This window comes from Oryctolagus cuniculus, chromosome 7 (genome assembly GCF_964237555.1).
Source record: "Oryctolagus cuniculus chromosome 7, mOryCun1.1, whole genome shotgun sequence".
NCBI classification, from domain to species: domain Eukaryota; kingdom Metazoa; phylum Chordata; class Mammalia; order Lagomorpha; family Leporidae; genus Oryctolagus; species Oryctolagus cuniculus.
Window position 1 is genome coordinate 42,181,111 of NC_091438.1, and position 136,721 is coordinate 42,317,831.

Consider the following 136,721-nt stretch of genomic DNA (forward strand, 5'->3'; position numbering starts at 1 on the left):
ACACAATGTGAAGCATGTTTTTATGACACGGATAACATTTTTTTTTTTTTTTTTTGACAGGCAGAGTGGACAGTGAGAGAGAGAGACAGAGAGAAAGGTCTTCCTTTGCCGTTGGTTCACCCTCCAATGGCCGCCGCGGCTGGCGCACTGCGGCCGGCGCACCGCGCTGATCCGATGGCAGGAGCCAGGAGCCAGGTGCTTTTCCTGGTCTCCCATGGGGTGCAGGGCCCAAGCACCTGGGCCATCCTCCACTGCACTCCCTGGCCACAGCAGAGGGCTGGCCTGGAAGAGGGGCAACCGGGACAGAATCCAGCGCCCCAACCGGGACTAGAACCCGGTGTGCCGACGCCGCTAGGCGGAGGATTAGCCTAGTGAGCCGCGGCGCCGGCCCACGGATAACATTTTTGAACACATGTGCCAGATATTAACATGAAACATTCCATTCTCACAGCAGCCCTAGTATTTCCCATTTCACAGGTGAGAAGGCTGAAGCTCAGAGATGTCAAACAACATGCCCACGGTGCAGCGAAGCGACAGATGTCAGAGGAGCTGGGCTCCAGGCTGCCTGACCTGGGAGTCTGCACTCGGGTCGTTCCGTACTGGACTGCCCCAGCAAACGCAGGGAGCTGGCTTGGAAGCAGCGCAGCCGGGGCTCCAGCCGATGCTCGATGCTGGATGCCGGTGTCGCAGGCGGCAGCTCAACCTGCGGCGCTGCAGCGCTAGGGGGAGCTGCGGGGGTGAAGACTGCAGCCAGCATGCTGGGTGCGGGTCACGTGATCGTGCAGAAGCCAGACTGGGGGGGTCTCCTCTGGGGTCCCCTGGGCCACTGGGACGACCTGCAGGAGCCAAGAGGGACTTGTCATGGGGGAGGGGCGGGGGAAACTGGGGGAAGAGCCGGAAGCAGCCTGCCCCACTTCTGGCTCGCCTGGGCCCCAGCACTCACCTCTGCTGGCGGGCTCCGGGGCAGGAGGGAGTGGACTTAAACTTCACGTCCCCCCATTCTGCAGGCTTCGCCCTCTCTCCGAGGCCACGCAGGAGGCAGGGAACAGCTCGGGCCTGCAGAGCTGGGCGAGGGTTGTTCAGGTTGCTGAAGGGCAAAGACCCAAGGCTCAGGGTTCTGTATCCCAAGCACCAGTCACCTCTTCCTTCAACTTGAACAGAGGTCAGGTTGCGTGGAAATCATCAGAAGCTTCATCGTCCGCTCCCCGTGCCGTTCTCCGCGCCTCCTCCCGTACCCCAGGACGCACCTATTGGCTTGGGGGCCACTGGGTACCAGGATGCCAGGGTGGTCCACTCGGGCGGGAAGACGGGCCCCAGGTCCTGCGCCTGGAGGGGGTGTGACAGACGTGGTCACCGCAGGCAGCTCTGCACCAAGAACCACCATGGGGGGAAAGAGATGAGGGTAAGAGGGGACACACTGGTCACCAAGGGCTCCGGCCAAACATGGGTGCTAGAAGCTGGCCGTGGCAGTGATGCACCGCGTCTGGGAGGAAACGCAGAGACAGCGCCAGCAAGGCCAGGGCAGCTCCCGGGTGCCCAGCCGGGGGCTGGGGGGAAGCCACTAGGGAGAGATGCAGGAATGGGGAGCTTGGGGCCAGGTGCCCGGAGAGGAGTGCACTGTAGGCTTTTCACAAGCCTGGCTGCTCTCAGAGGCTGCAGAAGTTAGGCAAGGGAGCGAGAGGGAGGAGGAGAAGTTTCCCAGGAAATGGGCGGGGACCTTCAGAGCCCAGTCGAAAGGGCAGGGCCCCTCTTCTGGGGTGGCAAATCCGGAGAGCCAGGGCCGGGCGAGGGACGTGCCAGGCCCCTGCCTCCTCCCCCTCCCCCCACGGCGGGATGGGTGGAGGAGGGAGCTGAGAACGAGGGGGCGGGTGCAGCTGGGACAGCCTGCTTGGACTCACGCTCCAGTCTCCGAGGCCTGGATGCTGTGGGCTGATTCACCAGTCCCTCTGGGTCTTTCTCCTCCTGGCCTTCCTCACACTCTTCCTCTTCCCACCTGCAGGGCAGACAGACACCACAGCCTACTGGTCTCCTCCCCAGGGGGTACCACCAATCAGGTTCCCCCAAAGCTCCCCTGGAGCCAGGCCATCCCCAAGCTCCGCCCTGGCCTCGCTCACCTGGGCTGTGCACCTGCTGTGCTGCTCCTCACCCTGGCTGGGGTCCCTGCCTGGCAGGCCCCTCCTGGAGCCTGGGGCCTTCTCTGGAATGAAGGGGAATAAAGGGAATTGATTTTTTTTTTTTTTTTTTTTGGCAGCTGTGCACAAGTGTGGGAGTGGCCACCCTCGGCAGATAGAGGCTTTATACAGAAACTCAGGGTGTGCGGCGGCTTGTCTCAGAACCAAGTTCCGGGCTGGGGTCACTAAGAGGTCTCAAGTTAGAGGGTCAGACCTGGCCAGAGCCTGACCCTCCACCCCCCACCCCCACCCCCAACCCAGAGCCTGGCGCCACCCCCACCTGCAGCCTCACCAGGCAAACTCACAGGAAGTTGTGGCGGACCCAGGTGGCACCCAGCCTTCTGGACCCAAAACCATCCCCTGCCTATACCAGGCTAATTTAATGCTATTTGCAAATTATGAGTATAGTGTTCTAGTCTTTACATGAAAACATAAGACCTAGTAAGTTCCTGTAATAAATATTAAAGTGTAGGGGCTGGCATTGTGGCACAGTGGGTGAAGCTCCCTCTTGGGACACCAGCATCTCATATGAGCACCAGTTCGAGTTTTGGCTTCTCCTGCTCCACTTCTGATCCAGCTCCCTGCTAACATGCCTGGGAAAGCAGCAGAAGATGGGCCAAGAACTTGGGCCCCTGCCACCTATTTGGGAGACCCAGATGGAGCTCCTGGCTCCTGGCTTGGTCCTGGCCATCGCAGCCATTTGGCAAGTGAGCCACTGAACAGATCTTTTTCTGTCTCTCTCTGTGTGTGTTTTCTTTTCCCTCTGTCACTCAGTCTTTCAAATAAACAATTTATTTGAGAGGCAGATTGACAGGGGGGGAGAGAGGTCTTCCATCCGCTGGTTCACTCCCCAAATGGTCACAATGGCCAGAGCTGGGCTGATCCGAAGCCAGGAGCCAGGAGCTTCTTCCAGGTCTCCCACACAGGTGCAGGGGCCCAAGAACCCAGACCATCTTCCACTGCTTTCTCAGGCCATAAGTAGCCGGACGGGAAGTGGAGCAGCCAGGGCTAGAACTGGCCGCCCATAAGGGATGCTGGCACTGAAGGCAGGGACTTAACCTGCACCACAGCAGTGGCCTCAGTAAGTCTTTTTTATTTTTTTTTATTTTTTATTTTTGACAGGCAGAGTGGACAGTGAGAGAGAGAGAGACAGAGAGAAAGGTCTTCCTTTGCCGTTGGTTCACCCTCCAATGGCCGCCGCAGCCAGCGCATCGCGCTGATCCGATGGCAGGAGCCAGGTACTTATCCTGGTCTCCCATGGGGTGCAGGGCCCAAGCACTTGGGCCATCCTCCACTGCACTCCCTGGCCACAGCAGAGAGCTGGCCTGGAAGAGGGGCAACCGGGACAGAATCCGGCGCCCCAACCGGGACTAGAACCCGGTGTGCTGGCGCCGCAAGGCAGAGGATTAGCCTAGTGAGCCACGGCGCCGGCCAGTAAGTCTTTTTTAAAATATTTGAAGTATAATTTCAATTTCTGGGGTGGAAGTTTCCAGAAGGTTCTCATAGTGGGAGGAGGAGGCAGTTGGAGAGAGGAAGAGCCAGGACAGGAGCCCCTTGGTGATGCTCCCTGGCGACTTGGAGCTGGAAGAAAGGGACTTTCATGGGGCACTACTCCCATCCTGTGGTCATTTCGGGAACTGCAGCCAAGGACTTAAAACCGTTTCCACCTCCTGGCAGAGCCGGCCTAGGAGCCTTGATTGCGCCGGGGGCCTTACCCAATGGGCTTCTTACCAGTCAGCCAAAGCGCCGGGCAGCCCTGGCGTTGGCGGCCTGCCTCGTCCGCCCACCTCCCCACCCCGCGGGGAAAGTGGCGCGCATCCCACACGCGAGCCTGGGGCAGCGGAACACAGATGAGCAGCCAAGCGCAGCGCCTCTGGGAACGCGGGCTCCGCTCGCCGCCACCCCCTCCTCCCGGAACCCCCACCCTGGCCGGTCCTTGTCGCAGGTGTCCTTTCCCCAGGGTGTGAGCCGGGACCAGTCCCACCTGGGCCGAGTGGGTCCTCATGGCGTCTGCCAGCTTGGCCACCAGCCGTTGTCGCACAGAATCCGACTCCTCCTGGAGAGGGGGGCAGGCCTGGGCTTGGTGGGGACATCGTGGGGTCGGGGGTGGGGAACAAAACAGGATGGGGACGAGGGGAGGGGGCTCCGTGTCCCCCTCTTCTGCTCCATCCCCGTGCCTTTTCTCGGGTGTCCCGACACTACGGTCCAGAGGCAGGGGCGTGGAGGTGCTCACCTGACACTGGGCCAGCGCCTCCTTGTAGTACGTCAAGGCCTGGTCATACTGCCCCAGTCTGGCTGCCGCAGCCCCCAGACCCTCGCAGGCCTGCCACTGCCCCTTCGTGTCCCCTGGGGGAAGGCAGGCGTGAAGGGTCCTCTCCCTGCCCCACTGACCTGCCCCTCCATGGGTACCCTCCCGCCCAGCGCCCAGAACCCCCCGGGCTCCGGCCCCGCCCTTACCGGAGTCACAAGCGGCCTGCAGGGCGTGCAGGTAGCTGTCTCTGGCGGCCTCGTGGTCCCCCAGCTGGCTCAGCGCAAACGCCAGGCTGCCAAAGCTCCGGCCCTGCTCCCACCGTTGCCCAGCAGCGCCTGGCAACACAGCCCACTCGGGCCTAAGCGGGTGCTTGGGGCTGCTGGCACACCGGAACCCTCACCCAGCAACCTGGGGGTGGGGGGCTGGCCACCTCCCCCAACTGGCTAGTCCAGGCGGGCAAGGCAGGTGTGGCCGCTGAAGCTGGGTGGATTTGGTGTCCCTAAGAGGGGTGCTGCGCCCTCTTGGGGCCCTCCTCCCACATTCTTCCCTCCCCTTGCTTACGCCATGGTTCCTTTCCATCCTGCCAGGCTCTCCCTGAGCCCCCTGGCCCCAGGCCGCCAGGCCTCACCATTGGCCCCAAAGCTCCCTCTCTCCTTAAGCCTCAGGGCCTCCTCTTAGTCCTTGGTCCCAGCCCCAGCACCTACCATGTAGGCTGGCGGCGGCACGGTGAAATGCCTGGGCTTCCGCATAGTTGCCAAGGGCGTTGTGGGCTACCCCGAGGTTTCCCAGTACCGTGGCCTGCTCCCGGGGGTCCCGGCACAGAGGCAGCGCCTGCCCAAAAGCCTCCACGGCCATAGGGAACAGCTGCAGTCGGGAGTAGCCCAGGCCTAGGTCGTTATACAGCCATCCTAGAGAACACAGCTGGGGTCACTGGTGGCCACATCCGACGTCCCCCAGACCCTTCCCTGCAGGCTCTGTCTCCCCAGATCCCCACCTCCCTCCTCTCCCAAGGCCTCACCCAGCTGTGCCCGATCTGCACTCCTGTTGGCAAGCTTCCGGCTCTCCTCCAGCACCTGTAGCACCTCACCCACCCCATGCCGCCCGCTCTCCAGCATACAGTCTGCTGCAGCCCCCAGTGCTAGGGCTGCGGCCCGGGGCCGCTTTGCTTGGGAGTAGGCCCGGCTTGCTTCCTGCAGGCAGTGGGCTGCCAGCTCAGGCTGTCCCAGGGCCTGGTAGCAGGCTCCCATTTTTGCCTGGGCGTCCCCCTGGTCCCCCTGGGGCTGGTAGTGGCCCAGAGCCCTGCGGTACCAGGCCAGAGCTTGAGTCAGGTTGCCCAGGGCATGGTAGGCCAAAGCCACATTGAAACAGTGGTCTCCGTGAGGCCTGCCCTGTGCCTTCTCCTCGGGCTGGGCCCGCAGGAGCAGCTCAAGGCCTCTGGCTGGGTCCCCAGTCTCCACGTAGGCGGCTCCCAGGTTGCAGGCACAAGCTCGGAGCACGGAGGTGTCCCTGGTCCGTGGGGCCTCGGAGGCCAGGAGGAAGGCCTTCTGGAAGCTAGCCAAGGCCTCATGGCTCTGGCCGGCTCGTAGAGCTGCATGGCCAGCTCTGGTGAGGGCTTGGATGCCGGCCTCCTGCTGTGACCGTGTCGTCTTCTTTTTCCTCTTGCAGTTTGCGGAACCAAGCTCAGGTTCTGGTGGGGCATCCTCAGGGCTGGGAGAAGACATGGGACTGACAATGGGGAAGAGAGGCCTGGGTCTGTTGGCCTTGGCTGCCCCAGAGCAGCCAGCCTCCCTGGAGAGCAGTTCAGCCCCACCCTGCTCCTGACAGGACTGCACGCCTAAGAATGGCTGATGTGGGCAGCACTTGGCACAGCGGTTGGGACGCACACATCCCATAGCAGAATGGTTGGGTTTGAGTCAGCTCTGGTCTGGATTCTAGCTTCCTGCTCATGCACACCCTGGGAGGTGCAGATGGTGGTTCAAGTAGCTGGGGCTTTGCTACCTACGTGGGAGACAAGGACTGAGTTCCTGGCTGCCACCATTGAACTCACTCACCCCAGCTGTTATAGGCGTTTGGGAAATGAACCAGCAGACAGGAAAGCAATCTCTCTCTCCCCCTCCCTCTCCCTCTCCTCTGTGTGTGTTTCTTTACCTTTCCAATAAAATAAAACAAATTGTTAACCCAGGCACTCTGATTTGGGATGTACCCGTCCTAAGTGGCAACACTGTGTCAAACAAACACCAGCCCCCCCCATTTTAACCCTTTTTAGGGGTTCAGTTTTGTAGCGTTAAGTACGCTTCCGCTGCTGTGCACCCATCACCACCACACCCTCCCCGCCCAGAACTTTTCATTACATTCAAGGTAAGTGTAACTGATTGATTTTAGAATTTGGAAGCATTAGCGTGCACCTGCTGTTACATACAGTTCACAGCAGTCAACAGTGAGCCAGTGGAGGAACAGCCTCTCCTTCCCCTGCTTCTCTGTGCCTCTGCCTGCCCCGCCCCCACTCCTATCTCGTGCCTGCTGGCTCCTCTCCACACGGAGTCCAGGGCAGGCCAGTGCTCAGAGGACTCCTGCCTGAGCCGGCCTGGGGACTGGACTGGCAGGGAGCCAGCCTCCAGGGGGTGCTGCCTTTCCATGGCCAGCCCCTCCCTTTGTCTCCCCGAGGGTCCTCAGCTTTCTGTCTCCTGGCCGGTTCCGGTCCCCCCGACATCCTGCCCTGGTCTCCAGGGTCCTCTTAAACCGAATCCATTCAGCGCGTGTATCCGGTTAGAATCCTTCCCCTCGGAAGGCAAAGCCTTTCACCAGCTCTCCTCCCAGGAGGCAGGAAAAGGCGGGGAAAGCCCGGAGCGCTGGGTTCTTGGCTCCTCCCCTTTTCTTCTCTTTCCCCTCTGTTTTGGGGAGAGCCAGGCAGAGGTGATGCATTCCTTTTAAAAAGACATCCCCCCTGCTTCAGAGAACACCCAGAAACCCTGCTCTTCCAGGCCCTCAATCCCGGGCGTTCAGGCTACCTCCATCCGGTCTTGGGGCCCCGGCTGCAGGACGCCTCACCTGCTTCCTTGTCTGCGGCTGGCTTTCTGGAATGGATCCTCTGGCTTGGGTTACCTCCCCTCTTAGCTCAGAGCTCCTGGGGTTACCAGACAACCAGGTGCTGACCTCCGTTCCTAGGGAGTTCTTTGAGTGACAGCTCGGGTATCCTATCTTAGTGCTTGGACACAGACACTGGGTTCCACTGCCCTACCTGGGCTGCGGCTCCCCACCCGGCACACACAGCCCTCCCATCTTTCACGTCAAGGAATGAACCAGCACTCTGTGGGGCTGGTTACTGGCTACACGCTCAGAGATGGCCTACACACACACACACGCATGCGCACACACACACGCACACACACACACTGTGCTTCTCTGTGGTACTTTCACATTCGGGAGCAGGGTGGAAGGCTGATGATCAGGAAAGGCCTGATCTAGAAGCTCCAGGCCCTGTTAATGAGAGGACAGTCGGCCCCAGGACAGCGGGCACAGAATGCCCCAACTCACTGAAGGTGGCTTGCATCAGAAAGCAAATGTCCCCACTCACCTGGGAGGCCTGTTTTGGGCAGAGAGGACTTGGCCAGAAACAACACCCTAAGGAAGTGCTGGGCTCACCCGCACTGGCCCTGCAGCACTGGCGCGGGGCCAAGGAGAGGCGTGCTCACCCAGCCGCCTCGCCTCTCACGCAGACTTTCTGTAAGGAGCCAGGATGAGTGGGGGAGGGGTGGGACTGGACCTGCCAAAGACTCAGCGGTCACTGCTGAAGGCCTTCCTGGCTTGATTCCCTGCTGTGGCCGCCATTTCTGGCAACGCCCTCCGCACTGGGCTTCCACGACCCCCATGGATCCTTCCTTTCCCCATCTCCTCTGCTGGGCCCTCTGAGCACCTCCCAGTTGCTAGGGTCCCCCAATCCTCTGCCCCTCGCTATTTTCTCTTCTTCATTTACCTACTCTTCCCAGAACACTTCACCCGCTCCTGTGCGTTCAGCACCACCAAATACGCCAATCATTTCTACCTGTACCCTTCTTCAAACAAAACTTGCATTTCCCCAGCTCAAACCCCCCACACCCCCCGCCCAAGCTGGAAACCAGAAGTCGCCCTTGACTCCTCTCTCCCTGACTCAGCCTCGGCCTATTGAAATCCCTCTCCACGGTCGCCTCTTCTGCAGCCTCATGTCCGTGGCCTTGGACGTGGTGTACTTTATAGTGGTTAAGAACTCAAGCTTGGAGGGGGACTGTCTGGGTTTAAATATTGCTCTACACATTTGTGAGCTCTTTTACTTATTTAAAAGGCAGAGCTACAGAGAGAGAGAGAGAGGGAGAGACAGAGAGAGAAAGAGATCTTCCATCTACTGATGGTCTCATCTTTTTTAAGATTTATTTATTTATTTGAAGGTCAGCATTACACAGAGAGAAGAGAGGCAGACAGAGAAAGAGAAAGAGGTCTTCCATCTGCTGGCTCACTCTCCAACTGGCCACAATGGCTGGAGCTGGGCCGATCCAAAGCCAGGAGCCAGGAGTTTCTTCCAGGTCTCCCACACAGGTGCAGGGGACCAAGCACTTGGGCCATCTTCTGTTGCTTTCCCAGGGCATAGCAGAGAGCTGGATCAGAAGTGGAGCATCGGGACTTGAACCGGTGCCCATATGGGATGCCGGTACTGCAGGTGGCGTTTTTACCCACTACACCACAGCGCCGACCCCTGATGGTCTCTCTAAAAGGCTGCATCAGTTGGGGCTGGGCCAGGCCAAAGCCAGGATTGAGGAATGTCATCCAGGTCTCCCATGTGAGTGGCAGGGGCCCAAAGACTTGGGCCATCTTCTACTGCTTTCCTAGGCGCATTAGCAGGGAGCTGGATTGGAAGTGGAACAGCTGTGACTAGAACTGGCGCCCATATGGGATGAAGGAGGCAGCTCAATGCTGGCCCCTGCCTGGGTCTTTCTGGCCCAGGGACCCTTGTCCCAAGCAGAAGTGAGGAACCTCATTCAAGATCTTCCTTTCCAGCTGGGAAGGGGGTTTCAGCCCAGCTGTCTAAGGGCATATCTGCCCGACTCATTATCAACGGTTCCTTCTCGGCATCTTGTTCTGGGGGCCCTCCCAGGAAGCAGGAATAGGACCCCCATGGCCAGGAGCCCCAAGCATCCAGATTCTCTCTACTTCTCTCAGCTGATGAGAGGCAAGGGGAACCACTCCTTTTCTTCAAAGAAATATCCACTCTCTTCAAACCTCTTCCTAGGCAAGTTTGCCTCAGCCTTAACTTGTCTGAGGGTTCTGGGTTTGGATCTTTCCCTTTTTATTTCTATTTTTTAAAAGTTTCATTTATTTATTTGAAAGGCAGAGTTATAAAGAAGCAGAGGCAGAGAGGTCATCCATCTGCTGGTTCACTTCCCAAATGGCCACAATGGCCAGAGCTGGGCCGATCCGAAGCCAGGAGCCAGAAGATTCTTCTGGGTCTCCCACCTGGATGCAGGGGCCCAAGGACTTGGGCCATCTTCTGCTGCTTTCCCAGGCCACAGCAGAGAGCTGGATTGGACGTGGAGCAGTTGGGACTCAAACCGGTGTCCATGTGGGATGCCAGCACTGCAGGTGGTGGCTTTACCCACTGCACCACAGCGCCGGCCACGGGGTCTTTTCCCTTTTTCTGCCCTGAGGCTCAGCCTAGGCTGCCCGCTGTTTGCCTGGAGTTGGGAGGAAAGGTAAAGGGAGCAATAGCACATGGGAGAAGCCCATGAGGGAATCCGCAGGGCTGTTCAGGCCCTTCTCTCTCACCTCTGCCGCCACTGGTCTCTGCTCCTAGTCCCACCTCTCCAAGCCCCTGTGGGAGGAGGGGTGCTCCCGGAACATCAGTCTGACTCACCAGCGCCTGAAGTGTTGCTTGCTTATCACACCAAGCCCAGCGCCTTCGCGTGGCACCCAAGGCGCCGCAGGTCCCAGCCTGCACCTTTGGGCCTCTTTCCTGCCCTGCCTGACTTCCGCTCACCCCCAAAACTGAGTGGAGATTAATCCTCCAAACTCACCTCCTTGCCCTGGTGCTTGCTGTTTCCAGTGATAAGAACGCCTCTGACCTCCAACCTGACAAAGCCTCCTTCACTTTGCAACCCTGAACGGCTGTCAGCTCCACTAGGAAGTCATCCCTGCGCTTCGCGGCTCTCCGTGACGTCATGGCCACCACTCCCCTCCCCCTGCGCCTCTCTGCCCTCTACTTGATTTCACTGCGCGTGGGAACAGCAAACTTCTTCAGAACATTCACTGCACTTGTGTACCTCTGCATGTGTGCCACGTAGTTTAATGCATTGCACCACGTAGGCCCGGGAGTTAGCGGGACCCAGAACCGAGCAGGGGTTAACGGGAGTATTGGGGGGAAATGACGGAGGGAAGGGCAAGGACTCGCTGAAGTAAAGGGGTTTAGCTTTTCTGCACACCTGGGCGGCGGTCTCTGCGGCCCGGGACTACAAATCCCAGGACTCTCTGCGCAGCGGACCGGAAGTGTCTTGTCCGACCAAGGCGACGGAGAGGGGCGGTGGCCCAGCGGCGGGAGATTCAAACCTGGAAGAAGGAGGAACATGGAAGGGAGAGGAGCGGGCCCGGGCCCCGCGGCCTGTGAGTGCAGGAAGGGTCGGAGGAGGGTCCGCGGTGGTGCCGCTGCTGGTGGGGGAGGGTAGCTTGGCTGCCTTGGGGGAGGCTGGGGCGGCGGCAAGGGGCTGTGGGACTGTGCTGGGTGGGGAGGGAGCGCTGGGTCCCGGCCCCCGCGGGCCCAGGCGGGGCTGCCAGCGGTGAAACGCCTGCTGACCCCCAGGCCGCGCGTCGGAGCTTACCAAGAGCGTTCTCCCTGATTCCCAAATTCCGGAGCTGCGGGGTGAGGAGAACGTAGGTTGTCTGGCCGAATCCTTACAATGCTGCAGTTACTGATGGCTTCCATGCGTGCCCAGCGCAGCCACGGGACCTGCAGCGACCCGGGCGCACCCTGGCGCTTTGCACTGCGCTTTGAGACAAAGCCTGTCAGACTTCAGGCGCCGAAATTCCCTGCGGCTCTCAAACTACAGGTTCCTTGAGTCCTAGCCGCGTTCCACCGTGAACTGCATTTATGGCAAGCACTGCTGTGAGGCTTCCCCAGGGGGTTGGAGTTCTAATGCAAGCAGTCCTTTCCAATAACCCTACCTGAGAGAGACCGGAGCTGGGAGGGTGGAAGGCATAAAGGTTTCCGTTTGCTAGTCTGACCGGAGTGACGTCCGTGTCCAACCCTTGGTGGAAAGAAAGCTACTCTCAGGCATGACGACGGTTGGAAGATCGTTTTTTGTTGTTGTTGTTCCCCTTTGAGACTGTGTGTGTGTGTGTGCAAAGCCCCGCCCATCTCTCACAGCCCTCGATTCATAACTCTGAAGTGATGTCACTCACTTACCGGTTTATTTTCCATGCCTAACAACCAACAATTGTTGCTTAGCCTCCCCCTCAGAGGAACTGATGGATTTCCTGTGCTTTCCCATCTGTAGCTGGAGATGTGTGTTTTAACTTGCTTAACCGCCAGTTCAAATAAGCCTTGTCTCCCTCAAATTACCCTGCAGGACATGCAATAGAGGGAAATAGGATAAAGACGCAGAATGGCACTAAGTGCTGAGTCAAACACAGATTGAGCAACCTGGCCCTTTGCAAGCCGTCCGACTTTTCTTTTCTTGGGGGGTGGGGGGTGGGGGAGTGTCTGCATAGCTTTCTCTTGCCCTGTTTCATTGCAGTATTGCCTCTAATTTATTTAGTTTCAAGATAATTTTCCTCCTTGGGTGAGCTATGCCTAAAATGATAGTGAAGGTGCCCATGTGAGCTTTTAAAATTCTCTTTGTCCTTCCACTTAATCCCTGGTGGGCGGCAGTGCCTTCTGTTGCACTGGCTTCTCCTTCTTTCTGCCTGTTCGTTCTTGGAGCCCCGGCTCATAGGTAGAAGCCTCTGCCTCCTCTGTAGATTGAGGCCAGGACTGCAGTCACGCTTACCCTCTTAGGGTTGGAGTTGTTTCCATACATTTTTATCTCTTATTTAGTTCTTTACTTGAGATGCAGAGAGCGAGCGAGCAAACTCCTATCTGCTGGCTCACTCCTCAAATGCCTGCAATAGCTGGGGCCAGGCCAGGCTGAAGCCGGGAGCTAGGAGCTCAGTCTGGACTTCCCTCATGGGTGGCAGGGACCCAGTGAATTGAGCCATCACCTGCTGCCTCCCTGGGGGCACGCTAGCGGGAAGCTGGAATAAAAGCAGAGCCAGGATTTGAACCCAGGCACTCTGATATGCACTGTAGGTGTTCCAAGCAATCCCTTAGCTGTTGTGCCAAACACCCACCCCCACATTCTTCTCTAATAATAATCTGTGTTTTGTGAGAATAGGAGTCCACTTGATGTAGGCAGGCATAGAGGATAAAATTGATCAGGTTTGCAAGCTGGAAGACCACGCCTTCGCCACACCCTTGTGTGACCTCATGCCCCTACCTGGCCATACCTGTGTGCCCACCTGTCAATCAGGTTAATTAACCACTCCTCCTTGGAAGTGGATTAAAAGCCTAGGACATGTTGTGCCGGGTCTCTTCCTTCTTTTTGGCCTTTTGCCATTGCAGGCCGGTGCTGGCCAGCACCTCCAGGGTGCATGGCCTTTGGGCCACCCATGCTTCCTGGCCTGTATGCTCCTCCACGTGGCTGGCTCCTGGTACTCGGTATGAATCTAGATTTATATCTCCTTTTAGATAGAGCCCTCACTCTCCTATGCATTTCTCTCACTGAATAAAAGCTTAAAATGTGTCATGCTGCCTCATTCAGAATTCTTCTCTGAATATTAGGCAAGAACCCACACAGGCTTATTAATATTTGGAATTTATTAATAAGCCCATGGTGATGTCATATGCCCCCCCCCCCATAATCCGATATCACACCGACCCAATACCTGACATAAAGGAGGTATTGCATTGCTGAATGGCTGTTGAATGCCAGGTCATTGCGGGTTCTGTTAGCAGCCTCTGAGAGAGAACCCAATGAGGATGACACAGGTCCAGTGCTTGGAGAACTCAGAGTCTAACAGGGGGAGATAAGGTGCTAAGTTCTCAGCCACACAAGGCTCAGGAGGCACCTGCTCCGAGACACTGAGGGAAGGGCCATGGAGTAGATTTGCGGAGGAGGAAGGCGGGAAGATAACTGGAGGGGCCAGGCAGGGGTGCTGCCAATCTACAGGGAGGCCCCTGGTAAAGGGGTGCAGGGAAGGGGAGGAAGGGCAGGTGGGAGGTGCTGCAGGGCTCTCAGCGGAGCAGCCTAAGAAGAAACTTAACATTCTACAATGTATCCACGGACCAAACATCCATGGTGACCCATACCTCAGACTTCCTTGTGTCTGTTACAAAATTATTTTTTTAATACAAGAAGGTGCTTCCCTGCTGAGGCCTCTTGTCAGATGTGCCCTTGGTGGACCCCTCCCCTTTACCCCGCAGATGAACGCCTCACGGCCGAGGAGATGGACGAGCAGAGGCGGCAGAACGTGGCCTATCAGTACTTGTGCCGGCTGGAGGAAGCCAAGCGGTGAGTGGAGTCCCCAGAGAGGGCCTCCTGGTCTCCCCACCCAGATGCCCGCCCCCAGTGCCAGTGCCAGGGGACAGGACTCCATTCTATGGAGAAGGGAGAGTTGCCATTACATTTTTTTTAAGCAGATACCAAACATTACCTCTGCGTCCTTCAGTATATATCTCTAAAATATACAGACTTCTGCCATCACCACCACAATGCTTTTATAATACCCAGCTGAGTTATCCCCAAGTCCTTGGAAGACCGATTCCCAAGCCATTTTCAAATTTTCCTATTTGTCTAAAAAGAACGTCTGTTTTTTTTGTTTGGCTTGTTCAAAGAAGTATCTTTAAAAGTACATGCATCATCCTTGCCTCATAAGTCTTTAGTCTGGAGCAGCTAACCTCCCCTTTTCCATTTTGCATGTCATTGCCTTGTTGAAGAAGATACTGGATCGTTTTTCCTGTAGAACATCCTACATTCTGACTTTATTTGCTTCCTGGTGTCATTCAACTGATTCCTCTATACCCCATATTTCCTATAAATGGATCTAAAGGCTCGATGAAATTCAAGTTCAACATTTTTGACAAGACTTCGCTGGTGGTGGTGTGTGTTTCACATCACATCTCCCAGGGGGAGCCTCATGTCTGCTTGTCCCACTTTTAGTAATGCTCAGTCTGATCCAGGAGTTCAGGTGAGAGCAAGCTGATCTCTGCACTGAACATTCCCTGCTAACCTGACATCTCATGCCTGCCTCTGTCTGGGGTCCTCACTGGAACCAATAGTAGTGGTGAAAAGTGAAGAGCCTTTTCTTTCCTTTCCTTTTTTTTCTTTAAAAGATTTATTTATTTGAAAGAATTAGAGGGAGAGCCATAGAGAAAGAGAGAGAGATCTTCCACCTGCTGGCTCACACCCCAGATGGCCGCAACAGTCAGGGCTGGGCCAGACTGAAGCCTGAAGTCAGGAGCCAGGAACTTCTGGGTCAGTCTGCCATGTGGATGCAGGGGCCCAAGGACTCGGGCCATCTTCTGCTGCTTTCCCAGGTGCATTAGCAGGGAGCTGGATCAGAAGTGGAGTAGCCAGGACTCGAATCAGCACCCATGTGGGATGTCGGTGTCATAGGCGGTGGTTTAGCCCACTATGCTGCGGCATCGGCCCCAGTAGTATACTTTTAATGTTCTCCAAAAAAGTAGATGGGATGTAGCGGAGAGGAAATCGGGTGTCTATGGCGAAGAAAGTCTGAAGCAACAGCAGAGTGTGACTGGCTTTCTGGACATGGATGCTTTCCCGCAGGCCCCAGTGTTAGGGAAGTTTGAGATTTTTTTTTTTTTTTTTTTGACAGGCAGAGTGGACAGTGAGAGAGAGAGACAGAGAGAAAGGTCTTCCTTTGCCGTTGGTTCACCCTCCAATGGCCGCCGCTGCAGCCGGCGCACCGCGCTGATCCGATGGCAGGAGCCAGGATCCAGGTGCTTTTCCTGGTCTCCCATGGGATGCAGGGCCCAAGCACCTGGGCCATCCTCCACTGCACTCCCTGGCCATAGCAGAGAGCTGGCCTGGAAGGGGGGCAACCGGGACAGAATCCGGCGCCCCAACCGGGACTAGAACCCGGTGTGCCGGCGCCGCAAGGTGGAGGATTAGCCTATTGAGCCACGGCGCCGGCCTCGAGATTTCTTCTTGCAACCACCAGCACTGGTAATGCCTTACACTGGTACTCAAGGTGTTGTCAGGTGCGTGCGCTCATTAGATCCTGGCAACGGCCTGCTGTGGCAGGAAGCACATTGGTCTTATCTTCAATTGCAGACTACAGCTGAGGCTCAGGGAGGTGCACTGCAGGAGATGGAGTGGAAAGTGGGTCTTATTCCAACAGCTGCGACTTTTCTGTCCCTCCTTTGTTGTGATTGTTTTGTTTTTAAAATTACTTATTCATTTATTTGAAAGAAAGAGTGAGCAGAAAACTGCCATCCACTGGTGCACTCCCTAAATGCCCACCATAGCTGGAGCTGGGCCAGAGCAGAGCCAGGAGCTGGGAAAACAATCCACATTTCTCTCCGGGTAGTGGGGACCCTGTCACTGAAGCCATCACCTGCTGCCTCCCAGGGTGCACATTAGCAGGAAGCTGGAGTCAGGAGCCAGCGCCAGGACTCTAACCCAGGCACTCCACTGTGAGATGCAGATGTCAACTGTGAGGCCAGTGCCCGCCCCTTTTCTCTCCCTTTGTGCTGTGTCCCTTCCATCAGCCCAGGAGTCTCCACTACCCTCGTTATCAAAGCTAGGTTATGACCATGTAGGTCCCTAGGCAGACCTGACCTTGATGGAACTGGCTTCTCAGAGAGCAGTGAGTGGTTTCATTTTGTCCAGCAGTCAGATATGTAACCAGACTGTCATGTAACAGTGCACGTGGTTAAGCCTCACTGACGGCACGCAGGTTCAAGATCTGTCCGGGAAGATAGCTTGGGGCAGGTGGGGCTGAGAGTTGGCCAGTCTAAGTGTGGGACAACTTGGGAGAAGGTAGAAACGGCCAGGCAATGGGCAGAGGGGGGCTTGGGATTGGGCAGGGAGAGAGGCAGGGGAGGGTCAGGGGGCAGGAGGGAGGGAAGGAGGGAGGGGAGGTGGGAATAAGCCACTGTGGCCCGCCAGAGTGGGTGAGAAGGGACTCTCGTGCTCCTAGCTGGATGGAGGCCTGCCTGAAGGAGGAACTTCCGTCCCCGGTGGAGCTGGAGGAGAGCCTCCGGAACGGGGTGCTGCTGGCCAAGCTGGGCCACTGTTTCGCACCCTCCGTGGTTCCCCTGAAGAAGATCTACGACGTGGAGCAGCTGCGGTACCAGGTGGGGAGCAGTGAGCGCCACCGTCTGCCTGCTTCCTCTCCCCCCGCCCTGCCTCCTTGCAGTTGGGAGGGGAGGTGGCCCTGTATTTATTACCCAAAACTGGACACTTCCGAGGAGGAAAGGGGTGGGTGCGTATGCTCACTGCACTGGATCACCAGGTGGGTGTGTACTCTCTCAGCAGCAAGCGTGCTTGCTCGGTGGGCCCTCAGGTGCTGCGATGTGAGCACTGCCAAGCTTACGCCCAGAGGCCCGTGGGCTCAGCCACCTGTGGGTGCTGCCCCTTCCTTGCTCCCTGCTGTCCAGTCCTCTCTTCCCCACCCCTGCCCTCCTTCCCAAATGTCTAGCTGGTGCTTTCCCGCTCAGTTTTTCTGTTCTGGGGGATGGGAAGTCCACGGGGCGGTTCCTCTGGCTCCCCAGCCGCCCTTCCCTGTAGAATCTAAGCTGTGGTCCCGGCACTACCCACAGGGAGCGCTGAGACTGTGGAAACAGTCTCAGATTCTCTTTCCTTCCCTTGCAGGCAACTGGCTTGCATTTCCGTCACACGGACAACATCAACTTTTGGCTGTCTGCAATCGCCCACATCGGTCTGCCTTCGGTAACCCGGGGCCGGGAGACCCGCGCTCACCTTTGTTCTTCACTCACCTCCAGTGCCCCCGCCCCCGCCCTGATACACACATTAGCTCCCTGGGCTGCTCGGCCCCATTGCAGGTGTCCTCTGAGCTAACAATCTAAGGGAACCATTTGTGGGGCTGTATGCCTTTGAACCAAATAACCTGGTCTCTGACTCCACTGCCCCCATGGATAAAAGGTGAGGTCTCCCTGACTGAGTTGCATTGTCCCCATTCAGCAGTGAGGTTCCCAGGTCACACCGGAGGTGGGCACACGGTGGCCAGCCGCCTCCCACCCATTTCACAGTGTGAAGCGCAGGCACTCCACGTTGTGGGAGACTGAGCTGAAGCCTAGGCCCAAGACCCCAGCTGGACGCACAAAGCGTGTCCTTTCTCCCTGTGGATCTCGGATTGTTTCTCATGTGGAAAATGGGGAGAGTGGTGCCCAGTGAGATGCTGTCAGGGCGTCACGTGGCCGGTGTGAATTCTCTGGGAACTGTAGAGAACTGTAGCACTTAGCACTGTTTTCTGGTTTGCTTTTCTTCACTATAGACGGGAACAACAAGGTGAGGAGACGAAAGGAAAGGAAGCTACTCCGGTGGGAGCAATAGTGTATCCTCAGTGGACCTGGGACGCCTTTTTTTTTTTTTTTTTTTTTTTTTAAGATTTGTTTATTTAAAAACAGAGTTAGAGAAAGAGAGAGAGAAAACCTTCCATCTTCTGGTTCATTCCCCAAATGGCTGCCTCAGCCAAGGCTAAGCTTGGCTGAAGCCAGGAGACAGGAACTTCCTCCAGGCCTCCCTCATGGGTGACTGGGGTCCAAGTACTTGAGCTACCTTCTGTCGCCTCCCAGGTATTAGCAGGGAGCTGGAGTGGAAGCAGAGTGGCCAGCACTTGAACTGGTGCTCCTGCAGGAGATTCGGATGTCCCAAGTGGTGACTTCACCTGCTGCACCACAATGCCTACCCTGGGACCAGGGCACTCAGCCTCTAGATTCGATCCTTCATTATGAACCTAAATGTAATCAAAATGTGCTGAGGTCAGGCCCTGTCACCATCTGCAGCTGGCATAGGAATCCAGGCCTAGGGCGACTTAGTTTTGGCTCTCCCCCCACTGATTACAGGCCTCCAGCTTGGGGACAGGAGTCACTGGGCCTTTATGGTTCTTTTTGTTTTGTTTTGTTTGAAGATTTATTTATTTATTTGAAAGGTAGAGTTAAAGAGAGGCAAAGGCAGAGCGAGAGCATGAGTGAGAGCAAGAACAAAAGCAAGAGAGAGACAGAGAGAAAGATCTTCCATCCGCTTATTCACTCCCCAAATGTCCGCAATGGCCAGAGCCACGCTGATCCGAAGCCAGGAGCCAGGAGCTTCTTCCGGGTCTCCCACGCAGGTGCAGCGGCCTAAGGACTTGGGCCACCTTCTATTGCTTTCCCAGGCCATAGCAGAGAGCTGGATGGGAAGTGGAGCAGCTGGGACTCTAACCAGCACCCCTATGAGATGCTGGCACTGCAGGCGGTGGCTTTACCCACTATGCCACAGCGCCAGGCCCAGCCTTCACGGTTCTTGGCAGTGCATGCCTCCTAGGGCCCTCTGCAGGAGGACAGCCAGCTCTCCAGCATACGCCCTTTCTGGTGAGGTCAGGCTCCCTGTGTCTGTGAGACGGCTGGGGCCGGGGCTCCCGCAGGATGTGGCTCGCATCCTGCAGTCTCATCAGGAGTTCCGTCCGTCAGGGAGCCCTATGGCCAAGTCTTGGCTTACGTGTCCCAGTCTTCTCATCCTGAGCTGACTCAGAACGACTGGGGAGAGTGACCCCAAGCGAAAAGGGGGCACACACCTCAGACTGGAGAGGAAGACCCATTTCTCTGCCTCCTCTTTCTGTCGTGCGGCTTCCAAGCCCCCAGTAGCAATAACTAGCTGGTCTCTCCTCCAGACCTTCTTCCCCGAGACCACGGACATCTATGACAAGAAGAACATGCCCCGGGTGGTCTACTGCATCCATGCTCTCAGGTGAGAGACCCCAGGCCTTCGTCAGCTGTTCCTCTGTGGGTGGAGCCAGCAACTGATAGCAACCCGTGCAGCAGGCAGGATGGGGGTAGACCCCAGGGAGGGCCTCGGGAGCCTGAGGATCTAGACGTACGTGGTCGCGTTTAGGTTTACGTGCGTGTTTGTGGGCGCCTCTGGGCATTACCCATGTGGGTGAATGGAATGAGCGGGCAGGGTAGGGTTTTCAGCTTGTGTGACTGGGGTATAAAGGCACCGGGACAGCACCCAGCAAGAGTGTCCCGCATAAGCCACGTAGAGTGAGTAGGCAGGGCTGCTTGGTCCTACTCCCAGCCAATTGGCTAAATTCATGGAAAGTGACACCTTGTGTCTCCCACGTGCTCATCTCCTGTGCTCCTTTGTGCCTCTGCTCAGTGGGTGTCTGCTCGCTGGGCCTCTCCTCTGTCCATCTGGTGACCTGCTCCTGCCGTGTGTCCTCTGTGACACCTTCCCAGTTGCCCCAGTCATGCCACAGCATCGTGCTTACCTGCTGTGGCCCTTGTCCTGGCTGACTGCTGGTAACATTTCTCCCTGTGGATTGGGGGTGACTGGAGGGCAAGTGCCGAATGGGCTTCACTCCGAGTCCCCATCTTGTCTCCTGCAAACCCAGCTGTGAACACAGTGTCAAAGTGTGTCTTCCAATGCCTTCCCATTCCTTCCCAGTCTCTTCCTCTTTCGGCTGGGATTAGCGCCTCAGATACAGGATCTGTACGGCAAAGTGAAATTCACAGGTAAGCCCATCTCGGCTCCCCCAGCCCCGCCACCAGCCCGGGCAGGGTCTGAGGAGTTCTGAGCCTGAGGAAGTGCGCCTACACTGTCATTTCAGCCGAGGAACTCAGCAACATGGCCTCTGAACTGGCCAAGTATGGCCTCCAGCTGCCTGCCTTCAGCAAGATCGGGGGCATCCTGGCCAATGAGCTCTCGGTAGATGAGGCTGCAGGTAGGGGCTGGGCTGCCGGGCTACTCCTGCTAGCACCAGGCTCAGTGAACGTCTTCAGATGGATCCTGGCCACCTGTCACCCACAGGCGGGGCCATCAGGCGACCTGGAAAAGGAAGCGATGTCGGGGTGGCCTGCAGCTGGTTGCACTCTGGTCTGGGGTTCATCCTGACCTCCTGACTTTGCTTCCCTGCCCCCCACAGTCCATGCCGCTGTCCTTGCCATCAATGAGGCAGTGGAGCGAGGGGTGGTCGAGGACACGCTGGCTGCCTTGCAGAATCCCAATGCTCTTCTGGGGAATCTTCAAGAGCCTCTGGCACCCATTTACCAGGAGCTGCTGGCCCAGGCCAAGCTGGAGAAGGCTGCCAACGCCAGGAACCACGTAAGGAGGCATCCTGGGGCGCACAGGCCAAATAGTCGAGTGGCCTGGAGGTCACCAGTGAAGCCAGGGGTCCTATCTGTTGTCTCTAGGTTCCAAAGTTTCTCGGAGAAACTAGTTTATCGATGACTAGAGAAACAGGAGAGGAATTTCGCAGGTTGACGAGAACTCAGAAGAGCAGCCTAGAGAAAGGGTTCTGGGGGGATGCTTGCCTTCAGGGAGGACTGGGCGAGGCTCTGAAACACTGCTGCACAGGAGTGGATTGGAGATCCTGAAAATTGGGACGGTCGGTGCCAGGGATGACCCAGCTTCCCCAGAGTCCTGAGCAGAGGGCGGCCCCCAGAAGAAGGAACAGGTGTAGAGGGGGAGGGAGCGATGGGAGGAGGTCGAGTTGGCTTTCCCCCAATGAAGTTTTTGCAGGATGACAGAGAGAGCCAGGATATCTACGACTTCTACCTCACGCAGGCTGAAATCCAGGGCAACATCAACCATGTCAATGGTAAGAGACAGCCCAGGAGGGGGCCTGGGTTCTCCCCTGGGAGGTCTGAGGATGGCTTTTCAGTCCCCACTTGGACCAGCTGTTGCCTTGGGGAAAGACCAGAGGCCTTCTGGCCCTGAGTGTCTGGAGAAGTGGTCCCTGCCGGGGCGGCATCCTCTGGAAGAGAGGTCCACTGGGAGGACAAAAGGCAAAGAGACAGGCCCCTCAGCCCCCGGTGCTGGGTGCAGCTGGACTGGGGACCCTGGGGCAGGTGTGTGCAGTGGTTGGGGGAGGGGCTGCCTGAAGGCTCCGGGTGGATGAGGCTTTGCCTTCTTGCATCAGGCTCTCTGCTCTCCTGGAATGCGCAGATGAGGCTGTGAGGGCCGAGCTGGAGAATGAGGGCTGCATCAGAAGGGCCCAGGAACTGAGGGGTGGGGGGTGGGAGTGGAGTGACTGGCAGATTCCCAGGGCTGGGCTGCAGGGTAGAGGGGGACTTCCCATATCGCTCACTGGAATGTCGGCCCTTTGCAGTCCATGGGGCTCTAGAAGTTGTTGATGATGCCCTGGAAAGACAGAGCCCTGAGGCCCTGCTCGAGGCCCTTCAAGACCCTGCCCTGGCCCTCCGAGGGGTGAGGAGAGACTTTGCCGACTGGTACCTGGAACAGCTGAGCTCAGACAGAGAGCAGAAAGCACAGGTCAGGCCCTGTTACCTGCCATCTCCTCTGGGTGACTGAGGGGACCTCTTACCCAAGGAGCACCGCTGTCAGTCCTTTGTATTCAGTAAGCGCTGACTACACGTTCAAAAGGCTGAATTTCGTTCCAAAGCCTCGTGGATGAAACTGATCAGTTCCTGTCCCCTGGGGGTCCCTGCCTGTGACCCGGAGAGACCCAGGGGCTGCAGAGTAGGCAGTGACGTGCTCCCCACTGCAACTTAGCAACTGTTGGCCTTCACCTTGACGCTATCTGCACTTGTGTTGTTTTGTTATTTATCATGCTTGCTGAGTAAACAAGTTAAAAATGGGTAAACAGGCAGGGGTGGGCCAGCCCATTCTGCCTAGCGGGGAGAGTGGGATCGAGGGTCGGTGCCTCGGTGGTCTGGGGAGCCCCTGCTGGCCGCTCCTATAGCAGGACTCTCTCCCGCATCTCTTTGTCTCAGGAGCTGGGCCTGGTGGAGCTTCTGGACAAAGAAGAGGTCCAGGCTGGCGTGGCCGCAGCCAACAGGAAGGGAGAGCAGGAGCAAGCCAGTAAGTCCTCCCTAGGCCTGGGGCCTGGTCTGGGTGCACCACGGGCTCTTGCGGGAGCGTCCAGCCCCTCTGCTGGCTCAGGACGGGGCAGTGGGACTGCTGCCCGATTCCCTCTCCTGGCAAGGGACTGCTGCCCTGGGGTAGCCCGCCTGGAGGGACACCGCAGATGAGTTCATTAGGTGAGATGACGGCGTGTCAGGGCTGCGCCAGGCTGGCTCCTGGGCAGGCTGGTTCCCTCCAGGCAGCTCGCCTGCGATTTTGACAGTTTCAACCTGCTTCGATTCCTTCAGCTTCTGCAGCGTAGTGATTTCCCAGGTGAGAGAGAAACTCATATCTCACTCCGTTTCTCTTAAAACGTTATATTCAAATACAGTTCTTTATTAAAAAAAAAAAAAAATAGCTGTTTCCCTAAGAGGTCCATCCGCGTAGCAAGAGCGAGGAGAGCGCGGGTGGAAGGCAGTAGCCTGTGGACCTTGCCCCGTGCTAATTGCTTCACTCGGTCTTGACTGGCTGGCAGCTCCTGAGCTTGCGCAGTCACCATCTGCCTTTGGCGAACAGTTTAGACCCGCCCCGGGCGGCTGCTAGAGCTGCTCCTCTTATCAGCTCCTGCGCTGATCTGATCTTATCTCCCTTGCCGACCTGACCTCAGACCTTGACCGCTTCTGCCATTATTCATCTACACTTGAGTCCTAGCCCCTTGGCGGGCCGATACCTCCCCAGAGTCCCTCCCCATCTCGTCTGCTCAGAGCACCAGTCCTTGGTTGTGCTCCCAGCCCCTCCTGTCCCTCCCTCTCCCCCATTTTCACCTGTTAGAAGCGGTGAGAACATCCCCCAGAACTTGCTCCAAGTCTTCAGGGCAGTCTCTCCCAGCCAGTGTCCATCCCTCCCTGTGCTGCCGTGGTGTTGTGCAGAAGTAGGGGATGGCGGTGGCGTGGCCTTCACAGCAGTGCCCTGTGGGTGCTTTTGTGTCTTTATTTTCCCCCAGGAGACTATGTGCCCCCCCATGCCAGTGCCCATGTCTGCTTAGCATTTTATACGGCCCAGGGTTTGTAAACTCACGCTACGTGGATGTGCCGTAGCCCCTTTATAGCTTCCTCTTGCCCTTTGCAACCCAGAGGGCTCCACCTTGGAGCTAACGCCTATTCCTCTGCTGTCATCAAGTAGGTCCTGGAGCCCCTGGACTAACCTCAGCTCACTCGTGCGCCACAGCCACCTGTCAGTCACCTCTGCCACACAGCCACCCTGTGTTACACGCTGAGCTACTTGGCTCGGCACCTGACAGATTGCTTCTCATGGAGCCTCCTCTTAAAGCAGCCCAGCCCCTTTCCCCCCGAGCATTTAGAAACACATCTTGAACCCAACAGAATGGATTTCAAGAGCACTTACAAGACCATCTCCCCGCCATGGTCGCCGGCAGAGCCCGGCTGGCCGGGATACCGAGATGGCCCCGAGCACCCGGCCTGTGCGCCTCTCCTCTCCCCCCTGCAGTGCTCCAGGCTGTGCGGCGGATCAACAGAGCCATCCAGAGGGGCGCGGCGGCCGACACTGCGAGGGAGCTGATGTGCCCCGAAGCCCAGCTGCCTCCCGTGTACCCTTGTGCCGCGGCCGTGTACCAGCGGGAGCTGGCGGTGCTCCAGCGGCAGCAGCAGGGCGTGAGCGCCCGGGGCCCGGGCTGCGGGAGGGGCGGGCAGTCTGTCCAGAGCACCCTCGGAGGACCCTCAGGGACACAGGCGAGGGCCGAGGGCTGGGGAAAGGGCGCGCTGTGAGAGTCACTACCTTTGAGCACACACTGCCTTGTACACTCACTCAGTCCTTAGAAACACCCTAGAAGGGAAGGCGGATTGTGTCTGTGTTAGAGATGGGGGAACCAAGATTCCGAGGCCAAATAACTTGCCCGGCACTGCTGTGATTGGCAGGTGGGGAAGAGTGAAGCAGAAAACACTTGAAGCCCATGCTGGTAGCCACTCTGCTGCCTCACCACCCCCTGGACCAGCAAGCTGAGACGTCCACTAGGGGAGTCAGGATATACCCAAGGGGCCAGATAGAGACTTAGGGAGACAACAGTAGATGACGTAGATGGAAGAAGACTTCAGACCCCGGAAATGGGGGAAGCAGAGCTAGAGATAAATCTGGGAAGGCTTCCTGGAAGAGAGGGCAATTGCTAGGGAATCATACCCGCAGCAGGGTTTGCAGAGTATCTGCTCTGGGCATGAGCCTCAGGAGAGGCGCAGTCTCAACACACAAGTTGAGCTCCTACAAGGAAGCACAGTGACTAAGACTGGGAACTTTAGAGTCCCAGTCCCTGCCTTGCTAGCTCCGCTAGTTCCTAGCTAGGTGACGCTACCCTACCCCTCAGTTCCTTCCTACCGTGTAATTAATCCCGTCCACGTACACGCTTAGAGAAGGTGAGCGGTAGCACTGTTATTCACGGTGCCTCCAATCAGGGGAGGCAGGAAGGGTGCTCCCGACAGAGGGAACAGCGCAGTAGTATGTGAGAAGGAGCAGGCCCAGCAGAGCAGTGGGCGGGGGCCTCCTGGGTGTGGCAGCGACCGCCGGGCTGCACCTCTGTATGTGCAGGGCCCACTGCGATTCTTGCTGCATAGTTAGGACCAGAAGGGAGCTGGCAGGGCTCACTGGTGGAGTGCGGGCTCTGGGATCAGATAGCTGGAGTTGCCTGGCATAACTGCCGTGGGCCCCTCTGTGCACTGGGCGTGTTCACGGCGCCTCCTTACTGGTATGCGTGGACAATCAGTGGGACCGTGTGCGCAGTGGTTGTACTGGTGCGCATGGACAGTCAGTGGGACCGTGTGCGCAGTGGTTGTACTGGTGTGTGTGGACAGTCATTGGGACTGTGTGCGCAGTGGTTGTACTGGTGTGCGTGGACAGTCAGTGGGACCGTGTGCGCAGTGGTTGTACTGGTGTGCGTGGACAGTCAGTGGGACCGTGTGCGCAGTGGTTGTACTGGTGTGCGTGGACAGTCATGGACAGTCAGTGGGACCGTGTGCGCAGTGGTTGTACTGGTGTGCATGGACAGTCATGGACAGTCAGTGGGACCATGTGCGCAGTGGTTGTACTGGTGTGCATGGACAGTCATGGACAGTCAGTGGGACCGTGTGCGCAGTGGTTGTACTTGAGCATTCTGGGACTGACGCTCGTGACTGGCTCGGCCCCAGCGGGGTTGAGGATGGAGACGCTGGGGTGGAACCTTGGGGCAGGACAGCCGCAGGCCTCTGGGCCCTTCGCCAGGCCTCTCGCACGTTGCCCTCCCCCTGTAGGAGCTCAGCCAGGAGGAGCTCTTTGTGGCCGTGGAGATGCTGTCAGCTGTGGTCCTGATCAACCAGGCCCTGGAGGCCAAGGACACCAGCGGCTTCTGGAGCAGTCTGGGGAGCCCCGCCACAGGCCTGGCGGAGGTGGAAGCGGAAAATGCTCAGCGGTGAGAAAGCTTCAGCCACCTGCGGGCGGTGGGGGCGCGGAGGAGTGTGGTCAGGACCCGAGTTCTGGGAGACCAGGCTGCCGCGTGCCGCCCTGCTCCTGGGCCCGGGCCACCCTCCAGGGCTGGGAGTCAGTGGGTCGCTGCTCATTCCTCGTGGCTCTGTCGATCCCTCCTGTGACTGGGTTTGAGTGCCAGGTGCTGGGAACAAAACAGCAGGGAGCAAAACCCTGCTCTCATCAAACTGGCCTGCGAGTGCAGGGGGCTGGAGGTGGGGCCGCGGCGGGTGGACAGTTTCTCTGCTCCCCGCAGCCTGGCTACAGAGGCCTCTGAGGTAGGCAGTCACTTGAGAGACCTGGCAGGCCTGAGGGATTGCCATGGGACTGCCTGGGGCAGAGGCCCCAGGAAAGAGGGTGTTAGGCGTGCTCCGAGGACTCTGGTGTGGCGGAGTGGAATTAGGAAGGGAGCGGAGTGGGCAGTGAGGCCTCAGCGGCAGAGGCCGGGTCATTTAGCCTCTGGCCTCTACCCGGAGTGAGAAGGGAAGCCAGGGAGGGTGCTGAGCAGGAAGGGAGGCGACCTGACCTACTTGCACAGGACCGGGCCTCGAAGGCCCGAGAGGAGAACCTGCTAGACAGCTACTGCAGTCATCCAGGCACGCGAGGAGCGGGAGTGGCCGGGGGCAGGAGCGGTGGCGGCTGTGTGAAGGAGTCAGATCTGGGATGTGCTTTGAGAGCAGAACTGACGGGATGAACTGCACATGGGCTGTGAGAGAGAACGGGGTCGGGCGTGACACCATGATTCCTGGCGAGATGGGAGAGAGTGGGACCTGCGCGTTGAGCAAGGGGTCGGGAGGGCCGGGTTTGAGGCGCTTATTAGACACTTGCATGTGGGGATCCCGGGAGGCCGCTGAGATCCATGGTGGGCTGCAGGGCTGCTCCGGGGAGTCACTGGCAAGTGGTGTTTGAAGCCGCGAGGTTAGGGGAGCTCACCCAGGGTGTGCGTCTGGAGAGAAGCGGTGTGACGGTTGGGCTGCCGGGAAGTTTGGAGCTCAGGGACGAGCCAGCAGAGGGGCCGAGAGAAGAGCAGGGTGAGAGGAGCCCAGAGAGCGTGCTGTCCTGAGAGCACGCGGGGAAGCAGCGCGCTCTGTCCCCGACGGCTGCTCATCTGCTCGCCTTGCGTTTCCACTCCCTGCTGCCAGGTACTTTGATGCCCTGGTGAAGCTGCGACAGGTGCGTGGAGTGGACGGGGCTTTCCTGAGCTGGAATGACCTGCAGGCCACTGTGAGCCAGGTCAATGCCCAAGTCCAAGAAGAGACCGACCGTGAGTGCAACCCAGGGCTGGGGGGGACAGCCCGGCACCTGCCCCTTAGCTTTAGGGCTGGGGCCCTGCCCATCTAGCACTGTCTTTTCTCAGAGGTGCTCGCCGTCAGCCTCATCAACGAGGCTCTGGACCAGGACAGCCCTGAGAAGACCCTCTCTGCCCTGCTGCTTCCCACGGCTGGCCTGGACAGCGTTAGCCTTCCTGTGGCCCCTCGGTACCATCTGCTCCTCGTGGCAGCCAAAAGGCAGAAGGCCCAGGTGAGGTTAGGGCTGACTGCATCGGTCACCAGAGCAGAAGGAACAGCCCCTGCGGGGAGAGCTGTGCCCAGATGGAACCTGGCCGAGAGCTCCAGTCTGATGGACCCGGTCACTTCCAGGAGAGGAGGGCAGGCAGGGTTCCAGTCTGGTGGAGGAGAGGACGATGCCTCCTGTCACCAGGGCACTGGACAGAGTGTGGGAGGAGCGTGCGTGCAGGAGCCAGAGTATCTGGGCTGGATTTCCTGCTCTCACACTGAGTGACCACATGACCTTCAGCAGATCCCTTGATGTCTTTGAGCTCTGTTTATTTGACTGTAAAATACCGCATACCCTGGCCCTACCCACCTCCCAGAGTGAGGGGGAAAATCCGATGAGTGGACCAATGGGGCAGGTCTTGGAGCCTGAGATGTCCCGAGGATGTGGCAGTGGCGAGTGGCTGAGAGCTGGGGCTCCTGAGCCAGACTGCTTGAGTGTGCGTGCTGGCAGTCCAGCCCTGTGTGTGTCACCTCACCTTTCTGTGCCCCCATTCCCTCGCTGACAAACTTGGGGCAATGATCGTACCTCCTAGTGATGAGTTAGCTGTGATATGGTGTGACAGTAGGGCTGGCTAACTATTGAGTTCTCACTCTGTGCCAAGCATTATTCTATGTGCTTTGAAAATACTAATTCCTAAGAAAATGATGTAGAACAGTGCCTGGAACATAGTACTCAATAAAATGCTATAAGGGCAGGCGTTCGGCAGAGCAGTTAGGGCATCTCCAGTTGCCCGCATCCTATGCTGGAGTGCCTGCTTTGAGTCCTGGCTCTCCCACTTCCTATTCAGTTTCCTGCACCCTGGGAGGCAACAGATGATGGCTCAATACTTGGGTCCCTACTGCCCATGTGGGAGACACAGATGGAGTTCTGGGCTCCCAGCTCCCACCTGGTCCAACTGTAGCTATTGTAGGCATTTGGGGAGAGAACCAGCAGATGGAAGGGGTGTGTGTGTCCCTCTCTATCTCTCTGCTTTTTGAATAAAATGAAAATAATCATGTAATTTTTTATGTTAGTTGTTTGTTTGTTTGTTTTGACAGGCAGAGTGGACAGTGAGAGAGAGAGACAGAGAGAAAGGTCTTCCTTTGCCGTTGGTTCACCCTCCAATGGCCACTGCGGCCGGCGCGCTGTGGCCAGCGCACCACGCTGATCCGAAGGCAGGAGCCAGGTGCTTCTCCTGGTCTCCCATAGGGTGCAGGGCCCAAGCACTTGGGCCATCCTCCACTGCACTCCCTGGCCACAGCAGAGAGCTGGCCTGGAAGAGGGGCAACCGGGACAGAATCCGGTGCCCCGACCGGGACTAGAACCCGGTGTGCCGGCACTGCAAGGCGGAGGATTAGCCTACTGAGCCGCGGCGCCGGCCTTATGTTAGTTTATAAAGTCTCTTCCTAACAAGAAGAGGTGGGAGGGAGTAGAGTCTGGGATTGAGTGAGACGAGGAGGGGAAGCCTCTGTGTTAGGCCGACAGAGTAGCAGGCAGGGCTTACCTGACCAGTTGTCTCGTGACCTTCCTGCTGCCCTGTGGGGTTGAGAAGTATGGTACAAGAACAGAAAGATGGTGCAGGGTCAGGGTCAGGGTCAGACTCAGCCTGAGAAGATGTGAACTGAGGCATTGGAGAATGGGGGTCAGGCAGCGTGGGCTGTTCATCCCGGGTGTAGCTGGGGCACAAGGGCAGGGAATCAAGCTGCTGAGATCTGAGGGTTTAAGAAGCTCTGTCGGCCCTGTGGCCAAGCCGAGCTGATGCTTGGGGCAGGCTCCGGCAGGGTAGGAGAAGCCTGCCGCAGTTCGAGGGGACACAAGGCCTTGCTTGCCAGGGCAGGGGAGGGCCGTGGAGAGCGCGCTCCCTGTGGCTCCCCGTGTCGGCCTGCAATTTGATTGCTCAGGGCAGCCAGGCCGGGGCACCTGGAGCAACCATCCTCGGGTCTCGTCTTTTCTCTCTCTCCATTCTCCAGGCAACAGGGGATCCTGGAGCTGTGCTGTGGCTGGAGGAGATCCGCCAAGGAGTGGTCAGAGCCAACCAGGACACAGACACAGCTCAGAGAAGTAAACAGGCGGGGCTGGGAAGGTGTGGGGAGGAGACAGGAGCTTAGCTGCAGCTCAGATAATCAGGGGGCCCAGTCACCTCCCTCTCCTGCCCACCTCCGTGGGCAGGCAGGCCAGAATCAGCAACGCACCACGGCTACATTTCCTGGCACTCAGCGGGGCAGGAAGTGCACAGGAGTTGCATGACCATAGTCCACCTGCTGCCTGCTCTGTGCCTTCCTGTGGGCTGTGTGCTCTGTGCCTTCCTGCGAGCAAGTGCAAGCCACGGTAGCCACAAGTCCAGACCATTTCTACTGGTCTCCTGAGTCTGCGTTCTAATCAACCGGCTCTGGCTAGGAAATGTTGTCTTAGGGTAGAAGGAGAGAGATTGGCGGGAGTTTGAAGAAAACAGGCAGCATGCCGGTGGGGGACACGGATGGTGTTGGCTGTCGGAGACGGCAGTCCCTCTGTCCACAGCCTACCTTTAAGCTTCTGTAGGAGCTGATTCTGCTTCCACCAAGCCCCGGCCCACAGCCACCCTGCGGAGCCCTCCCTGACTGTACCTTGGCCCCTGCACACAGATGTGACGTGTGCTGCTGCTTTTCCTGTCTGTACACCCTGGGGTATCCATGCCCTCCAGGGATTGATTGTTGTGTCCACTGAATCCCTGCCCAGGAGACAGCACAGGGCCCATGGGAGGGACTTGGGGAAGGGCTGACTGCTCTGTCCTGATGCCCCACCAGTGGCCCTTGGCGTGGCCGCCATCAATCAAGCCATCAAGGAAGGCAAGGCAGCCCAGACAGAGCGGGTGCTGAGGAATCCCTCGGTAGGCCTCCGTGGGGTAGTTCCAGACTGTGCCGACGGCTACCAGCGAGCCCTGGAAGGTGCCGTGGCAAAGAAGCGGCGTCCAGGTAATGGCCGGCCTTTGCCCTCCCTTCTCTGCCCACCCCGGCCATCCCTCGCCTCCTCCCAACCTTCCCTGCTTACCTGGTTTTGCTCAGGGGACACAGCTTTCTGGGTTCAACATGACATGAAGGATGGCACCGCCTACTACTTCCACCTGCAGACCTTCCAGGGGGCCTGGGAGCGCCCCCCTGACTGCCGCCTCAACACTGCCCACCTGACTCGGGAGGAGATCCAGGTTGGCCGGGCCCCTTGCAAGGGCTGGGGTCATAGACCAGGGGCTGTCTGCAAGAAAGGCTCCCACCCACTCTCCCTCCTGCTTCCACAGTCAGCCGTCACCAAGGTCACGGCCGCCCATGACCGCCAGCAGCTCTGGAAGGCCAATGTGGGCCTCGTCATCCGGCTGCAGGCCCGCCTCCGTGGCTTTCTAGTCCGGCAGAAGTTCGCCGAGCGCTCCCACTTCCTGAGGACCTGGCTCCCGGCAGTCGTCAAGATCCAGGTTGGGTGGCTCTGGCTTTCTGAGTCTCCAGTCTGTCCACCCCGCTGCTTTTTACTGAGCGCCATTGAGATGATCTTTCTGAGCAGTGGTGGTGAAGAGCATGGATTCTGGAGCCAGACTACCTAGGTTTGAATCCCAGCGCTGCCGCCTATTATCCTGGGTGACCTTGGCACATTTCTCTCTCCCTCCCTGTTTCTGCATCTGAAAACGAGGGATAGAACTAGCACCCACCCTCTGGGATTGCTATGAGGATTAAGTGAGATAATAACATCTACGGGGTTTCTACACTGTCTGGCAGGTGGGCGAGAAGACGGAACGAGTGCTGGTTATTGTCGCCATCGTCCTCTCTATCCAGCGAGCATGAGAGCTGCCTCATAGCTTCCACAAGGCCGGGGTGGGGTGGGGTGTGTGTGAAATAAAACTTAGTGAGACCCCAGGGTTTAGACACCGGGAGGACTTCCGGACTAGGAGTCATGAAGAGGTGTCAGTGGCTGAACAGGAAAGGCTGGAGTACCGCTTAGGGAAGGAAGAGTCTGCTACCCTCCCTCGCCTACCTGCCCTGTCCGCGTTTTTTTCCTTCCAACCTGGGGGTGGTCCAGTGAGGCTTTGGAGGTGGGCCCACAAGTAAGTGGGACAAGAGGCAGCCAGGGAGCTTCCTGGGGGCACTGTGCACACCAGGAATGGTGGGAGTTGAACGGAGGTGGTCTGGAGGGCTTCATGGAGATATTAGCGATGTGAAGACACTTGAGTTAATAGGCATCTGCGAGGGCCCAGAACCTGCGGAGCGCGCCACTCGGCACCGGGCAATGTTGACAGATGAGTGTGAGACCCACAGGCGAGGGCATCTCTCCCCTTGCAGGAGCTGGGGCAGAATCGCTGCTAGATTCTGTGTAGGTAGGGACACGAAGACAGTACCAGAGAACCCACGGTTGACAGCTGTACAGGCAGAGAGGCAAGCAGCCCTTGATGAAGACCTAGGGCAGGGTGGGGGGGTGGTAACTGAGAGCTCAGGCTTGGGAACCAGAGGTTAGAGTTTGTCTCTCGGTCCTACAGCTTCTGGGCCACATGAGCTCGGGCACCCCTCTGCTGCACTTGGTTCCCTTAGTCGTGTTCCCACGTGGAGTGTGCGGATTAAGTAGGATAATTATACTTAGCACTTAGTGTGGTAAGTGCTCCACTGGTGGTGGCCATTATGAGATGTTATTTTCAGGGCATTGGTCCCAGAAGGCCACACAGAACTTTCGTGATCTGCATGTAGTGGTCTGAGTCACGGGGCTGCTCCCTTGTGAGCCCAGGCAGGAATTTCACAACAGCAGTGGGAAGGACATGGAAAGGGAGAAGGGAGCCATGTGGGTCTGCCTGGGTGCTGGGACACAGAGACAGAGATAGCCCAGAGCCCCAGACCACTTGCCCTCCAGCCAAGCAAAGCGAGACTCAGAAGGGGGCTGCCCACACATGCCGAGACCTTCATCTCTCCTGAACGGTGCAATGTCAGCCAGAACCACCACCAGGGTCCTGAATTCTGGCCACTCCAGCCTGGGATGCCTTTTCCCAGCAGCCTCTGGGGCTGAAGAAGACCCTGGTTGCCTCTTTGTCTCCCATGACTGCAGGCTCACTGGCGGGGTCACAGACAGCGCAGGAGTTACCTGAAGAGGCTGCAGTATCTAAAAGCAAACGTGGATGCCGTGATCAAGGTAGAGGCAGCGGTTTGGGCGGGTTGCTGTGTGTGCAACTCAAGGGGCCCTCTGAGAACCTCCTCCTGCCCCATGGGGTTGGCCCAATCGGCCTGGGTCCAAGGGGGGGCCTCCAGCCTGGAGCTCTGAGTCAGTGTCTCTCTCCCAGATCCAGGCCTGGGCCCGGATGTGGGCAGCTCGGAGGCAATACCTGAGGCGTCTGCGCTACTTCCAGAAGCATGTGAGTGTCGCCCTGCACCCCTGCCTTCACCCGTGAGAGCTTGGGCAGCTGGCAACCCCTTCCCTGCGCGCGTGTGTGGCAGGTTGACTCCGTCGTGAAGATCCAGGCATTTTTCCGTGCCCGGAAAGCCCGGGATGACTACAGGATGTTAGGTGAGCCCCCAGCCTAGCCTTCCCAAGTCTGATGGGAGAGTTAGGACCCACAATGCCAGGCAGCTCTGGATGTCCCTCTTGGAGCCACTCAGCAGGTGAGAGGAAGGCAGTCGGGAGGTGTCTGGGCCGCAGCGTGGACATGAGTTGTACAAAAGCCCCCCGGCCATGGCAGCAGCAGCCTTGTCACAGGGAGAGCTCTCCAGCCAGGGTGAGCTGCACCAGACTCAGGTAATCTCCCCGTTGCTGCCACTAAAGAAGAAAGGGGTCTTTCTGCCCAGGTTCCACCCTTCTCCCACTGTGCCCTCATCCTGGCGCCCGCAAGGCCTGGCAAGGCACGCAGTCCTGTCCGCACTCCTGGGGCACTGGAGGGGATGCTGTCTTCCAGCCCCACCCTGCCCACAGTTGGGCGAGAGTGCGGAGCCTTCAAGATGTCCTCCCTGGCTGCTCTTGGCGCCTGTCCTTCAAGTCCAGGAGCCCAGCTGGGGGTGAGGGGACCCCTTTTGGTGGTAGAAATGAGGGGTCCATTTCCATGTTCACCTCTGGCCCCTGGCTTCCTCTAGCCTAGGCCTTCTGCTTTCTGGACTGTGGGCCACATGCTTGGGATTCAGGGCAGCTGTCCCGTTCAGGAGTCAGCTCCTGGTCCTACCCATGGGGCCTTCACCTGTCCCTCTGTACCGAGACGGCTGGCCTCTCCCCCCTCTCCTCCGCTCCTGCCTGCCCTTTCTCTTGCTGTTACACTCATGCCACCGTCTGGGCGCCCCTCGTCTCCTTTTTCTTCTCAGCAGTTTATGGTTTTGCTGAAAGCACTTTTTCTTGCCAGCTCTGTTCCCCAACTTCATTAGCCCCCAAATTCCGCGTGGCCTGGCAAGTTGCTTGACCCCTCTGTTGCTTCCGTTTTCTTCTTCATACACGGACCTCCTTGTAAGACCTGTTGTGCAGGCCTGTCCCGAGGGCAGATGGATAAATATTTCACCACATCCGAGCGGCCGTCCACTGTCTCGGATCCCCCTGTTTCTCACTCCTCGAAGATCGGGCCCCACCCTGTAGCCGGATTAACCCACCAAATTTGTGATCTCATCCCTCTGTCCTGACTCTTTCCCCTGCCCCGAGGACGACGTCCGGTCTCCTAACCACGGCTTCCACGTCTTGCCGTGACCTGGCCTCCTCTGCCCCCACAGCTGCCTGACCCCGGCCCTCACTGCTGCACCCTCTGTGCTGCACTCCAGATGCCAGGTCCTTCCGCACTTCCCGGGGAGCCACGCTCACCCTCTGTCACCTCCTTTTCACAGACAGCAGGCGGGGCTCCTCGGGAAGTGTCTCTTCACTTCCCAGGTTGCCCCGGTGGCCTGCTTTTGTTTTCCCAGAGATCCTTGTGCTCGCCTGCCCTGATCACCAGCCACACTGTTGTGAGTGCAGTGTGGTTTCCCTTCTAGAGTGCCTTTAAGGACAAGGCCTAGTTTTATTCCTCTTGCAAATCTGACTTCTCCATTTATTACTAGCTGTATGACCTAAGGAAAGTTACTTAGCCTCTCTGTGCCTCGGTAATCTCACCAGGAAGATGGATGGTTCCAGCCTACTGACCTCACTGGGCTGTTTTGTGTATGTGAGGCACTTAGCGCCTGTCCCGTAGTCAATATTATGAGTGTTAGTTATTGTTTTGAATTGTTATTCCCTGTAGCTTAGCTCAGAGGACTTTTTTGTTTGTTTTTTTGCCCAAATACCAATTCGAAAGGTGATTCAAGGAGAGTCACCATGTGTTTCTGCCCTCCCCTGTAATTATGAGGCCAGCTGACCTTGACCACACTGTCTGCCTGTACTTCCCCGTATGCCCAGACATTCCTGGCAGAGGAGCATTGTGGGGAGCAGGCGGGGCCAAGGGGAGGCTGAGGGGTGGGAACGGGTTGGCCTAGCTGGAGCGGGGAGTCAATCCCATAGACTAGGGAGGCTTATCAGAGGAAGCTGGGGCTCTGGCTTCGGTCAGAGGGAGCTCATGGGAGAGGCCCAGGGTGCAGGTGCATCGAGAGGCAGGAGAAGAGCAGCTCCATGTCTTCCCCAGTTATAAGACAAGGCGCTCAGGTCAGGCCTGGCTCCACCAGCCCTCCTACTGCAAGCAGGACTAGGGCTGGGGACCTGCTGACCTCAAGCAGGGTGGGGACTAAGGGTGGGCCAACTCTCAGGTAGGGGGCTGACCAAGAGGCCCCTGATGAGACCTGCCTGATCCTGACGCCTCCTCCCCTCCTGCCAGTACACGCAGCCCACCCTCCTCTCAGTGTGGTCCGCAGATTTGCCCACCTCTTGAATCAAAGCCAGCAGGACTTCTCGGCTGAGGCGGAGCTGCTGCAGCTCCAGGAGGAGGTGGTCAGGAAGATCCGGTCCAATCAGCAGCTGGAGCAGGACCTCAACCTCATGGACATCAAGATTGGCCTGCTGGTGAGGAACCGGATCACGCTGCAGGTGAGGCCCTGGCCGCCCTCCCCAGGCCCAGCCGCTTCTGGGGAGGTGCTGCTGACGTTCTCTGCGAGCTAATCGCATCTTTTTAAAATCTGTGGATTTCGTTACCTGGCTTAGGGCCGTGTTCCAGGACCCTCTCCCTGTAGCAGACAGTTTGCTGGGGACACGTGATAGAGTGGGAAGAGGAGCGGGTCATGGAGCTACACTGCCAGCAACGGAGCTGTGGGTGGTCCTTTAACCTCCGCGGCTGTTTCCTCATTAGTAAGCTGGGAACAGTGAGAACGACTGCCTCCCCGGGCCAGATGTGGAGGTAGACGTGAAAGCTCCTTACACAGATACGCGGTGACAGGTGATGTCTCCACCTCACAGTTATACAACAGTCTAAAAAGAAGCGCAAAAAAATGTAGACATGATGCCTTTGCCTAGCAACCCAGGTCTCTTTGGGGATCACCCCATGAGAGCAGTGGTGCCAGATAGAGTCTCAGGACAGTAGCAGGGCCCTCCCTGGCCTCAGAACCTCTTGTCTCCCCTGGCTCATGCCTGCGTCTTAAACAGAAGAAAGCCTGGCTCCTCCAGGTGCTGATTCCAGACCATATGCTCCAGCTCGTGGCCTGGGCTGGTTGTATCACCTGCTCCCCCACCCCTGCAGGAGGTGGTCTCCCACTGCAAGAAGCTGACCAAGAAGAATAAGGAGCAGCTGTCGGATATGATGGTTCTGGACAAGCAGAAGGGATTAAAGTCGCTGAGCAAAGAGAAACGGCAAAAACTAGAAGCTTACCAACACCTCTTCTACCTGCTCCAGGTGAGCAGAGGGCTTTGCAAGGAGAAGTCTCTGCGGGACCCTGAGACTTTCTTGTCTGTGCCTTGGCCTCCATGTCCTTTCCTGTAATCACAATGCCTGTCACCAGGGCAAGAGGCAGCCTCTTCCCCTCTTTGTCCAGAATGTTTCCAGTTCCCTGAGAGTATGGTAGTGCCTCCCCTGTCCCATGTCTCCTTGAGGAAAGCTGTCACTGAGCCGATCGCCAGTCCTTGGAGTGTATTACCAGCCATTCCCATCTCCCCTGTTGCTTACAGACCCAGCCCATCTACCTGGCCAAGCTGATCTTTCAGATGCCACAGAACAGAACCACCAAGTTCATGGAGGCGGTGATTTTCAGCCTGTACAACTATGCGTCCAACCGCCGAGAGGCCTATCTCCTGCTCCAGCTCTTCAAGACGGCGCTCCAGGAGGAAATCAAGTAGGTTGTGCAGACACAGAGGACTGGGGAGAGAGTGAGTTCAGAGATGCCCCTGTGGGCTCCATCATGAGGCGACAACCTATTGAGGTTTTGGGGAGAGACTGTAAGACATGACCTGAGACAGCAGACTTGGGGTGACATGGGCTGATGCGTTAGCACAAAGGGTGAGGTGGAGGTACCAGGACATTCCTGTAAGAGGGGAACACCAGAGTAGGCTTTGAGGAGTCAGATCTCAGAAAGAGCGAGCAGCCTGGCCTGATCAATGACCGCTCGAACCGCAGGTCCAAGGTGGAGCAGCCCCAGGATGTGGTGACTGGCAACCCGACGGTCGTGAGGCTGGTGGTGAGATTCTACCGTAACGAGCGGGGACAGAGCGCCCTGCGGGAGATCCTGGGCAAGGTCATCCAGGACGTGCTGGAGGACAAGACACTCAGCGTCCACACAGACCCTGTCCACCTCTACAAGACCTGGATCAACCAGACAGAGGCCCAGACAGGGCAGCGCAGGTGAGCACACGGGCGAAAGGAGCACGCTCTTCCGTCAGCTTTTCTTGGGCCTCGCCGGGAAATCTGGGGTGTGTTTGAAGGTGACATATAAATGAGCATGCTGATTTATGCAAACAAGCCCTATAGGAGTAAATAAGGTACTCTTTTAGACTCCTTCTAGTAATTAACATGGAACCGATGTAAATGACTCCAGACCCAGCAGGCTTGACATAGGATGAGCACAGATGAATATGCAAATGTGTTTAATTGCTGTGTCAGGGCTTGCAAAGGATATGTCAGGTTTGCTGGGACCTGGGATATAGACTCGTTATTGATAGGGGAGCAGATGAATTTTCAGATCTAAAGATGAGCAGGCAAATGAGATGCTGGAGAGGGCGGCTGGCCTGGAAGATCAGGAGCATTACTCAGGTTCACGGGTACTAGGAAATGCAGCCCCTGAGGACAGCAGGCCGTCCTGGTGATGCTCTGCGTGGAACAGGAGTGACGTGGGGGCACCACGTGGCCCTGGCACAGCCCTCCCTAATGTCCCAGTTGCCAAAGGCTATGAGAGTACTTCAGAAAGTTCATGGAGGGGGGGTGTTTGGCCCAGGGGTTGACACTGCTCCTGATGGGCACGTCCCACATCCGAGTGCCTGGGTTCAAGTTCTGGTTCTGCTCCAGATTCTAGCTCCCTGCTAAATGTACACCCTGGGAAGCAGGAAGTGATGACTCAAGTACTTGGCTCCCTGCTACCCATGTGGGAGACCTGGGTTGAGTTCTGGACTCCTGGCCAAAGCCAAGAGCTTTTAGGGAATGGGTCAGTAGACAGGAGCTGTCTGTTTTTCTTTCTCTGTCTGCCTCTCTGTCTTTCTCCCTCTCAGGTAAGTTTTGTATTTTTTAAATTTTTTTAAGTTCATGGGAAGAATTAAAAGTATGAATTTATTTTGGAACAAAAATTTTGTCGAAAATAATTTGTATGTCCACAATATATAAAAAATGTGTCTTGTGAAAAAATTATGGATGTATCTCAATCCCTTTTGCACCCAAAAAAACTCTTTTTTGTTGTTGTTAAAAGTATATTATTTATTTGAAAGGCAGAGTTGCAGAGAGAGAGGGAGAGAGACAGCAAAACAGAGAGATCTTCCATCTGCTGGTTCACTCCTCAAATGGCTGCAATGGCCGGGGCTGGGCCAAGCCAAAGCCAGGAGTCAGGAGCCTCGAGCCTCATCCAGGTCTCCCACATGGGTAGCAGGGGCCTGAGTACTTGGGCCACTTGCTGCTGCCTTCCCAGGCACATTAGCAGGAAGCTAGATCCGAAATGGAGCAGAGCCTGCCGTGGCACAGCAGGTTAAGCTGCCATCTTGCAGTGCCAGCAGCATCTTATATGGGTGCTTGTTCGAGTTCTGGCTGCTCTACTTCTGATCCAGCTCCCTGCCAATGTGCCTGGAAAATCAACAGAAGATGGCCCAAGTGCTTGGGCCCCTGCACCCACTTAGGAGACCTGGAAGAAATTCCTGGTTCCTGGCTTCAGACTGGCCCAGCTCCAGCTGTTGTGCCCATTTGGGGAACTAGCAGATGGAAGATCTCTCTCTCTGTCTCTTTTCTCTGTAGACGCTGCCTTTCAAATAAATAAATAAATCTATAAAAAAAAAAAAAAGGAACAGCCGGAACTCAACTGTGGGATGCCAGCATCACAGGGAGAGGCTAAGACAGAGAGACAGAGATATCTTCCATCTTCTGTTCACTCCCAGACGGCTACAATGGCCAGGGCTGGGCCAGACTGAAGCCAGGAGCCAGGATCTTAATCCAGGTCTCCCATGTGAGTGCAGAGGCCCAAGGATTTGGGTCATCTTCCACTGCTTTCCCAGGCACGTTAGCAGGGAGCTGGATCAGAAGTGGAGCAGCTGGCACTTGAACCAGTGCCCATGTGGGATATCAGTGCTGCAAGCAGCAGCTTCCCTTCTATGCCAAAGCGCCAGTCCCTAACTCATACTTTTTTTTTTTTTTTAAAGATTTGTTTATTTATTTGAGAGGCAGAGTTACAGACAGCAAGAGGGAAAAACAGAGAGAGAGAGGTCTTCCATCCTCTGGCTCACTCCCCAAACGGCCACAATGGCCAGAGCCGTGACGATCCGAAGCCAGGAGCCAGGAGCCTCCTCTGGGTCTCCCATGTGGGTGCAGGGGCCCAAGCACCTGGGCCATCCTCCACTGCTTTCCCAGGCCACAGCAGAGAGCTGGACTGGAAGAGGAGCAGCTGGGACTAGAACCCGGTGCCCATATGGGATGCCTGCGCCGCAGTCAGAGACTTAACCCACTGTGCCACAGTGCCGCCCCCTAACTCACTTTTAATTTCATTTTTCCACAAGCTTTAAAAGTACCCCCGCATGTGCAGGGCAGGCCTTGGTTTGCTCCAGCTTCCCTGGGAGTCAGCATGGACTGCACCTCTGGATTCCTTCCTGCACACTCCCAGTCCCCTGTGGTTCCCCGGCTCTTTCTTCTTCATCAGCTCCTCACATCCCTCAGCCCTCTCTGAGTCCCTTCTTGTTTTTGGCCCTTTCCCATCCCTGCTGGGATGCCCTGAGCCTGCCTGTGGGAGATCCTGTTGCTGGGTAGAGTTTAACAGCAGCAGGGGGTGGGGCCAGCATAGTGGGTTAAGCCAACACCTACAACACCATCCCATATGGACACTTGTTTGTGTACTGGGTACTCCACTTCCAATCCAGTTCCCTGATAATTTGGTTGGGAAAGCAGTGGAAGATGGCCCAAGTCCTTGGGTCCCTGCACCCATGTGGGAGACCCGGAAGAAGCTCCTGGCTCCTGACTTCGGCCTGGCCCAGCAATGGCCTTGCAACCATTTGGGGAGTGAACCAGTGGGTGGAAGATACCTCTCTGTGTGTGTGTGTGTGTGTGTGTGTGTCTATTTCTCTTTCTCTCTCTGTAACTCTGTCTTTCAAATAAATAACTAAAACTTTAAAAGAAAAGACAAGTTTAACATGGAAGGCCTCAGGAAAGGGAGGCCATGAGAAAGGGCCCGGCTTTACGTTGTCTTTCCCTGTCCACTGTCCACAGCCAACTCCCTTATGACGTCACCCCTGAGCAGGCCTTGAGCCACCCTGAGGTCCAGAGACGACTGGACATTTCCCTGCGCAACCTCCTGGCCATGACTGATAAGTTCCTGGCAGCCATCATCTCATCAGTGGACCAAATTCCGTATGTGCCACAACCCCATGCCAACCTCAGCACCAGTCTCAGGCGCGCTGGGCCATGCTGGGGAGAGCAGGGTGGCTGTTCAGGAGACAGGAAGGGGAGAGGAGCGGGGTCCTCAGAGGGGTTCCAGGAGATGCACAGGGACTGCTCGAAGCTGCTGCTAGAGAGCCGAGCTGGAACACAGCTCGCAGGTCTGTGTGGGCCCTCACTGGAGCCAGAGGAGAGGGCCTCACGTGGTTGTTATTAAACAAGAAGGCATGTTTGTAGTTCTCCTCTTTCTTAAAATTTAGTCAACCAATGGTTTTTACAAAGCAAATGGGTGGGGGTGGGCATTGACCCAGCAGTTAAAATCCCATCATCCCGTGGTGGAGTAACAGCTCGATACACAGCTTCGCCCCGATTCCGGCTTCCCACAGAACCTGGGAGGCAGTGGCGATGGTGCAAGTAACTGGGTTCTTGGGACGGCCCCACTGGAGCCCGGATTGAGTTCCTGGCTCTGACTTCGTCCCCAGCGAGGGGCTGGTGCAGGCATCTGGGAGCAAGCCAACCACTGGGAGGCAGACAAAACTGGACCAGGCGTCAGAGAGGAAGGGCCACAAAGGGAGGTGCGCTTCTGTCTCTGGAACTCCAGCAGATGGAAGTGGCTTTAGGTGAATGCGATGAGATGTGCAGGCGGCGCCTCCGTGACAGGACTCCTGCTGACTCAGGCAGCACCACGTGCCCCCTCCACACACACAGTTCCGCTTGGTCCTCGCAAAACCCCTGTGAGCCAAAGAGGCAGGGATGATGGTTCCTGCGCGCCAGGCCGGGGAGCACACAAAGGGGAGGACATCGCCTACAGTGCTATCGCTGGCTGGAGCTTCGCTCAGCCCATTGACCTCCCCCAGCCCTGCCCTAGCCCAGAACAGGCCCCTCCCAGGAGCTCTGGTGTAGCTGGCAAGCTCAGCTGCCTCAGAGCCCCCTGGGCTGTCCTGGGGCAAGGTTTGGCCATCAGATACCCAGGTACAGGCTGCAGGTGCCTCCGGGGGTGAAGATGGGTGGGTCTTGGGATGTAAGGTGTCCTCCAGGGCAGACAGGAGGGTCTCAAAGAAGAAGCTCTTGGGCCAAGTTGGAGGGTGCGTGAGAGCTTTAGTAGACGGTGGCTCCTGATCGTGGGTGTTGATGCAAGGGCAGGAGGGAGGGGACAGGCCCCAAGGTCTCAGCAGCGAGATGGCTTTGGGCAAGCAGAGCCATTGCACACCTACTGCTCTGTCCCCAGGTATGGGATGCGATATGTGGCCAAAGTTCTGAAGACAACTCTGGCAGAGAAGTTCCCGGATGCCACAGAGACCGAAGTCTATAAGGTAAGCGTCATTTCTCCTCCTGCCTCCGGAGCCTTCCCTGGCCTTGCTGGTGCCTGTGATTTCGACACTGAGACAGAAGGGCTGGAAAAATCCACCCTGTAGACCGCACCTGGCTCGCCAGCAGGGTGTCGGGTGGCAGATGGGAAGGCCGGGGCATGAGCAGAGAGTGACAACCCCGGGCTTCCTGTCGGGAGATCTGGGTTCTAGGCCCAGTGCTCGCTCAAGTTTGCCGTGTGACCTTGAGCACTTGGTGCACCTGCTCTGGGTCTGTTTTGTCTTCTGTAAAGTGAAGGGGTCAGCCCAAGGCAGCTGGGCATGCAGGGCTGGGGCTGGCAAGGGGGCCTCCGGGCGCCTCTGGGAGAGTCTCTTTGCCTTCAGGTGGTGGGGAACCTCCTGTACTACCGCTTCCTGAACCCCGCTGTGGTGGCCCCTGATGCCTTCGACATTGTGGCCATGGCCGCAGGCGGTGCCCTGGCTGCCCCCCAGCGCCACGCCCTGGGGGCTGTGGCTCAGCTCCTGCAGCACGCGGCAGCCGGCAAGGCCTTCTCCGGGGAGAATGGGCACCTGAGGGTCCTGAACGACTATCTGGAGGAGACGCACCACAAGTTCAGGTCTGGGGGATGGCGCCCGCCCCTCCCATCCCTCTCTCTCCTCGCCTTTCACATCCCACCTCTCCCCCGGAACCCGTGAGGAAGGGAGGGTGTAGTGGCAGGCTGGGAGTCAGGACCCCCGTGGAGAGACAAGAGGCCTATTAGAGAAGGTTGGCTCCATGGCCCCCTGGGACAGAGGGTGGGAGCTGAGCCTGGAGTGTCAGCATTGGCTTGAGCAGCCTCATCAGAGCCAGGAGGGGTGATTGGGACAGAAGACAGGCGGCTGCCAGTGTTCCCCGCTCGCTCATATCCCCACCCCCACCCCCACCCCGGAGATAGGAAGTTCGTGTGCAGAGCCTGCCAGGTGCCTGAGCCAGAGGAGCGCTTTGCGATGGACGAGTACTCAGACATGGTGGCTGTGGCCAAGCCCGTGGTGTACATCACCGTGGGGGAGCTGGTCAACACGCACAGGGTGAGGGGCTGCCGCCTGGAGGGTGGCCAGGGGTCCGGAAGCCCGTGCCGGGGGTGGGGAAGGCCCAGCTCAGACCATCTTGCCTCCTGCAGCTGTTGCTGGAGCACCAGGACTGGATCGCCCCTGACCACCGGGACCCCCTGCACGAGCTCCTAGAGGACCTTGGGGAGCTGCCCACTGTCCCTGACCTCATCGGTGCGTGTCCTGCTGGGTAGCCAGGACCAGCCGGGGCCCGCAGGGACGGAGGGTCAGGCAGGCGGGCAGGCTTACCCACATGGTGGGCAGCTAGTTGCATGTTCCCCCTCTCCTCTCCTGCCGGCCCTGAGAGGGACACAGGGACAGACATAGAGGGAGGGACCCAGCACCAGTAGGTCAGTGAGACACGATGGGCTCAGGGCCTGTGCGGGTCTCAGTAGGTCCCTCTGATGAGGAGAATCTCAGGGCTGTGGAATGAGAGGCAGCCTGCCTGCGGGGCTGGGAGGGCAGAGTGGAGGTTGTGAGGGGAGAGCGCCAGGGGCTCCGGCCTGGGGAGGCACGCCCTCAGGAACCCGGGGTGTGCTCTGGCTGAGGGCAGTGCAGGACCACTGGGCACCGTGGGCACATGGGATGCACAGAGCTGCACACCGACCACGACGTGGATGTGTGTGCAACAGCCGTGTGCACCTGGGCCTGTCTCACTCCTCACCTCACCTCAGGGGAGAACATAGCTGCAGATGGACACATGGACCTGAGCAAGCTCGAAATGTCCCTGTCACTCACCAACAAGTTTGAAGGGCTGGAGGCGGATGCCGACGATACCAGCACCCGGAGTCTGCTTCTGAGGTGGGTGAGGCTGGCCTCTGAGTCCCGCAACCAAGTGGCCCTCCTCTCAGGCCACTCCTTCCTGGGCTCCCTTGCCCTTCCGGAAGTTCCCCTGGGACCCAACTTGCCTCCCTCCTTTCGCGGCCACCTCGGCTCCTTCCTTCCGACAACCTCAGCTGTTTGCGTGTTGTCGTGGCTGACGGCAGAGGGACGCTTACCACGTTGCCAGCAACAGCGCTGGCTGTTGCCGGGCCGCCTAGCAGAAGCAGCCTTACGTGTTAGCCCACGGCAGGAGCCAGCCGGGAGGTGGGTGGCCTTTCGGCCTTCACTGTGAGGGGGACGAGCTCGGGAGGCGTGTGACTTGTCACAGTCCCGTGGCCAGCGGGTCATGGACTTCTGTTCTGACTGCCCGCTCCTCTGGAGTGTGAAGATCAGGAGAGGGGCACAGCGATGTTCTTCCCCAGCTCTGCGAGAGGGAGGGAGGCCAGGCTGCTCGTCTGGGCAGAAAAGAGCCAACGCGGCGACCCCCGGCTCACCCATTTGTCAGCAAGTGAGCAGGCCTGGGGCTTTGCCCTGCCATGCAAGGCCCTAGAGCTTAGGGCAAACAGACAGAGAGCCACCAGAGGGAGGGGGCATGGGGTGGACTGAGAACTCAGGAGAAGGGAAGAGGACACGGGTCCCTCAACCAAAGGGAAGTGGTTTGGAAGGTCGTTTGTGGGGAGGGTGTTCTGGGCAGCAACACCGCCACTCACGCTCTCTCCTTAGCTCCCAAGGGTCCCTGGCAGCCATGTGTGGGACAGGGTCCGCTTACTCTCCGCTGTCTCCCGTCACTGCCCTCCTCCTGTAGCACCAAGCAGATGCTGGCCGATATCATCCAGTTCCACCCCGGGGACTCCCTCACGGAGATCCTGTCCCTCTCGGCCTCCAGAGAGCAGGTGAGCAGCCAGGGCAGCCTCGGGTTCTGTCTCACTCGTGCCCCTCCTCACCCCCCAGCACTGCTCTTCCCTCCCCTGGGCCCCTGCCCAGACTGCCTACCAGCAGTGAGCGCTCCGGAGGCCCAAAGCCTTTGCCCTTGACCCCTGGAGGCCCACAGGCCGAGGGGAACAGCCATAGCCTTGAGAAGCTGCAGGCTGCGGTGTCCGGGGAGGCCCCTTCCTCCCCACTCCCTGCGCTGGGGCTGTGGGGGACGAGCCAACAGGCAGGTGGAAGGGCTGTGCTCAGGGAATAGAGCGCTTGGCTTGAAGGCCCAGGGGAAGGAAGGTGGGAAGCGAGGGGCGAGAAGCCTGCTGGCCAAGAAGCTCAGCCAGGAGCTTCCCAGGGAAAGGTGGCGAGGGCTGCAGACGCATCCCAGGCTCCGTTGTGGGGAGGTCACGGCCAGCGTCTGTGCGGATCCATAGAGCTGGAGCTTCCGTTCGGGGCTCCTCGGAGCCACTGCATGTGACCATCCCTGAGGCCCTTCCCTGTGCCACACCTCCTTGTTCTCCACCAGCTACACTCACACCCTGCCCCCACTTCCCTGGTGACACCGTGAGAAATGCACCTGGGGCCTGGTAGGCAGACGTAAGGCCTGGTGGACCCCTCCAGCCTCTCTGCCCCCCAGGAAGTGGCCCACAAGCGGCTGATGTGCCGGCGCCAGGCCTGTGAGGCCCAGACCCCAGAGCCGCTGCGACGACACCGCTCGCTGACAGCTCACTCCCTCCTGCCGCTGGCAGAGAAGCAACGGCGCGTCCTGCGGAACCTGCGCCGCCTCGAGGGCCTGGGCCTGGTCAGCGCCCGTGACGGCTACCAGGGGCTAGTGGACGAACTGGCCAAGGTGACGATCCAGGCCTGCGTGTGCGTGTGCATGTGGCGGGAAGGTGTGCCTTGAAGGCCTGGGCGGGGTCCCTGAGATTGTCCTCCTAGGAAAAGCAGCCTCACAATCCGCTTCCTGCCAGGAAGGGCCCACTCATGCCCCCTCCTCCCCCACCCCCCAATCCCAGGACATCCGCAACCAGCGCAGGCACCGGCAGCGGCGGAAGGCAGAGCTGCTGAAGCTTCAGGCCACCATCCAGGGCCTAAACGCCAAGACCACCTTCTATGAGGAGCAGGGCGACTACTACAGCCAGTACATCCAGGCCTGCCTGGGCCACCTGGCCCCCAGCTCCAAGTGGGTGCCGGCCTCAAGGGCCCCTCCCCCTGCCCACGTCAACTGGCGTCCCACTGCGTCCTGGCTTTGAAAGGGGATTCTCACCCCTGGCATGGCACAGCCGCTCCTGGCTCTGGCCTTGGAGTCTCCCTCTCAAAGCCCTGGGTGCAAGGGCAACCCCTGTCCCCTGCCCTCCACCCCTGAGATGTCCCTGGGGTCCAGCGTCCTCCGTGCCAGCCACGGAGAGCAAGGGTCTTTGGCAGAGGGGAGTTTGTGGGCGGAGTTCTCTGAGGGTCTTCTTTCAATCAGGAGTGCTGGCAAGGGGAAGAAGCAGCCATCTCTCCATTACACGGCAGCCCAGCTCCTGGAGAAGGGGGTGCTGGTGGAAATTGAAGATCTGCCCGCCTCTCAGTACGTGTCTCCGGGGGACAGGAGCTCAGCCCCTTCCTGTCCCCTGGGTGGGCGCCAGGTAGAGGGAGGGCGGAACTCAGTCCTGGCTGGAAGGTGCCGCTAGAATGCTGGCGGAGACAGAGCATCCCAGGCAGACAGTTAGGGACGGCCAACGAGGCCTAGCACAGTCCTAGGTACCCCAAAGCAGAGGATGCTGGGAAATCTGCCAGGAGGCGGGAGCTGCTGGGCAAGTAGAAGAGGTGATGTGAGCAGACGTGAAACTGGGAGGAAACAGAGGGCTGGGCCCCCCCCAGGAGCAACCAACAGAGGGAAAGCCTGGGCTCCGGGTGGCACGCCCTGCTGCCCGGAATGAGGGGCCCTGGAGAGGGGTGAGGGCTCCCTGTTTCGAATCCTGTTCCCAACAGCTTCAGAAACGTCATCTTTGACATCACGCCTGGAGATGAGGCCGGGAAGTTTGAAGTGAGCGCCAAGTTCCTGGGTGTGGACATGGAGCGGTTCCAGCTGCACTACCAGGTAGAGGCCCCTCCCGTGGTGCTGGGCTGAAGACAGTGGCAAGGCTGCAGCTCCGTTCCCCGCCCCGTCCGCGCTGTCCTTCCTGGAGGGGAGAGTGGGGTCTGTGCTGCCCAAACCCTGACAAGCGAGCGTCGGTGAGGGGCCGACGGGGCAGGGTTAACACGTGAAGCCTGGCGCACGCTGGGGCCTCCCGTGAGACCCCCTTAGTCCTGCCCACGCACTGAGCCACACCCCTCTTTGATAGGCTCTGGGGTGAAAAGGTTAAGAAGCCAGCCCACGGGGCGCCCGGAGCGGCTCAGTGACAGCGAGGCTGGACTTCAGGGAGGCAGTGATGTTAAATCCCAGTCTCTCTGCTGCTTTGGGTTTCTGAGTGAGGAAAACTGATTCCAAGGCTGGCTCTGACATTTCATCAGGTCACGGTCCCTGGCCCTCGGCCTCGCCGGCCTTGGGGCTGAAGTGGGTTTCACTGCCCTGGCTCGGTGGCCTGGAAGGCCCCGTGGTGCTGGTGTTCTGTGTGTCTACGCAGCAGCCAGCCACCGCTCACCTCCCCTCCCTGCCTCCTCCCTCCTAGGACCTCCTGCAGCTCCAGTATGAGGGTGTGGCTATCATGAAACTCTTTAACAAGGCCAAGGTCAATGTCAACCTTCTCATCTTCCTCCTCAACAAGAAGTTCTTGCGGAAATGATGGAGGCCAGGTGTGAGCCTGCCCCTGGTGCCTCGCAGGATGCTTTCCTTTAACACTAACTCAGCACCGTGCTGCCTGCAGACGCTGGGGCCCAGGACCCAGAACGCCTCGGGAGTCTCCGTCCTTCCCTGCCTGCAAGGAGTCTGCCCGCTGGCCACAGCAGTAGCTCTCTGGTTGGCTATAGTGGGCCCTGCCCCACATGAGGAACCCCCTGGTTTTCCAGCCAGGTGGTGGGTACAAACCTAGGCTCCGCACGTTGGTCTGGGAAAGTTACTGCTCTCGTGCCTGCTGCCGCCTTCCCGCGGTCACCCCAATATTATAAACACTGCCCCGATGGCCTGATTTCCTCTCCACTTCCTTTTCTTGGCAGACCCCCAAAGCCAGGGCCAAGGTCCCCAGCCCCACCTCCCACCGCATCTGCAGCGGCTGCGCCTGCCCGGCCGACGCCCCGGCCGCTCAGCTGCGGGGACACCATACACCCTCGGCCCCTCGCCCTGGCACTGGGGTTTGTTGATGCCCACGTGGCCTGTGGCACTGTTGTTCTCCACGGCGTTATGGGCAAGCTGACCTTCCAGTAACCTCAAACCTCACTCCCCTGTTTATGGTCTGTTTTATATGTGGGTCACTGGGGTATTTATTTTCTCTCCCACCCCTGCACTCCCGACCGCTGAGCCGCCTTAATCATGGTTTTAATTCTCTCTTCTTTTTGCGCTGAGAAAGGGTTCTTGTTTCCCTATTCCAAGTGGTATCCACAGGACGCATTTAGACCTTGGGTTTAAAGTCACCTCGGGGGAGTCCTAGCTCCCCTCCCACGTTACGCCCTCCTGTCAGGGCCAAGTGCAGTCTTTCCCTTTTCTCCTCTGCCCTCAGGACTCTCAGGCCTTGGAGGCGACTCTCCCAGGCGACTTCCACATCCCCAGTCCCCCCCCACCCCCCGCCACTGTCTTTCTGTCACCTCCACATTTTCCCGACTTCCTGTCCCTGCTGCCACAATTTTTCTGGCTTCATTTTAATAAAAGCAGCTGCTACCCCCACATCTGTTATTTACCTTTTATTTCATCTCCTACACAGCAGTCCCCCAGGTTCTGGGCCACAGATTCCGAGAGCCCCGGGGATCCCTCCCGCAGCGCCCCTGCCCCTGCCCTCTCCAGTAGGCCCACTGTGCCTGCCTGAGCTAATGAGATGCGGCGTGTTTGCCCTCTCCCCTCCCCGGGGACAGAGAGGAGGAAGGAATGCTTCGATTTCGGTTCTGTTTTTGTCAGCCACTCTGAAGCCTAGAACTGGGAGGGGAGCCCAGCCCGAGTTCCGCCCCACCCATTTTGCACACGTTCCCAGCAGGTTCTTTCTGGAGCCCTGCGCGCTGACACCAGAAGGGCCTGAACTGAGCTCGCCAGGCGCTGCAGGTCCTGCTCTCCCGTGAGAAGCCCCTCTCGGGGGGAGAGCCCCCTCCTTTGCTCCCTGCTTTCAGGAAACAGGAGGGGAGTCCATGAGGGAGGAGACAGGACACACAGACGTCTGCCCTGACGTTTGAACTCCCAAGCAGCCCCCGTTAGCACTCACGTTGGCGGGTGCAGTCGGCCCCCCTCCACGCCATTCCATTCTGTCACTCAGGATCTGTCTTGTTGTCACATCCAATCTCACTCACAGCCTCTTCCCCCCCTTCACATGTCACAGCCAAGACTTCAAGTGCCACCTTGCTCTGGGTGACAGTGACACATACCAGTGCATCCTGGTTTCTACTGCGCTCAGTCATCATTAAAAATCACACTCCCAAACCAAATGGCTCCAACACGGTGCCACCATGGGCTCCCCCACAGTGCCAGGACCACAGCCACGCCGTCACTGAGGGCTGCGGTAGTTACACACATCTGCCCCTCACGACGACGACGTAGAGGTAAGCGATCACCATCTTTGTCTAACAGACTTGAAAGGAGCTCGGGCTCGGAACTCTGCCTGGAGCCCCTCCGTGGGTTAGGGGCAGAGTGAGGCTCTCCAGCCCCCGCTGCCCCGAGAGTTTGGAGTTTGTATTCCCCTGCATTTTTCTCTTCCTTCCACCAACCCTCTCAGTCACTCTCTTTTCTTTTTAAAGATTTACTTACTTATTTGAAAGGCAGAGTTAGAGGGAGAGACAGAGCTTAACAACTGCTGGTTCAGTCCCCAAATGGCCACAACAGCTGGGGCTGGACAAGGTGGAAGACAGTTTGGCAATGACAAAAATGGAAGTGCAGGTGCCAGGACAGTTCACTGGGGGAAAGAACAGTCTAATAGGACAGCTGGGATCCACAAGAAGAATGAAGTTGGACCCCTACCTCATATTATGCAGAAATTAAAACCTCACAGACCTAAATATAAGAAAGTTTTTGGGGCCGTTGCTGCGGCGCAGTGGGTTAACGCCCTGGCATCCCATATGGGTGCCAGTTCTAGTCCCACCTGCTCCTCTTCCGATCCAGCTCTCTGCTGTGGCCTGGGAAAGCAGTAGAAGATGGCCCAAGTCCTTGGGTCCCTGCACCTGTGTGGGAAACCTGGAAGTAGCTCTTGGCTCCTGGCTTCGGGTCAACGCAGCTCCGGCCGTTGCGGCCATCTGGGGAGTGAACCAGCGGATGGGAGATGCTCTCTGTCTCTACCTCTCTCTGTAACTCTTTCAAATAAATAAAATAAATCTTTAAAAAAAAATGTTTTCACAGAAGAAACCTTAGATATACATTTTCCTAATTTTGAATTAGGAAATGATTTATATTTTCCCCCATTTTTGTTTTGTTTTTGTTTTTAGGCAATGATTTCTTAGAACACCAAAAACATACATGACAAAAGAACAAATACATAAACTGGATTTCATCAAAATTAAAGACTTAAGGGTGGGCATTCTACATGGCAGATAAGACATCCCATACCCAGTGCTCAGGTTCCAGTCCCGGCTCTGTTCTGATTCCAGCCTCCTGAATAGGTTGCCATAGGAGGTAGCAGGTAATGGCTGAAGTAGTTGAGTCTCCTCCACCCACATAGAAGATCCAGACAGTTTCAGGCTCCTGGCTTTGGTCTGGCCCAGATCCAACTATTGGGGCATTTGAAAAGTGAACCACTGGATGGAGACTAATCTCTCTCTCTCTCTCTTCCTCCCTCCCTCCCTCCCTCTGTCATTTAAATAAATAAAAAATAAAGAAGTTGGGACCAACCTTATGGCTCAGTGGGTTAAGCCACTGCCTGCAACACCAGCGTTTGAGTCCCAGCTACTCCACTTCAGATCCAGCTCCCTGCCAATGCACCTGGGAAAGTAGAAGATGGCCAAAGTGCTTGAGCCCCTGCCACCCTTATGAGAGACCCAGATGGAGTTCCAGGCTGCTGGCTTCAGTTGCGGCCATTTGGGGAGTGAACCAGCAGATGGAAGATTCTCTCTCTCTCTCTCTTTTTTTTTTTTTTTTTTTTTTGACAGGCAGAGTGGACAGTGAGAGAGAGAGAGACAGAGAGAAAGGTCTTCCTTTGCCGTTGGTTCACCCTCCAATGGCTGCTGTGGCCGGCGCGTCGCGCTGATCCGATGGCAGGAGCCAGGTACTTCTGGTCTCCCATGGGGTGCAGGGCCCAAGCACTTGGGCCATCCTCCACTGCACTCCCGGGTCACAGCAGAGAGCTGGCCTGGAAGAGGGGCAACCGGGACTAGAACCCAGTGTGCTAGCGCCGCAAGGCGGAGGATTAGCCTAGTGAGCCACGGCACCGGCCTCTCTTTCTCTTTCTCTTTTTCTTCCTGTCTCCCTCCATCTGTAACTCTGCCTCTCAAATAAATAAATAAACCTTTAAAATAATAAATAAGTGAAGTTTGTTTTAAAGACAACTCAAGAAATGATCGAAGGAATTGGATAGACATTTCTGCAAAGAAGATATACAAATGATATGAAAGAATGCTCAATATCACTAGTTAATGAAGTGCAAATCAAATCACTAACACTTCAACCCTACAGGGATGCTGAAATAAAACTGACAGACAATAACAAGTGTTGGTGAGAATGTGGAGGAATTACGGCTTTCATACACTGCTGGGACATTGTAAAGTGGTGGGGTACATCGACAAAGAACTTGACGATTTTTCACAACATTAAGCATGAGGTGCTGCATGATGCAGCAGTTCCACTCCTGGGTGGCTGTGCAAGAAAATTCAAAGCCTCTGTAACCAAAACGTGCACACAAATGTTCACAGTGGCACAAGACGTGGAAATAATAACCCCAGAGGTCCATCAACCAGTGGATGGATAAACAAAAGGTGGTCTATCTGTACAACGGCATATTATCAAAAGGATTGAAGTGGGGCCAGCGCTGTGGCATAGCAGTAAAGCTGCCACCTGCAGTGTCAGCATTCCATATGGGCGCCGGTTCTAGCCCCGGCTACTCCACTTCCTATCCAACTCTCTGCTATGGCCTGGGAAAACAGTAGAAGATGACCCAGGTGCTTGGGCCACTGCACCCACATGGGAGACCCAGAGGAAGCTCCTGGGGCTTTGGATCCGCACAGCTCTGGCCATTGCAGCCAACTGGGGAGTGAACCAGCGGATGGAAGACCTCTCTCTCTCTCTCTCTCTCTCTCTCTCTGCCTCTCCTTCTCTCTGTGTGTAACTCCAACTTTCAAAAAATAAATAAATCTTAAAAAAAAAAAAAGTGAAGTAGTGACATGCACTACAACATGGAGGAACCTTGGAAACATCGGGCTATGTACAAGGACAGGATGCAAAAGGCCCAAATCTTGGCTCCTCTTATATGAAATGTCCAGAATAAGCAGACTTATAGGAATAAGGAGCTCAGTGGTTGTGGTGGGCAAAGGGCCCAATGGAGAGTGACTGGCAATGGGTATGTGATTTCCCTGGGGAGGAATGAAAATGTTTTTTAACCTTTGGTGGTGATGGCTGCACAAGTCTGAATGGGGTAAAAGTCCTTCAATTGTATTCCTCTTAAAGGGTGAACTTTATGGTATGTAAGTTATATTCCAGCAAAGCTTTTCTTTTTGACTTTGACTGTGTAAGTGCATAAAGCAAATGTTTGGCGCAGCAGTAAAAATGTCTCATGGGGGCTGCAGGCATTGTGATGTAGCGGGCAAAGCTGCAGCCTGCAACACTGGCAACCCAAAGAGCGCTAGTTCTTGTCCCAGCTACTCTATTTCTGATCAGCTCCCTGCTAATGTGCCTGGGAGAGCAGTGGAAGATGGACCAAATGCTTGGGCTGCTGCTCCCACATAGGGCTCCTGGCTTTGGCCTGGTCCAGCTCTGGCTGTCGCAGCTATCTGGGGAGTGAACCAAAAGATGGAAGATTCTCTCCCTCTCCCTCTCTTTCTGTGAGTCTGCCTTTTAAATAAACAAATCTTTTTTTAAAAAAAACTGTCACTTGAGGATACCCACATCTCCTATTCAAGTCCTAGCTCCTTTGCTTCTTCTTTTTTTTTTTTTTTTTTTTTTTTTTTGGACAGGCAGAGTGGATAGAGAGAGAGAGAGAGAGAAAGGTCTTCCTTTTGCCGTTAGTTCACCCTCCAATGGCCGCCACGGCTGGCGCACTGCGGCCGGCGCAGCGGCCGACACACCGTGCTGATCCGAAAGCAGGAGCCAGGTGTTTCTCCTGGTCTCCCATGGGGTGCAGGGCCCAAGCACCTGGGCCATCCTCCACTGCACTCCCTGGCCACAGCAGAGAGCTGGCCTGGAAGGGGGCAACGGGGACAGAATCCGGCGCCCCGACTGGGACTAGAACCCGGTGTGCCAGCGCTGCTAGGTGGAGGATTAGCCTAGTGAGCCTCGGTGCCGGCCAGCTCCTTTGCTTCTGATCCAGCTTCCTATTAATGCACTTAGGGGACAATGGAAGATGACCCAAGTACTTGGGCCAGCCCCTGCTTCCATTGTGGGAGACCCAAATGGAGTTGCTGGCTGCTGACTTTGGCCTGGCCCAGCTCCAGTTGTTGCGGGCACCTGGGGAATGAATCAGCAGATGAAAGATTTCTCTCTCTTTTTCTCACTTTCTCTCACTTTACCTTCTTGATAAATAAATAATCTTTTTAAAAATGAAAATGGGGGGGGGCTGGTATTGTATAGCGGATAAAGCTACCGCCTGAGATGCCAGCACCCCATATGAGTGCCAATTTGAGTCCTGGCTGTACCACTTCCAATCCAGCTCTCTGCTATGGCCTGGGAAAGCAGCTGAGGATAACCCAAGTGCTTGGGCCCCTGCACCCACATGGAAGACCCGGAAGAAGCACCTGACTTTGGACAAGTCCAGCACTGGCCATTGAGGCCATTTGAGGAGTATACTAGTGGGTGGAAGGTCTCTCTCTCTCTCTCTGTCTCCTTCTTTCTTTGTAAACTCTGCCTTTTGGATAAATAAACAAAAGAAAGAAAAAGAAAGAAAGAAGAAAGGAAGGAAGGACAATGGATTTAAAAGGTAATTTGTTTGCAAGAATAAGTTTTCAATCCATGCATAGTTTTCATAATATGCATTTTCCATGAACTTTTTAAAACCCTCGTACACCTGGATAAGCAGGCAAAGAGCTCTGGAGTGTTTGCTACCATAATCTCTGTGAAGGCAATGGACTTAGCAGGGCGGCCACAGGACGTGACGTTAAGCAGCCACCAGAGATGAGCTAGACACACCTGTGCTGATGTGGAAGCACTGTCAGTGTCCTGGGTTATTGGAAAGACACACAAGAGCCCGGCAGTGGTCGTCTTGGGAGAGGAGGACCCGCTTAACCAGGGCAGGCCTTCTGCGCTGGTACTATCGCTCTTAGGAAAAGGAAAGCCAGCACTTTGACTCTAGAACTGTGATGTGAGCGACAAGGACCAGTAGCCTGGCCCTCGATCCTGGGGAGCACTTATCAAAGTGGACTCCACACGCTGTGACTGGCCCACAGCCAGATAAGTGCACGAATGGAGAGCGGGGGGCCAGCGCCGTGGAGCCGCGGGTTAAGCTGCTGCCCACAGCACCAGCAGCCCGTATCCAAGTGCCAGTTCAAGTCCTGACTGCTCTGCTTCCAAACACTTCCTGCTAAGGCAGCGGAAGACGGCCCAGCTACGTGGGCCCCGCCATCCACATGAAAGACCAGACTGGAGTTATTGGCTGTTGGCTTTGGCCTAGCCCAAACCTGGCTACTATGGTCATCGGAGGTGTGAACCAGCATGTGGAAGTTCTCTCCCTTTCTCCGTCTCCCCTTCTCTCTCTCTGTTACTTTGTATTTCAAATAAATAAATAAATTTTAAAAATGAAGGGGCCGACATTGAGGCACAGCAGGTTAAGCTGCTGTCTGCCATGCTGGCACCCCATATGGGCACTGGTGTGGGTCCTTTCTGCTCCAGCTCCCTGCGAATGCACCTGGCAAAGCAGTGGAAGCTGTCCAAAGGCCTAGGGACCCTACACCCACGTGGGAGACCTGGAAGGAGTTTCTGGCTTCAGCCTGCCCCAGGCCCAGCCATTGCAGCCATTTAGGGAGTGAACCAGTTGGTAAAAGATCTGTGTGTGTGTGTGTGTGTGTGTGTGTGTGTATGTCCCTATCACTCTGTAACTCTGCCTTTCAAATAAGTAAATGAATCATATAAAAAAAAAAAAAAGAGAGAGCAAGCATTTAGAAACTTAACAACAACCTGTCAGTAATTTTATACCTGAATATAATAACAAAAATGTTGAGGCTTATATTTTATGGCTCTCTTTCATTTCATTTTTCTAGTAACCAGTTTTTATTGCATTTCACATAAATGTTGGTCTATAACAGCCGGGGAATTTAGAAGTATGCCTCTTTCACCACAGACTTTTTGAGAACTCTTCTAGAGGACAGACTTTAGCAATGTAACGTAAGAATCCATTAGCTGTGCCAAACTGAACTAGAGAGACTGATGCACCACTATAAATGGTCAGTTTATAATAAAATAAGTAGAAATAATGGAGTAGCTGAGTTCACACTCTGTTTGCAATTTTAGATTCTGCTTTATTCATATAACCATGAGACACCTTTCATTTTTTTTGAAATTTATTTTTTCCCAAATCTTTTGACTTTTTAAAAATGTATTTATTTATTGGAAAGGCAGAGTTACAGAGAGGGACAGACAGAGGCAGAGAGAGTGGAGGTCTTCCACCTGCTGCTTCACTGCCCAGATGGTCTCAGCGGCCAGGGCTGGGCCAAGCTGAAGCCAGGAGACAGGAGCTTCATTCAGGTCTCCTACAGGGGTGCAGGGGCCCCTGCACTGGGGCCATCCTCCGCTGCTTTCCCAGGCCATTAGCAGGGAGCTGGATGGGAAGTGGAGCAGCAGGGACAGGAACCAGGTCTGTATGGGATGCCAGTGCCACAGGCTGCAGCTTTATGCCCTCCTCCCCAACGCTGGCCCCTACTGGGTACAAGTTTCTAAAGGTATAAAAGGATACAACATGAGAAATAACTCCTGTCCTAACCATGCTATCCTAAAGTTTATATTACCAATTTCTTGTTTGAAAACTTTTTTAAAGCTTTTTTAAAAATTAAGTTTACTTGCTTAGAAGGCAAAGTGACAAAGAGAGTGGGAGAGACAGAGAGAGATCTTCCATCCACTGGTTCACTCCCTAAATGGCCCCAACAGCCAGGGCTGGGCCAGGCTGAAGCAAGGAGCCTGGAACTCCATCTGGGTTTCCCACGTGGGTGGCCGGGGCCCAATCACTTAAGCCATCATCCACTGCTTTCCCAGGCCATTAATAGGGAGCTTGATCAGAAGTGGAGCAGCTGGGACACGAACCGGCACCCACATGGAATGCTGGCAACACAGACGGCAGCTTTACCTGTGGTGCCATAATGCCAGATCCTGAGACACACCTTTCTGTTTCTTTAAAAAGAATACTGGGGCTGGAGCTGTGGTGTAGCGGGTAAGACTGCCGCCTGCAGTGCCGGCATCCTATATAGGCACCAGTTCAAGTCCCGGCTGCTCCATTTCTGATCCAGATCTCTGCTGTGCCCTGGGAAAGCAGTAGAAGATGGCCCAGTGTGGAGACCTGGAAGAGGTGGCTGGAAGACTCTCTCTCTCTCTGCCTCTCCTTCTTTCTCTGTGTAATTCTTTCAAATAGATAAATAAATCTTTTTTTTTTTTTTTGACAGGCAGAGTGGACAGTGAGAGAGACAGAGGTTCACCCTCCAATGGCCACTGCAGCCGGCGCACCACGCTGATCCGAAGCCAGGAGCCAGGTGCTTCTCCTGGTCTTCCATGCGGGTGCAGGGCCCAAGCACTTGGGCCATCCTCCACTGCATTCCCGGGCCATAACAGAGAGCTGGCCTGGAAGAGGGGCAACTGGGACAGAATCCGGTGCCCCAACCGGGACTAGAACCCGGTGTGCTGGAGCCGCAGGCGGAGGATTAGCCTAGTGAGTCTTGGCGCTGGCCTAAATAAATCTTTTTTTTTAAAAATATTATGTGTATAAAATAGCTCATCTATTCTGTATCTAATGTTTCTATGATATTGAACTGTTGTTTTCAATTTTTACTCTTCTAAATAAGTCTATAACGGATACCTTTGTCTACAAGATTCTCACTACATTTCTTTTTTTTTTTTTTAAGATTTATTTATTTATTTATTTGAAAGGCAGAGTTACAGACAGGCAGAGGAAGAGAGAAAGAGAGGTTTTCCATCCACTGGTTTTACATCCCAGATGGCCACAACAGCCGGAGCTGCACCTATTGGAAGCCAGGAGCTTCTTCCAGGTCTCCCATAGGAGTGCAAGGGCCCAAGGACTTGCGCCATCTTCTACTGCTTTCCCAGGCCATAGCAGTGAGCTGGATCGGAAGTGGAAGATCTGGGACTTGAACTGGCACTATATGGGATGCCAGCACTGTAAGCGGCCACTTTACTGCTATTCCACAGCGCCAGCCCCACTACATTTCTCATTATCTCCTTAGAATAGATTTCTAGAACAGAAATTAGTAGATCAAGTAATATAGACATTTTGTAGTTTCTTGATTATAATATATAATCACTCTAGGAAATTTTTAAAAATTTGTATTTATTGATTTTCTGTTATTAGAGACAAAGACAGATTTTTTTTTCCATCTGTTTGTTCACTCCCCAAATACCTGCAGCAGCTGGGGGCTAGTCCAAGCCAAGGCTAGGAGCCCAGAACTCAATCCCACCTGAGCGGCAGGGACTTAGGTACTTGAGCCGCGACGGCTGCTTCCCCGGGTGTACATTAGCGGGAAGCTGGACCGAGAGGCAGACTCCAACCCAGGCACTCAGATATGGGCTGCAGGGGTTCCAAGTGCATCTTAACTGCTGCGCCAAATGTTAGCCCCCGGGAGATATTTCACAAGTGAGCCCGCCTGTGGCCCAGCAGGCGACGCTGGTGCTTGCAACACTGGCATATTACACTGGGGCGCCAGTTTGAGTCCTGGCTGCTCTGTTTCCCATCCAGATCCCTGCTAATGTGCCTGGGAAGGCAGCTGATGATGGCTCAAGTATGTAGGCTCCTGCCACCCACACAAGAGACCCAGATGGAGTTCTTGGCTTCTGGCTTTGGCCTACCACGGACCTGGCTGTTGCAGGAGTGAACTATTTGGGGAGTGAACCAGTGGATGAAGATTTCTCTATCCCTTTGTTTTTCCCTCTATGTTGCTCTGCCTTTCAAATAAGCAAATAAATCTTAAGAAAGAAAGAGGCCGGCGCCGCGGCTCACTACGGCACTGGCACCCTGGATTCTGTCCCGGCTGCTCCTCTTCCAGTCCAGCTCTCTGCTGTGGCCCAGGAAGGCAGTGGAGGATGGCCCAAGTGCTTGGGCCCTGCACCCACATGGGAGACCAGGAGGAAGCACCTGGTTCCTGGCTTCGGATTGGCGCAGTGTGCCAGCCATAGCAACCATTTGGGGAGTGAACCAACGGAAGGAAGACCTTTCTCTCTGTCTCTGTCTCTCTGTCTCTGTCTCTGTCTCTCTCTCTCTCACTGTCTATAACTCTACCTGTCAAATAAAAAAAGAAAAGAAAAGAAAAGAAAAGAAAAGAAAAGAAAAGAAAAGAAAAGAAAAGAAAAGAAAAGAAAAAGAGTGAGGCCAGTGTTTGACCTAGTGGTTAAATTGCCCACATCCCATATTGGAGTGCTGGGTTCAAGTTCTGGTTCCTTGGCTTTGCATTCAGCTTCCTGCTAATACAAGCCCTTGGGAGGCAGCAGATGATGGCTCAGGAGCTTGGGTCCCTGCGACCGATATGCATGACCTGGACTGAAGTGTGGGCTCCTGGCTTCAGCCTGGCCAACTGCCAGCTGTTGCAAGCATTGGGGGAGTGAACCAGTAGATGGAAGCTCTCTCTGTGTCTTATCTATCTCCATCTCCATCTCTGTCTCCATCTCTATCATCTATCTCCCTCTCTATCATTTCTCTGTCATCTGTCATCTCTCTATCTCCATTTCTGTCATCTCTCTATCTCCCTCTCTATCATCTCTCTATCTCCCTCTCTATCTCTCTATCTCCAGCTCTGTCTCCCTCTCTATCATCTCTCTAGCTCTAGCTCTAGCTCATCTCTTCACTAATGTGGCGTAAGAGGATCCCTTTCTCCACAAGGAACACAGAGTTAAAACACTGCTGGTGGGGAGCAGGGCATTTGGCCCACATAGTTGGGGTCCTGGTTAGGATGCCTGCGGCTCACCTCCAGCTCCTGGGCTCCATGGCTGCTCTGGCTCCTGACTCCAGCTTCCTGCTAAATGCAGACGCGAGGAGGCGGCAGCGATGACCCCAGTGGTCAGGTTCTGCCTCCCACGCAGAGGACCAGGCATTCAGGGAGTGACCCGGCAGCTAAGAGCTGTCTCTCTGTCTCTCTGCCTTTCAAATAAATAACTTTTAAAAATATATATTGGGTCCTGGCACAGAACAAAGAATAATGGGAAAAGCAGTGAAGCCGAATAAATGCTGGGGTTTAGTTCATGGCCATGTGCTCCTGTTGGCTTCTTGGTCTCGACAAACATCCCACTGTAATGTCGGCAGTTACCCTAAGAAGGAACTCAGCAAGGTGTACACTGGGACTCTTTGTACCATCGTTGCAACTTTGCTGTAAATCTAAAATTATTACAAAATTAAAAGTTTATTTTAAAAAAAGGTGTTGCGCCAATTTACAGCCCCACTCAGAGGGCATGGAGGTGTTAGTCTCACCACACCCTCACCAGCTGCAAGGATCTTGAAAAAACTTAATCCTCCCGCAAATATCTGGGAAGTGCCCTGTGTGTGCGGGCTACAACGCTGAACAGAGCCAACAAGGCCCAGCCACTGACGCCGCCGTGGCAGAGACGTGGCAGAGGGCGCCGGCTGCAGCGCGTTCCAAGTAACCAGTGCTTGGGGGAAGGGGGACAGCACGGTGAGGGACAGCGGGCTGGAGGGGAGGGGGGAGGGGTGGGCGGCACCTTTAGTAGAGTGATCTGGACAAGCCTTGTGGTGCAGGGATTAAGCTCTGCCTCGGGTGCCAGTGTCCGGAGCCCCAGTTCCAGTCCCTGCTTCCTGCTAATGCTCCTGAGGAGGCAGCGGAAGATGGCCCGAGAGCTTGGGTCCCCGCCACCCACATGGGAGACCCTGGAATTCTGGGCTCCTGGCTTTAGCCCAGCTCAGCCCCCATTGCAGCCCAGCCCGTGGTGGCCGTTAGGGGAGAAAACCGGCAGATGGAAGATCTCTCCCTCTGTGTGTGTGTGTGTGTGTGTCTTCTCTCTATCACTCTGCCTTTCAAATAAGTAAATAATATAGGAGAGGATTCACAGAGAAGGAAACATCTCAGCCAAGACTTGGAGAAGGTGACAAGGTGAGCTCTGGGGGCCTGGGAGGTCAGGTGGGCAGCCCGGCCCCCAATGGTGCTGCAGGCTGTAGTCAGGCGTAACAGAGACAACCCCCTCCCCGCCGCCCTGCCGACGCTCACCTAAAGTTCCATTCACTTTGCAACATTGCCCAGGCCCTAACATCTACACCATGAAACGGGACTCTTCCAGGTTCAGGCAATGAGAACCCCACATGCAATTCTGCAATCTTCCTTTTCCCCGAGGTGGCGTCTGTGGTCCAGTCGGGGCAGCTGTAGCATGGTGGAGCCTCTGCCGGCCGGGACTGTGTGGCTCAGTGCCTCCCCGACTGGCCTGGGACTGGCGGCACCTGGCAGGGTCAGCCCCTGCCTGGCCCTGAGACGCTCTTCATGTTCTGCTCCTGAGACCCAGGGGGGTTACACCTGCAGACTGAGTTAGTCCACCAGGCCTGACGCACAAGGACTCGGCCCTGACTGCGTTAACCAAGTATATTGTTACTTGAAAAATAGAAACATCACTGTTTGGCTTTTCTTTGATCATTAGTAAATGTAGTAGGTTGTACTTTCTTTTTTTTAATATTTATTTATTTGAAAGACAGAGTTACAGAGAGAGGTAGAGACAGAGAGAGAGGTCTTCCATCCGCTGGTTCACTCCCTGGATGGCTGCAGCAGTCAGAGCTGAACCAAGCAGAAGACAGGAGCCAGCAGCTTCTTCTGTGTCTCCCACATGGGTGCAGGGGCCAAGCACTTGGGCCATCTTCTACTGCTTCCCCAGGCGCGTTAGCAGGGAGCTGGATCAGAAGTGAAGCAGTTGTCCTGGCTGCTCCACTTCCAATCCAGCTCTCTGCTGTGACCTGGGAAGGCAGTGGAAGATGGCCCAAGTCTTGGGCCCCTGCACCCGCGAGGGAGACCTGGAAGAGGCTGCTCTTCAGATTGGCACAGCTCTGGCTGTTGCAGTCATTTGGGGAGTGAACCAGTGGATGGAAGGCCTCTCTCTCTCTCTCTCTCTCTCTCTCTCTCTCTGCCTTTCTGTAACTCTGCCTTTTAAATAAATAAATAAATCTTAAAAAAAAAAAAAAGGTGGAACAGCTGGGACTCGAACCAGTACTCGTATGGGATGCAGTGCTGCAGGCCAGGCCTTTAACCCGCTGTACTGCAGCATCAGCCCCATAGATTGCACTTTCTAAGGTAGCCATAAAAAGTCTCCCATCCCCTTCCATGCTCCTCTTGCTTTTGCACCGCACTCCCCAACACACACCTCCATTGAGAAGCGGCAGCTCTGCTCCCTCCCCTCAGAGCTGGGCAGTGGAAGTGAGTTATGTGACTTCTGAAGCTAGGTCATAGCAAGACAGGTGGCTTCTGCCTGGGCCTATTGGAACCCCATTGCCATGCTCAAAGGGGTAAGGCCACAGGAGGTTCAGCTTCCCAGCCGAGGTCCTGCTGACAACCAGACACAGGAGGAAGTCTTCGAGATGACCCCCAGCTCTGGCTGCAGGTGACTCCAGCCACCCTCTGTGTGCAGCGACATGAGGGAACCCCACAGAGAACCACCTGGCTGAGCACACAAGTCCAGAACACAAGAGCAATCAGGTTTTAAGCCACTGCATTTTAAGGCCGTTTGTTACATAGCATACAGAGCTGGAAGAAAAGCCGAACATCTTCCACAGTCTTTTTTTGTTTGCTTGTTTTAAGATTTGTTTGTTTGGGGGCCAGCGCCGTGGCTCACTTGGTTAATCCTCCGCCTGCGACATCGGCATCCCATATGGGCGCCGGGTTCTAGTCCTGGTTGCTCCTCTTCCAGGCCAGCTCTCTGCTGTGGCCCGGGAGTGCAGTGGAGGATGGCCCAAGTGCTTGGGCCCTGCACCCACATGGGAGACCAGGAAGAAGCACCTGGTTCCTGGCTTCGGATCAGTGTAGCTCCGGCCATAGCGGCCATTTGGGGGGTGAACCAGCGGAGGGAAGACCTTTCTCTCTGTCTTTCTCTCTCACTGTCTAACTCTGTATGTCAAAAAAAAAAAAAAAAAGATTTGTTTGTTTTTTGAAAGGCAGAATTAGAGAGACAGAGAGATCTTCCATCCCAGATGGAAGAGATCTTCACTCCCCAGATGGCCACAATGGCCAGGACTGGGCCAGGCCAAAGCAAGGGCCCAGGAGCTTCATCTGGGTGTCCCACTTTATGGCAGGGGACCAAGTACTTGGGCCATCTTCTGCTGCTTTTCCCAGGAGCATTAGCAGGGAGCTGAAGCAGAAGTGGAGCAGCCAGGACTTGTACTGGTGCTTTTATGGGACGCTGGTGTCACAGGCCATGGCCTAACCCACTGCACCACAACACCAGCCCCTCTTCCACTGCCTTCATCTAATAAATTGAAGACTTTTTGCTCGAAGCCACTACCTTCTGGGCAACTCCGCCTTTTGTCTTTCCAAATAAAAGTGCTCAAGTGGATGAAGTTATCAGAGATGTCCCTCCAAGTCAACTCAGACTCATTCAGATTTCTGGGCAGAGCTGTTCCATGAACACACAGCAGACATGGAATAGATATTTATTACATAAACAAATAAGACTGTCCACACGCCTCCATCTTATTTAAAAGATATTATAACCAACCCAAATAACAGAAATCCCAATTGATTAAATCCTTTTCTTATAAATTTTACTTTTTGCTTCCTTTTCCTGCTCTTTAGTTTCCTTTTCATCTAATAAAATTCATATGTACACTCTGTATGTAAAAGACACAAGTAATACATGCACAGTAAGGTAAAACATACCTGCACCCGCCTTCCTCAGAGGTAAGCCTTGTGGGTTCTTCCAGGGTTCCTTTCTATACAGTTACCCTCGTGTATAGAACTTGCCACCTTCTACCAGAATGTAGGCTCCAAGAATGGCTACAACACTTCCCATCACACAGTTGCTTCCATAGTCTTGCCACTCCTTGTGAGGTAGAGGCTCTGTCCTCTATCCTAGAAGTGGGCAGGCCTCTGACTGCCTTGACCAGTATTTGACAGCATGACACTAGGCCATGCAAAGCAATGTTGAGTCCTCTTGGCTTTCTGTCTCAGACGCATGCTTTTGGTGCCCTAGGCCTTCTTGTGAGAGGTGTGGCTGCTAGAGAGACTACCAGCTGAGCCTCGGGGGAGAAAGACTGCTGCTGTTCCAGGCTACCTGCTGGAGTGAGCCCAGTCACAGGGTTAAACATGTGAGGAAGACTTCGAGAAGACTCCCGATCCTTCAGCCACAACAGCATGGACCTGCGTGAAAACCACCCTGCTGAGCCCAGTCAGTCTTCCAAACCACACATCGTACGCACATACACAAAGCAACTCCTATCGTTTCAGGCCACCACTGTAAGAGTCGATCATTGATCAGTACACAGATACCCATATAGGCTTATTTGCATTCGTGGCCTACGGTTATATAGATGGCTCTGAAACTTGCTTTACTCATTGACGATTTGTCTCAGATGTCCTGCATCACTGGGCCCAGATCTACCTCAGGCTTTGTAGGGCTGTGTGGCATTCCAGAGCTCAGATGTTCTGTGACACGGCTCAGATGATTTTCAAACCTCTTCCAGCTCTTCGAAGGAAAGCTTAGCCAGAAGCCCCCTGCGTAAAGCACGTGACAGAGGCCGCTGGACAATGGGCACAGAGCCTTGCCCTGCCCAGCGCCTCCTTCCCTCCCCTCCCCAGAGGGAGAGCCTCCTTCAAATGTTTTTCCATTTTATTTCCTTTCCTTTTATTTGAATGGCAGAGAGAAAGAGAGACACAGAGCTTCCATCCACTGGTTCACTCCCCAAATGCCCATAACAGCTGGGGCTGAACCAGGCTGAAGCCAGAAACTGGGAACTCCGTCCAGGTCTTCCAAGTGGCAGGGACTCAAGTATTTGGGCCATGACCTGCTGCCTCCCAGAGCTGACAGCAGGGAGCTGGAATCAGGGCAGAGCTGGAATCAAACCTGAGCACTCTGATAGGGAATGTGGGCATTCCACGCGGCATCTTAGCCAGTGAGCCAAATGCCCACTCCTGGAAGATTCCTAGCTCTCAATGGCTAGGACAGCTGCAGGCCTGCCAAGATCAAATCCACAGCCCCATTCCTTCAGGGACTTCTTGTCTCTGCCTGTGAAGTTCACTAGAGGCTCTGGGAGAACTTGCACAGGTGGTGGGGGTGGCCTTCTCCCCGAGCGTGAGAGGAAAATGGGCAATAGAAGAGGTGCCAAGAGACTGGAGGTGGACATAGGAGGTCACCTGCACCAAGGACAGGCTGTGGCAGCACGTCTCAGGCTCGAATGAGCTCTCAGAGCACCCATGCCTTTTTTTTTTTTTTAATATTTCTTTATTTGAAAGGCAAAGTCTCTCTCTCTCACACGCATACCCATTTATATATATATACACACGGAGAGAGAGAGATCCTCCCTCTGCTGGTTCACTCCCCAAATGGCCGGGGCTGGGCCAGGCCAAAGCCAGGAACCAGGAGCTCTCTCTGGGTCTCCCACATGGGTGGCAGGGGCTCAAGCACTTGGGCCATCTTCTGCTGCTTTCCCAGGTGCATCAGCAAGGAGCTGGATCAGAAGCAGGGCAGCCGGGACTCCAATCGCCCACTGCTCATAGGAGGCACCAGCATGGCAGGTGGTGGCTTAACCCACTTTGTCACAACACCAGCCCCCGGCACCCATGACTCTTAAGTGCCACTGTGATTAGGTCCAAGGTGGGCTGAGATCCTCTGGACTTCCGGCCGCCTCCTGGGTGATGTCCACACTCATGTAAGTAGTCAGGGGTTGGTGAATCTCAACCAATGCCCGGTTGACCCCACCTTCTTTCTCTAACTTTCCAGAACAGTCGTGGGGATTAAGCCCAGGTGGTTGGAAGCTATCTCCCCCCTTCTTACAGACCAGGGTCTCCTGTTTCCACCTCCAGGCTCTTGGTGCCTCTTCTACACCCCAGATTCCTCCCACACAGGGGACAATGCCACTGCCACCACCATCTGTGCAAGTTCCCGGTGCCTCTGGTGAACTTTACAGGGGATCCAGGAAGCCACAGAAGAATGGGGCTGCAGATTTGATTCTCACCTTTCCAGGGCTCCCGTTCTCTGATTTCTACACTAAACATCTGCCTTGGGGGAGAAAAGGGACAGAAATAGGAGTTAGGAGGTTTGTGCCCTCTGTTATCTGTTGTCATTCCTGCACTTGCTCCAGGAACGAGAGCAAGAGAGCGCGAGAGAAAGGTCTTTTTGCTGTTCTTGCCTCATCCTGCCAGTGGGCTTCCTGTGCATACCCACAGGGTTGCGCCCACCTTGAATTTGCCCTTGGTTCCCCGCCTCCTCCTTGTGTCCTTGTGTAGGGTTGACAGGAGAGGGCCATTCGTTACTGCACGTCTCCAAAGCACGGCGCAGGTTGTTACCACTCCTTACCGTGACACTCACACCAACCCCCAGCAAACTGAGGCTCACAGAGGGTCGGTGACTCACCCGAGCTCACCAGCTGGAAAAGACTGGGGCTCGGACTGGCGCTCGGCTCTGTCTGCCCCAGGCTTCCCTGAATCTGAGCCATTCGGAGGTGTTCGCGTGGCCATCCTGGACCTGTGAGTGCGTGAGGATACTCCCCTCACCAGGCTTGGGATGAGTCCCGCCCCCACCCCCAACCCGGGTGTCCCTGTGAACACGCGGTCAGGTTCTACCGCTCTGCTCGGCAGTGGGGAAGCCGAGCTGTTTTCTCCCTTGACCGCTGGCCGGGGACAGAGAGTTCTGGGTTGGAATGCCACAGCTGCTTCTTGCTGTTGAATGTGAACGTGCTCCCTGCTCTCTCTGGGCCTCGTTTTCGTCATCTACAAAATGAGGATGGTGTCGCTTTGTCACGATGCCTTTAAAGCAGGAATGAAAACAAAACAAGCCCAGACTCCTTGTATCCCCAGGTTTTTATCTTCCTCACGGGCCATCAACCGGAAGCCCTCTCTGCACCCTGTTGTCTCCCCAGCAATTGGTCTGTGGGCAAGCCTGGGGCTCCCTGTGGAACTGTAGGACCATGCCAGCGCCGACAGTGGGAAGCCATCAACTTGCATGAGCAGCGGTGTCTGCTGGGAGAAGCCAGTGACTGCCTGCGCTGCTGAGGGGGCTGCCTGCGGACCCTCACGGGATCCAGCCCTCGCTGCCTCCCCAGCATCCCGGCTGGCAGGTCACAGGTGTTCAATAAATACTGCTTGTTGCACGAGGCTGTTCTCTGCCTCCACGCCTTTCTACCCTAATACTGGACTTTCATACCAGTCAACCTGAAGATTAAAAAGAAAATAATAGGGGATGGTGCCAGTTCATGCCCTGGCTGCTCCACCTCCGATCCAGCTTCCTGCTAATGGCCTGGGAAAGCAGCAGAAGATGGCCCAAGTGCTTGAGCCCCTGCACCCACGTGGGAGACCAGGGAAGAAGCTCCTGGCTCCTGGTTTTGACCTAGCCCAGTCCCGGTTGTTGTGGCCATCTGGGGAGTGAGCCAGCGGGTGGAAGACCTCCCTCTTACTCTCTCTCTCCCTTTCCGTAACTCTTTCAAATAAGTAAATAAATCTTTAAAAATGAAGAAAGAAAGAAAGAAAAAGAAAATAATACATAAAAATCGAGAGAACAGCGGTACTGTTGTGGCACAGTGGGTTAAGCTGCCGCCTGCAGCGTGAGCATCCCCTGTAAGTGTCGGGCAGTTTGAGTCCTGGTTGCTCCACTTTGATCCAGCTCCCCCTGCTAAAGCACCAGGGAAAACAGCAGATGATGGCCCAATGTTTGGGCCCCTGCACCCACCGTGGGAGACAGGGATGGAGTTCCAGACTCCTGGTTTCCGCCTGGCCCAGCCCTGAGGAGTCTCCCTCCGTGTTTCAAATAAATAAGTACATTTTTAAGAGAGGGAGAGAATAAGGGTAATGAAGTACAGTGGAGACGTCCGGCTTTGAGAACACGGAGGCCTCCAGCAGATGGCTGGATGCATGAGGCCCACGTGCCCCCGCAGCGCCTCTCGAGAGCAGAATACCTCTCAAGAGGCTGTAGCAACTTCCCAGCCTTCTGCCAGCTCCCAAGTTCCCAGCCTGGGGCCTTTGCAGCTCTGCACAGCTTCCTGCCTTGTTCCTTTCCACAGGCCGAGCGAGACCTGGTCTCCTCCTACCAGACGAGCACTGTGCAAGCTGTTTAACCTTCATATCCCTGCCGGAGCCCCGCCCTGCCCCGATGGCCCTGTGCAAGACCTCCAGGTCGGCACACACCACACACACGCATCGGGGAGGCGGACCACACACTGTCCCCATGTGTTTCCTGAGACGGAGCGCAGCTGCCCTCCGTGACTGGCACAGGCAGCAGGGGAAAGGGGCCCTTGTGCTTTGCCCACCCAGTTCCTTTACTGTCTCCCTGCTCCCCTGGCACAAACCGTGCCAGGCCCCTCCCATGCCCTCCAGGTGCGGAGCCTCTTGTTGCTTAGCAACGTGGCCTCATCCCCATCCCTCAGCAACCTCCCCTCCTAGCTCTAGTAGCAGCCGCAGCAGGAAGAGCCAGGCTGGACCTTGCAGGAGCCGTGACCACCGCTGCCAGGGAACATGGGGGCACAAGCCCTGGAAGAGGGCCCCACTGTGAACCCCAGGCTCTGTGTTAACACACAGGCCCACACTGCCCGCGGCACAGTCCTGCCACGCTCCTCGTCCCACGCAGGGCCTCTCCCCTCACTGTGTGCACTTCTGCGTCTGGCCCTGGACCCGGGTCTCTGGGTCTGCTGCTGTGGTCTCTCCCCGTCTTGGGGCTCCAGTGCCACTTTTGCTGCCCTTGTCCCTTTGTCTGTCCTGAGACTCACTTCTACATCTGGGATCTCTGAGGCTGCCCACTTCTCTTGTACCTTTTCCTGCTCAGGCTGCGGAACTGCCAGTCCCCCCTTCACTAACATGAGTCCCTTGACCAACCATCTCCAAGGCCAGTCACCATGACAACCCCATGTTGCCAGAGCAACCACGAACACAAGCCCCTGTTCCTTCTTTTTCTAAGAAAGGCCTGTCAGGTAGGAGCAGTCACAGAAGAAAGTCCTGGGGAGCCCTGCTTTTCTCACTTAGCCACCCCGAGCTTCCACTGCGACAGAAACTGCCACAAGCCGGGGAAACCAGAAGACGAGAGCTGGCGCGGGAATGGGGCACAGCAGCTAGGAGTGTCTGGGTGCCATTCCAGCTCCCTGTAATGCACTCTGGGAGGCAGCAGCTGATGGCTCAAGGACTTGGGACCCTGCCACTCACACGGGAGACCCGGATTGGGTTCCCAGCTTCCTCGCACTGGTGAACCAATGGGTGGGGGCTCCGTGTCTCGGCCTCTCAAATAAATACAAGAAATAAACAAAAGAAAAAGACTAGGCTCGAAAGAGGACGAAGGTGCTCCCGGCAGCCTTACCTCTGTCCTGCTGACTACAGTGAGGGACCCTAAGAGAAGCTCCCAAAGAGCCTTAGCACCCACCCCACCAACAGTGCTCTCCACCCCACTGCCCGCTGCCAAGAGCCTGGTGTCCACCGCCCTGTCCCTGGGTCCACTGACTTGCCTTCTGCCACGCTGCCTGCCATGGCCATGGACACTCAGGCCAAACGATTAGAACCTGTGGGTCAGGAAGCCAGGGCTAAGGAACGGGTCGAGTGCAGAGGCACAGTGCAGAGGAAATACTTGCAAAGCACAGGGCAGGGGGCTGGGGCCAGCTCGGGGGCCAGACAGGGGTGTGGAGAGGCTGAAGCGAGGCAGGCCAGCTTTCCGGAGGGAGGTCCGGTCTCTGCCTTCTAGCTGAGGTGGCAGGCACACGGCAGAAGGAGCTTTCAAGCAGGATGCTGGGCCATGTGAACTCACCCAGACCCTGTGGCCGCTGCGATTGCAACCTGGCCAGTCTCCCGGCTCTCCTGGGTCCCCGAGCAGGAGAGCTTTTTATAGTTCACTCCCCAACTTGGGTTTGAATAATTAAACAAGATGGACAGAAATAGCAGCCGGACAGCAAAGGCAGGTTATTTTGGGGTTTTCTGGAACACACTGCTGCTCCTGGATGTCACCCCACCCTGCAGGGGGCGGAGCCGGCCTCCAGGCTGACCGGAGATTCCTGTGGGGGAAACCCACCCGCAATGCCCACCCCCCCAAGGGTTCCTCAGGTTGATGGTGTTGCTGTCAGCCAGAAGAGGGTCTCGCCACTTCTTCCTCCTCAAGGAAGGAGAGGGCTCTCCGTCCCTACTCCCTCGCAGGAAGTAGGAAGTTCCTTCTGTTGTCTGCCAGGCTTCCAACTTCAGAGATGGTGGCAGATATTGACAATCAGATCGATACGCAGCTGCAAGACCCGCTGACCAAGGACGAGGTGGCTACCGCTCCTCTGGCCAAGCGGCTGGAACCAGGTGATGAGAGGTCCACTCTTCCCTCCCCGCCATCCTGGGAGGAATGAAGGTGGGGCCGGGGAATGGGAGGCAGAGCTAAGGGTGGAGAGGAATGGGTGGGGTGAAGCACTCAGCTCCAGGGGAGAAAAGGCCCAAGATGGGTGAGTGGCTGGGCCAGAAGCTCTTCCTTCCTAAGTTCTCTTTCCAGGTCCTCTCTCCCTGCCAGGAGCCAGCCTGCATTTCTTGGGACAGGGCTCAGTAGCTGAGCTAGGCAGGGGTTAGAGAGGTGGGGAGGTTGCCCAGGTCTCCAAGGCAGAACAATCATTTGCGGCTTGTTTGCATAATCCTGCTGGTGATGGCCAACCGTAACCTCAACTCTACCTGGAGGTTGGACCACAGAGCTTTGAAATCTGGGGCACTGAAGGGGTATGGGTGCGGTACGGGGGCATCGGCGAGGTCTTCTCCCTTTGGATAACAACTTATGGGGTGGGTTTGGAAACCAGGTTTTCAGGAAACACTGAAATCACCCATGCGTTCATTTGACAAACACTTTTAAAGCACGAGTAAGCCCGGTGCTGGGAATCCATGAGCGTGGGAGATCCTGGTTCTCAAGAAGCTCACAGAGGAACAGGTGAGGCTGTCATGGGGAAACCTCCTCCCCCGGAGCCTGGTGCCCCCGCCACTCAACAGGTGCCGCGAGAAGTGTCCCCTTTAAGCCTCCCATCAAGCCAAGGGTGCAGCAGCACCAGCTCCATAGGACGGTTATTAGCACCAGGATGAAGAGACTTGCCCAAGGTCACTCAGCTAGTAAACAGTGTAACTAGAGTTGGAAACCAAGTCCAAATGAATCAAGTTCTGGGATCTTCAACTGCTGCCTCGTGGTCTCTAATGCACAGCAGGAGGAGACAGGTGTAGTTCAAGCTGTGAAAGTTCTTGCCCCCAAGTGAGATTGTTTTCAGGAGCGCCTGAACACACTGGGTGGGGCAGTCGGGACCACCTCCGAAAGGAGTTGGTTTTGCACTGGGCTGCATTCATTCTACAAATACTTGAGTCCCTGATGGCGCTCGGTTCCCGGCGCTGGGAGCACACACGTGCACCAGGTCCCCTGTGTATCCCTGTTGGGCAGGAATGGGGAAACGCTGAGACGCTTAGGAGTCTCTGCCCCGCTCCTCCTGTGCCTGGGTTTCTATCCCAGGGGCAAATACCCAAACTTATGGGGGGGGGGCGCTAAAGGAAAGACCTGACTCAGAAAACACCTTCCCACTCTGGGAAGTCCTTCCTAACGTCTGTCCTGGTCCCGATGTCCCCACACCCAACTTCATTCCTCCTGCCCAAGGCCAAGTGGCACAGCAGGAGCCAGGCAGGCCGCGAGCCTCTGGCCCTTTAAGACTACCTTCTTCCCCCCACGTGCCGTCTGGTTGGGCTGGCGACGCTGACGCACGCGTGACGTCAATGGCAGCTGGTGGAGTCTGGGCACGAGGAGCGAAGTTGGAATGGGGGTGGGGGGTGGGGACAAGAGAGAAGGCGGTTCATTTGCATTTAAAGGGACCACTCCCGGATTCGCGATCCGGGCTTTGAAGAAATGTGTACTCCTGTCTGGCAAACTTTCCGTCCTAGGCTATGGGGCGAGAAAAAGGTGTGGTGCAGCCGAAGTCGGTGGTGACTCAAGTTTGCGATGGGGCTTATGTCCTTCCGCGGAGAGGGGGAAATAGTCCGTTGGTGCCCGGGCAGGGAGCACGTGACCAGGAGGGGCGGGGGGGGGGGCAGGAGACAAGGAGGGAGGAGCTGGGGAGACGACTGTCAGGCTGCGCCTCAGCTGCCCCCACCCCCACATCCTGCCCACCCTCCTGCAGCTGCCACCACATCCTGCCCAGCCGGGGGCAGCGAGCTCCTGTAGGGGGATGCACTGGCCGAGGACCCGGCTTTGGCACCCTCTCCCTGCCCCCTTCAGCTCCTGGGTGGGGCCTCTGCCCTTTGCCCCAGGCCTGGCCCCAGGCAATCGGGCACTGCGCTTGGGTCACAGCTCCTGCAGTGCAGTTTTGAACACCTCACTGCCTTGCTCTGCCCAACGGGCCCCCAACCCCTGTACTAGGGTGGGACTGGGCGCCACCCCTGGGCCAGCAGTTACCAATGGACAAATGGAGGTGTTCGATAAAGTTTTTGTAATCTTAACTTGTACACAGCTGTGTGTGCACGCGCATAGACACACACACACACACACACATTTGCATAACATGCCTCCCAAGCTCATTCCACATTAGGCCCGGGGAAGCCCTGAAGAGCCGCAGTTGAGTTCGATTACTGCCCCTAAGGAGCTCAGAATCTGGTGAGGAAGAGTAAATTGGAAACCAAAAATGTCAGTATAACATGATGTGTCCTGGGAGCACTATACAAGACCCAAGGTCACACCGAGGATGTGTGCACAGAACAACCAGAAACCTGCTGGTGGCCCTTCCCCACCCAGCAAGGTGGCATATGGGGGGGGGCTTTGCTGGGGTCACTCAAACACTGCAGAAAGAGCACAGAGGTAGGAGGTGGGGTATTGTCCAGAAAGCTGTGGCAAGGTGAGAGGGGGCCAGCCCAGTGGTGGGACAGATTAGAGGCTGGACCAGCAGTAATCAGCAGTAATGCCTTGACCAGGTCAAGGAACAAGAGGCCGGAAGAGAACTAGCCATTGGGGGATGAGGATGGGGAAGACCTTTGCAAATCAAGTTGGATAAGGGATGCTTGGAAAAGGGGTGAAGAAAGGGAGTTGTTAATGTTTTTAGAATTTTTTTTAAGATTGATTTATTTGAAAGGCAGAGAGAGAGAGAGCGAAGTCTTCCGTCTGCTGGTTCACTCCCCAAATGGCCACAAAGGCCGGAACTGAACTGATCAGAATCCAGGAGGTTCTTTCAGGTCTCCCATGCAGGTGCAGGGGCCCAAGCGCTTGGGCCATCTTCTGCTTTCCCAGGCCACAGCAGGCCATAGTGGGCAGCTGGGACTTGAACCGGCGCCCATATGGGATGCCAGCACCACAGCCAGTGTCTTTACCTGCTATGCCAGTGCCAGCCCGGAGTTGTTTTTGTTTGTTTGTGTAAGTTTTAGTTTGTTGGGTATCTAAGTGTCTGACTCCTTGGGGATTTTTATAGCACTTTGGGGGCTGTTAGGTGCCTTTTCTTTAGGGAAGATATCTGTGTAGGCAGAAGAGAAGGTGAAACAACGAGTCAGGCAGCTGAGCCCGCTCAGGCATTTTCTACCCAGAGGATTCTGTCCAGGGACCACAGGAAAAAGATTTAGTCAGTCACTTTCAGGAAGTTCTTTCTTCAGTCTGACTTCCAGCAACATCATCTCCGGGACCCTTTCTTAGTCCTGCATGGAAATCAAGATCTCTGTTACATTCTCTCTCCTACGAAGCCTTTCTACATTCTAAATTCTGTCCCACTTGCCTCTCCTGCTCTGCTGGCCTGTGACTAGGGATGTCAGCATCTCCCCCACTGAGCTGGGCCCGCCCCTCCCGGCTCCTGGCCCTTTAACACCCTCCGCAGGTGACTCACCTTCCTTCCTCATTCCTTTGTTCAGGACCCAACATTCCACGGCTGGGAGGAAAGCCAGCCAATCGTAGCCCGGGCAAGCCTGCCTCAGGCTGGAGATTGGCTGGAGCTGTGGTTGGCGGGAGGCTCACCACGCAGAGCCACAGGAGGCTGGGGAGGGGGTTTCTGAGCTCAGGCCCTGGAACAGAGTTAGTTCTGGGGGCTGCGCTGGTTTGGGGAGAGGCTCCTTCAAGTCAAACTGGGCTCAGAGAGTTCTCTGGCTTGGGGAGCCTCGAAACTGGTCTCCTAGGGGGCTTGGCTACATCCATGCCCACTTTTTTTTTTTTTTTTCCACCTGTGCTCTGGGACCCAGTGGTCTAAAGGCTGAGTTCCCAGGCCTGTTCCTAAGAAGCGTCTTCCAGCAGCCCTGGACCTCTCCAGTCTCAACATTCTGCTTTCCCGACGTCGGAAACAGCCGGAAAATAAACACCCTGATGACTAAACGGTTTCTCCAGCTAGAGCCTGGGGAAGAAGCACTAAAAATAGAGGCCACAAATGAGGGGAGGTTCCCCACTTGGGGGGGGCACTTTCCCATCCCGACACCGCCTCCAACCCGGCCCAAGGCTCCATTCTCCAGGTCCTTGGGGAAGGGGAAGAAGGACCGCTGCCTATCCCGGAGTCTTGGGCAAGCTAGCCCTGCCTGGTGCCCTGACTCCCAGATCCAACAGAGAGCTGAGAAGCTGCATCTGGGGACACTGTATAAATCAGGTTTCCTGAGGGAGAGGCCAAATAGAAGGGTTGGAAACTGAGGCCAAGGAAACAGGAGCCTGCTGGCCTTCTGTCTTAGGAAGTACAAGATAAGCTCCAACCTATTTGCAGAATAATTCCTCTGAACTTCTCCTCTGAGGCTTGCTTGCATGGGCTACCAGGGACCCGAAGGAGTCCTTCCAAACCAGCCCTTAGTTATTACAATGCAGCATGTGCACTCAGCGAAGCCATCTACTTATATGAACTAATTGACTCTTCACACCCAATTTATGAGTTAGGTAGTCTTATCACCAGCTCCATGTTCCCCGGGAGAATCATGAGGTGGAGGAAGTTAAATAATGTGCAGGTATTCACAGTTAACAAGTGGCGGGGCAAGGACTGGCACCAGGGCAGCCTGCCTGCAAAGCTGGCTTCTAACCCCCAGGACATGGTGCCTCTCTGTGTATATTGGTCTCTCCAGCACTAACCCAGAATTGAGCCTTTGTCTAGTAAATCAGACCTACCCAGATAGAAATCAGGGTGTGCGAGGGACTGAGAACCTCTCTGTTCTGCAAGGCTCTTTTGAGACCTAAGCCAAATTCAAGCATTTTCGCAAGCTCCAGGTGGAAAGCAGGACTTGGAAGTCGCAGGAATTGGGGGGGGGGGTGCTGATGGGCCAGTTGTCCAGCGGCCTGGCACCCACCCTCTCTCGGAGGACACTTCGAGACTCACCACTCCCTGAGGCCAACAGGAATTTTTTTAAAAATTATTTTTAAAAGCTACTGCTACATCTTTAATAAGATGTTTCTGAGTATTTCCTGTGTGGCAGGTGGGGGGTGGTTAGGGTGCCGCCCCTTTAAATTGCCCCTTCGGCAGTCAGTGCTCTGGAGCCCGCAGGCACTGGAGATTAGGTCACCCAAGAACTATGAGCTGTCGCTTTAAATTGCTGGGCGTCAGCCGAGCCAGGCCCAGAGAGGGGAGGGGGCTGTCACAGGTAGAGGGAGCGGCTGCGCTCCCCAGGTAACCCCCCGAGAGGAGAGCGTGGCGCTTTAAGCGGCGCTTTGTCACACACTAAGTGGGGGAGAAGGCAGCCTCTCACCTCCTCGGTCTCCCCTGAATTTCTCCACTTAAGACTCCCACCTCCCGACTCTCCCGGGGCTGGGGGCGGGGAGCCGAGGCAGCGTGCGCGCCGCCCGCAGGGCCTCCCCGGGGGCCGACCCCCTCGAGCGCGGGGCAGCAGCGGTGGGGGCGGCCGTCCCGCGAGCTCGGAGGGCGCGCCGCGGGCACGCGCCGACCCCTCGGCCAGGCCTCTGGGTCTCGCCTCCCTACTTTGCCTGTCTCTGGCTCTTTCTCCTCGCCGGCAGGCGGAGGGATCCGCCGCTCCTGGCGCTGCAGCCTAGCTTGGAAGGGCGGCGGGGTGGGGGCAGACCCGGCCGGGCCGGCCCGAGGGAAGAAGGGGGCGGGGCCGCGCCTCGGGCCCCGCCCCTCGTCGCGGCCCCGCCCCTCCGCCCCCACGAGTTCCTCCCATTGGCCCCCCCGCCTGTCCATCACCCCCGTTCCCCCCCACTCAGCCCTCAAGCTAGGCTGAGCTGTGCCTACGTCGGCCTCGACTCCCGGGGGCTGGAGGAGTTACCTTTGGAGCCCGAAAGGAGGAAGGAAGCAAAATATCAACAACAGCCGAGGCGGCCCGGGCACTCGGCCCCGGTCCCTTCGCTTGCCCGCCGCCCGCCTGCCCGCCCCCGCGCCCACGACGGGGGCCCAGGCCCCCCGGCGCCGCCCAGGGCCCGCGCGGACTCCGGCCTCATTTGTTATTCCCTCCGCCCGGAGCTGCGGCTTCCCAGTGTTGAAGATCCCCCGGACGAGGGGCGAAGACTGTCCCCTTCCTGCCGTGACACCCCTTTTCCCCCAGCGGGGCTGGTGAGTAGAGAAAAATAACGCGCCTGCCACTTTAAGAGCCCCCCTCCCCCACCCCGTCCTGGGGCTGGGGTGGGGGTGGTCCGGACCGTCCCCCCGAGGGGTGGGATGCGGTCGCCCCCTGGGCCGGGAGAAAGTCGCGGGGCGGGCGGTGCTGTGGCGTGGCGGCGGTGGGGGAGTGCGCGGCGGACTGTTTGTTTGTGTTAGGAGTCGGCTGTGGGGGACATGTGGAGTGGGCTGCGATTCCCTTGGGTGCTGGAGGTACGTGGTGGGGACCGGCGGGTCGGGGGCGCGCCGGCCTCTGGGTGTCCGCGGGTCCCCGCGGCCTTGGAGCGGTCTGGGAAGGGGCACCATCCTCACAGGGGGTCTCCGGTGACAGCCGGGAGCGACTGACATTTTAACAGCCGGCCCTCCCTCCCTCTCCCTGCTCGCGCCGCCTGTTCCCTCCTCCTTGGCCCGAAATGGTGCAGAAGGGGGCCTGGGAGGGCGGCGGGAGGGTGGGGGCGGGGGAGCCGCAGCTGTTTGGGAAGCGGGGGAGGGAGGGGGATGTTGTTCAGATGACACCGGGGTGGTGGGTTGGGGTGTGTGAGCGTGTGTCTCCGGGGCGTGCTCGCCGGGTGCCTGTGGAGTTGGAACGCCGAGCCGCCGCGGAGGTGGGCACGCGGGACCCTTCTCGCCCGGCTCCCCGACCCCTGGTCTGGCTCGTCGGCAGCCCCCGCTGGAGAAGCCCCTGGCCAGAAGTTTGCAGCTGTTCAACATCTGGGCAAGAGTTCTCCAGCCCCCTCTCCTGTAGGACAGGCTGCACTGGGCCGGCAGTGGGGGTCTGTCTGGGGAGTGTGGCGGGGTTTTGGCAGGGAGGGAGGGCCCGGGAGACTAAGGTGTGTATAGGCTCCCACCCCAGTGCCAGCCCCCTTCCTGTTGGGTGTGGGTTGCACAGGGATGAGGAAAAGCGGCCCCTTCCCCTGGAGATTGTGGCTGACCACTCAGCAGCGATCCCAGATCTCCTGGAAGGAGGGCTCCTGGGTCTAGGCACAGTGTTGGGGGGAGGGGGCCCTCCCGGGTTATCCCAGGTTTGTCCTGCCTCCCCTTACACCTGGTGCATTGTTGATGGGTTGGGGGAGGGTGCAGCAGGCAAGATCCTGTGCGCCCCTTTCCTGCGCCCAGCCCCAGTGTGAGTGTCCCTCAGCCCTGGTGGCCTTGGTGGGAGGGTGGCGCCTAAGCCCGCCTCCTCCATTCCCTCTGGGTCTTTGCAGCAGTTTCGGGGGCCAGCCGGGACTGTGGGAAGTTTGCCGTCTGGGGCGGTGACCTTGGGCTGCTCTGGCCTGGAGATAGGAGGGGAGCCGAAGCCAGCACGAGACCGGGTGTTGTGGAGTTGGGGAGCTGCTGTCCGCCTCCCACTCCCTTCCAAACCCCCAGCAGGAAGGGCCGAGGGGAGCCCTGAAAAGCACATGTCCGTGTTCACAGATGCGGCCCCCCGGGTCACACCCGCCCCAGGACTTAGCTTGCCTGCCCCAGCTCCCACGGCCTGGCCTGCCTGGGAATGAATTTCCTTCCTGTGGTTTCCCAGAGTGTTGAGCAGGAGGTGGGGGTGGGGTGGGACCAGTGTGGGAGTGGCTGAGGACCTGTTCTAGGGGGCACTTGGGGGGACACTGGGGCTTGCAGAAAGCGCTTTCCCTACACAGGCGTCTGCACCTTGAGGCTCAGTGGTCCCATTCTCTTTGTTGTACCTCCCCTGCCCCCACCACGCACCCTACATGTGTTTCCTTGTGTGTGTGTGCATGTACATCTGTAAGGGAAGGGATCTCTGGTTTCTCTGGGAAAGGAAGGAACTTGAATTTACACACTGTATAGACCAGAGAGGTTGGGCTTTTTACCTGAGACCACACAGCAAGTTTGCATCTGCACTGTCGTCCTTTGACTCAGGCACAGCTTCGGTGTGGGGAGAGACTCCAGGAAGACATTCAGCCCTTGTTTGTGCAGGCCTGGTCCAAGGGGAGAAGCAGGCCCTAGTCGGAGAGCATCCTAGCTCTGGTGTTGGGGGATGGGGGTGGGGGTTGGGCCAGGGCTTGTGTGTGCTGTGCCCAGTGCTGGCAACAGAGTGGTTGAGGACTTGGAAGGTGGCAAGTGCTGCCCAGTGGCCAGCCCACTGTGTAGCTGCCTGGTGCCCTGGGCGTCCAGGCTCTGTCCCTGCTGGCTTCTGCCTGCTGACTGTTCTCATAGGCTGGGAGATACCATAGTCTCTCTGGCTGCTGTTATATAATCTCTCTCCAGTAGGGTTTTTTTTTTTTTTTCTTCAGTCTTCCTCTAGGTCTTCCCTGGGAGGTGTGATGGGGAGGAGGAGGCAGAGGGTGACTCCCCCAGGTGGGGGGCTTGAGGAGGGTGTGCCCTAGACCCTGAAGAGGACTGAGGGAGGAGGCTTTGGGGTTAAGCCCTCACTGGTTGCGGCCCTGCCCTGGGGAGGTGCCTAAGCTGCGGCTGTCCCTGGCCCTCCTGCCCCCAGAGAGGCTTGGCCTGGTGCCCGTCCGGCGGCCTCTTCCTGGCCTGCTGGGCCTCTGCCCTCCCTGGTGGGGACAGGCTCTGGAATGTCGGCGCTTAACCATGGATGCTTTCCCACCCACCTGTGTCCCTCCAGGGGAAAGGGGGACCAGGGGCCAGGGGCTGGGTCCCACATGTCCCTGGTCGTCTTTGATCCTGGCCTTTTCGGGGAGGAGTTGGCCAGGTGTGGCTCAGCCAGGCCTTGACGGCTTGGAGGCGGTCACAGGTGTTCATCCAGGTTCTCTAGGTGGGCGTGAGACTCAGGTGTGGGCCTCAAACCCGCTGTCCTGGGGCACGTTCTGTGTCAGGTGGCCCTGTGAAGGCAGGACTCGCCCCACCCCTTGAGACCATGGCTGGCTGTCCAGGCTCTGTGAGGCTAGCTGGTTTGAGGCAATTATCCACCTCTTACAGGGAAGCAGGAGATGGTGGTGGGGCCAGCGCGGTCTTAGCATCACTGTAATCGCTGGTGGCTTTTATGAGCCAGTCATGGGGCCGGAGTCCAGCCAACCCTCTGTCCTTCTGTCCCAGTTTGGTGACTTACTCATGGGGGGAGAGGGCGGTATTAGGTCCTAGGAGCCCTGTTCTAGAAGCTGGATGTCTGGCTGTGTTGTGGTTGATGTCACTCTGGCTGTCCATGATTATAGCAGGCAGGATGAAGGTTAGACTTCAGGAAGAACTTCCCACAGGAGTTAGGTTGAGGAGAGATGGCTCCAGTTGAGCCTGGAAAAGAGGGGATGTCGAAGCAGTTTCGTCTGCTGTAGCTCAGCTGAAAGGCCTTGCCCTTTGGCCTAGTAAGGTTAGTGCTGCCTGGCTACTGGAATATATTATTTTCTCCTCTCTCCCCCCAGCCTGCAGCTGAGAATGTTCTGAGGAGGGTTTGTCCTTGGAGCTCTGGCAGGGCTGGCTCTTGGGCCCCTTCCCCCAGCAGAGGAGCGTGGGTGGGGGTCTTGTGCACCCTGGCATGCCCAGAGGCACCTGGGAAGTGTGCAGTATTTAGTGGCACATATGCATGAAGGTGTGCAGTGTGGTGCAGACATGCATACACACACACGTGTGTGTGTGTAGACACCCACAGAGCAGCTGCCACCCTGCAGGGGGCGGGGATAGTGAATGGCAAAGGTGATTAAAGGATTGCAGAGAGGGGATGGGGTGAGGGACTGGCGGCGAGACAGCGAAGGGCACAGCGAGAGCTTGGAAGAGAGACACATTGAGTGGTGCGGGAGGGGTTGAGGTTAGACCACAGATGGGCAGACAGGGCTCTTGTCTTCGAAGTGGAGAGCATGGCTGGGAGTCCTGGCTGACTGCCACACCTGCTCTGTGACCCTCCTGCAGCCTGCCCAGCCTGCCTCTGGCCCTCGCAGGGACTGGGTGTCCTGGGTAAGTCGCTCCCCCGGGCCTCAGCTGCCCGGCCCACAGGCGGTTCACCTTTCGGTGCTGGGAGCACCTGGGTGTTGGCGTGGTGCCCGCCCCTGCTGCCCTCCCCTGCTCACCCTCACCCCTGGAGGGCGTGGCTGCTCCAAGGTCTCAGGGCTGCATTTTGGGACGGGTCCTTGGCCCGGGCAATCCCTAAGGCCCTCTGTCTCTGACCTCTTCCCAAGGCCCAGGCCACCATGTCCCCTGCCTGGTGTGGAGCCTCTGCTCAGGCCCCTGATGGCCTGGGTGTGGGGGCGATGGTGCCTGGCGTCTGATCCCTCTCCTTTCTAGCCTGGGCTGGGAGGGGAAGGACTTGTCCGAAGCTCTGGCCTGTCGCTGGCCACACCCAGGCGGGACCATATTTACTCATTTAAACTTACCCTCCCAGGAGGCTCTGGGCTCTAGGCCTGGTCACTGACCTTGGCCTTGTGCCTCTGGCTGGTGCTCGGGCCACTCCCCTGAGGTGGGCAGTGGCAAAAGCACAGAGAGAAGGAGCCTTTTTTGCCCCCCCGGCCAAAGGAGCTGTACCCCGACGCACATGCCCACTACCTAGTTTCCCAGAAACTGGCACTTTGGAGATCCCCAGGGGCTGGAGGAAGGAGGCGTCCATTTCTTGTCCCCGCATTCCACCGGGCCTGGCAGTGCGTGGAGAGGTGTTTGCTCTCCCCACGGCTGTTACTCATCATTGGGGAAACCGAGTCTCTGCGGTTGAAGACGTGGGCTTTCCCAGGTTCCCAGGCGTTGAGGGTGTTTTTCTCGGAGGAAAGGGGGGCTCCTGCCTGTGGCATGGGGCGGCGGGAGGGAGGCCCGAGGAGGCCCGAGAGTAGTGGACAGCAAGAGCAGACCAGGCGGATGCTGGCAAGAGGGCAGAGGACGAAGGTTGGTGCCAAGCTGAGAGGGACGTTGCTTGGGTTCCCCGAGGAGTCATTGTCTTTGAGTGTCGGGGGAGACAACTCCTGAAGCACGAGTGTGCGAGCAGGAGCTACAGCCACTCAGACACCCCTCCTGGGTCCCCTTCACGTCTCCCTGAGTGGCGGTGTGGGCTGGGTGAGGGGACCCGGAGCGCCTGGCTTGTCTGACCCAGAGGAGCCTCCCAGGGCGAGGGTGGGGAATGTGCCAGGGAAGCGGTGTGCCCTGGCTCCCCGGGGAGGGAGCCCCCTTCCTGCTGTCAGCCCAGGCCTCGGCACTCAGGCCACCTGTGCCACTGGGTCCTGGTGACTGTGGGCGAGTCCCTGCTCATCTCTGAGCTGGCTTCCGTGTCTGCAAGGGAAGTGTGGGAGAGCGCTGGGGAGGTGGGTCCTCAACAGGGGGCTGCAGCCATTCTTCCAGACCTTCGGCCTCAGCCTGGCGAAGGCAGCTACCCAGAAGCCGGGGTGGGACGGCGCAGTGTCTGCTGAGGAGGCCTGAGGCTTGGTTTGGCCTTGGGATGGGGGAGGAAGCAGAGCCCAGCCTTGTCCTCCCTGTCCAGCCATCTCCTTGTCTCAGGCCCTGCCTTCTGGCACCTGTGGGCCTGTGGGTGTCACCGGGTCCCTCTGGCTGCAGGGTTACTTGTTCCTGGCGATTCCCTTGCCCCTGACCCTAGCAGCAACTACCTGGGGTTGAGGGTCGAGGAGAGATGGCTCCAGTTGAGCCTGGAAAAGAGGGGATGTCAAAGCAGTTTTGTCTGCTCTAGCTCAGCTGAGGGTCGGGAGAACAGAGAACAAGAGCGAGCCGGTCCTGAGACCTCAAGGGGAAAATGCAGGCAGGAGGGTTAGGATGGCAGAAGAGGGCTTGGTCTCTTCTCGGGATCTTCCCCCTCCAGTTGGATCCAGCAGCACGGAGGCAAGGGGCTGAGCACAGGGCTTCAGGGATGACCTTGAACCTCGAGGGTATCCCATCAGAGCATGCTGTGTGATGTGTTTGCTGGAGGGCTGATGGGCTGATGGTCTGAGGTAGACCGTGAGATGGTAGGCCAGGTAGCGCCTGGTATCGAAGCCTCAGGTCTTCCCCACCCCTTCCCCAGCCCCCACAACTGCTGCGTCCATGCTGACTCTTCTTACGCACGCTCTGTGGCAGGCCACGGGGCCCACGCTGGCTGGGTGGGGACAGGTGTTCAGGCCCAGCTGCTCCTTTGTGTCTCCCCCACCTGTCAGCCCCGGGGTGGGGAGCTGGGAGGGAAGGGAGAGGAGCCCCTCACCTGTTCCCAAGGACGGGGCCCTGGTTGTGAGGCCTCACAGAAGGGTTGAGAGTAGACAAGGGGCAAAGTGCCGGATCGGGGCGTTGGCAGGGCTCCTTGCTGGCGGAAACCAGAGGGGTCTTCACACAGCGTCCACGCAGGGGTGAGAAGCCAGGTGTCGGTGTGGGGCACAGGTCTGGGCGCCCGTCTCTGCCTAGCCTTGTGCAGATACTGTTCCCCACCCCTGCCCGCCAAGTCCCCCTCCATCTGGCTGGGCATCTTAGCCTCACCTGGCACCTGTCCTGAAAGCAGCAAGCTAATCCTGTAAGAGCTGCCTGGCGGGCCGCCGCCGCAGGCCCACGCGGCCGCCGCGCCCGCCCCTGCCAGGGCTTAGAGGACTGCCCTTCCAGTCGGAAGGAGACCCAGCCATTGCCCGGTAAGTCCTGGGCGGCTTCGCAGGTCATGATGTCTCTAGGAGGATTTGCCTTCCCTGATTGGATTGGCCTCTTTCAGGGCCCTGTCTTCATTGTCAGGGAAAACTGCGTGCGTCCAGACCCTCTGCCTCCCTCTGTCCCGGTGTGAGGGGAGGGCTCGGGCCGAGGCCCCCCCCTTCTCTCCATGCCCTCCTGTCCCCAGCCAGGGCAGCCCTGCCTCTGTCCTGAGATGAGAAGAGGGCCTCTGGCTGCTCAGGACAAGGGCTCACACCACTCCCCAGGAGACAGTGCCTCCCTGAGACTCCTTCCCTGCCTCCCTCCAGGTTTTGTTTCCGGTCAGCCGGCTCTTCCTTTGGCCAGGGGCCCACGCTCAGCATTGCCCCATGCCCTCATTTCCATGGGGAGTCCCTCCCCTGGTCTATAGCCATCAGCCCACCCGCTGCAGTGGCAGGCAGCCCAGACCTCGCACCGGTGGCATTCTGCTCATCCCAACGGCTCTCAATCTGGCCCGCCCCGAAGGCCCCAGCTGCCACTTTCACTTCTGTCTCTGGAGACCCCAGAGGGAAGTTGGGTGGGGAGGTAGAAGGTGACACACTAACCGTCCCAACCGCCCCCACCTCTCCTCAGCGGAGGCCAGGGGCCCCTGCACACCATTCTTGTCTACATGACCAATACGGGCGTAGGGGGCCATGGAAGGGTTGGCTGCGGGGGGAGGGATGGTGGTTAGATCGCAGAAGGACTTCCCAGGATGGGAGACCACTGCGGAGCACCTTGTTTCAGAGGGTGTGGCTGGAGGTGCAGGTAGTGGAACTGGCAGGACAGAGGCCAGACTTCAAGGTCAGCAGGGAAGTGCATGTCTGTCCTAACCCAGAGGAGTGCCATGTGGCACCTCCGCGCCCTCCCACGTCACCAGCTGCCCATGCTTGGTTGGGTGGCTTCAAACAAAGCAGGTCTGAACCCCGGAGAGTACGAGAAGCCTGGGCCTTCAGACGTGCAAGCCCTCTCTGCGGCCCGACATCTGTCTGCCTGCGCTGCCTGCCAGTTCCCCTGCTTCTGCACCCCGAGCCCCGGAGTAGACAGCGAGGCCAGTGCAGTCGCCCTTGCCTGCTGCTCGGCCCAGCCCTGGCACTCTTCCCGCGGGAGCCCCCAGGCAGGGGGAGCACCACCACACCTCCTCTGCCAGTCTCCTCAGGTCCCTGCTGCAGTGCCTTCTTCCTCCCCCATCCCACCTGGACCAAGTAGGGGAGTCAGCTGGGCGCGGGAGCTCTTTGCAGAGTTTCTAAATTCAGGAATGCTTTCTGGAGGAGAAAGGTGGGACCAGAGGCCTGGAGTGCCAGGAACTCCTTGGGGGTCCCTAAGTACCTGGGCTTGCCGGGGTGGGGGTGGCCCACATCCTGGAATGGGAAGTTGAGCCTGAAGGAATAAGGTCAGAGACACTATGCAAATCCCCTTGCAAATGAGCAGCAGTGAGTCATTGCTGCTCTGCCTGCTGGGGTGGGGCGGGAAGCAAAGCTTAGGCTCGGGCTCCAGAACAGCCCCCCCCACGGATGACATGACAGTGACCTTGGGCCAGATCACCGTAGTGCCCCTGGGCTAGACACTGTCCAGTAACCAGCAGCGGGAAGCCCCAAGCCCTGGATCTGATTGGCATTCCAGGGTACGTGAGGGGGTGGGGAGGCTGAAACCTCTTCCACATGGACCTTGTGTGCCGCACATGCAACCTGCGCTGGCCCCCGGGGTTCTCTGGGGTGGGGGGTCACTACTCAGAAAGCACCTGCTCTCCATCAGCCTTGTGGCTGCTCTCCTCGGGCTGGGGGACGGGGGCCCCGCGCAGGCCATCTGCATGGTCACCTCACCATGGAATCACAGTCCTAACCTCTCTTCCTTTCAGGCCTCTCCATAGAGCATGTCTGGACCGGAAGGGTGCTTACGTACTGCGTCCACTCCAGCTCTACCCATTAGACTGGCCAGTGGGGCGAAGCCCTGAGAGACACACAGTGAGGGAAAGCCAGAGCGGGGGTTAGAATCCAGGCACCCAGAAGGCGCCCTCTTTCCCTGGCCTGTTCTCGGAGGTCCCTTTCTACTGCTGTCCGCCAGCACTTCCCGAGATCACCCCTAGTGGTTCTAGGACCTGGCGGTGGGGGCGGGGTGCCTTAGAGATGGCCTGGAGAGCAGGAAGGCCAGGCCAGGGCCGGGTGGGAGATGCTGCCGCCTCCCCAGGGAGCCGCACAGTCCACGGCTGCTCCCGGAAGGATAAGTGCTAGACTGCAGGAAGGCTGGGCTGGGCTGTGGAGGCTCAGGAGACAGACCCTCACTGGAGAGGCGTCTTCTGGGCAGCAAACAGGATGACCCCATCCCAGGAATTCTGCCAGGGACAGGAGGGCGGGAAGCCTGGGGTGGGGCGCGGAGTTGGCCCCCAGCGGAAGCGGGGTGGGGGGGCTCCTCTCGCCAAGCTCAGGCGGAGGCTACAGTGCCAGCCCCCACTGGCATTCCTAGGGTGTCTGGACCTGAGACCACCCCTTCCCCAGGCCAGCTTTCCTGGACTGCCCCCCCTCTCCTCAGCCCGCCCCCAGGTCCCTTGTCGGTGAGTTAAAATTAGCTCAGTGCCCAGGCTAAAAATAGCCCCTGCCCAGCCCTGAGGCTGCGGGCTGGGGGAGGGGAGTCCCTGAGGGAGGGGAAGATGGTGGGAACCTGGCTTTGGGTAGTAAGCCTGCCAGACGGAACTTTCAAGGGTTGGGGCCAGGGCCAGGCCTTCCAGATCAGACCCTAGGCGCACTCCAGGGTGAAGGAAAGAGGCGGCCGTGGGAAGGGGGCGGGCTGGAGCCTGGGAGCGCCAGGAGCAGGCCACATGTGGGATGTGGAGAGCACAGTGTGCGACCCCAGCCTTGTGCACCTCACTCACTGCCCTTGTGGGACCCAGAGGAAGATGGCCCAGGCCCTCACCTTGGGGACAGGGTCCCTGGGCTGGGTTCAGAGGCGGAGTTCAGGGCTGTGAGCCCCGGAGTCTGGTGGGCAGTGAGGGGGGCCCTGGGGCTTGAGCTGGGTGGCGCTGGGCCTTGGTGTCCCCTCTATACCCTCTCAGGCCCTGCCTGCCCGCCCTTGGGAGGTTGGCCTGAGCCCAGAGAGCTGAGGTGCTCCTTCCCGGCCGCGTCTGGAGCCAGGCCAGGCCTCCAGGGGGCCTCCCTGCTGCTGCCGCCCTTGCCCTGGGTGGGACCTGCCCCTCCCTTGCCTGCCTCTTGGCTGGACTGCAAGTTCTCGGAGGGCAGGGAGGGTGTCCTGTCAAGTTGTGGCGCTGGCGCAGCTGCCCCCGGGCCAGTCCTGCAGGCCGCTGTGGAACCTGCCTCCTCGCGCCCCACCCCGCCTCCCTGCTGCTTTCTCTCACTCCCTCCTTTCCTGTGTCTGTGTGTCTGTCCCCCTCCGCCACCCGCCCTGTGTCTGCCTCACCCACGCCTCCTCCCTCGTTAGTGAGCAGGCTGCTTGAGGCCGCCTGACTGTGGGGGTGACAGGTGGATTGGATTGTCACCCCCTCCCCCAGCGCCTGCTGCTTATTTCATGCCCTGCAGCCCAGCCACGGGGAAGGGGCGGGAGGAGGGATGACAGCTGTCTCCAGCGCCTCCTGCCTTCCCCTCCAGTCCATAGCCTGCAGCCCCGAGCAGCCCGCGAGGGAGGGATGAAGGGCCTGCCTAATGAGAGCCCTTTTTCTTGCTGTGCACTGCGTGGCAGAGCAGGCCGAGCCCACTGCTCTGTGACACGGGGCCGCTTGCTCAGCCTCTCTGGGCGTCTGCTTCATTTTGACCTGTGTCTCTGTAGGAGCCCTGCGGTTGCTCTCATCCTCTCGGGCACAGGGGGACAGGGTAGACAGGGCCAGGCGGGTGTGGGGAGAAGGCACAGCTGGAGAGGGGACGGGGGCTGCCCGCAGCTCCCCAGGAAGGACAGCCCTGCCGCAGCTGCAGCTCGGGGGGCTGCCTGGCTGCTCCCCACTGGCCTCACACAGGTCACCCTCACACAGGAACTGAGATAGCGTCATTCTGAAACCCAAGCGTGGTTTGAATATTGCTCAGGTACCAAGAGGTGTCACGGTGGGGGCGGCAGCTTGCTGCTGCTTCCATGTCCCCACCAAACCTGTCCCCCGCTGGAGCACCTTGTGCGCCTGGTTCCTACCTCATTTGCATGCAAACACAACCCACAGGTTTCTTTCAGGTCTGTAGCTCAGCGTGGAAACACAGCCAGTGGCCACCGTGGGGTCCCCCGGGTCCCTCCCTGCAGTCTCTGGTCCCTCGGCTCCTCTCACCCAGGGCGTTGTCAGACGGGCCTCTCGCCCTGCATCCTCCCTGCTTTCTGTTTGCAGAGGCTTTGCTGCAGCCGCCTCTCTGCAGACAGCTGCTTTGTGCCTGCCTCCCTGGGGCCAGCCCAGCTGCCCTCTTCCCTCCTCCTCTGCATCAGGCAGCCCCTGCCTCTGCCCACCCCCAGGAGGTCGGCCCGGCCTGACCCTGCCCTTTGCAGGGAGCTGGGTGAATCAGAATCCAGCAGCTGGAGCCCCCAAAGGGGGTACTTGTGGTGACACAGAGGCTGCCAGCTCCAGAGGTCACGGCTGTGCCTGAGGTCAGCATAGGGCAGGCCCTGGGGCCGTCAGAGCAAGAAGACCGTGCTAGCCAACCCCCTGCCCCTTTGGCAGCCCTAGCCTTCCCAAGCCTTGGACTCCAGATACCAGGCAGAATGAGAAGAGAGGGTTAGAGAAGCTGCCAAGGGCCGGCTCATCTGAGGGGGCTTCCTGGAGGAGGAGTAGGCCGGAAATGAGACGAGGCATGACAGCGGGCCAGACTGGGGAGGCAAGCTCACATCTGGAGAACAGATGCCCAAGCCTCTGGCTCCTGGCAGTTGGGTAGGTAATTAGGCAGAGGGCTAATTAAGGAGGTCCAGGTGTTCATTAAAATCTCTCTTAATTGGGTAGGAGGGAAGCTTGGACAGGACAGACTTTGGCTGGGGTCTGTTTAGGGTCCTTTGTGCCCATCTCGGCACCTCCCCCCTTCCTCCCAAAGTCAGGGTTGAGTTCATGTTCTTGCCTCAGAGCCTTCAAAGACCCTGTAGTAATGTGGAGTGAATGACACAGGGGATGGAGGTTAGTACAGACGGATCCTGCCTCGTAGGAGAGCTCGTGGTTAGACAGGAGGAAGGACCGCCATAGTTTTGGCAGCTTTGGCACAGAGTGGAGCAGCAGTGGGGAAAGGGCCCTGGGAGCCCACGGCTCCCGAGAAAGTGCTTGGGCCGCCTCTGCGGGAGTGAGGGCTGGGGGTCCTGGTCTTTTTCACCCTGCTTCCCTCCACAGGGATGACTCCGTGGGTCTCTGCGGCTTCCTTGCCTTCTCAGCCCTGATCCCTCCTGCATCCCAGCTCCCCCAGCATGAGGCGGGGGTGGGGGGGGCGGTGTAGGAGATCAGCCAGGGAGCTGGTTGCCAGGCGACAGTTGCCTAAGCAACCCCATCCTCTCCATATCCATGTGCTCAGGGCTGCTCCTTGGAAGACTTTAGAGTCTCACCCTCTGCACTAGCCACCCCGGGGATGGGGAAGCTTGAGGTCTGGGTGGCGGGGTGACTGGAGGGTGCTAGTGTCCGAGTGGACAGTCTTCAGGGCAGCTGGGAAAGGAAGGGTTCCAGCTCCACAGAGGGTGGAGTGAGCGGAGCAGGTTCTGCAGCACGACTGTGGAGGTTAGACTGCAAGAAGGACTTCCCAGGGCCGCAGTAATGAAAGGCTGTTCTCTTCCCATCCACAGACGTTCCCTGAGCTCCTTACAGGGGTAGAGTAGTGAGAAACTGACGCGGTTCCTGCCCTCAGCAAGCTTCAGTCTCCTGGGGAGCCAGACTGGAAATAAGAGCACAGAATGGTAATTATGTAGTCCCAAGTGCTAGGAAGATGGCAAGATGGCTTTTCTAGGTGTCATGAGAACAAACAGAAGGTTCTCTCCCAACCTGGAAGAAGAGACTGTGTTGACCGTGAGCTGACAGAGGTTAAATCCGGGTTGGAATTTGCTGATGAATGAAAGCTGGGGAGAGGGGGACGGAGGGACGGAGGGAAGGGAGCTGCTGTGAGCCCGAGGAGCCCAGCGGTCCTGCAGTTGCAGACTGGAGTGCATTGTCAAGGCCAGAGGGTGCCACTGGGAAAGCCAGCTCTTCGTAGCCGTCCCCACGCCCCTGCCAAGCCCACTGCACCATAGCTCTGGAAGGCACGGTCTCTGGAGCGTGCTAAGGGGTAGGGGTGCTGCAGTGGGAGTTGGGCAGAGACGGGCGTCTCAGGCAGGGAGTGGGGTGGCAAGCTGACTGCTGGGCACTCAGAGCTGGCTGGGCTGGTGTTGCTGTCGTTCTGGTGGGGGTGTGTGTGCAGGAGGCCCAGGACAGAAGAGGGTGCTGGGATCCTTTTCTGGGGAGTCGGCAGGAGCTCTGCTTCCAGCTGGGAAGAGCCCGAGGGATGGGCCTGGTGATGGGGACGATAGGAACAAGGCGTCCCGGACCCCCCGAGCCCGTGGGTCCCCTGCCTTCCTCGCCCCCTTCCCTCCATGGCCAGGATGCCAAGGCTGAGCGTTGGCCTCTACTGTGGTAGCTTGGGGCCCGTGTTGACTGGGGCCGGAAAGGCTCCAGGGCCATGGGTAGTGGGAAGGCAGGGGTCTGTGTCATCACACGCCCCCAGGATGCCTCTCTCCAGGTTGGGGAGGCCAGACAGGCAGGCAGGTCTCTGGACAGGGGCTCCATGGAGGGGAGGCCTCCACTTCTCGAGTTAGGCTCCTCCCACACCTCAACAGGTGTAGCTTTAGAAAGCATGGGCCCCATGCTTACTGCTCCTCATATTCCAGAAAGTTCCACCATTGATGAAGGGACTCCTAGAATCACACAGCTGGAGGGGCCCTGAGGTCATCTCGTGCCTCCATGCCACCCATGGTTCTAGTCCCTAGCCCACGTGCGCTCTGCCCACAGCCGAGAGCATCGCCTTCTCTGGCTCGGGCTGGGCTGCCATCCTGGGCCCCGTCCCGTCCCATGGTGCAGGGGTTCTGTTTCCCATCCCATGTCTAGACCTGGAGCTGTTCAGCCAGCAAGCCGAGAATGCACCACAGGGGTACTGTGATGGTGACCCCCTGCCTGATGCTGGCGTTCCCGGTGGGCCCTGTGTCTTCTCCGTGTGCTTCAAGGTGTGCATGAGAAACACTGTTCTAGGCCGAGCTAGGGTTCGAAACATGGCCCATCTCTCTAGTGCAGGAGTCAGCAAGCATAAGCTGTGGGCCCGGTTTGGGGCGTGCCCGTTTGTGTATATCTAGTCTTACTGGATCACAGCCGTACCCATTCACGTACGTGTAGCTGTCCACTGCTTTCATGCCACAGTGGCAGAGCTGAGTCGTAACAGGAACGGCTGCACGGCTGGCACAGCCTGGACTGTTTACTGTCTGGCTCTTCACAGACAGTTTGCTGGCCTCTGGTCTGGAGGGATGGTTTGTTAGTTCTTTGTTTTGTTTTGCTTTTAAAATGTATTTGTTTAAAAGGCAGAGTTACAGAGAGAGAGAAGGAGAGAGAGAGAGAGAGCTCTCCCATCTGCTGGGTCACCCCCTAAATGGCTGTAATGGCTGGGGATGGCCCAGGCTGAAGCCAGTAGCCGGGATCTCCATCCAGGTCTCCATGTGAATGGCAGGGGCCCAAGCACTCAGACCATCTGCTGCTTTCCCAGGCCATGAGCAGGGAGCTGCATCAGAAGTGGAGCAGCCGGGATTCAAAACAGCACGGCCATGTGGGATGCTGGCGCTGCAGGCGGCGGCTTAACCCGCTATGCCACAGCACCAGCCCTAGTTCCTTTGTTTCATGCAACAGATCCCCTCTTTTTTTTTTTTATTAAGGATTTTATTTATTTATTTTTATTTATTTGAGAGGCATAGTTACAGAGAGAGGGAGAGACAGAGAGAGGTCTTCATTCTGCTGGTTCACTCCCCAAATGGCCACAACAGCTGGAGCTGGGCCTAACCGAAGCCAGGAGCCAGGAGCTTCTTGCGGCTCTTCCACGTGGGTGCAGGGGCTCAAGCACTTGGGCCATCTTCCACTGCTTTTCCCAAGCCATTAGCAGGGAGCTGGATTGTAAGTGGAGCAGCCGGGATATGAACTGGCGTCCATATTAGGTGCTGGCTTTGCAGGCAGCAGCTTTACCCACTCCACCACAGTGCCAGCTCCCCCCAGGCCCGCTGAGTCAAACAGGTTGGTGCAGAGGAGCTCTGGCGGAAGGTGGATGGGGCTCTGCTGCCCTAAAGCCCGCTGTGGGGCTCCAGGCCCCAGGGCCCTGAGCCGGTGGGGAGGACGACCGCCCTAGACCTGCTGTGGGATGTTCTGGAGCCAGGGTACCTAAGGAAGCCCACCATGGCCCCAGGAACGCCGGGCTTGCTGTTCACAGGCTGGGCAGGTGCTCACTCAGCACGCCCGTGCCCCGGACTCCAGGGTGGGAAGCAGTTCTGGGCCAGAGGGGCCACTGGAGTGGCTGGCAGGCTCCGGGGAGGGGAAGGGAGTGAGGGGCGTTCTGTGAGACCCAGAGCCGCCTCGGCAGCCAGGGCGTCCCACCGGGAGCTGGGGGGAGCTGGGGGCAGCGGCGACCGCGGGGAAGGAGTGTGGACCAGAGTTCCCGCTCGGGCCTGCCTTGGCGAGCCATTGCCTCAGGCCCATCCTGCAAGTGGGACTCAGATGCCAGGTGCCGAGGGGTGGGGCTGGAGGTTCTCTTTACCACCTACCCCTTCTTCCCACCACCCGCAGGAGGCCGTGCAGTAGGCGCCCTACAGACCATGAACTGAGCGCCGGTCCCGGACCGTTCATGAGCACAGCGTAAGGTGTGCCGTCGCCCACCACCCAGCAAGCCCCTCCCCTCCCTGGCACTGAGGATCCCCAGAGAAGATGGGGAGGAAAAAGATTCAGATTCAGCGAATCACCGATGAGCGGAACCGGCAGGTGAGGAAGTCCTAAGAGCCCCACAGAGGGAGGGCCAGGAGCTGACCTCCGCCTCGGCTCCTTCCAAGTACTCCAGGAGGGCTTCTCGGAAGAAGAGGGACTCTAAAAGGAGCGGAGTTGGGTGAAGAGGGGTCCCTAGCTCATGGCAGCCCTTGGAACCCTGTGTCCCAGGACTTCCAAGTCCTTCTGCCACTGCAGCCAGATGGACCTGTGCCCCCACCCTGGGGCCATGCCTGGGCTTTCCCCACGTCCCCAAGGGAATCCTTCCCCTCTTCTCACTCCAGAAAGCCCTTTTATTCTCTTCCATGACCTCTCGGTAGCCCCCAGCACCGAGGAGTGGAGTTTAGTCCTGGAAATCCGCCCCTACCAGTGAGCTGGCTCCGGACGTGTTTTGGCCAAGCGTTAGAAAGGGTTGTCCGCCTGTTCCTCCCTGAGAATGGCGGCTCCTTGGGGCGAGGGCTGTGGCCAGCTGCCTGTGGGTGGAGGCTCCCGGGCAGGCCTTGACTGAGCCAGACCTGGCCACCCACCTCCTGTGCTGCAGGTGACATTCACCAAGCGGAAGTTCGGGCTGATGAAGAAGGCGTATGAGCTGAGCGTGCTGTGTGACTGCGAGATCGCACTCATCATCTTCAACCACTCCAACAAGCTGTTCCAGTACGCCAGCACCGACATGGACAAGGTGCTGCTCAAGTACACGGAGTACAACGAGCCGCACGAGAGCCGCACCAACGCCGACATCATCGAGGTGGGCCCCGCGCCGTGCTCCCCCCTGTGCACACGTGCAGAGCCCCAGCAGGAGGAGGGAGCAGGGCAGGTGGACAGGCCAGTGCTGGGCCCCCGAGCTAGGCTTCGGGTGGAGTGGCTCACCCCACCCTCTCTGATGTGTCTCCTGTCTGGCAGGTGTGTACCCCTCCCTCTCTTTCCCCCTGTTTCTCTCCATCTTTTAGTCTGCTCCTTCCTGTATTTGCCTCTTCCTTTTTGTGCCTCCCTCTTTGTTTCCATCTCTCTTGTTCTGTCTCTGTCCTGTGGCTCTGTTTCCTGTTTCAAAGAGAGCTGACATTGTGAACGGGTGAAGGACATGCATGAGCTTTGGAATTCAGCTCTGGCCTTTGCCGGCCACGTGGCCTTGGGCAGGTGGCTTGGCCTCCCTGAGCCGTGGTGTTCCCTCCGCAGACTGGGGCCCATGCCTGCTTTAAAGGACACGATGTGAATAGAATGAGATGAGCCAGCTCCTGCTGCTCACACCAGGGTGCACACACCTTGGGGTGCAGAACCTCTGCCGACCACGAGGACGCCCAGGAAGGCACAGGCTGCCCCAGAGATTTGGAGGAGGTGCCCTCGTTTTTATGTTTGAGAAAGCAGATTCCCCCTAGACTAGAATGTACAATTTACATTGCTTTTGAAGATGAAGCAGGTGTCTGTAAAGATATTTTGAGCCTGGTGGGGGCAGTTTGGGGGCCAACTGCAGGCCCTTCCACGTGCCCCCACTTTGTTCAGATCAGCGCTGGGGGTGCACAGGAGAAGCTCTGACCTCTGGCATTGACAGTTTGTATGGTGGTACACAGTAGGAGCTCAATAAGTACTAGTTCCCCCTTTTGCTCTTCTATGTCCCCTTCTCTCTCTCTTACACTCCCCGTTCTACTGAGCAAAGCCTGGGGATTGGGATGGGCCAAGCCACCCTGATCATGTGCCCCTGGAGAACACGCAGTGGCCCAGTGGGGCGGGGCGGGGTGGGGAGATGCTGGGCCCCGGGAACCCTGAGGAAGGGGGCGGAGGGGGGGTTCTTAGCGGGGCTGGGAGGACCCTCGGCCTGCTGTGCGGTTACAGACCCTGAGGAAGAAGGGCTTCAACGGCTGCGACAGCCCCGAGCCCGACGGGGAGGACTCGCTGGAGCAGAGCCCCCTGCTGGAGGACAAGTACCGGCGCGCCAGCGAGGAGCTGGACGGGCTCTTCCGGCGCTACGGGGTGAGCCCCACTCACTGTCTCTCTGTTGGCCCCCTCCGGCCCCTCCCCCAGGCGCTGCACAAGAAGCACAGGGAATGTGAGAGCCCTGAGGTGGACGAGGTGTTTGCCCTGACCCCCCAGACGGAGGAGAAATATAAAAAGATAGACGAGGAGTTTGATAAAATGATGCAGAGTTATAGACTGGCCGTGAGTAGTCGCATGGAGGAGAGCCTCCCTGTGGTGCATGGTGTGGCTTCGCGCCCGGCCCTCGGCTGCCTCGGATGGCTGCTCCGCTCTGAGCCGTGCTGGGGCTGTAGTGACCACTGAGGAACCCCTGGCCTTGGCCGTGACGAACCTGTGACCCTCGCTGAGCCTCCTCTTGGGAGGCACGTAGGCTGAAGAGGCCTGCGGCGTGCCCCTCCCCCAGCGAGCAGGGTACGGAGGACAGGAGCGTAGAGAGTGCTTTTTCCCCAGGTCATTTGGGTGGGGGGTTGGGGGAGTGGAGACCCAGCTTCCGACACTCAGCATCGTTTCGGGGAAGGCAGTGAGGGGGCGCAGGCCTTTCACTGCTGCGTGTGAGTTTGGGTCTCCTGGGTTCTAACCTGCTCCCCGTGTGTCCTGGCTGGCTGAGGACTAATCCACCTCCACCAGGGGGCGGCCCTGGTCCTGTGTGCAGCGGGCAGCGCCTAGGTCTCGTCATCCGGGCCACAGCGGGATCCCAAAGCGCTCCCACCAGTGCGCTTCCTTGGTGGGAGTGGCAGGCAGGACTCCAGGAGGGCCCAGGGCAGAGAGCCCCAGCTGCTGGCCGTAGGATGCACCGCCTGGGAGCCAGAAGAGCCCTCGCCTTCCCTCTCAGGCATTGTGGGCCCCGGGTCTGGGCTCACCCCGGCCTGACTTACCCCTCCGTCTTTCTGTCTAGTCAGCTGTCCCGGCCCCCAACTTTGCCATGCCTGTCACGGTGCCCGTGTCCAACCAGAGCTCCCTGCAGTTCAGCAACCCCAGCGGCTCCCTGGTCACCCCTTCCCTGGTGACGTCGTCCCTCACGGACCCGCGGCTCCTGTCCCCCCAGCAGCCAGCACTACAGAGGAACAGTGTGTCTCCCGGCCTGCCCCAGCGGCCAGCCAGTGCAGGTGAGGGCTGGGAGTGAGCCGTGCTGGGGACTTGGGGAGTTCCTTTTCAACAGTGAGTGTTTCCCTTCCCCCATGCAGCAGTCCCCCGATTGTGCGGCCCCTCCTCCCGGGGTCCCCAAGACTCAGTGTGGGACGGGGAGTGCTGCCAGCTCATCACGTTTCTGCTTTCCCTCCAGGGGCCATGCTGGGGGGAGACCTCACCAGCGCGAACGGAGCCTGTCCCAGTCCCGTCGGTGAGTGCCGCCGCCCTTCTGCCTGGCGGTGGGCAGGGTTGCCCCTCCGCCCCTGGGACCCGGAAGGACTTAGAGCAGTGCAGAGGAAGAAGCCAGGGTCCGAAGTGCAGGCCCCTGGACTCTGTGGCCTGTGGCAGTGATGGGTGTGGATGAGCAGTAGAGATGTAGGCTCGGGAATTCTGGGACACAGAATGAAGCAGCATTCCCAGTTGGAGGAGAGGATCTAAGGGCTTCCAGCGAGTGGGGTGCTGGTCTTGGGGGGGTGATAGTGCCTGGTGCTACGTGGACCACTGTAAGCACGGGCCGTACACACCCACATCTGTGCGTTCTCGCTCTGATGCTGACGGAAATAACTGTAAGCACACACGTGCAAGCCACAGAAGAAGGGCAGCTGCCCTGTCCCCCACCCTGCAGCCCGCAGTCCCGGCTGTCCTGTGCTCCTGTCTGTTTTGGTGGCTGACTGCGAATGTCACCGCTGACGTCACCTGACATTCTTGCCATTCTCAGAGTGATCCGGGAATGGGATGGAGGCAGCCACACACTTCCAGGGTGACTGCGTGCTCTTGGGGAACAGGGCAAGGTGGCATTTCTGACTCTGGCTGCCCCCGCACCCTCAGCCCTCAGAGTCCCCCGCCCAGCCTCAGTCGTCGGGCACTGCTCGTGCGCTGGGGTCGGGAACCTGGGAGAATGGGTGAATCCCCTCCCACTCCAATGAGAGCCCCAAAGCGAAACTTGCAGGCCTGGCCCAAACAGGGATGCGTGTAGGCCCTCACGTCCAGCGTGTGGAAGGCAGGCGAGGGCCCCAGCTGTGTGGCCCTGCACGGATTGTTACACCTCTCCCAGGCAGGCTGAGCCAGGGCTGATGGCACCTGTCCTGGCCGTTCTGCAGGTTATCGTGAGGATCAGATGAGATAGTGCATGTGTGTGAAAGGCCTGTGGAGATGGCGGAGCGCGGCGCTCATCGCTCATCGCTGCCGGTCGGCTGCTGCTGGTGGCCGTGTTAGCGGTGCTTAAGTGCCAGGAGGCCTGTCGCCATGGCCAAGCAGCTTGTTTCCCCTGGCCGCAGGCAGCTCGCCCGTGTGCTGCAGATAGCAGCCTCCCCAGCCGACGGCGTAGGGAGCACGCCGAGCGGTGGGTGGCCGGGCTCCTCAGGGTGGCTGATTCCGGCTATCGCCCCTTCCCCGCGCGGCCGTCCAGTCCTGTCCAAGGCAGATTCTGGGCGCTGAGAGCGCTGGACTGAACAGGTGCCAAAGAAGAGCATAACGCAAGGAGAGGCCCAGCCGTAGTAGAACCTCCCGGCCAGCACTGGGCCGGAGGTCACAGCCGCGTTCCCTTTGCGGCCTCGGAGCACCCAGGCCTGTCACGGGTATCTCGGGGGCAGGGCAGTGAACTAGTGATTCGGGAGTGAGGGCTCTTCTTCCTTCCGTTCCTGCAAGACTGGATGGCTTTAAGGACACCAGCTCAATGCCCACTCCCAGCCCAGGCGCAGCTGTCAGAGGTCCCGGGCGCTAGGGGCGGGCGTGGACAAGGGCAGGCACTAACGGGGAGGCTGTGGTCTTCCTCCTCCCCTCCTCTCCTCACTTCTCCAGGGAACGGCTACGTCAGTGCCCGGGCTTCCCCCGGCCTCCTCCCTGTGGCCAACGGCAACAGCCTCAACAAGGTCATCCCTGCCAAGTCTCCACCCCCGCCCCCCCACGGCGCCCAGCTTGGAGCCCCCAGCCGCAAGCCCGACCTGCGGGTCATCACCTCCCAGGGAGGAAAGGGGTTAATGCATCACTTGGTGAGTGGGGAGGGGGCAAGGGCAGACCTGCAGCAGGAGAGGCAAAGGTTAGCCAGCTGTTAGGACTTCCCGGGGGAGGGCTCGCCCTTCCCAGAGAGCCTTCTGATGTTGGAACACAGAAGTACCAGCTAAGGGACAGGAGATGTGGGGAAGGTTCTGTAACAGGGAGGAAGACGGAAAGGATTTATCAGGGCAGCAGGAGGCCTGGGATTGGGAGGTGAGGATTTCCTGAGCGGTGGAGATGGGGACGCAGTCAGGAAGACGCCGTCCGTCCAGGCTGGGGAGCACCATCCTTCCCTGGGCCAGGAGGTGGATGGAATGGCGGGAGGGACGGAGGTGTGGGGGAGGGCGGAGGCCAGAGGCTGAAGCCTGCCCTTGGTTTTGTTTCTGCTCTCAGACTGAGGACCATTTAGACCTGGTAAGTGAGGCTGTGACACGTTTGCTCTGGCTTTGAATTGCGGCCCTGCCCGCTGCTCCGCAGCCCCCAGCATGGAGGACGTGTGTGCCCTGTGCTGTCGCCTGCCTGTGTGCATAGTGGGTGTGATCTGGTTGTTTGCCTGGAGCTGTGTTCCGTGCCAAGCGGGATGCCGAGGTGAATGGGGCGGGGGTGAGGGGAGGCATGCACGCGTGTGTGGCCGTGTGTGGGGTGCCTTATGTGACATTGCATTCATTCACACAACCCTTTCTCTGTGGCTGTGCATATGTGCAAGGGGGAGAGGGCAGCCCCAGGCCTCCAGGGTCCCAGCCCTGCTGCCCAGAGTAGCCCTCAGATCCCACGAGAGCCCTGGGACTCTGCTCAGGCCCACAGAGATGCCAGCTAGACAGTAAAGTGGGTTTCCCAGGGGAAGCTGAGGCCCAAACCAAGGCCGGAGTGGGCTTCTCCGTGGGGGCTTCCCCACCTGCCCACCTGCCCGGGCTGCCTCCTGCCCTCAGCCGGTCTTGTGGGCACTCAGAGGTGTGGGCAGCATCCACCCCGGCCCCGGCTGGCCTCACACGTGCCCGCCCGATCTCAGCCTAGAGTGGGACAGGGGCTCCTCCCTTCCCAGCTCCCTGACGGGAGGCCAGAAAGGCTGGAAAAGGCAGGCAGGCTCTGGCGGCCAACACGGCAGCAGTTTCGCCCCAGCGTGGAGTTGGAATAAACAAGTGACTCAGCAGCAGATGGAGCTGACAGCCCCACACACGTGTGTGCATACACGCAGGCACAAGCCACGCCAGGCCCCGCACGCCCCTCCCCAGATACCAGGGTGCTTCTGCTGGGACGTGTGCGGCAGTGCGAGGGCTGGAGAGGAGACTGCAGGGGTACTGGCCAGGAGAAGAGGAGGGGAGGGAGAGGACCCTCCTCTTCTCCCTGTGTCCCAGGAGACTGTGCCCAGTGTTGGTGTTGGGCCCCTGGGCAGCAGCCGGGCCTTCCTCTTTGCACATGTGTAGGTGTGAGTGAATCTGCGTGTGCATGGTCCTGTCCGTGGACTGCGGCATCTCTGTGAATGCACCAGCCTCCGTGTGTGTGTGTGTGTGTGTGTGTGGCTACGGGGCCTCCTTGCTAAGGCACCCCACGTTGGCCTTGGGATTCCAGGTGCCAGTTTAGCCTTGGGATGGAGGGCCAGCATAAAGCAGGCCACCCTTCTGCCACCTCCTGACGGACAGCTTTCTCCCACAGAACAATGCCCAGCGCCTTGGGGTCTCCCAGTCTACCCACTCACTCACCACCCCAGTGGTTTCCGTGGCAACACCAAGTTTACTCAGCCAAGGCCTCCCCTTCTCTTCCATGCCCACTGCCTACAACACAGGTGAGTGACCGTGGGACACGTAATGTGTATACCTGGGCCTGGGGCAGGCGAGTGATCAGAGAGGGAACGTTAGGTGCCCCCCAGGGAGGGCCGTGCCTGAGGAAGGCTGTTGATCTGGGGGAGCCCCCCGCAGCTAGGATTGCCAGATTTAGCAAATAAAGGCATAGAATGCCCATTAAGAGTTCAGATAAAACAAGTAATTTTTGAGCATATATCACAAAGACGTTCTGATTAAGTGCGGCCCGAAGATGCACTTAGCGAACACGCTCAGCCTTGTTTGATCTGAGACAGAGATCTCCCTGGGCTTCCTGGCTTTTTAAAGCCGCCCCGATGGAGGGGGCAGGCCCTGTCCTTGGGAAACCTCGTGCCTGAGGAGCAGGAGTGGACAGAACAGAGGAGGCCCACCAGGCTCCACCTCGTTTGTGGGGAGTGGGGAGGGGACATGGGCAGTTCAGAGAGACTTCCTGGAGGTGGAGAGACCAGAGACAACCATGAAGTGCAAGCTGGGTCAGTTGGCCAGCTTTCCTGAGAGGACCAGCGAGGGCCCCAGGGCTGGGCAGAGGAGAGAGAGAAGGGTCTGATGTGGGCTGGAGGTGGGGGGGTGCTGAGGGCAGGAGGGAGCAGGGGGAAAGTGAGGAGTTACCCGAGGACACAGGTGCAGGGGCCCCTGGGCAGACGAATTCAGACAGAACACCAAGTGCCCCGCTGTCCTCCATCCCCAGGCTGTCCTGGCCTGAGTCGCCCACTCATTCCACGTGGGAGCAGTCTGTGACACTCTGGCCATCCTTGCCTGCGCGCTGTGCTGCTGGGTCAGCAAGGACTCCCCCCTGGGACATGGCTTGTCACTTGTCCCTGTGGTGCCGTGTGGCCCAGGGAGCCCGGGCTGTTGCCAGCTGAAGAGACCCTGCTTGCCCTCAGGCCCTGGGGCATGTGAGTGGCTTGGGTTGGGGGCTGTTCCTGTGAGGACGCAGGCTAAAGCACACACAAACCTCCGAGCTTCCCCAGGGCCAGGTGGGCACCAGAGCCCAGGCCGTACCCCAAGGGGATGCGCCTGGAGGAACGCCATCCACAGCAGGTTGAGCACTGGGGGAGTGCTCATGTGGGGCCAGTGTGCAGCTGGGTCAGATTCTGTCTCCAGGCTCCTGCGTGTGTGCAGCCACGGGCGGGCCCACCGCAGCTCGGGGAGGACCGCCTCGGAAGCCGCACCTGGGAGCCGGGTGCTGTCTGCTAGAGGAGTGGGGCCCGCAGGGCACGCGGTCTTTGAGGCTCCTCCAGCCCTGCCCCAGGGGGTGGGGGTAGGGCTGGAGTGTTTTTTTTTTTTTTTTTTTTTTTTTTTTTGAAAGGCAAAGAGAGAGAGAGAGAGATCTTCATCCATTGATTCACTCCCCCAATAGCCACAACTGCCAGGGGTGGGCCAGGCGGGAGCCGGGAGCTTCTTCCGGTACTTGGGCCATCTCCCGCTGCTTTCCCAGGCACATGAGCAGGGAGCTGGATTAGAAGTGGAGCAGCCGGGACTCAAACCAGTCCATATTGGATGCCGGCATCACACACAGTGGCTTAACCTGCTGTGCTGCGGTGCGGGCCCGGGGGGCTTCAGTAGCTGATGTTTGCTGGGGAGTCCCACGGAGGTGGCTTCCTGCTGTCTCCTGGTTGCCCACCGTCTCTGTGAAGCCCGAGGGAAGTTCGCTGGTGTCTAGACAGAGAGTGGTCGGTCACTGGTGCGAGAGCGGTTCGTGCGCCTGCGTGTGCAGCCCCCCTGGGAAGTGTGTGGTGGTCCTCGCGTCCTCTCAGAAAGCAGGCTGCAGTTCCCTCCTGCTGCTGGAGTCGCTGAGTGGACTTCAGCCTAAACAGCAGGTGTGGTCAGGTGACCCTGCATGCGTAAACAAAACACCGGCGAGCACATGGCTGTTTAGCTGGTCACTGTTTACAGCCCTTGGCCCAGGTCAGGTTCCGGCTGGGGTTGATCTGGCTGGGGGAATGGCTTGGGGACGGGATGGGCCTGGCCCCTGTTGACACTGGCTGCCAAGGTCTGGCTGCAGTGGCTCTGGGGGCAGGGAACTCAGCTTCCCAGTCGACAGGGCTTGGAGCCTGGTGGGACAGGACAGGACTGGGAGGTGGGTCTCTACTGTTCATTCCCCAGAGGGACCTTGGGCAAGGCACGGCACGGTTCTGGGCTTAACTCAATTGTAAGATAAGTATTGGGAATGGTTGGTTCTAGGGCCTGTTTCTGCCCTTGCTGCGCTTTTTAAACATGAGCGTAAGCATCTCACACCTAGTGGCCAACATGACGAGACCCCAGGCAAGCGGGGACCCTTGGTGGAGGGAGGTTTAGTGACCGTAAGGAGCTCAGGGTCTGGTCTGAGCTGTGCGGCTGGCTCTCTGCACGGCCTGGGGCGGACTCCAGGCTCACAGCAAAGACTGTGACATCTTTGCCCAGCCAGGCGCTGTTCTGCACACCCTCCGCGTCCATACTCGCTCGGGCCTCGTGGCAGCTGTGCACCAAACGGAGGATTATTGCCTCCGGTTTATAGACAGAGTAAGCACTTGCCCAAGGCCACAGGGCCTGTACGTGCAGGTAGCCAGGAAGTTTGACCTCGTCCGTAGCTCACGCCTCTGTGATACCATCTCCCTGCACACAGAAGGCTGTAGCAGATGGCCCCTGAGGAGTAGCATCGTGGCGACACGGTGGGTGGCTGGGCTGTGCTCCCCACCCCCGCCTGCACTCCTGCTGTCACAGTGCAGCCTCTCCGGGGTCCCAGACAGGGTGCACCAGGAGACATCGCAGTGCTGTGTACTGGGGAGCACCTCGTGGTTCTGCTGCTCTGTGGCGGTGCAGACACAGTCGTTTCGTCCTTGAGATGGACATTTTAGGAACTGAGGAGTGCCTGTCCCAGGAACCCTGCCAGGCCCTTGGCCGGTGTGGGGCCCCCGGAACCCCTGTGCTACGGTGCGTGAGGACCAGGTGGCAGGCACCTCGAGCCCAGGCCGCTTCCTGTTTTAAGTATTTATCGGTCTGGGGGGGACCTGGGCACGCTGCAGAGGCGACATGGCACTCGCAGGGGTTTGCTTCTGAAGCGCCGTTTGTCTGGCGTTTACCATGGCGCCCCATCGCCTCGGAAAGGCACCTGGAGACTTGGCAGGAGGAGAGGTGGCAGTTAGACATCTGAGACTTTCCCCTTTCTCTCCCCTTTTTAAAAACTGTCACTGTAAAAGTGATAGGTATGTGGGAATTTTTTTTTTCAAGTTCAACCCTGTTGGAAAAACCACCTCTGTCTTCATCTGTTGAGTGGAAAGCAGCCCCTTGGCGTCGTGCTGCTTGTCGCATCCCCCAACTCTGGGCGCATCTCCCCTGGGGTGTGTGGTCCACCTGTGCCCTCACCCCGGCTCACCCCGCCCTGTTCCCCTGCAGATTACCAGTTGACCAGTGCGGAGCTCTCGTCCTTACCAGCCTTCAGTTCGCCTGGGGGGCTGTCGCTAGGCAATGTCACCGCCTGGCAACAGCCCCAGCAGCCCCAGCAGCCGCAGCCGCCGCAGCCGCAGCCGCAGCCACAGCCGCCGCAGCCCCAGCCGCCGCAGCAGCCGCCGCAGCCCCCTCAGCAGCAGTCCCACCTGGTCCCCGTGTCACTCAGCAGCCTCATGTGAGTGCTCGTGTGGCACGTGGGGGTGGGGGATGGGAGCGCGCCACATCCCCTGGAGATGGGTGTCCTGCGGGGTGGCCCATCCTTAGTAGGCGCCCCTGGGTGGGCTCCCTGGACCACCGAGGGATGACCTGGGCTGGAAGCCAACTGACATTCCTGTTTCTCTTTCCTGCCCTTCCTTTGACCCTTGGCTCTACCCCACCCCCCCACCCCCGTGCTCCCTCCGTATTCTCACTGCCTTCTCGCCTCTGTCACGGGACCTCCCATCATTGCCCACCTCCAGCCCGGGCAGCCCCCTGCCCCACGTGGGTGCAGCCCTCACGGTCACCACCCACCCCCACATCAGCATCAAGTCGGAACCCGTGTCCCCCAGCCGAGAGCGCAGCCCTGCGCCGCCCCCTCCAGCTGTGTTCCCTGCTGCCCGCCCGGAGCCAGATGACAGCCTCAGCAGCCCAGCTGGGGGAGCCTACGAGACGGGGGACCGGGATGATGGCCGGGGGGACTTCGGGCCCACGCTGGGCCTGCTGCGCCCAGCCCCAGAGCCCGACGCTGAGGGCTCAGCTGTGAAGAGGATGCGGCTCGATACCTGGGTACTGTAGCGCCGCCCCGCCCGTCCGCCAGCGCCTGCTGCACCCTGGGACCGGGGACGTCCCCGTGGTCCCCGCCTGCCACGTCTCCCGGCCCTGTGGGGAGAGGGGCGGGGTCAGGTCCCCGGAGCCTGGGCCAGCCCCTCACACCCCTTCTCCGTCTCCTCTCTCCACAGACATTAAAGTGATGGCTCCCACTCCCTCCCCTCAGCCTCCCTGATGAAGAGTTGACAATCTCACCGCCCGCCCTCCCCGCCTGGGCTCCTCCCGCTCGACCCCCACTTCCTTTGTTGTGCTCCGTGTCCTGTTGACGGTTACATTTGTGTATAATTATTATTATATTATTATTATTATTATATTTTTTTTAATTTGGATTCTCGCTTTGGAGAGGGGATGCTCTCGTTCCCTCTTTCTCCACCTCCCCCCGTTTTCACTGGCTGGGGGCTCTCTTTTTTGCGGGAAGGGGGGGACACTTTGCACGTTGTACACATATGCTGCAGGAAGGGGGTGGGGGCCCAGTAGGCCTTGGGGAAAGGACAGGTGCCGAACCCACCCCATCCCCCAGATAGAGGGAAATAACCAAAAAATTACCAAACAACAACAACAAAAAAAACCCTGTACAATAGACTGAAACCCCAAAGTTGGCTTGATGAGTAGGTTTGTGTTACAAGGGGAGAGTAAGGCACAGGTTCTGAGCAGGATCTCTGCTTCTGGGCTGTTCCCAAGGCCCCAGGCACGCCTGGCCCCGAGCACCCATGCACGCAGGTGCACGCACACAGGTCATGCTCACTGATCCTTGTGTGCGCTGCACCCCCGAGGCACGTGGGTGCTGGCTGAGCCTTTGGGTGGGGCAGACTGCATGGGGATCCGAGGCTGGGGGCAGGATTTCAGGTGGGGCCTGTCTGGAAGCACATTTGGAGAGAGAGAGAGCCATGAGGAGAGGGCTGAGGGGTGGCGGTGGGGCCAGAGAAGGGCTAGGCCAGGTAAGGGTCAGGCCCCTCCCTCCCCCAGCTTTTCTCTAAGATACACAGTGCAATAGCTCCCCGGCCCTCGCTGGTCGCCGGCCCCGTGAAGCTGGCCACCACGTGTGGGGAGAATCGGGGAGAGGAACTTTAGTGAGGGGGCTGGTGGGGGGAGGCGTGAGAATGGGCCTCGGGCCTCCCTGGGTGCCTGAAGGCCAGAACCCTTCCGTGGGACGAGGGCGGGAAGGGAACCTGGTCCACCCTGCACCTGCGCTTAGAGAGGAATGGCCACCAGGACAGACTGCAGAGGCCCAGGTCCCTATGGGTGGGGTCCCATCTGTGGGGGTCCACCTCCCTGCCTCCTCCCAGCCCCTCCTCCTAGCTCCCTCTGCTCCTGACCCCACCTCCCTGCTCTTGGCACCTCGCCTGCCCTGGTCGTCTGGCTACCTCCTTGTCCCACCACCTCCAGGCCGCATCCCACCTTCCCTCTTGGCTACTGTAATTGTAAATAGCGACCTTTGGAAAACGTTAGCGGTGTACCAGTCCAGGAAACTGTTGTTGTTGTTGTATTGATATGAAATGAGAATCTATTTTTGTCACAGTATATTGTAATAATAACGACTCAAACGGCCCGAACTGTCCAGAGGCGATCTGCTGTTGTTCTTGCTCCCCACCCCCAAGGCCGCAAGGGGCCCGATCAGAGATCATCCTGGAGGGGTGGGGGGCAGCCTGTGCTCCACCACCACCCCCGCCAGGGACCGGGCCTGGAGCGACAGGGGCTGGCAGGCTGGAGTCCGCCCCATTCCTCCGGGCAAGCCCCGTCCTCTGCCTGGGGTGCAGCGCTCCCTTGGGCGTCCTCCCAGTTGGCGTGGCAAGTAGAGCCACAAGGCCCAGGAGGTAGATGACCGTCCTTGGCTGCCCCAGGGACCTGGCCTCGCACAGTATTCTGACACTTGGCGCAGGGAAGGAACCAGAGCAGATGGGTGTGTGCGACCACACCGGCCCTGAGCGTGTTCAGGAGGGCATCTGGTATTTATGTGTCTGAGTGTCCCTTTGTATTTATGTGAGTGTGTGTGTGTGTGTGTGTGTGTGGTTGCAGGGCTGTCCCTCTGTGTGTCTCTGAGCCTGGCTGGGTGTGGCTGCGTGTGTCTGTGTGGCTGCTGTGTGTTTACAAAGGGACGGAGGCTGTCCCTGCTCCCCGCTGCACGGGCTGGCTTCCGGCTCTGAGACCCTGGCTCCCTCCTTCCCACCTCACCCCGCCCTCAGCTCTGACCGACCCCGTGAAACTGCAGGGAGGGGCTTTGGCAAAGGCCCTCTGCTTCGCCCTGCAGCCTACCTCTGCGGGAGTTGGGGGCTCCGCCAGGAGCCTTTGCCTCCACACACAGGTGCCCTGCTCCCCCCAGCCTCGTCCTGCTTATAGAGCAGCGCTGTCTAGGTCCTGGGCCTTGCCAAGCTCTCCCTTGCTCACGGCAGACCCCACCCGCTCCCCGTGCCAGGACCCAGCATGCCCAGCACCCCAGCCTGCCCCCCACAGGGTGTGTCCAGGGCTGATGAGATGCATTCAGGCCCTGGAAGAAGCCAGGGTGCAGTGTTGCGCGTGCATGCATCCCAGGACCCTGCCCAGTGCCTGGCACACAGTAGGCGCCCAAGAAATGCTGAATGGTGAGTGGATAAATGATAGGTGCTCAATAAATGTTGAACGACCGGCCTTCCCTACTCAGGCTGTTCCCGCCATTCGTCCACCCGCCTCGCCAGGCCGGGCTTGGCCACCGTTAAACACGGGGTGGGGCCCAGGCCCTGCAGTTCACGGTGCAATATTTACCAGTTTTGCCCTCTGCCTCCTAAGGCAAACCTGGCTTTGATGACCGTGTGTGGATGTGCGTGTGCGTGTGTCCTTTCTTTTCTGTCCCTGGAAGGGGGGGGTGTCTATGAATGAATATATGACATTTCTACAATTCAGTATCCCAAGGTTTCAGGGGCTGGGGGTGGGGGGTGGGTTAGGGGCTCCTGGCCGGCCAGATGAATGGGTTCCTGGGAACCCAGCCTCGAGTGGGGACTTAACTTCAGTTTTCTTCCTCTCACAAGCCAAATTTGCCTCCACCCACTCCCTCTGAAGAACTGGGCATTTGCCAAAGTAACCACTGGAGTCGTCCAATGCCCCTCCCTCCCCAGGTTTCCCACAGCTTCAGGGACAGAGAGCAGGGGACCCCCTCCCCGCGCTCAACAGAACACACCGGCTCCCTTCCCCAGCAGTGCACTGCCCCTGCCCGCCCGGCCCTCCCACCTTGGACAGGAAGGAAGCAATGCACCTTCTCTTGCTCATTATTTATTTGTTTGGAGAGACAGAAGCGATGTAAAAGTGTATCTAGAAATATCTATATCTATATATTTTTAACTGACTTTGGAATCCCCTGGGGTGGGGTGGGGGTGGCGTGGGCTTTTCCTGGAGGGGAGGAGACAGGGAGCCTGGGAACTCCTTGTTCACTCTCCTGCCTCTCCCCGCACCCTGAACAGTTGGTGGAAGGAATGGGGTTTGTATGGGGGGAGGGGGCTGGAATGTTCCATGGAGAATCTGGATTCTCTCCTCTTCCCCAGCAAGTCCCAGAGGGCGGGAGGGGGTAGGGGAGAGGGAAGGAGGGGTGGGGCGGGCCACGGAGGTGCCCCACCCCCACACCAGACAATCACCCACACTCCTGGGGCTGCTCCTGGGTCCTGGGGCAGGGCGAGTCCAAGTGTGTGGCTGTTGATTTGTTTTCAATATTTCTTTTCGTGCTGTATGGTGATGCTTTCTTAGTATTCTACACAATAAGAAAAGACAAAGTCCTCGAGATTCTTATGAGTTTTGTTTGAAAACTCTTTCACTATATTTGTTGTAAAGAGGTTTACTATTAAAAGAAAAAATACACGTTTCTGATACTTCGGCTTGGGCTTTGCTTTCTTTGGTGCGGCCGGGGCCGGGAAGGAAGCAGTGAGACAGCCTTGCAATGAGAGAGGTGAGAGAGGCCGGCGGTGCCCAGCCTGGGGTGGGGGGAGCGCTTCCGGGCATCTGGGGTGGAATTTTCAGATGAGTATTTCTTCCGGGTGCTCTGTCAGAAGCAGGCAGCCCCAGGTCCAAGGAGGGTTGCCCAGTTAAAGTCGCAGGTGGGATCCTGGGGCGCAAGAAAACCTGGAAGCAGCCTGGTGTTTGGTGTTGGGATGGGGCACACAGAGGGCCCCCCCTCCCCGGTCCCCATGTCTGGGTCCTCACAGCATGCCCTCCAGCAGGAGGCTGCCCTTGCCTTACTTTCCAGGGCCCTTCCTTGTGCTCCCCACACTTCCCAAAGGGCCCCGCCCCGGCACCAGGCACCAGGTGGCCTGCTCTCCTCCCGCCTCCTGGCGCCTGTCACTTGGACTGTGCGTGTCAGGCGTGACTCACTGGGGACAGGGTTTGGCCACCCCTCTGTACCTGGCCCACGCTGGGCGCCACAGAGGCAAACATGGGAGTGTGAAGGATCCACAAGGGCGGAGACAGGCCTGCAGCCAGGCCTACAACTGCCCAGGGCCCCGCGCGTTGTTGCAAGGGCGCTCCAGGGTCAGGCAGGCACAGCGTGTCTGCGGGCCCCACTTGAGTTTCTGTTCCATGTGTGCCGAGGCGGCCGTCTGTCCTGGCCCTGCCTCCCTCTCCAGGCTGCACCTTGCTTCAGGCCGGAGCAGGACGGGAAGGATTAAGAAGACATTGTCCTCTGGATGAGGTGCCCTGCATAAACTTCCAAGGTGGCCTCCAATCATCCCTGCCTGGTATTCCTGCCTCTGCGGAGTCCCCGCCCACAGTGACTCAGGGTTGGTGTGTGCGACCAATAAAAAAAGAAGAGGTGGAGGATGACTTCCAAGGCCAAGTCATGACTTCTGCTCGCTCGCTCTCATTTGCCCTGGGGAAAGCCAGATGCCATGTTAGAGGACACTTCAGTAGCCCTCGAGAGACCCGCGTGGTGAAGAACGGAGGCCTCCTACTGACGGCCGTTTTGAGTGCAGCCACCTCTGTTCTGTGCTAGAGTGCCAGAGCTTCCCCAGACAGGTGCACGCCCCAGGCCGGCTTACGTCGAGGAAGAGCTGACCAGAACGGCCCTAACACCCAAATCCTGAACAAAACTCTGGACACCTCCCTGCTCCAGGGCTGCCCGGCCTGCCCTTACTTTCCCTGTGGGCCTCGCCAGGTAGGCGTTACTGATGTCCAGATCCTTCCTGGACACACAACGCTGTTTCCTGGGCCCTGTGTTGTCAAGCAGGGGTGTTGAACTAGTGTGATCAGGGGACTGTAGTGGGCTGTAACATACGTCCCTCCTGGTACCTGGCTCTCCGGGGCTTCTTTCTGTGTTGCGTGGTCATGTGAGTGCCACAAACTCAAAGCAGTCGGGGTTGTCCAGTGCCAGAGTAGACGGGGGTGAGCAGGAAATCGGTGCGGGGCATGAAGCCACGGGGATTTTACTACTGTGTCCAAGATGTGACGCTGACTGGGGCAGTAGCCTCCCCACTCCTGGACAGCCTTTCTCCTCCATATGCCTTCTGGTGTCTGCAGTTGCCAGAGTTCAGAACCAGTGCAACTTGTAGTTCGTGCAAGGCCAGCTGGGTGGCCTTGGGTAGACCCCCGTCTGCCTGAGCCTCCCTGTCTGTGGAGCAGAGCTAACAGCTGCCTGCCTTCTCTAGCCCCCACCTCCCTCTTGGGTCCACCCCCCATCTTCGGTGCAGCTCCGATCATCTAACACCTGTGCTTCTCCGCTGCCCGTCATGGTGACCAGCGTGGTGTGTGGCGTTGGGGCGCCCATGATATAAAGTGCAGATTCCACACAGCCACCCCAACCCCTTTCGCAGACTTCCTCCGTGCTGCCCCCGGTGCCTCCCCTGGGCCCTAGGCAGCCCACACAGCCCACTGCCTGCCTCGGCAGATCCTTGTGTCTCTGTGCACGCTCTCCTGCCTGAAGCGCATCATTGATCAAGCACCTGCTCTGTGTGACACCCGCAGTGATGAAGGGGAGAGCAGGACAGCTCCCGCCTCCAGCCAACTCCAGCGGGGACAAGTGATCCAAAAGGTGACACCTGACTCCCTGTTAAACACCGTATACGAAGGACACGAATGGGCTTTTGGGATCAGAGACACGCCCAAAACCAAACTCGTGGTGATCAGGGGAGGCGTTCAGGTGCATTTTGAAGACGTGAGGGCAGAAGAGGCCTTCGGCGCCGCAGCTCACTAGGCTAATCCTCCGCCTTGCAGCACCAGCACACTGGGTTCTAGTCCCGGTTGGGGCGCCGGATTCTGTCCCGGTTGCCCCTCTTCCAGGCCAGCTCTCTGCTGTGGCCAGGGAGTGCAGTGGAGGATGGCCCAAGTGCTTGGGCCCTGCACCCCATGGGAGACCAGGAGGAAGCACCTGGCTCCTGGCTTCGGATCAGCACGGTGCTCTGGCCAAAGCGCGCCAGCCGCAGCGGCCATTGGAGGGTGAACCAACAGAAAAGAAAGACCTTTCTCTCTGTTTCTCTCTCACTGTCCACTCTGCCTGTCAAAAAAAAAAAAAAAAAGAAGAGGCCATGCTCGCAGCAGGAATGCCATAGAAGGTGTGGAGTGAGAATGCTGCCCCAACAAGGTCCCAGAGCTAGCGTACAGAGCAGAGGCCTCGGCACGAAAGGCCTTGATTGTCAAGACTTGGACTTTTTCCTGCAGGTGTTGTCATCCAAACATCTTTTATTTACGATTTTATGTATGTGAAAGGCAAAGTGACAGGGTGGGGTGGGGAGCACTCCCCTGAGCTGGTTCACTTCCCAAGTGGCCACAACAGCCAGGGTAGAATTCCATCGGGGTCTCCCAAGTGGGTGGCAGGGGCCCAAGTACTTGAACCATCTTCCACTGCGTTCACAGGCTCATTAGCGAGGAGCTGGCTGGGAAGCGGAGCCCTGTTCTAATACGGTATACTGGCATCGCAGGTGGTGGCTTAACCCACCGCACTGCGGTGCCAGCTTCTGGTCATCCAAAGATTTTAAGTAGAGGAGGGAATGGGTCAGACTTGCATTTGGGAAAGCTTCTGCCAGAGAAACCTCCCTCTGACAGCAATGCTAGAAGGCACAGCTGAGTCAGGAGCCATGTTTATTTGTTTATTTTTAACTTATCTTTAATTCTATTTTTCAAAGGTTGGTTGATTTATTTGAAAGGCAAGGTTCCAGAGAGAAGGAGACAGAGAGAATTTCCATCCCCGGGTTCATTCTCAAATGGCTGCAACAGCCAGGACTGGAGCCAGGCCGAAGTCAAGAGCCAGGAGATTCTTCCAGGCTCCCACGTGGGTGCAGGAGCCCAAGTACTTGGGCCATCCTCCACTGCTTTCCCAGGCACATTTGGAGGGAGCTGGACTGGAAATGGAGCAGCTGGGGCTCAAACCAGCGTCCATATGGGATGCTGGGGCTGTAGGCCTGGGCTTTAACCTGCTGAGCCACAGTGTCAGCCCCAGTCAGGATCCTTAAGTAGAAACAGAACCTAAACCCCAGGAAGATATGGACAGAGGAAGGAAGAGAACGAATTTAGTGGGCATTTAAGAGAGAGATTCTCTGCTGCAGCTTATGGAAGTCATGAAAATAGATGAGCTTGGGTAAGAGGTCTGTGAGAAAGAAAAATGTTCTCCAATTTCTTTGAAGCCCTTTTCCTATAATTGAAGGACCCTTCCCTCCACGGTTTTTTCCTGATTTCTCTCCCTCCCTGCTCCTGCCCAACTGGCTGTGATAGCCTTCAATGAGGTGTCTCAAAAATCTGCCTCTTTGTAGCACCTACCTCATTGGAGCTGGAAGAGCAGGCGTTAATTTCTATTTTCTCCCTACAACTGAATGGAAATCTTCCCTTAAGAAATGCACTGCCTAGGGTCTGCTGTGGCTTAGCAGGGTAAGCCACTGTCTGACGCCCTTGGCACTGGTTTCGGCTCTGGCTGTTCCACTTCCAATCCTGCTCCCTGCTAACACACCTGGGAAGGCAGCGGATGGCCCAAGTGTTTAGACCCCTGCTTCCCACACGGAGTCCCAGGCTTCTGGCTTCAGCATGGCCCAGCCCCAGTGGTTGCAGTAGCAGCCATCGGGGGAGTGAACCACCAGAAGGAAGACTTCTCTCTCCCGCTTCTACCTCCCCCTGTCCCCTGCCCTGGTAACTCTTTCAAATATATATATACTATATATATATATATATATATATATATATTATAGTATAGTATATATATATATACTAAAAAGGAATACATTTATATATATATATATATATATATATATTCCTTTTTAGTAAATGATGGCCACAGTACTTTGGTCCCTGTCACCCGTGTAGGAATCCTGGATTGAATTCCTGTTTCCTGGCTTTTGCCTGGCCCAGGTCCTGCTCTCTGGGCATTTGGAGCATGAACCAGTTCCCACCACTGCACCTCTCAAATGAAACAAAAATAAGTAAAATTCTAAAATACCTGGCCTCATCCATTTTTGTTTACGGCACACAGCGTGTGTTCAGTGAGGCTAAAATGAGATTATGCGTGGGGAAGTGCACTTTGAAAACTCTACAGTGGGCCGGTGCCACGGCTTACTAGGCTAATCCTCCGCCTTGCGGCGCTGGCACACTGGGTTCTAGTCCTGGTCGGGGCGCCGGATTCTGTCCCGGTTGCCCCTCTTCCAGGCCAGCTCTCTGCTGTGGCCCGGGAGTGCAGTGGAGGATGGCCCAAGTACTTGGGCCCTGCACCCCATGGGAGACCAGGAGAAGCACCTGGCTCCTGCCATCGGATCAGCGCTGTGCGCCGGCCGTGGCGGCCATTGGAGGGTGAACCAATGGCAAAGGAAGACCTTTCTCTCTGTCTCTCTCTCTCACTGTCCACTCTGCCTGTCAAAAAAAAAAAAAAAAACTCTATAATGGTACGAACACGAGATTTAAAAATTTTTTTTTATTTATTTACTTGAGAGGTAGAGTTACTGACAGAGAAGGAGCGAGAGAGAGAGAGAGAGAGAGAGAGAGAGAGAGAGAGAGAGTCTTCCATCCACTGGTTCACTCCCAAATAGCTAAAATGGCTAGGGCTGGGCCAATCCGAAGCCAGGAGCTTCTTCCAGGTCTCCCATGCAGGTGCAGGGCCTGAGCACTTCCACTGCTTTCCCAGGCCATAGCAGAGAGCTGGATCAGAAGAGAAGCAGCCCGGACTAGAACCGGCGCCCACATGGGATGCTGGCGATAAAGGTGGAGGCTTAGCCCACTATGCCACAGCGCCAGCCCCTGATTATTATTATTTTTTTAATAAATATACTCAAAAGTGTGACTTTTTTGTAGCTTCTCCTCGACCTTCCAGCTGCAGGACTAGCGAATGGGGCTCAGCTATTGGTCCATGGACGAACAGCATCCCAGAGGCAGGTTCTTGGGAGGCGGGAAGCAAAGGGTAGTATCTGTTTCAGCCAAGGAGGCGGCCAGACGAGTTCTCTTGCAGCTCATGTTCTTCTGACTCACCCGCCAGTCCCATGGGCTGAGTAACTTTTCCAGCCTTGTGACTGTGGAAACGTTTCAGGAACAGCGGATGTGGAAGGGACACAGGGACCCCACCCCAGGCTCCACAGCCCGCGTCCTGCAAGGAGATGGATCTCGGAAGCTCCCAGTCTCCCTGCGGGGCCTGCCGGGTGTGGTTCAACTCAGCCCGGGGGCCCGGCCTGCATTTGTTCCCTGTGCTTTGCACTTGCTTCTCCGCGTTCACAGCTCCCAGGGCCTCACTCAGGCAGTTGTTTGGTCACTAAGTACGGTCCCCGCCTTCGCAGGGTGGCCGCCCAGAGTCACTCCTGTTTACTGCGCATCGGCCACCACGTGCCTAATAAAAGCCGGTGACGCCGCCGGCCAGGCGGCGAGAGGAGCGCTCGCGCCCGCAAGCCCTGCCCTCACGCGGCCCTCGGTGCCCGTCCCCGCCGCTGTCACAACCTTCGGGCGCCCAATCCCTGCCCGGCCGGCCAGCGCCTCGCCAAGGGTCTGGCCCACAGGGGGCGCTCCAGCCACGGGGAACTGGCAGCTGGTCCTGGGACACTGCGCCAGAAGCGCGGGCCCCGCCGCCCTTTACCGGGCCGCTGACCCCCTCCTCCCCGCCTCCCTCCCTGCTGGACACTGCAGCCAGGTCAGCCGACACTCCCAGCTCGCTGCACGCCGCCGGCACCGACTGCCGGGTCGGCTCGTCCACACACTGGCGACGGTGCGGACAAAGACCTCAACCCACTCCCTTCGCCTCCGGTCGTTGGGCGGGAAGTAGATTCTAGGCCTCGCTCCATTGGCTGCTCCAATGACAGATGGGGTCAACAGCCAACCACATCCTGCACAGGGCGCATGCGTACACAAAGACAGCCCCCTATATGGGAAAAAACGGAGCCTTGCGACCAGTTTTGGCTGAGTCCCCTGTGCTCCGGGCTCCGAGGCGAAGGCGCGCGGGCGTGAGTCAGACCGCCTCCGCCTCCCTGCTCCACTTGAGGGAGAGCCAGCGCCCTCTCTCCTCCTGGCCTTTCCCAGACCCTGACTGCGCCTGAAAGATCCAGAAGAAAGGATGGCGGTGCCTGGCCTTCGGGGCGTCACGAACGTGCTCGCACGCAGCCAGCCGCTTCGCAGTGTCCCCAGTGTAATGTTCACTGTCCCGGGAGTTCTCCCCAGACCGCCTCCATGGGTTATTAAGGAGGTGGCGCTGCCTGTCGCGGTGAAGTGAGCCTGAACGCAGGCTGCCCGGCGCCCAGTCTGTTTCTCCAAGGAGCTTGCGTCCGGTCGGCTGATGACGCCGAAGATAAAAGCGCAGGCACTGTCTGGGGTTTTTTGTGTGTGGTTTTTTAATAGTGAGTGCTCGAGGTATTCAGAAGCAGCAGGATCACTTGGTGTTCCTGTGATCTGCGCGTGAAGGTGATGAGGCTTGGGAAATGGGTACAAAGAACGCAATTGGCGTGGGTAAATCTCAGGAACGTAATACCAAGTGAAAGAGATTCCGGAACACTGCAAACGTTTGGAACCATTTTAAATAAATCTCTACTTGTTTTCATTTTATTTGAAAGGCAGTGGTTTTCAGAGGGAGAGACATCTTCCATCTCTGATTCACTCCCCAAATACCCCACAAAAGCCAGGGCTGGGCCAAGACAAAGCCAGGAGCCTCCCACGTGGACGTCAGGCACCCATGGACTTGAGCCATCACCTGCTCTTCAGGAGCTGGAGTGGGGAGCAGAGCCTGTGCTGGAAGCAGACATTGCCATATGGCACGTGGGTGTCCCAAGCAGTGGCTTAACTTCCGGGCCAAATGCCTGTCCCCAAAACCATTTTTATAAAGTCCAAAAACAGGGGCCAGCGCCATGGCCTAGCAGGTAAAGCCACCGTCTGCAGTGCCGGCATCCCATATGGGCACCCGTTGGAGTCCCGGCTGCTCCACATCTGATCCAGCTCTCTGCTATGGCCTGGGAAAGCACTGAAAGATGGCCCAAGTCCTTGGGCCCCTGTGCCTATGTGGGAGACCCAGAGGAAGTTCCAGGCTCCTGGCTTTGGATCAGCTCAGTTCCGGACATTGCGGCCAACTGGGGAGTGAACCAGGGGATGGAAGACCTCTCTTTCTGCCTCTCCTCTCTCTGTGTGTAATTCTTTCAAATAAATAAATATTTTTTAAAAAAATAAAGTCCAAAAACAAATGAAATTCAACAAATATTGTTTAGATATGTGTGTAAAACTTTTCAAAGGGCAACAGACTGATGAACACAAAATGTAGAAATATGGAGACCGGCGCTGTGGCACAGAGGGTTAAAGCCCTGGCCCGAAGCGCCCCATATGGGTGCCAGTTCTAACCCCAGCTGCTCCTCTTCCAATCCAGCTCTCTGCTATGGCCTGGGAAAGCAGTAGAAGATGGCCCAAGTCCTTGGGCCCCTACATCCACATGGGAGACCTGGAAGAAACTCCTGGCTTCAGATCAGCACAGCTCCAGCTGTTGCAACTATCTGGGAAGTGAACCAGAGAGAGAGGAAGACCTCTTTCTCTGTCTCTGCCTCTCTCTGTAACTCTGTCTTTCAAATTAATAAAAAAAAAAAATCTTAAAAAAAAAGTTACCTTGCATAGAGATTGGGATGGAGTGGGAAAGAACACACAGGAGGGTGGTATTGGTATGTTCTAGTTATTGGGTAAATAGCTCTATGGGTATTCATTTGCTTCTGTATGTAACATATAAATTATTGTTCTTTTTTATGTATGCAATATAATTTAAAGGACAGGCCAGCACTGTAGCACGGTGGGTTAAGCTACTGCCTGCAGTGCCAGCATCCCATAGGGGCACCGGTTCAAGGCTAGTGTGCCTGGGAGGGCAGTGGAGGATGGCCCAAGCATGTGTACTCACATGGAGACCCAGAAGAAGCTCCTGGTTCCATGGCTTCAGCCTGGCCAAGCCCTGGCCATCACAGCCATCTGGGGAGTGAACCAGCAGATGGAAGATCTCTCTCTCCGTCCTCTCTCTGTAACTCTTTCAAATAAATAAATCTTTAATAATAATTTTTTAGAAGTCATGTAAGGCCTGTGGGGACCTTGAGCTAAATATGCAGTGTGCCAGAGTGTGGCAGAGACCACAGTCCATAAACAAGCTGAGTGGATGAGTGACGCACTTCCGGACGGCTCGGTGTCTACTGGGGACAGGAGCTGTCTGTGCAAGTAATGAGTGCCCTGCACAGCGGCTGGCTGACGGTCCTCGGTCCTCAGGATCGGAAATGCCATCCGCGTAGAAGTGGCTGTCTGGGCAAACGTTGACTACAGAGTACCTCTGAGGTAGTTGTGAATACAGCATGAATGTGTGTGCTGGGAAGGTCCAGAATGTTCTGGAACAAAGTCAATGGACCCACCAATCTGGGGTGGTCCCACGGAAGTCCCATTCACTCCCACCTCTCATCAGCTGTGCCCTGGGAGGACGCTGGGGACCCCTAGCCTAGGACCAGAAGGAAAGGGTGAAGTGACTTGGCCAGGCCACGTTGCTGGTCTGGGAAGCCCCCTCCTGCACCTGCCCCACTTCCCAGTCCCCCAATGGAGCCCCCGGGGGCAGCAGGGAGATGGAGGGAGGTGTTTGTTCTGGTTTTTGGAGACTGAAATGGCTACCAATTTCCCCAGACCCTGGAACCAGCGAGGGCTCAGGAGGATGGGTGAGCTCTGGACCGAGGTGGCGTCCGCCTGGTGTGATCCCAGAAGCAGCTTCGTGCCTACGTCCCGAGGAGCCTGGGGAGCTGGGTCCCTCTCCCAGGCCCCTTCTCTGTGCAAAGGTTGAATGCAGATTGCCTCTAAGATTCTTTTACACTCAAAGGCTCCATGAGTCTATCAGAGGCGGAAGGGAAAACCATATCAAGGGAACTCAGGACGGGGGTTGTCCTGCCTCAGTTGCCCATTCAGCTTCCTGCTAACGCACACCATGGGAGGCAGCAGATGATGGCTCAAGTACTTGGGTCCCTGCCAGCCATGGGGGAGACAAGGGTGGAGTTCCTGGCTCCTGACTTCTGCCTCACCCAGCCCTGGCTGTTGCAAGCATTTGGGGAGTAAACCAGTAGTTGGAAGATCTCTCTCTCTCTTTTCAAATAAATAAATGAATGATCAATAAGACAAGATTTAAAAAAGAAAAAAAAAAGACTCTCTACTGAGATTGTGGAAGTGGTTGCCAAAGAAAGTCCTAGATAAAAGACATTTTGAAGGATAAGTTAACAGGACTATTGCCAGAACGGGTATGAAGTATGTGGTGGTTGTACGCACTGTGTATGCTGTTCCCTGTGCTATAGGATTTTGATCTGTCCTAACTGGAAGATTGGATGCCTTACTGAGTAAGAAAGATGTTCCTTCGGCAATGCAGAATAGCACCCAGGAGAGAGAAGGGCTGGGGACATGCAGAGCTGTAAGGGGCAAAGTCTTGCAGGTTGAGTTTGGAGACCTGACTTCAAGACCTGGCCTTGCCTCCAACAGTGTCACCTTGGACAAGTCCCCTCAACTGTCTCCTCATATAACAAAAACAGAAGAATATACTCCCAACACGAGCTAAAAAGATTGTATGTCCCTCCCCAAGGTCCTACTCATCTAGTTAAATATCCAGACATCCAGTCCTGGAACTTGGTGTCCCTGTTGTCCCAGCTGTTATATTCATTTTTCCGCTGTAGGATGGACCACATCTTACTGTGCACTCCACGATAGTCTGCAGACAGGAGGAGCTCTATGGTGGGGTTTTGGATTGTGTAGGATTGTATGGCTAAGCAGAGTATTGTTTAATCCCTCTGAGATTCCAATTTCTTTTTCTTTTCTTTTTTTTTTTCTTAAGATTTATTTATTTTGGCCAGCACCATGGCTCACTTGGCTAATCCTCTGCCTGCAGCGCTGGCACCCCAGGTTCTAGTCCTGGTTAGGGCGCCGGTTCTGTCCCGGTTGCCCCTCTTCCAGTCCAGCTCTCTGCTGTGACCAGGGAGTGCAGTGGAGGATGGCCCAAGTGCTTGAGCCCTGCACCCACATGGGAGACCAGGAGGAAACACCTGGCTCCTGGCTTCGGATTGGCGCGGCACGCCGGCTATAGTGACCATTTGGGGGGTGAACCAACGGAAGAAAGACCTTTTTCTCTGTCTCTCTCACTGTCTAACTCTGCCTGTCAAAAAAAAAAAAAAAAAGATTTATTTATTTTATTTGAGAGGCAAAGTTACAGAGAGGAAGAGGCAGAGATAGAGAGAGGTCTTCCATTCCCTGGTTCACTCCCCAGATGGCCTCAATGGCCAGAGATGAGCCGATCTGAAATCAGGAACCAGGAGTTTCTTCCAGGTCTCCCATGTGGGTGCAGGGCCCAAGGACTTGGGCCATCCTCCACTGCTTTCCCAGGCCACAGCAGAGAGCTGGACTGGAAGTAGAGCAGCCGGGTCCTGGGCTGGCGCCCATGTGGGATGCCAGCACGGCAGGCATCAGCTTTACCGGCTACGTCAGGGTGTCGGCCCCAATTTCAGTTTCTTTATCTGTAGGTTAAACTAGTTGATCTCTGAAATTCTTTTGAATTACAGAATTGTCATTCAACTGGATTCTATAGATTGAGAAGATTTAACTATCTGATCTCTAAATTCCAATGTTGAATAACTTCGTAATGCTGTGTTGTGGGTAATCTACATAGAAGTGATAGTTGAACAAGTTCGCAGAGGAAAAACGTGTAGAAGAAGGTGGACAAGCAGTACCCAGTTGTCCAGTCTTCAAGGAAAAAAGGCTACTGCAAACGACACGAGGGACCCATCTGAGAAGCAGGAGCGACAGGCTTGGGGGCCCAGAGCAGTCAGGCACATAGAGCCAGTTAGAGAAGTGGTTAGGGAGGGAGGAGTGGAGACTGGACTGGCCCTCCTCATCTGAAGCAATGGACTCTCACCGGAGCCAGGCAAGCGCGGCCACGCCTCCCAGCTTTTTTTTTTTTTTTTTTTTTTTTGACAGGCAGAGTGGACAGTGAGAGAGAGAGAGACAGAGAGAAAGGTCTTCCTTTCCATTGGTTCAACCTCCAATGGCCGCTGTGGCCGGCACACCGCGCTGATCCGAAGCTGGGAGCCAGGTGCTTCTCCTGGTCTCCCATGCAGGTGCAGGGCCCAAGCACTTGGGCCATCCTCCACTGCACTCCCAGGCCACAGCAGAGAGCTGGCCTGGAGGAGGGGCAACCGGGACAGAATCCGGCGCCCCGACCGGGACTAGAACCTGGTGTGCCGGCGCCGCTAGGCGGAGGATTAGCCTAGTGAGCCGCGGCGCCGGCCATCCTCCCAGCTTTTAAGAAGCTGGAAATCTGGGTTTTTATTTGAATTCCCATCATTCTTAACTGTTGGCAACCAACTTAGATTCTGTGCAGGTCAAAAAACTCCACATCTGTAGGCCAGATTTTATTTTTGGACCATCAGTCCATGTGCCCCAGTATAGGACCAAAGATAAACTCCTTCTCACTCTCAAATTACACACGCTGAAGTCTCACTCAGCGTGAGAGCTGCCTCCTTTGCTGCTGCTCGTCCTGGTTCTGCAGCATCAATGCCAGCCCTGCCCAGTCCTGCCAGGACCTGGCCGCGTCCCTAACGTCCTTACTGCACTCCGTGTTCAACTTCTCCCTGTCCACTTGCACCTGCCCCTGGGTCTGAGAACACGCCAGTGGCTCTCCCATCCTGAAACCCATGCTCCTGTGTGCTGTCATCCCTTCTAGGCACTTTCTAAAAAGCGTTTTGTTTTCCCTCCTCCAGCGGATTTCTCAACAGAACAATGACACTGGCTCTTCCCTTGCCCTCTTGTTCCCCTTAGAAGTTGGCTTCACTACTCAGCTCACTGTAGTCTGAGGCCATCTAACCTCAGTGAGACCTTCCTCATCAGGGCAAAGATCCCTGTTGCTAAATTCCCTGACACTGCCCCAGCTAGGTGAAACTCTGCTGAGATCAAGCGCTGCATCTGTCTCCTCTCCTAGTACCTAAGTCATGGCCAATCACCGTGAATCGAAATAAAAGGAAACCAATAAACATTTATTGACCCAAAGGGGAAAGTTTCCAAGAAAGAAGGACAAGGGCGGCGCTATGGCTTAGCGGGTAAAGCCACTGCCTGCAACATAGACATCCCATATGGGCACCAGTTCAAGTCCCAACTGCTCCGCTTCTGATCCAGCTCCCTGCTGAAGTGCTTAGACAAGCAGTGGAAGATGGCCCAAATCCTTGGGTCCCTGCTCCCACGTGGGAGACCTGAAAGAAGCTTCTGGCTCCTGGCTTGAGCCTGGCCCAGCCTTAGCCATTGCAACCATTCAGAGAGTGAATCAGCAGATGGAAGATCTCTCTCTCTCCAACTCTGACTTTCAAATAAGTAAATATGGAAAAAAAAATAAAGATGGCCAGCATCTTCAAACTTTTTTTTTTTTGACAGCAGAGTGGACAGTGAGAGAGAGAGACAGAGAGAAAGGTCTTCCTTTTTGCCATTGGTTCACCCTCCAATGGCCGCCGCGGCCAGCACGCTACGGCCGGCACACCGCGCTGATCCAAAGCCAGGAGCCAGGTGTTTCTCCTGGTCTCCCTTGTGGGTGCAGGGCCCAAGCACTTGGGCCATCCTCCACTGCACTCCTGGGCCACAGCAGAGAGCTGGCCTGGAAGAGGGACAACCGGGACAGAATCCGGCGCCCCGACCGGGACTAGAACCCAGTGTGCCAGCGCCACAAGGCGGAGGATTAGCCTAGTGAGCTGCGGCACCGACCCAAACTTTTTTTAAAAAGAGGTGTTTTTTATTGTTTTGTTTTGTTTTTGTTTTTGTTTTTGTTTTTGTTTTTGACAGGCAGAGTTGGACAATGAGAGAGAGAGACAGAGAGAAAGGTCTTCCTTTCCATTGGTTCACCCCCCAAAATGGCTGCTACGGTTGGCGCTGTGCTGATCTGAAGCCAGGAGCCGGTGCTTTTCCTGGTCTCCCATGGGGTGCAGGGCCCAAGCACTTGGGTCACCCTCCACTGCCTTCCCGGGCCACAGCAGAGAGCTGGACTGGAAGAGGAGCAACCGGGACAGAATCCAGCGCCCCGACTGTGACTAGAACCTGGTGTGCCAGCACCACAGGCAGAGGATTAGCCAAGTGAGCCATGGCGCTGGCCTTAAAAAAAAGATTTTATTCATTTATTTGAGAGGTAGAGTTACAGACAGTAAGAGGGAGAGACAGAGAGAGAGAGGTCTTCCATCCGTTGGTTCACTCCCTAAATGGCCACAACAGCCGGAGCTGGGCTGATCAAAAGCCAGGAGCCAGGAGCTTCTTCGAGGTCTCCCACATGGGTACAAAGGCCCCAGGACTTGGGTCATCTTCTACTGCTTTCCCAGGCCACAGTGGAGAGCTGGACTGGAAGAGGAGCAGCCGGGACTAGAACCCGGCACCCATATGGGATGCCGGCGCCGCAGGCGGAGGATTAGCCTACTGCTCCTCAGCACTGGCCCCAGCCTCTTCAAAAGACCAAAGGTTGTGATGGCCAAATGACACCCTATGGATTGTGGTGGTGTTGTTGGCTTGTTTGAAGTTGCATGTACATTTATGTATTTTTTAAATTTTAATTAGTTTTTAACAGATTCAATATAATTCGTAGATACAATTCCAAGAATTTGAGAATATTCTTGTCCATCTTCCCTCCCTCCCTCCTTCCTAACCTCCTTCTCTCTCCCTGTCTTCCTCTTTTCAGTGTTTGAGATGCCATATTTTAAATTTACAGTATGGTAAAAAGGCTTAATGCTTCTCCAAATAAGAAGTTCAACAAGTAAAAATCAAGAAAGACCCTAATTTAGTGGGAATGTAGGCAATGGCTATCAACAATAATTGAATGGAAAAATGACCAAATCACCCATATACAGCAAATTTTAAAGTGATTACAGGTCATTAAAACTATAGGAGTACAACATTATTTTTCTTTTTTTAAAGGATTTCTTTTTATTTACTTGATAGACAAAGTTACAGAGAGAGGGAGAGTGAGAGAAAGAGAGAGATACCTTCCATTCATTGGTTCACTCCCCAAATGACCACAATAGCTGGGGCTGGGCCAGACCAAAGCCAAGAACCAGGACCTTGTTCCAGGTCTCCCATGTGGGTACAGGGGTCCAGCCTCTTGGACCATCTTCCACTGCATTCCCAGGTGCATTAGCAGAGGGTTGGATTGGAAGTGGAGCACCCAGGACTTGAACTAGTGTCTATATGGGATGCCAGCACTGCAGGTGGTGGCTTAACCCACTACACTACAATACTGTCTCAGTAGTATAACATTCATTTTTTAAGGTTTATGTATTTTTTTAATTTATTTATTTGTTTGAGACAGAGTTTCAGACAGAGGGAGACACAGAGAGAGGTCTTCCGTATGCTGGTTCACTCTGCAAATGGCCACAATGGCCAGAGTTGAGCTGACCCAAAGCCAGAAACCAGGAGCTTCTTCAGGTCTTCCACGTGGGTGCAGGAGCCCAAGCACCTGGCCATCTTCTACTGCTTTTCCAGGCCATAAGCAGTGAGATGGATTGGAAGTGAAGCAGCCAGGATACAAACCGGTGCCCACATGGAATACTGGCACTGCAGGTGGAGGTTTAACCTACTACGCCACAGCACCAGCCCCTGAAATTCTTTTTTTTTTTTTTTAAAGATTTTATTTATTGGGGCCGGCACCGTGGCATAGCAGGTAAAGCTGCTGCCTGCAGTGCCAGCATCCTACATGGGCACCGGTTCTAGCCCTGACTGCTCCACTTCCGATCCAGCTCTCTGCTGTGGCCTGGGAAAACAGTAGATGGCCCAGGCCCTTGGGCCCCTACACCCGCATGGGAGACCTGGAAGAAGCTCCTGGCTCCTGGCTTCAGATCGGCACAGCTCCAGCTGTTGCGGCCAGCTGGGGAGTGAACCAGCGGACGGAAGACATCTCTCTGCCTCTGCCTCTCTGTGAGTCTGCGGAGGCTTTACCCGCTACGCCATAGCACCGGCCTCTCTAATGCCTTTGCTGGCCGTGCGCCTTTGGCCCACCCTGTAAATACTGTTGTTTCATGAGGGGGACAGTGGCCGGGCTTCAGCTGCTCTTTCTCTTTGCTCCTTTTCAAGACAGAATCATCTCTTCTGGAGGTCCAAGCAACCTCTAAATGCTGAGGATTACCAATTTGTACCTGGAGCTTCAGGCCCATGTAACCAGCCACCTCTGTGACACACACTACACAGGGCATTTCGTGAGAGGTTCAACAGGAACTTAGGCTCTTTAGCACAGAAAACACTGACTTCTCCTAAAATCCCTCATCTGCCCGGTCATCATGCTACTCTCCCAGCTGCCCAAGCCAAATGCTTCTCTCTCTCCTAAACGTGTGCATGCATGTGTGGATGAGAGATCTTCGGAGAATTCAGGCGAAATGTGCATTTTCAAGAAGCTATGCATGGCATTGTGGTGCAGTGAGTTAAGCTGCAGCCCACAACACCAGCATCCCCTGTGAGTGCTGGTTCAAGTCCCAGGGGCTCCACTTCCAATCCAGCTCCCTGCTAATGCGATTTGGAAGGCTGCAGAAGATGGTCTAAGTGCTAGGGCCCCTGCCATGACACAGGAGCTCCACATGCAGCTCCAGGCTCCTGGCTTCATCCTAGTCCAACCCCAGCTGTTGTAGCCATGTGGGGATGGAACCAGCTGACAAGGACATTTCTCTCTGTCTCTGTCTTTCAAATAAATAAATAAATAAAAGTTTTTAAAATGCATACATTTCAGATTTTCTTGTTCCAAAATTATCTCTTTTTTAAAGATTTGTTTATTTATTTGCAAGTCACAGTTGCACAGAGAGAGGAGAGACAGAGAGAGAGAGAGGTCCTCCATCTGCTGGTTCACTCCCCAATTAGCCACAATAGCCGGAGCTGTGCCGATCTGAAGCCAGGAGCCAGGAGATTCTTCCGGGTCTCCCACGCAGGTGCAGGGGCCCAAGGGACTTGGGCCGTCTTCCACTGCTTTCCCAGGCCACAGCAGAAAGCTGGAGTGGAAGTGGAGCAGCCGGATCTTGAATCAGTGCCCATATGGGATGCCAGCGCTTCAGGCCAGGGCATCAACCCACTGCAACACAGCACCAGCCTCCCAAAATTATCTTTTAATTCCACTTTTCCACAAGCTTCTTGAAGCACTCTAGTATTTTGTAGACTGCATTTTCTTTCTCTTACTAACATCATGATTATCTACCATATAGATATATTATTTTCTACATTAAACTCATGTGTTTATTTTAGAGGCAAGAAGGCAGAGAGAGAGTTCATATCTGCTGGTGTGCTCTCCAAATGCCCATGGCCGGGTCTCAGCCGAGCTGGGTCCGGGAGCCAGGAGTGCAGTCCGTGTCACACGGACACAAGGATTCCAGCCCTCACTGCTCCCCCCAGAGCCAGCACTGGCGGGGAGCTGGGGTCAGGATCCAGAGCCGGGACCCAACCTCAGGCGCTCCAACATGGAATGCAGGCATCGGAACCTCGAGGCTGAGCACTGCTTGTCTTTCCTACATTTTTAGTGCTTACGTAGTATCGTCTTCTACTGGTACTGCCTTGCTGAAGTGTGGTTTATTACCCTTCTTGCCATAAATGGCACTGTACATATCTGTACATCTCTTTTATTTCCTTAGATTGAATACTTAGAGCTGAAAATGGAGAGCCAAGGAGTATACACTTTTTTTTTTTTTGACAGGCAGAGTGGACAGTGAGAGAGAGAGACAGAGAGAAAGGTCTTCCTTTGCCGTTGGTTCACCCTCCAATGGCCGCCGTGGCCGGCGCGCTGCAGCCGGCGCACCGCGCTGATCCGATGGCAGGAGCCAGGAGCCAGGTGCTTTTCCTGGTCTCCCATGGGGTGCAGGGCCCAAGCACCTGGGCCATCCTCCACTGCACTCCCTGGCCACAGCAGAGAGCTGGCCTGGAAAAGAGGCAACCAGGACAGAATCCGGTGCCCCGACCGGGACTAGAACCCAGTGTGCCGGCACCGCAAGGCGGAGGATTAGCCTAGTGAGCCGCGGCGCCGGCTAGTATACACTTTTTTTAATATTTATTTATTTATTATTTGAAAGGCAGAGTTACAAGGAGGCTAAGGCAGAGACAGAGAGAGGTCTTCCATCCCCTGGTTCACTCCCCAAGTGGCTGCAATGGCTGGAGCTGGGCCTATCTGAAACCAGGAGCCAGGAGCTTCTTCCAGGTCCCCCACGTGGGTGCAGGGGCCCAAGGACTTGGGTCATCTTTTACTGCTTTCTCAGGCCATAGCAGAGAGCTGGATCGGAAGTGGAGCAGCTAGGAACTCAAACCCATGCCCATATGGGATGCTGGCACTGCAGGCGGTGGCTTTACCTGCTACATCACAGCGCTGGGCCCAGTATACACATCTCAAAGAGCTTAATACACATTGCCAAATGGCCTTCCAGAAAAATTATACCAATGGCAACATCCATTTGCCAGTTCGGAGTACAATCACTTTCATTTTTGCCACTTCAGCAGATTCCATCTGGCCTTGTCTTCCCCCTAAATCCTTCTTCATGCCCACAGAAGGCCCCTCACAGCTCCTGGGCTGCATAACTTCCCTGCAAGGCAGCGCGGGGCGGAGCGCCAGTGCTGGGGTGGGGGGTTCTCGGTCCTCTGCACCCCACCGTGCTGCTCTCCACAGGGTCTCTGGGCCACTCCATGTGGCTCCTCAGCCTCTGCCCAGCGCCCTCTTCCCCAGACCCCTGTCTCTGGGATGCTGCTCTTCCCCTCCCCACTGACTGACCCTGTGCTTCCCAGCTCCCCCAGAACCTGCATCCTCCGTCAGCCCGCGTCCATCAGCAGACCACTAACGTCGTCCCTCTGCCAGCGAGCACGCTTCCGTGTCCCCTGCAGACGAGGAATTCATTGTCTCTTCCACCTTCCTGTCCCCTTCCTGTCCCATCAGATTTCTCCAAAGAGCCAGCAAGAAACCCCTGCCGATCTCGCTGACCCCTTGGCTCCCGGGTTTCAGGCTTCCAGCCCCCACTCACGCCTGCGGTTGCAGTCTTCAAGGTCTCAACAGCCCCGAGCGAGGCCCTGTGACACCCTGTCCTCCGCCCTCTCCCTTCACCTCCCAGTAGCCTGGGATGTAGGACAGAGCCCTGCGTCTCAAGGCTGCCCCCTCCTGGCTGCCTGGTTCTGCCCCTTCCCCTGCTTCCCCTCCCCTCCCTTCCCCTCTCTTCTTTCTCCTCTCTCTCTCTTTCTGTTTCTAGATTTATTTATTTATTTATTTATTTGAAAGGCAGCATTACACAGAGATAGAAGCAGAGGCAGAGAGAGATCTTCCTTCCGATGGTTCACTCCCCAGATGGCCACAACGGCTGGAGCTGAGCTGAGCCAAATCCAGGAGCCAGGAGCTTCTTCTGGGTCTCCTATGTGGATGCAGGGGCCCAAGGACTTGGGCCCTCTTCCACTGTTTTCCCAGGCCTTAGCAGAGAGCTGGATTGGAAGTGGAGCAGCCGGGACTTGAACCAGCACCCACATGGGATGCTGGCACTGCAGGCGGCAGCTTTGCCCACTACGCCATAGCATTGGCCCCCATAAAGCTCTCTCAAACCCTCCAAGGAGGCATTTAGTTCCACCTCTTAGAACGTCATACTTTTGTCTCTTTATTGCATTTTTTTCTCAGCTCAGAGTTTTGCAAATGTCTACCCAACTAGTCCCTTGCCTTCTCAGAGGGTACGGCCCATTTCTCTGCTATCTTTGTGTCTCCGTTCTCTTCCCCAGGGCAAGTTAGGTGGCACCCTGCCCTGCGCACGCTGCCCCTCTCTTCTGAGTGGAGGAATACATTGCCATAGCATGACATGGCCACTGGGAGGCGCATTTGAGCCACAGACGCAGGTTCAACTGCAGGAAAAAGTCAGCCTCAGCCTCTGGGCCACATTCTGCCGCCCTTGGAGCAGATACTGGCAATGTGCTGTTTGTGAGGGCACCCCTGGCATCCTCCTCCTCCTCCTCCTCCTCTCCCCTGCCCCAGCATACGTGAGGCTCTCAGCCCTTCTCTCCTTCCGGCAGTCTGCTGTAAAGGAACAGGCCTGGAACAGGAGCCAGGAGAGCAGCGTTGGCTCAGCTTTGCACGTGAATCCCTGTCTGCCAGCCGTCTGACGTCCGTAGCCTCATGTCCTCACCTGTCTGCCCTGGGAGCCTCAGTAAGATGCTGTGAAAACAATGCCTTTGGTCTGGCGCTGTGCCCTAGCAGGTAAAGCCCTGGCCTGCAGAACCGGCATCCCATATGAGTGCTGGTTCTAGTCCCGGCTGCTCCACTTCCAATCCAGCTCTCTGCTATGGCCTGGGAAAGCAGTAGAAGATGACCCAGGTCCTTGGGCCCCTGCACCCACGTGGGGGACCCAGAAGAAACTCCTGGCTCCTGGCTTTAGATCGGTGCAGCTCCAGCCATTGTGGCCACTTGGGGAGTGAACCTGCAGATGGAAGCACTCTCTCTCTCTCTCTCTCTGCTTCTGCCTCTCTGTAACTCTGACTTTCAAATAAATAAATAAATCTTTAAAAGAAAACTGAATGCCTCAATGTATATCAGGCCTCTGTCAACTCTAAGGTGCCAGTGGGTCACGCCTTTGTCTCGTGTCACGTGTGTCCTTTCTCTCGCCTCTGTCTCCTCCGTGGACTCCACACTCCCAACCACCCATCAGGCTGACGCTCGCTCTTGGGAACGGCTCCAGAGCACCTACTCTTCACTTCTTTTTTTAAATTGCTTTTATTTTTAAAAAGATTTATTTATTTATTTATTTATTTGAAAGGCAGAAGTAGAGAGAGAGAGGTCTTCCATCCACTGGCTCACTCCCCAGATGGCCACAACGGCAGGAGCTGTGCTGATCCAAAGCCAGGAGCCAGGAACTTCCTCCAGGTCTTCCATGCAGGTACAAGGGGTGGGACAAGCAGTTGGGCCCTCTTCCACTGCTTTTTCAGCCTATAGCAGAGAGCTGGATCGGAAGTGGAGCAGCCAGGACTCGAACAGGTGCCCATATGGGAATGCCGGCACAGCAGGTGGTGGCTTTACCCGTTACACCACAGTGCCGGCCCCTAAAGTATATTTATCTATTGTAGAGGCAGACAGACTGAGAGACAGATACACCAAACTCTCACCCATTGGTTCATTCCCCAAATGTTCACAACAGCAGAAGCCAGGAGCCTGGAACTGAATCCAGGCCTCCCACCTGGGTGGTAGGGATCCAGTGAGGAGCCATCACTGCTGCCTCCCAGGGTTTGCATTAGCAGGAAACGGGTCAGAGTGGAACACTGAGCTCCGCTGGGATGCAGGCATCTCAAGGGCTGGGCTGAACACCCGCCTCCCGCCCCCTTCACCCCTGCGATGGAAGGCAATGAGCGGGAACCGAAGCAAAAAGCTTGGAATTAAATTTACCTGGAACATTGGAAATGGACAGGCTGGAGCCTCTTTCTGCGGAGTGAAAAGGGCAGTGAGGGAAGTGGCCAGAGCACCGCGACAGGAGGATGCCTGCAAGGGAGCACAGTGAAGAGGCGGCGCCCACCCCAAACGGGCCAGAGCGGGGCTTCGTGCGTTTTCACTGAACCATCGACTAATCCAGGAATTAAAGAATGAAGGAATGCATGAATCTGAGGGCACAGTGTTTATTAAATTCCTTTATCTGCAGGGGCCAGTGCCATGGCGCAGTAGGTTAATCCTTCACCTGCAGTGCCGGCATCCCATATGGGCGCCGGTTCTAGTCCTGGTTGCTCCTCTTCCAATCGAGCTCTCTGCTGTGCCCTGGGAAAGCAGTAGAAGATAGTCCAAGTCCTTGGGCCCCTGCACCCACATGGGAGACTGGGAAGAAGCGCCTGGCTCCTGGCTTCGGATCGGCACAGCTCCAGCCGTTGCAGCCACCTAAGGAATGAACCAACAGATGGAAGACCCTTCTCTCTATCTCTCCCTCTCACTGTCTGTAACTCTCACAAATAATTAAATAAAATCTTTAAAAAAAATAGTCCTGAACAACCAATGAATCAATGAATAAATTTTTTAAAAATTCCTTTATCTGCAAGATGGAGAGACAGGGACAGAGAGAGGTTTCCCATCCACTGGCTCACTCCTCAAATGCCCGCATCAGCGAGGGCTGGGCCAAGCCAAGGCCAAGGGTCCGAAACTCAATCCAGGCCTCCCACGTCAATGGCAGAGGCCCAAGTGTTTGAGCCGTCACTTGCTGCCTCCCAGGGTGGGCTTTAGTAGAAGCCAGAGTTGGGAGAGGATGCAGAGCCGGGACTCAAATCCAGGCACTCCCGCAAGAGATGCGGGTGTCCCTAGCCGCTTCTTCAAGGCTGCCCTGAACGCCTGTCCCTAGGGCCTGGGGACACTAGGTGGCAGCACAGGGCAGCAAACCAGAGGACCTGGTCTCTTCCGGGCTGCCTGGAGGAAGCGGCGCCTGGTCTGTGTCCCCCCCCCACACACACACACTGTAAGCACTCCTCCCTCCCCTTTCCACACCTGTTCTTTCAGATGAGAACACTCTCTCCAGTGGGAAAGGCACAAAGGCCGGCAGGGCAGGGAGAACTCTGGGGGAGCCAAAGGCACGTTACCCAGGGTTCTTTCCAGACGGCCCCTGCAATCCGAGGTGTCCGGCTCTGAAAAGGGGACAAGAAGGGCGAAGTGGGGGTACTGCGTGAGAAACGTGGATGGGGGCGAGGCGGCATCTGGACAGGGCTCCTCCATCCAGGCTGAGCCGGAAAGAACTGGCAACAGTGTCTCTGTCCATCCCTACAGATGCTGATTCTGATCCAACAAGGGTGCCCCCCGGAGGTTGCTGCCTCGCCCGCCCGCCCAACCGTTCTCACCAGGACACCTGCGCTCCCTCTCTTCCAGTTTCCTCCTGGAGAGACCATAGCTTCCCTCAGCAAAGCAGGGCGCAGGCTGTGCAGCTAACAGAGCTCTTCGCGTTATCCTTGTTGGTTCGTTGATAGCAAAAGGCAGGCTGTCTCCAAACCCAGGGGCTTCTGAGAGCTCCCTTCTCAGATAGGAAACCCTAAGGAGCCGACAGCCATGCGGCCAGCCTCGCATGTCGTGAGTGGAATGTCCGTGGAACGAGGCCACCGTCTCAGTGCCACTGGGCTGCAGTCGGTCAGTAGCCCCGAGACCAAACTCGCCTTCCTGTGTGGTTTCCACCCGGCCGCTTGGTCCCTGCATCGGTCTATTTCAGCAGCCGTTCCTGGATGGCAGCCCTGCGATGCCTTCCCTACTTCATCGGACCCAGCAGGGGACGGGGCCACTGCCCGCTCCTTGGCCCTCACTCGCCCTCTTCCCTGGGTTGTGGTGGCCTGGTCTGCTCTCTCCCCTCCAACCGTGGGTTCTGTGCTGTCCCTTCCACTCAATTCCTGTGACATTGTTCCTGTAATGGTGAGCATAGAGCACTGGACACAGACCCTTCGTGAGCACCAGCGAGCTGCACAGCCACGCCGAAGCACCTGCAGCATCTCACGGGGGCTAAGAACTCGACAGGTGTGCGGACTTCCCATCCATTCAGTCAGCGCGTGTTTACCCAATGCCCGTCCTGTGCCCGGCACCCTTCTGGGCACTTGAACGAGAGATAAACCAGGCAGGCATGAACGTGGGACCTTCTACCCTGTGCTAGAATCATGGCATGGAAAACAGTATTAGAAACCAGCTAGCTCCACCTCTCTCTCAGAACAGAAATGTTTGCGTGTGACTCTTTGATGGGTGGCCCTTCTTGACCAAACATTCTCGGCAGTTGGTCTTTCCTGCCTGAGTCTCCCTGTGCACGGCTAAGCAAGAACCCCCTCTTCTGCACAGACAGCGAGCGCATTTGGGATGGAAAGACGGACAACACCTCGCCAGGACCATTCTTTCCACACCTTTCTCCGCTTACAAGTCTTCCTCTTCCATTTTAAATATTCTCCCCGGGGCCAGGAGCTTTAGTGGGCATTTCCACCTAATCCCCGGCCCCCACTGGGAGCCCCCTGCCGTAAATATCATTCCCATTTGAGAAGGAAGCCAGGGAAGCTGAGGCAGGCTGGGGCTGGCCACACCCCTTGCCAATGTCAGAGCAGGACGGAGCCAAGACGGAGCCAGGCTGGTGGAGGCAGGTGGAGGTGCAGCACCGCTCTGCCTTTTCCTTGATTTGGGAGGTCTTCCCTCAGAGCCCAAACCGCACCACCTTCCAGCAGTCACACCCTGCGGAGCCCATGGTGCCGACGGTCTCTCTGCTTCCTCCCACGAGGCGCGGGCTGGGCTCCCACCCATCCCTCAGAGGCCACCCTGCAGCCCCGCCCTTCCTGGGCCTTTCTGGTCCCACATTACCACGGCCCTGCTGAACGCTGTCTTCTCTCTCCCTAGGATTTCCCCCTCCAGTATCAAGGCAGACACGTAGACGTGTGTCCCCTTGTTCTTGTGCTTCAGGCGGGGCACTGTGTCCCCTTCCCGTTTGTGTCCCTTAAAGCTTTGTACCTACGAGTGGGTGTCCAGCAAATAAATGATCACATTTTATACCTGGAAAATTCATGTTTGTCTCTACATGCACGCTTTGCACATCCCTACTAAATTTCTTGAGCAAAAATGTCCCCAACACAAAGAAAGTCTGAGGTGAGGGCTCTGCCAGGTACCCTGATGGGGCGTCACACATTGCATCCGTGCACCGCAGCGTCACATGGCACCCCACAGAGAGCCAACCAGCACATCAGAAAGTTCTCAGTCGTCTCCTGAGCCAGTCCTTCCTGCCTCTGCGTGGTCTGGAGCTCATTCCGCACGCTGACCCACAGAGCGCTTTTGGCACTGAGCATCCTCAGGACGTCACATGACCTTGGCTGTGCTCCTGGGAGGTGGGCACGCTCTCTGTCTCCCGGAGGAAGTAGAAAGTTGGGGAGCCCTGCCTGGGGTCACAGAAGCGCCCAGAAGTGGCAGAGCTGGGGCCCAGCCACGCTGAGACCTTCCAGACTCTGGTGCTGGGTCCTGTTTGTGCCACGCTACCCTGCCGCTCTCCAGTCTGGGACACAGTCCCCAGAGGAGCCCTGCCCCTGCCTGTGGTCCTGCAGGGTTGGGAGGTGGGGAGACGCAGCTTAGGAAACAGCGGGGGGGGGGGGCTAGTGGAATGCAGGGGAAGCACACAGAGCTGTCAGGCTCCCGAGGTGCCCCCAGTCACCCCCTTTCTCACTCCTTTGCGCATTTCTCTAGCAGTTACCTCCTCTGAGCACAGAACGCGCGTTGCTTTAGCTCCTGAGAGCTGACAGGCGAGCCTGTGGCCCCGAGATCCCGGGCTCCAGGGCACCCCCCAAGCAGCCCCTTCCCCTTCTGCGAAGCAACAGAGTAATAAGAAATACAGTGAGTGTGACAAGCTTGCAGAAGTGGCTTTCGGATGGAATCCAGCCAGGGTTGGTGTGGATATTCCAAGTCCTGCCGAGGGAGGGAGAAAGCTGGATCTCACGAATCGTCTCCCAACGGGCACAGGTGGGAGAAAAAGGCCCCGAGGGAGAGAGACGCAGAGTGGGCCGGGGCTAAGGTGGCCTGAGAGCGGAGACAGCAGGACCCCGGGGCCCAGCACAGCCGGTCGCGCACACCCTCCGCAGGGGGCTGATTCCGCGAGACCCCCAGAGCCCCGGGCCCGCCCCTCTCCCCGATTCCCATCGTCGCAGGCTCCTGAGAAGAATGTGGGTCGGGAGCAGCGGTGACCTTTCACACCTCAGACAAGCTAAGTTTGTTTTCTGCTTTTGGTCCGGCCCGCCGCGGGAGGGAGGGGGAATGCTAGGGGCCTTGTCCGACTTTCGGCGGCGACAATGCCCCAGAGGAGCTGAAGTGCGGGCAGTAAAGGATCTATTTATTTTGGCCCGGGAGGGACAATGTAAGCAGATGGTCTTTGATGGGATTAGCGGCGTAATCTCTAAGACCCTGGTAAATTGGAAAATGATCCATTATATTCCGCCAACCTTTGGCAGCTCCGGCTCCTGGGGAGGGAGGGGCAGGGCCCGGGGGCACCTTGTTAGAAAGGACCCCCCTCTGGGAGCAGCCAAATCCCGCACGGAGAATTTGGGAAGAGGTTCGTTAGCTGCGCGCCGCAAGCCTCCCTCCTCCGCAGCGGGCACAGAAATAAGGCTCCTCCCTGCGCCCCTCCCGAAGCCTCTGTTCTCTCCTCCTCCCCCGCTCCTTGTGGGGGTGCTGGGGTGCCCGGCAGCCAGCCTTGCCACTCCCCGGGTGTTCAGGGGACGGTGGCCTGGGGAGACAGCCACAGTGAGTCAGAAAAGTGTCCTGAGAATGCAAGTTGTACCCCCCCCCATTCCCATCTCCCTCCACTCCCCACCCCTCACCTCCAACGCCACGGTCCCTGAGGGACCTAGTCCACTGCCAGGTACTTCCAGGCCTGGTGAAGAAAGAGGCAGGAGGAGGGGGCAGGGCTGGGGAGGGGGAGGAATGTGACAGGGGAGGTGAGGTGCTAATGAACCACCCTGCCCAGCCCACCACACTCTCAACTCACCTCCGTCCCCCAGAGCCCAGGCGCCTCCAGGCCCAGGCGCCCCTCCATCTGGAGACTCTGGGGGCCGCTGGGGGGGGGCAGAGAGGCAACTCCCGGGGGCGTGAGGTGTGGTGCAATGGGTGGCACTCCCTGGGCTGTCACAGGAGTGCTGTGCAATGCGCGTGGCAGCTTCGCTCAGACAGCCCTTCGCGGTTTCAAAAGGACCCTCGAGGTGCCCAGTTCCATCTGGATCTCCTAACAGCTGCGTGAGGCGGGCGTTCCAAAGATCAGGAGACGGGTTTAGCGGGGGTCAGGGACTTGCCTAAGGTCACTCAGTTGAGTAAGTGACCCAGCCCCAGGACGGCGACCTGGTACAAGGCTTTTTCCCTTTCTTCTGCACGCACAGAGGTTTAGGTTTTCTACCTGTGCTTTCTGCAGTCGTGTGTGTTCACAAACATGCACAAACACGCGTGCACACACATGCATGCACACACATGCAGAGCACCAGTTTTCTTTGTCCTGTTCTCAGAGACATGAGCATCCTGTGAATTCTATATATGTCTATTCCACGTGTCTCAACTCTGTACAAATGGAATCATTCACCTTTCAACTTTTCCACTCAACGTCTACTAGGACGTCTCTACTCACTTTGCTAAGCCTAAACTTTTCCTCTACCAACAGCATTTTATCCGCTCACCGCCCCCCATTTAAGATACTTCCAAAATTTTGTTATTATAACCCATTCTTTAATATATTTCTGATTGGAATTGTGTTAACGTTTTTAGATTTAGTTTAGGGTATTAAAAACCAAGGCACAATCAAAATATGCACTCTTCCACACACGGAGCCTCCGTCATTCTCTGAAGATAAATCCATAAAAAAGCAGAGTGTGGGAGAGGGACAGGCAGAGCGGCAGCATGGAATGCCCACTTCCGAATGGACATCCCAGCACTCTGGAGTGTATCATCTGTCACGGCCAAAGCCAGGGCAGGTAACTTGGGGATGCTCCCGATGAAGCTGGCTTGGGCAGCACTTTATCTCAGGCTATTCCAATGCATTGAGAGAAGCTTTCTTTTAGTGTCATTTTTAAAAAGAGCAACACACTTGATGGTATGTGTGCATACATTTATTTGAGACCACTGGACACACAGCTTCAGAGACTTGTGAGGCAAGAAGGGAGAGGCGGCAAGGGACAGCCATCCTCCCCACACCCAGCGTCCTCTCCAAAACAAGAAAATCAGAAAGTTGACATGGCATGCCTGATTGGAAGAAAAGCTACTACTGCAGGAGCGGCTGGGAAGGCCACGCTGGCAGACTCTGGGTTCCTGGATTTGCTGTTCTCACCCAGAGAGGGGGCAGCAGGTTTCCTGGCCTCTGTTGACCCCGTGGAGGAGGCTCAACGAGTTTGGGTTAAGAGGTGGCACTGTCATCTCTGTCACTCAGACGGTGCATTGCCTGACGCCTGCATCCTCCAGCACGCCTCTTCTGCCCAGGTTACATGCCTCCTGTAGGAGACCTTCCCAGGACACTTTTCTGTTCCCTGCTCTCCAGGGGGGCTCCTCCCAAAAGTGGCCATTCCTTGTCTGAATGGCTGTCTCATGTTGGCCGCAACCAGCCACACATGGTTACACACTGCGTGTACTGGGAAGGTCCAGAATGTTCTGGGACAAAGTCGATGGACACACCAAATCTGGGGTGGTCCCGTGGAAGTCCCATTCACTCCCACCACTCATCAGCTGTGCACTGGGAGGACGCTGGGGACCCCTAGCCTAGGACCAGAAGGAAAGGGTGAAGTGACTTGGCCAGGCCATGTGGCTGGTCTGGGAAGCCCCTTCCTGCACCTGCCCCCACTCCCCAGTCCCCCGATGGAGCCCCCGGGGGCAGCAGGGAGATGGAGGGAGGTGTTTGTTCTGGTTTTTGGAGACTGAAATGGCTACCGACTTGATTTCCCCAGACCCTGGAACCAGCGAGGGCTCAGGAGGATGGGTGAGCTCTGGACCGAGGCGGCGTCCGCCCGGTGTGATCTCAGAAGCAGCTTCGTGCCTGCGTCCCGAGGAGCCTGGGGAGCCGGGTCCCTCTCCCAGGCCCCTTCTCTGTGCGCGCTGCAGCGTCAGACCCGCGGCCGCTCAGTCCCCTTTGCCTGCTTCGGAAGCAGCAAATCTCTGGATCGCGGCCCTAGACGCTCCTGGGAACGTAGAGTCCAGGGCCAAAACGCGCAGATTGGGAAGAAAAGGAAAGCAGAGCGGCTCCCCGCGGCCGCGGGGGCGTGGGATGGCTGCGCCTCGGGCCGCATTCCCGGAGGGCGCGCAGGCCTCTCCCTCCTCCTTTCTCTCCCCCTCCCCCTCAATGTCTCCTTTCCCTTTATTTGTCTCTATTTGCCCCGTCTCTCTTTCTCTTTCATCTTTGCATCTCCACCTCCATCTCCCTTCCTGCTCCCCAGCGTTCCTGGGGAGCTCCTAGCCCCGCATCGCGGCCGGCTAGTTGTGGCCGGACTTTGGCGGAGAGAGCGCCGTCCGCTTCCCTCCGGGGCCGAGGTCCCCACACCCCCGGCCCGCCAGTGCGCCCCAGGCTCGGCTTGGCACAGCACCCCGCGCGCCCTGGGGAGAGCGGCCCAGAGAGCGGCGGGCTGCAGGGTCCCCCGTGGTGGCTCGTTCCCCGGGGGCAGGGTAGGCGGCGGGGGTGGGGTCGACGGTGGCCTTGGGCGCACCCCCGTCGTCCCCGCGGCAGGTGGCGGGGCGCGCGCTGGGACTGTTCGCCCGAGCCGGGTCGGGCGCGGCGGCGGGCAGTGGAGGCCCGGGCCCTCGGGCGATGCCGGCCCCCAAGTCTGCGGCCCCGGCCCCCAAGTCCCCACTCCCCCAGCGCCGCGCCGCCGCGTCCAGGGCTCTCCCTGCGGGAACCCGGACACCCCGGCTTCCCTGTCCTTTCCTCTCATTTTCTATCGATCAGTGTAACTCCTGTGATGCCTTTGGAATGTTTCCTTTTCATTTCCCTCCGCGTGATTTTGTCTGTTGCCACGTTCTGTTCCTTTCACGTGCATTTATTTTGTTCCTCTTTTTCTTATGCTTCCGAATCTCTTTTCTTTGCTCACTTCTAGCCTGGACGCTTCTTCCTATTTATTTATTTATTTATTTATTATTTTATTATTATTATTTTAATATGTCCCGCGACCGCAAAGCTTTCGCAGTGTCCGCGCCGGGGAGAGGGGCGAATGGCTCCCAAGGCGTCGCCCTTCCGCGCCGCCGCCGCCGCAGCCGCAGCCGTGTCGCTGAGCTCGGACTTTGTCGAAAGCGGGAGCTGAGCGGCTCTCCCCGCCAGAGCGCCCAGCCGAGCCGGGGAGCTGTCGTGTTCCGGCCTGGGCCTGGCCCAGACCCGCAGTTCACACAGACGACACTCACTGGGATTTTGAGGGCCTGTTGACCAACACCCTCAACTCCCCCTACCCCCACTCCAGGGAGGCTGCAGCACTGCAACACGCAGCCAACAACCAACACAGGTCACACAGACAGCCCCAGGCACATACCTATAACACACAGCGTGCACACGAACGGGCTCTTGGTGGACAGGCTCATCCGTGCGCACCATGGTGGACGCTGCAGATAGACAGGGATTGAGACAGGAAAACTGCTCCTTGGTGCAGCAGCCCTGGGGGAATTTCAACCTAACACAACCCACCTGGGACTCAGCAGACGGAAAGGGGCCTGCCTGGTCTCACCAGCCTGCACAACAGTGGCCTAGCACCCATACCCACAACCACCAGAGTTCAGTCCCTCTCCCTGGACTGCTGGGGGTGGGGGGTGGGGGTGGCCTGTGTTCCAGCACCGGCTGACAGTGTAGATGAGGGGCACAGTGAATTCCAGGATCCTGAGCCCCAGAAGTGAGCATCAGACCTGGGGAGCTCTGCATGGGGCAGACAGAAATGGGCACCACACCGGGAAGTGGCACCGCAATGCAGGGTCGATGTGGGTGCCAGCATGCATTCTGTGCCAAGTGTGTCACACGCCGGGCCATACCTAGATGGTTATTTACGTGAAAACAAGGAGAGGAGCTGTGTGTGATTCTGTGTAACCTGGGTGTACAAATAGAGGCAGCAATATTACACCTAGGGAGAGATGGAAAGTCTTCCCAGTGCAGGGTGCTATTAGCAAGCTGGAGCGCTAGCCAGTGTCCAGGGCAAGGGAGGTCTGGTGGTTTGCTGTCACGGGGACCTGTGTGATGAGGCTGGTTTATGGGAGAACCATGTGCCTCTGATACATCATCAGGCTATCAAAGGGGGCGGATTTTTGCAGCTTTAGGGGGGACCCTGGGGTCAATGGGGGCCGTCTGAGCCACATCCCCACCAGACCTGAAGGATGCCCTATGCTATAGCAGCAGTGAGCGTGGCAGCCGGTCCACACAAAGATATCAGTGTATACTCACTGCACACTGGGTGAACACCTACACCTGCTCCTGACACACTCGGGCCTGCTCCACGTACGACAGGTGCCAACAAAGGAGCCCAGTAAGAGGCAGGCCACGTGCGGCCACGGATTGGATTGCCAAGGAGATGAATTTTGTAGGATGGAAGAGGAGGCTAAGAGATGTCCGTGCGTGCACACACAGAACGCCCTAGGTTTGGAGCTTAGTTACTGACACAGGAAAGTGCGGGCAGGTGCCTCAGTCTACAGCATCATCCAGGGAGGGGTCGATCTGCTGTCCAAGTGACTCCC

The 136,721-nt window shown here is 57.2% G+C and overlaps 3 protein-coding genes and 2 long non-coding RNA genes across 24 annotated transcripts; 2 read left to right on the forward strand and 3 right to left on the reverse strand.

The window, feature by feature from the left end:
• Positions 1–396: 396 nt before the first annotated feature.
• TTC24 (tetratricopeptide repeat domain 24) lies at positions 397–7,668 on the reverse strand. Its single transcript, XM_070077531.1, has 10 exons — positions 5,441–7,668; positions 5,127–5,330; positions 4,629–4,757; positions 4,405–4,517; positions 4,090–4,227; positions 2,115–2,185; positions 1,899–1,993; positions 1,248–1,326; positions 944–1,087; positions 397–836 (listed from the first exon to the last, which is right to left on the reverse strand). Exons 1-10 carry the CDS (start codon positions 6,312–6,314, stop codon positions 770–772), a joined length of 1,914 nt encoding a protein of 637 aa, XP_069933632.1. The 5' UTR covers positions 6,315–7,668; the 3' UTR covers positions 397–769.
• A 404-nt stretch (positions 7,669–8,072) lies between these two features.
• LOC103350040 (uncharacterized) lies at positions 8,073–11,938 on the reverse strand. The gene is made up of 3 exons (XR_007924216.2): positions 11,262–11,938; positions 10,869–10,992; positions 8,073–10,124 (listed from the first exon to the last, which is right to left on the reverse strand). It is a non-coding gene; the product is annotated as an uncharacterized lncRNA (long non-coding RNA).
• IQGAP3 (IQ motif containing GTPase activating protein 3) lies at positions 10,878–48,366 on the forward strand. Of its 4 annotated transcripts, none has more exons than XM_008264306.4 (38): positions 10,878–11,046; positions 13,901–13,988; positions 16,639–16,795; positions 17,313–17,390; positions 19,333–19,409; positions 20,106–20,173; positions 20,269–20,382; positions 20,584–20,762; positions 21,171–21,258; positions 21,769–21,932; positions 22,394–22,481; positions 23,970–24,133; positions 25,757–25,914; positions 27,110–27,231; positions 27,325–27,488; positions 29,474–29,564; positions 30,287–30,454; positions 30,545–30,684; positions 30,775–30,945; positions 32,556–32,639; positions 32,788–32,859; positions 32,942–33,011; positions 35,257–35,465; positions 36,112–36,264; positions 36,537–36,700; positions 36,982–37,206; positions 40,255–40,395; positions 41,651–41,735; positions 42,114–42,346; positions 42,665–42,797; positions 42,890–42,992; positions 43,493–43,619; positions 44,446–44,533; positions 45,199–45,411; positions 45,578–45,744; positions 46,033–46,134; positions 46,539–46,647; positions 47,219–48,366. In XM_008264306.4, exons 1-38 carry the CDS (start codon positions 11,010–11,012, stop codon positions 47,330–47,332), a joined length of 4,908 nt encoding a protein of 1,635 aa, XP_008262528.2. In that variant the 5' UTR covers positions 10,878–11,009; the 3' UTR covers positions 47,333–48,366. The 4 variants fall into 4 exon arrangements, with proteins under 4 accessions (XP_008262528.2, XP_017201282.2, XP_051714502.2 ...); XM_017345793.3 differs by having other exon boundaries at positions 46,036–46,134; XM_051858542.2 differs by having other exon boundaries at positions 21,180–21,258.
• Positions 48,367–50,149: 1,783 nt separating this feature from the next.
• On the reverse strand, positions 50,150–69,038 carry LOC138850530 (uncharacterized). Its single transcript, XR_011390361.1, has 4 exons — positions 68,884–69,038; positions 68,588–68,641; positions 50,506–50,595; positions 50,150–50,384 (listed from the first exon to the last, which is right to left on the reverse strand). It is a non-coding gene; the product is annotated as an uncharacterized lncRNA (long non-coding RNA).
• A 6,162-nt stretch (positions 69,039–75,200) lies between these two features.
• MEF2D (myocyte enhancer factor 2D) lies at positions 75,201–106,041 on the forward strand. Of its 17 annotated transcripts, none has more exons than XM_070077525.1 (13): positions 75,201–75,568; positions 87,872–87,982; positions 90,873–91,064; positions 91,606–91,809; positions 93,081–93,215; positions 93,928–94,138; positions 94,315–94,371; positions 95,961–96,151; positions 96,549–96,569; positions 97,809–97,938; positions 101,348–101,576; positions 101,860–102,166; positions 102,340–106,041. In XM_070077525.1, the coding sequence occupies exons 3-13, from the start codon at positions 91,011–91,013 to the stop codon at positions 102,349–102,351; spliced, it is 1,551 nt and encodes a 516-aa protein (XP_069933626.1). In that variant the 5' UTR covers positions 75,201–75,568; positions 87,872–87,982; positions 90,873–91,010; the 3' UTR covers positions 102,352–106,041. The 17 variants fall into 17 exon arrangements, with proteins under 17 accessions (XP_069933626.1, XP_051714509.1, XP_051714511.1 ...); XM_070077521.1 differs by lacking the exon at positions 93,081–93,215 and adding an exon at positions 92,892–93,029 and having other exon boundaries at positions 75,207–75,568; positions 87,872–90,326; XM_051858545.2 differs by lacking the exon at positions 93,081–93,215 and adding an exon at positions 92,892–93,029 and having other exon boundaries at positions 75,207–75,568.
• The last annotated feature ends 30,680 nt before the right edge of the window (positions 106,042–136,721 follow it).

Coding starts and splice junctions, on each gene's coding strand:
- TTC24 (XM_070077531.1), bottom strand. CDS start 6,314: ATGGGATGTGTGCGTCCCAACCGCTGTGCCAAGTGCTGCCCACATCAG. Junction 4,518..4,628: donor GCAGGCCGCTTGTGACTCCG/GTAAGGGCGGGG, acceptor GCCTTCCCCCAG/GGGACACGAAGGGGCAGTGG. Junction 837..943: donor CCCGGAGCCCGCCAGCAGAG/GTGAGTGCTGGG, acceptor TGGCTCCTGCAG/GTCGTCCCAGTGGCCCAGGG.
- IQGAP3 (XM_008264306.4), top strand. CDS start 11,010: ATGGAAGGGAGAGGAGCGGGCCCGGGCCCCGCGGCCT. Junction 42,993..43,492: donor CACTGTCCCTGACCTCATCG/GTGCGTGTCCTG, acceptor ACCTCACCTCAG/GGGAGAACATAGCTGCAGAT. Junction 45,412..45,577: donor TAGTGGACGAACTGGCCAAG/GTGACGATCCAG, acceptor CCCCAATCCCAG/GACATCCGCAACCAGCGCAG.
- MEF2D (XM_070077521.1), top strand. CDS start 91,011: ATGGGGAGGAAAAAGATTCAGATTCAGCGAATCACCGATGAGCGGAAC. Junction 93,030..93,927: donor GGCTCTTCCGGCGCTACGGG/GTGAGCCCCACT, acceptor CTTTCTGTCTAG/TCAGCTGTCCCGGCCCCCAA. Junction 94,372..95,960: donor AGCCTGTCCCAGTCCCGTCG/GTGAGTGCCGCC, acceptor TCACTTCTCCAG/GGAACGGCTACGTCAGTGCC.